We start from the raw sequence: 121,896 nt of genomic DNA, 5'->3' as shown, positions 1-121,896 counted from the left end.
TGCACCCATATTCAGGATCGAACGTGGGTCTCTGATGCTGTAAGCCAGTAGCTCTACCACTGCACTACCATGTCACCGTTGTGGGGAATGGAGCTCTAATGAGCCACCAGGATTTTCAAGCAATGGGGATAGCAGTTTTTCCATTTTGTTGTATTGCAATCTCCAAAATGGTTGAGCTGAATTTGTAACACCTTCTCATCTCATTCCTTCAGCTGACATTTTGTTTGGAGCCTAAAATATGGCAGCCTAAACTCCTGACTATTATAAATCTAAGTTTGCTTGAAATTAATTATTTGTGAAGTGCTGACGACTGCAGGAATCAAATCTAATGTTGTGATGCAAATGGTCAGATTAACTCTGTCCTGGATCTACTTATTGGTGCTAGACATGGTACAGCCTATTCAGTCTACCTTGGTCTTTGAGGGGTGGCTTCATGCTGCTTAGAAGCAAAATAGCTTTTGCAGGCTCAGATTAAACATAAATGTACTTCCTATGTCCCACATGGATCTGCCCATTCACTCTCCCCCATGCTTTCCACATAACCTCACTGGTTTATTTCAATACTTTCTCACTCCCGTATATTTGTTACAATGTTTTCTGCCTCTCCATTGTGTACTAAATGGGTTCAAAGCCTGGCTTTATTTCAATGAGCACTGTGAGATGCAAGCACATTGTAACATTGCAAATAATGGTACCTAATTTGTGCACTGCATAGTCTGCCGATTTTCAGAAGTAGATGTGAACAATGGGATGAATATCAGGCATCTAGCCTCCCCTGCACTGTCAGAGTGTATTGCCAGAGTGAGGCCCAGTACAAGTTGGAGGAACAGCACCTCATATTTTGCTTGGGTAATTTACACCCCAGCAGTATGAACATTCACTTCTCTAACTTCAGATAGTCCCTGCTTTCCCCCTCTATCCCCTCCCCCTTCCCAGTTCTCCCAGTGTCTTCCTGTCTCCGACTACACCCTATCTTTGTCCCGCCCCCTCCCCTGACATCAGTCTGAAGAAGGGTCTCGACCCGAAATGTCACCCATTCCTTCTCTCCACAGCTGAGTTACTCCAGCATTTTGTGTCTACTTTCGATTTAAACCAGAATCTGGATTTTTTTTCCCTGCTCCCCTACACTTCAGGTAGTTACAAGGTGCCCTCATAAACACTTGAACTGACAGCTATGCCTTGGTTCAGCTGCTCATTTGTAGTCTGGTACATCCAGTCAGGTAGCACTGATGAGCTGACAGCTATGAGCTCAAGATGCAAGTGTGAAAGTTGAATCTTTGCTTTCAATTAGGTGAGGAGCACATTTAGGAAAATAAGCAATTGTTTAGATATTTTTGCCTTCAATAATCTAACCAATTATGTGGCTCTTTGGTGGTAACTTAATCCAGAATCTTCTGGGGTTTTTTCAGTGTAAATATTAACATGCCTCAACATTTAACATAATATTTTACTTATTAAAGGTAAAATTAAAATGTTTTATTTTGGGAACGTCAATATAACCTTCAGAAAGTAAAAACTTAATAACATAATACTGAAGAAGAGTCCCAAACTGAAACATCACCTATCCATGTTCTCCAGAGATGCTGCCTGACCTACTGAGTTACTCCAGCATTTTGTCTCGTTCTTTCATCAACATAACCTTCCTCAGTTATCTTTGCACCAATGTTCACTCAGTCCACATTGAAAGCTTTATAAAGATTGCAATTTAACTTTACAATCATGAGTAAACCTTATTACTTGACAATCCTTCTGCTCTTCTAGTGGTCTTTGTCCAGATTTTGTCTGATCTTTACAATCCTTATTTCTAATAGTCTGTCCAATATTGTTGATTTTTGTCACTGAGCCATCCTCTCATACTCCTTCACACAATCCCTCACTTATTCAACATCACAGGTTAGAAGATTGCAATATTCATCTCAGTTCCCGTTACACTCTCTCCTCCAAGCCCATTGCCTCTTGCTTTTATGGTCTCACGTAAACTCTCCAAACCATTTATAAACAATACTCTGGATTACTCTGGATTAATCACCTCCTTCAAAGGTCTTCATCACTGACAAGGATATTTATTTTTTTCCTTTTGTGTTCGCTGCTGGGGAAATCCTTCTCAGTCACTTCTAAACAAATATTCAAACTTCTTGACTAGGGTTTGAATTTTCATTCATCATGCCACCATTACTGTTTATGATTTATTTAAACGTTACCCTTTGATATTCGTGCTCCCGGCTCAGCCTCAACAAGCAGTAGAGCTGCTGCCTTACAGTACTTGTAGCACTGGAGACCCGGGTTCGATCCCAACTTCGGGTGCTGTCTGTATGGAGTTTGTACGTTCTCCCTGTGACCTGCGTGGGTTTTCTCCGAGATCTTCGGTTTTCTCCTACACTCCAAAGACTTACAGGTTTGTAGGTTAATTGGCTTGCTATAAATCTAAATTGTCCGTAGTGTGTGTAGGATAGTGTTAGTGTGCAGGGATTGCTGGTCGGCATGGAGTCGGTGGGCCGAAGGGCCTGTTTCCGCGCTGTATCTCTAAACTAAACTAAATCATCCAATCCAATCATTCTTATGGATGGAACTCATCTTCCTGCTCTCAAGTCTAAACAGCAAGATTGTGATCATACTTAGCAGGTGTAGTTTAGGCATCTATTGATACACCTGTCCAGACAACATTAAGTTCCACCTGCCAAAATTAGTCCTTCTGTCCAATATAATCTTGGTAAAATAGTGCAGCACGGTGGCGCATCAGTACAGTTGCTGTCTTACAGCGCCAGAGACCTGGGTTTGATCCTAACTGGGTGCTATCTGTGCGGAGTTTGCAAGTTCTCCCTGACAGGAACCATTCTTTGCTAACTCAGCTAAGGTTCTTTTCATTCCTGTTCCCATTCTGTGTCTGACTTTTGGTGTTGAATTAATGCCTTCTATTGCCCCATCTTCTCCAAGTTTATCTCAGGTATGAAACTTGCCACCACTGGTGTAAAACTCTTTAAATTTTACTCTTACACCCAAATTTTCTTCTTAGTCTCCTGTTTTATGTAGCTTTTGTCAACTTGTATGTGAATTCCTTAATATTCAAAACAATGCTCATGAACACTCTTCGAGAAAACCTACACTGGGCCTTTGTTTGTCAATACATATTTCTATCCTTTGACATCAAACTGCTACAACCAGTAGTACTGCACCTTGTTTTGTGACTGTGATCGTAATATAAATAACATAATTGTATATCATAGTATAAATCTCTCTTTAACCTTACAATTGATAACATGATCCCTATCTAATAACACTCCTCCATTGTTGAGCTCTATGAAACTATATAGAACATAGAAGAGTGCAGTGCAGAAACAGGCCATTTGACCCACAATGTCCATGATGCCACATTAAACTAATCTCCCCTGTCTGCATGTGATCCATATTCCTCCCTTCCCTGTGTTTCGATATTCCTGTCTAAAAGCCTCTCAAAGGCACAATAGTATCTTCCTCCATCACCAATCCTGGCAATGTGCTCCAGGCAGCTACCACTCTCTGTGTAAAAGAAACTTGCTCTGCACATTTTCTTTAAGTCTTTCCCTTTTCACTTTAAATATATCTCCTCTTTAGTCTTTGACATTTCCACTCTGGGAAAAAGGATCTGACTGCCTACCCTATCTATGCCCCTCATATTTTTATGTACTTCTATCAGATCTTCCCACGCCCTCTGAAGTTGCAGAGAAAATGATTCAAGTTTGTCTAACGTCTCCTTATAACTAATATTTCGGTAATATGCACCCCTCCAAAGCCTCTGCATCCTTCCTGTAAACTATCATTGTTTGAGTCCTCTTTACTTATTCAAGCAAAGCCAAGCATTCTAGCAATGACTTTTAGAGTCATAGTCATGGAGTCTTACAGCGTGAAAACAAGCCTTTCGGCCCAACTTGCCCACACCGGCCAACATATCACTACACTAGTCCCACCTGCCTGCATTGAACCTATATCCCTCTAAACCTGTCTAAATATCTCTTAAACATTGCAATAATCCCTGGCTCAACTACCTTCTCTGGCAGCTCGTTCCATACACCCACTACCCTTTGCATGAAAAAGTTACACCTTAGGTTCCTATTAAATCTTTCCCCCATCACCTTAAACCTAGTCCTCTGGTTTTCTTGCCTCCCCTGCACTGTCAACCCCAGTATCCAACATGGATCCCTGTTTGGCTCATTTCTCATCTACATACTGCCCCTTGGCAATATCATTTGAAATTATGTCATCTCTGAATTGGCGACTGATTTTATGCCAATCTTCGTTTATAATCATTAGCTGTAAATACGTCAAGCCCTATTATTCACGATTGTTATAGTTGAACTTTCTTCTGTTATGTAATAAGGTAGCAAAGTTCTATAATATTCTTGTAAAATTTCAGCTGATCAGTGCTTCCAATTTGCAATTCCAACCTCTTTACATTGCAACAGTCCACAGTTGCTTAACTGGAGTTTCAAAATGAGAGTGTTTAGTTATTCAGAACATTATTCACATTCTTGCTAATATTAGAGAAATTTAGTTTGGTGCCTTGTAATTGAAATGACCATTTCCTGGTACTTTATAACCATGGAGACATTGTAGTTATTCCATTGGTAAACTCTTGACCATTAATCAAGTTGTCAATTTATGTGATATCAATCGAAATGTCATCAATTGTAGAATAATAACTAAAATAATACTACAAACTAGGGTGACCGAAATATAGGACTGCTTTTCTTCAGCACAAAATAATTGTACAATAAGAATCATTCAGCCTCCACATATTACAACATTATTATTGCACAAGTAACTATAAAAAAAGAGTTCTTTCAAGAGGAAGTGGTCAACTCCTGACTTTGCTGAGTAAAATAAATTTGAATAAACTATAAGATGAAATGCATCCAGTTTTTAAGTAAATTGCAAGTTTAAAAAAATTAAATAAACAAAACATTATGAGGTTAGTCAGTGTCCATGATGAGACAAGTTAATGCTGTTGGCTTATAGCTCCAGAAACCTGAGCTCCATCCTAACCTTGGGTACTGTCTGTGTGGAGATTGCATGTTCTCTATGTCACCATATTGGTTTCATCTGTTTACTCCAGTTTCCTCCCACATACCCAAAATATGCTGGTGGCTTAGGTGCCTTCTGAAAATTACCCCTTCGTATAAGTTAATGGCAAAAAGATTCAAAGGGAATTGATCAGCATTGATGGGAAAGAAAAAGTTAAGTAGAATAAGAAAATAAGGAGAGGGTGAATGGGACGAATGTGATTACTGCTGGCAACAGATATGAATTCTTTGGGACCCAAAGCTTTCTTTTTTACCATTATACTGGTGCTTCCAATAGTGTAGTTGCCTCATGGTTGCCGTGTTCCAGGTAAAATATTATTCTTTTCTCACATGTCCAAATCATTTGTAACAATTGCCTGTAGACTCCTGAATCCATTGAGAATACAAGATGGTCTTCAAACCTTCATAGGGTGAGTTTTCAAATGGATCAATATATTACAGGATTATGCTGCATAAATCCCACTGAGTTTTAGCTAATAGTTAAGAAGTGTGTGTCACCACAACCACCTATGTATGTATTATGGAGATACAAAGTGAAAATTCCTTTAGCTTGTGCTCTCAAAAGTGTTTTCAAATGTGTCTGATGGCCAGTAATATATGGAAAGAACTGAAAAGAAAATAACTTAAAAAATTGAGATAATTAAATAAAATGTAAAATGTTTTTATTTTAAAGCTCTTGAAATGGCTGCCAATTTGACATTGGAATGGATTGGCTCCTGATTCTGCCAAGTTGGTACTGAATTTGTCCATCCTCTTTGACAACTTGCAGTCTTTCTCAATATGCATCCTTGTTACAGGCTGACCCTCAAATTCTTCATTCTCTGTCCTTTGAGATAGAATGGTTGTATGAGTTCATCCCCTGCAGAACTGACCCACTATTTACTCTTTCATCTTGACCTGGCTACTGTTCTCCCATACTTAATCACGCACCATATGCAGATCCTGCCTTTAAGCTACCCTCTTGCGTTCATGAACTGCCAGAACCTGAGCTGATGAATGAAAATGATAGGTGCAGTTACTGTCTGTTTGCTTCCTCTTCTGAACCTTATGGCTGTGTTGGCAGAAGTTGAATGTATGGTATAATTAGAAATGAGGAAGACAAAAGGTTATGGCCATGGAAAGGAGAGGGCTGATAGGATGGGTATGTTGAACCAACAGGATGTTGTAAGGTTGAAGAAAAAGTAGAATGAGGGCGATTTGGGATGTGATAAGGTGGATTAAATACGATCAAAGCTGTCCATTGTATTTAAGTTCCGTTGATCACTGGCCACTTTCAGTCAAACCCATGATCGTTTTGTTATTCTCTCTTTTACTTGATTGATCTTCTGGGCACAGTAAAACTGTCCCACCCTCTCCCACAACCTCAGACACTACACCACAACATCACTTTATTCTGCTTCTTGCTACTAACTTCTCCAGCAATACTTTTACAGTTGTATCTGACAATATGGTGTCTCTCTTTTCCTTTCATACTTCGGTTCCAGTCCCATCTCACTTGCTGGACTCAAATTTCACTTACTGTCATCTTTCTCACTACTTTCCCAAGTGGAACTACATCTAAACAAGAGTTTCCAATGCAGCAAGAGCAATAAATAAAAAGGTTGTGGATTACTGACAGAAGGCTTGAACGAGGAAACCTGAGATTCAGCACTGTATATTACTTCCACATTCAAGAAGGCAGTGAAACAGTTCTGCATTCTGAAATGTCAATCTATTTTATATGTTCTGAAATGTCAGTCCATGTTATGATATGAACCGGATGAATTATTCGGCGAGCTCAACTACAATGTCAACATTTGCTTCATGTGAGGAAATTTGGCAACCTACATCAAAGAAAGCTACCTATTTGCAAATTACAACATTTATTCCCATTCTTCCTGCCTATCCCCTCTTTTGAGGCACAGTGGCACTAATAACCTCCTAGCTTTCCACTCCTACCCATTTCATAAGACCACTCTTCTCCATTTCCTTCTGACTAGTATTCTCCCCATTTTGCCAAAGAGATACTAACCTCTTTTTCTTTGTTTGTACAAGCTAAAATATTATTGAATGGCTGCTTCCCAAATAATTATGTTATAAAAGTCATACTGACTAACACATAATAAGTTATAGTTTTAGGAGGTGCCTGAAAGACAAAGATAGCAAAATTATCTCAGCTGGATATGATTCTATCATAATCACAGACTTACTGATTTCAGAAATGTAACCTGTCTCATAATTCTTATTATTCTTGAATATCAACAGCTACATCTCTGTTTCAAAATATTTCAAAAAGTGAAATATTCCTTCAGAGGTAGGTGGAGGTGGAGTTGCAAATGATGGACATGCTTCCCTCCAGATCACCCCTTCCTGAGGCACAGCCCTGCCTGAGGTCATTTGTGGCTGGCTTTAATTGTTCCTCGTCTTTTCTCACCTCCATCTCTTCACTCCCCCCCCCCAAATCCCTATTTTCAGTTTGAAGAAGTGTCCTGACCTGAAACATCACCCATCTTTTTCTCCAGATTTGCTGTCTGACCTGCCGAGTTACTCCAGCACTTTTTTTTATCTATCTTCAGTATAAACCAGCATTTGCAGTTCCTTTCTACCCATTCTCCTGCCTTCTCTCCTTAACCTTTGACATCCTTCCTCATCAAGAACCTATCAATCTCTGCTTTAAAAATACCCACCGACTTGGCCTCCATAGTCATCTGTGGCAATGGATGCCACAGATTCACCCCCCTCGGCTAACAAAATTAATCATTGCCTCCATGCTAAAGGTATACCCTTTTATTCTGAGGCTGTGCCCTCTGGTTCTAGGCTTTCCCATTACGTTTTAACGTCCACTCAATCTAGGCCTTTCATTATCCAGTAGGTTTCAATGAGATCTCCTCTCATTCTTTTAAACTCCAGTGAGTACAGGCCCAGAGCCTTCAAATGCTCCTCATACATTAACCCGATCATGGGTACATGATTTCTCCACAAACATTTCCTCCATACACAAAAATAATTTTCCTTCTACAACCAATGCTCCAGCTGCGATGCTTCTGCAAGTAAGATTTTCATTGCATCTGTATCTCACCATATTTGTGCATATGACAATGAACCCAAAACTTGCCTTGACTTGACTCTACAGGTAAAGTCCTTTCATCACAAGGTCCTTATAAGTTCATTATAAGGTCCTTTCATCACAAGACACTGAAGGGCTAGACTTATATCATTTTTCAAACCTATCAATGTGATGTTTGGGAGTTTTGTATGCAATTATAAAGATATGCTTGGTACAAAGAATGAAGGCAATGCAGAATCCCATAATTTATAGCTATATGTTTTGTAAACAAAATATATTTTTGGGTGAAAATTACTTTAGCTCTGCTGCTTTAAACCTTATGATTGATTAAGCATATTCCAATACAGATATTAAGATAAACTAGAATGGTCCCTCTCGTTTAGACAGAGGTGGGCTGAACTACATCCTCTTAGAGCCAGAGAAGCATGTTCATTGTCATCCACCCCACCCTCAGCATGTGATGTATTTTAGCATTATGTGATCCACATGGGCTTTAGAATGGTTGAAAGTCGACTGTGCATTGACAGAGTGGCATGCGTGTTTTTATAATTTTTGTTCTTCTTCTTGGTGACTTGTTTATTTCAGCTGGCTTCAACTCTCCTGGGATATCCTGTCAACAGAGGTAGTAAATATTTCAGTGACGTCCAATGACATCACTGTCTCTTTGAAAGGTTTCTGTCTCAAGGTCGATGATAAAGAATTTCAGAGCAATTAAAAAGTTGATAATTGAATTTTAACCGTGGCTCCCAAGACAGCAAACAAACCTCCTTCATCCCTGCGCCACAGCAGTCAATAAATCCCAGAGCAATCCAGGGAGCAGAGAGGGGTGACAGTGAGGAGGGACAGCCGCACTGTATTGTTTTTAAACCAAAAATAGATTTATGCAAGTATTTACAATACTATTTTCAATACTAAATAATTCAAAAACAAAATCTACCACCACAGTACAAGTAAATCGAATATTCTAAAATAACTATTTCAAGGTTTCAAGAAGATTTCAAAATCAATTTATTGTCACATGTACCAATTAAGGTACAGAGAAATTTGAGTTACCTTACAGCCATACCAAGTGAAAAGCAACAAGACACACAGCCACATAAATAAAAATTTAACATAAATATCCACCGCAGCAGATTCCACAATCCTCACTGTGATGGAAGGCAAAAAAGTTCAGTCAACTTCCTCTTTGTTCACCCCGGTTGGGGTTGTTGAACCATCTGCAGCCGACGGTCCGATGTCCGAAGCTCTCGCGTCAGGATGATCGAAACACCCCTCGTCGGGACGGTTGAAACACTCTGCTCAGCATAGACATCTTGAGTCGGCCTCTTCTTACCAGAGACCGCGGGCTTCACGATGTTAAAGTCCACAGGTCCCATGCAGTTGGAGCTCTCCATAGTTGATCCTCGGCAAAAGATCGCAACTCCGTGATGTTAAAGTCCGCGCCGTGCCCGCAGCTTGAAGCGCCGGGCCGTTCTCCAGGAAAAGCCGCCAACTCCTCAATGTTAGGCCGCAGAGGGGACGGAGGTACGATCAGTGATGGAAATGGGGGGTACGCAGGGGGATGGCATTCCCCTAGTTTTCAATTTCCAGCTCGGGTTTAATGATTACTGCAGAAAGATTGGAGTCATTTATCACTTTATTCAACTCAGACAAAATGATTTGTTAACTGAAAACTGTTAGCACTTGTTAACAGCCAGTAGTTAACAGGTAGTAGTTATACAATGTGTCATCAATACATCGATCCACATTCCTCAATAAATGTAATTGTGTTTTGACCATTTATTAATGACACCGCATTCCTTTGAATAAAATTCAAGGGCGAATTTCTTAAACTCACTGTCAGGGCTACAGTGAGCACAGGCTCAGGTAAAGTCAGGTTATTTTATTATTCCACGTTATTTTATTTGCCGCTCTGCTGCTGTGCCTCGGTGCCTCTCTGCCGCTGTGCCTCAGTTGTTTCAGTTAAATTAGAATGGATGGAGAGAAAATTAAATAAGTAGTACCAATAGTTTTTTCCAGCCTAAATTGTGAGTGGTGAATATTTTATTGTGGGTGGTTTTATTTAGCAAAACAATAGTGCAAACGGAAATATTTTATTATATATCACTATCAAATTTTATTATATATCACCATCAAATCACTATCAAATATCTATAAATTTCAGATTTGTGTACCCCTGTGAAAATGAGCATACAGAGATACTTTAAAAGACAGCGTCTTCAGATCGATGAAGAAATAAATGATAATGAAAACACTCAGCCAGAAAAGGCAAAAATACTTGAAAATGATAATGTAACTGATGCAGCTGTTTCGCCTGATGCTGCATGTGAAGACATTTCAAAAGATATTGAAAAATGTGATCTTCCAGACTGTTGGACACAAGAAATGTACTTAAACTCAGATCCTGGGGGGACAGGGCTTTCTCCATCGCTGCTCCCACCCTATGGAAGTCACTACCCCAAACCGTCAGAGACTCCTCCTCACTCACCACATTCAAAACATCACTGAAGTCTCACCTGTTCAGTACTGCCTTCAACCACTGAAGGTCACCTCACCTTCTGTCTCCTTTCTCTGTTCGTTTACTTATTTATCTATTTATTCACTTCCCTATGTTCTTTAAATCCCTGTAAAGCGTCTTTGAGTATATGAAAAGCGCTATATAAATGTAATGCATTATTATTATTATTATTAAACAAAAAGAAAGAATATCCCTGGCTAATTGTTAAAAACAGAAAACTAGGATGTTGTAATGTATGCAGCAAGTGTCATCTTGGACTTGAACGAACACAAGGAATTAATTTGTCTCGTGAGTGGTGCAGTGTTAATGTGGTAGGAATGAGTAATGACAAAGCAAAAGAGTTAATGAGTTTAAGAAAAAAGATTTTTAAGCACAAAAATAGTGAAACTCATATCAGATGCCAAAAAATCAATGAAATAGCTGAAAAAAAAGCAATCGAAAATGTAGTGTATATGTCACTGAAAAAGGACGAAGCAAAAACGGGTCGAGTTTTTAGAACTATATATAATATTGTACACAAAGGTAGGCCCTACACAGATATGTCTTCTGATATTGAACTGCAAGAAAGAAAAGGCATCGACTTAGGGTACGTTCTACACTCTTGTAAGTCATGTGCAGATGTTTCTCACCATATAGGGAACCAGATGCGAAAGACAGTGGTGGAAAATATAATTTCAAAACAATCTAAAATGTTTATTATGATTGATGAATCTACTACTATTAATGGGAAAACTGTTCTAGTAGTCTGCTTGAGAGCAGCAGTTGGTAAATCTTCCCAACCTATATCATTCTATTTTGACTTAGAACATATGAAACTTGGTGCAAATGCAAAATCTATATATGATGGGTTTCTAAGTTGCTTACAAAGAGTCGGTTTTTCAATACAGTACCTAAAAGAAAATGTGATATCACTTGTAACTGATGGTGCATCAGTAATGTTAGGATGAAATGCAGGGGTTGCAAAACTATTTCTTGATGATTTCCCTAATGCAACTGTTTGGCACTGTGCCAGTCACATGCTTGAACTCAGTGTAGGTGATGCTATAAATAAAGTTGCAGGTTTGAATCATTTTCAGATATTTTGTGTAAGAAAATAACTGCAGATGCTGGTACAAATCGACGGTATTTATTCACAAAATGCTGGAGTAACTCAGCAGGTCAGGCAGCATCTCAGGAGAGAAGGAATGGGTGACGTTTCGGGTCGAGACCCTTGTTCATAGATCTCCTAAGAATCAGGATGAGTTAACCGCATGTGCTGAGGCTCTTCACTGTCAACTGTTGAAAATTGGTCGTGTTTTCAGTGTGAGATGGATTGCTTCGTCTTACTGAACTGGAAAGGCAATGTGGCAGTCTTATAAAGCTATTTGGTAGCATTTTGGAAAAGCACGCTGTGATGCTTAAAGATCTTGTCCAGAGAGAGCAAAGTACGAGGGGCTGAAAAAAGTATTAGAGTCATCAGCTTTCGTAAATAATTTGGGCTTGTTGATGGACAGTTTGGGTGGGGGGGGGGGGGGGGGGGATTTATGTGTGGTCATACCCATGTAAGAGTACAAGAATGCATAACTTGTTTATAGTGTATTTATAATATAATTTATTGAAGGGGGGATATAATTTATTGAAGGAAGGGGTGCTTCCTTCCCAACCTCAGCCTCACGGACCTTAGAGTACCCCTAGTTCCTAAAACCCATTTCCATCACTGGGTACGATGCAGAGAAAAATCACATCTCTGTCGAGGTAAGAGATTGAAAAAAGCCCCCCCCCCCCCATAAAACAAACTAAGAAACACTAAAACATACTTTTAACACATACTTAGAATAATAAAAACAGTAGCAAGGACAGGCAGACTGTTGGCGAGGCAGCCACTGTGGTGGCGCCACCCGATGGATTTCCTATTATGTGTTTGTATAATGGAGGGTGCAGCAGCCTAACCTGCCTGTTGACGGGAGGTTGTGAAGCAGCCCTCGCCAGATCAGTCTCGACTCTGGCTCTGGCGCGGTCCCGCTGATTCAGGAGCCGCCGGATCACGTGACCGCTCACATGACCCGGGCGCGCTCCACTGTTGGGTTCCAATGTGACGCGGCTGCGTTTGTTCCGAGGTGAGTCTCGCGGCTTCTGTTTTCAAACCACCGAGTCCCCCCCGTTCCCACCCCCTCCCCCGCGCCTCACCGGGTAACGGCAGCGGGCGGCGCGAGGCCTGGGTCTGGGTCCAGGTCCAGCCAGAGGCGGCCGCCACCGCCTCACAGCTGGAAGCTCGGCCTCGGCCGCTGTCCGCGCCGCCCGCTGTCACTGCGTCGGGCACCGGCTGCTCCAGCTCCCACGTTCCGGTAGCGATGCAGCAAGCACGCAGCAGTTCTCCTGTCAGGCAGAGGAGAGACACAAAATCCTGGCGTAGCTCGCCTCAGCGGGACAGGCTAGCATGTCTGGAGAGAAGGATAGGTGACGAATCTTTTCAGGTCGTGACCCTTCAGACTGAGAGCCAGGAGATGAGGGAGACGTAGATAGAACTTTGGAAGGATACTGTGTGAAAACTACAGACCAAAGCAAAAAAAGGTTCAAGGAAATGTAGAATGGTTCATTGTTAGCGGAGACGACAACGAGCATGCAATGTAAAATGTAATCAGGAGGACAGTGAAACTAGTCGGAGAACGAGGATGGGGGAGGGATGGAGAGAGAGGGAGAGCAAGGGTTGCTTGTCGTTAGCGAGATCAATAATCATACTGCTGGGTTGTAAGCTGCCCATGTGAAACTTGGAAGAAGTTCTCCTCCTCCTCCTTCCTATACAGTTGTCAGCCCTGAGCTGGGCCTCGCTACCTGTCCTGACCCGCTTTCTGTTGATGCGGCTCGTCTCCTGTCTGTTTTGACAACAGTGCAGTCCCGAAGGTCATAACGGTGTATCTGATTTCTGCGACTGTTAGTCAACCAAGGTGCAGTTTGCATCATTGCACATCCATCATTACATTTTTGATTTGGTAAACACTCGTCTATGACTTAAACCACACTCGCCTATGACCAAGCTGGTTTTCAATGAATTGCAATAGACAATGTTGTTGTTCGTCCTTCGGGTTCGAAGATGACCATGACTTTAAATGAATTGCAATAGACAATAGGTGCAGGAGTAGGCCATTCGGCCCTTCGATCCAGCACCGCCATTCAATGTGATCATGGCTGATCATTCTCAATCAGTAACCCCGTTCCTGCCTTCTCCCCATACCCCCTGATATTGCATTCAATATTTTAAGAAAGTGACCACACTTTAGAACTACTTCATTAGATGTGAAGTTTTAGTTCGTCCCTTTTAGGTCAGTGTGTACATTGTTTATATGTGGTCAAATTATATTTCTGTCTTGTTTTACCTGATCAAGAAAGTTAATACCTAAACAATCATACTAATTCGATCAGTTCACCACAGGAAAAAACACGACTTTCAGTGAACATTTGCAATTTCTACCTGGTGGTAAAAGGGGAAGTGTCCAACTTTGTTTTGCCATGGGGGTAGGGGAGATACTCCCTTTCCACAAGGAGCTAGGAAAGAAACATAATTTGGGGGAATTGCAATAACTGGGGGAGGGAAAGGTCTGGCGTGTTCTGTGTATCAGAAGTCCAAAGATCATTCTCAACTCGTGAACAAAAATCCAGCAGTTTGTGCCAACATTTCTGCCAGAATTCCAAACTTTGGCAATAGCTTTGAATTCTATTTATTAAGTGGATCATTGTGTTGAAAGTACTTTATTAAAACCAAAGGATGGGTTAGAAATTCAAATCTGGTTGTGTGCATAAATGTGCATATATAATGACAGTTACATGTTGTATTACTGAGAAATGGAGTAGTATCTTTGATATGATGTGTGATGGGCAGCTGTTATTTAAGTGAATTAAGCCATTAAGAAGTTCATTAATTTGTAATGAAGGCAACATCACTCATGGCTGGGATGAAGGCACTGTTCTAAGAAACAGTTGCAGCAATAATGCGACTGGTCTGTAACAACTTGGTGTGAGGCTTGGTTCCAGTCAATGGATATTCCCCTGGAACCGGAACAACACAAAATGTTGGAGTTAACTCAGCGGGACAGGCAGCATCTCTGGAGAGAAGGAATGGGTGACGCTTCAGTCTGAGGAAGGATCTCGACCCGAAACGTCACCCATTCCTTCTCTCCAGATATGCTGCCTGTCCTGCAGAGTTACTCCAGCATTTTGTGTCTACCTTCGATATTCCCCTGGATTCTAGTTAACTTCAGTTCTGCCTGGAACCTTAATCCCAATACTGTACTGTCAAGTGAAGTCTTAATGATAAATGGTGTTTCACCTCTGGAATTCCATGCTTTGATCCCAGTTTTGACCATAACTGCTTAAGTTTTAAGGTAGTTATGATTCATAACTTCTGAATAAGGATAATTCTGTATCTTGGGGGGGGGGGGGGGGGGGGAGTACTAAATTGGGGTAAGGAAGATTATTGCATTATTAGGCAGGAACTAGGGAGTGTACATTGGGAGCAGTTGTTAAAAAGAAAAAAGAAAATGTACGTAAAATTTAGAAAGATGAAATCAGACAGTGCCTTTGAGGAATATAAAGCAAGCAGGAAATAACTCAGCCTAATGGTTGGTAGGGCCAAATGGGCCATGAAATGTCATTGATGAGTATGTTTAAAGAAAATCCAAAGATTTTTTTTACATACATTAAAAGCAAGAGGGTAACTTGGGAGAAGGTAGGACTGCTCAAGGATAAAGGAGGGAATTAATGTTTGGAGTAAGAGGATGTAGACGAGGTACTCAATGAGTACTTAACCAAGAAGAAAACATGGTAAACAGTGAGATTAATGTAGGGAATTCAAATATGTTAGGTCAGTTTGAGATTGAGGAGGAGGTGTTCGGACTCTTGTAAAGCATTATGGTGGATAAATCCCAAGGTCCTGAAGGGATCTATCCCAGGTTGTTGAGCCTAACAGGAGTGGAGATTGCAGGGGCCTTGATGAAGATCTTTACAAGCCTAATGCCAGAGGACTGGAGAGTAGCCAATGTTGTTCCTTTGTTTAATAAGGGAATTAGAGAAAATCCAGGAAATTGTAGGCCAGTGAACCTTGCATCAGTGAGCCTCATGTCAGGGAAGCTATGGGAGAGGATTCTTCAAGATAGGAATTATTCACCTTTGGAAGAGAATGGGGTAATTAGGGACAGTCAGCAAGGCTTTTTCCGTGACAGATTACGTCTTCCAAACCTGATGGCGTTTTTTTGAGGAGGTGATGAAGATGATCGACAAGTGGGGGGCAGTGGATGTTATCTACCCAGATTTTAGTAAGGCATTTGATGAAGTACCTCCAGGAGGATCCAGGAGGTTAAGATGCATGTGATCTGCGATGACTTGGTTGTTTAGATGCAGATCTGGCTTGCTTATAGAAAAGAAGGTTGTGGAGGAAGAATGTTATTTGGGCTGGAGATCTGTGACCAATGAAGCTCTATAGGATCTGTGCTGGGGCCTTTGTTATTTGTGGTTACATATAAACAGCTCGGACATAAGGTTCCATATCACCTTCCTTGCTTAACTGATTCAGAATCTTTGTTTTCTCCACTTATTACCTTCCAGCCTCTGACTCTACCATTACCTTCACCCTCACACTCCCTACCTGCCTTCATTTCCTTCCTCGTCTAGTTCCACATCGCCTGGCAGCTCCTGCCCCAACTCTCCCTTTGCTTCTTTAAGACAGGATGTAGAGATATTTGTGATCCAGAGTTGTGGTGGAAGGGCATTAGGCTGACTGGAGGTCTGTGACCTGTGGAGGTCCATGGGGATCTGTGGTGGCACATCTGTTATTTGTGATAAATGTCAATGACTTGGATATAAATGTAGGAACAAGGAACTGCAGATGCCAACTTACAAAAAAGGCACAAAGTTCTGGAGTAACAGCAAATCGGGCAGCATCTCTGGAGAAAGGTGATGTTTCAGATCGGGACTTGGTAAGTTTGCAGCTGACACCAAGGTTGTTGGAGTTGCGGACAGTGCGGAAGGCTGTTGAAGTATACAGTAGGATATAGATCAACGATAGAAATGGGCAGAAAAGTGGCAGATAGAGTTTAGTAGGAGCAACTGTGAAGTGTGGCACTTTGGAGATTGACTGTAAGGGGAAGGTATATGGTTGATGGCAAAACCCTTAGTATTGATGTGCAGAAGAATATTGGGGTCAAGATCCACATCTCTCTGAAAATGGCATCACAAGTTGATAGAATGTTAAAGAGCGTGTAGGGTATGCTTGATTCATTTGTTACTGTAGGACCACAAGAGTCAGAATGTCATGCGGCAGCTTTATAGGTTTCTCGAGTATTTTGTGCGGTTCCTATTACAGGAAGGAGGGGGTGGGGGGGAAGGGGGGCAGTGGGGGTGGGGGGAAGGGGGACAATGGGGGGCAGGAGAGAGTGGGGGTGGGGGAGGAGAGAGTGGGGTGGGGGTGGGGAGGAGGGGAGAGTGGGGTTGGCACTCTCCTCCCCCACCCCCACTCTCTCCTGCCCCCAGGGAGGGGATGGAGGTAGGGGTGAGGGGAGAGGAGAGAGGAATGGAGGGGGGAATGGGGGTGGAGGCAGGGCTGGGGGAGTGGGGATGGGGGCAGGGGAGGGACAAGTGGGGGTGGGGTAAGGGGGATGGAGTGGGTCAGTGTGGGGAGGAGGGGGGTTGAGGGTGCTACACCAATTCAGGAGAGGCTTTGGGTCCAGGGCTCACTCAGTGACACCCTCTCCCCTTCCCTGTTCCCCCTCTACGAGGAATGGGCCCAACGGGTCCACTTGGTCTAGTTATATATAAATTTAGACACTGAACCTTTTTTCCAGGATGGAAATGTCAAAAACTAGAGGGCCTAGCTTTAGGTCAGGGGAGATTGTGGGGCACGGTTTTATACATGAAGAGTGGTGGGTGCCTGGAACACACTATATGGGTGGTGGAATTACCCACCTATTCCAGTTAAGTACACTGACAACTACTAGACACCATGAAAGCTTGTCTTCCATGAAAAGGTACAGGATAGGGGAATCTGAGATGCTTTTTGATAGGCATATGGATCTCTGGGGAAATGAGGGATATAGATCATGCGGAGGCAGGGGAGATTATTTTGACCTGGCAACATGTTCGGCACGGACATTGTGGGCCGAAGAGCTCATTCCTGTGCTGTAGCACTACGGCCTACGATGAGCTGGTCCCCCACGGCTGAGCACAAGACCTGGCGAGCCTGCTGAACTGGTTCCTGCTCGGAAAACCCGGTGGACCGTGTCCTGGAAGGGGGAGCCTGCTGAGCCGGACTCTGCACATGGAACCCGTCGGACAGCAGCCTGGAAGGGGGAGCCTTCTGAGCCGGACTCTGCTCAGAGAACCTGGCGGACAGCAGCCTGGAAGGGGCAGCAGCCCCTTCGTGGACCGCTAAGGAGGGTGAGCCTGAAGTGCCAGCCCCTGCTCGAAGAATCCAGTGGACCACGTCCTTCAAGGGGGAGCCTGTCTAGCCGGCGCCTGCTCGTAGGAACCAGCAGACTACGGCCTGGAAGAGGGAGCCCGCTGAACTGGCCCCCACTCGTCCCCTGAAGGCCAGAGACTGGGAGGAAGGAGCCAGCCGACGCGACCGGTGAGGAGCAAGGCCTGTGGGAGAGGAGAGGGAACCGGGGTTTAGTCTACTGTGCCCTCAAGGTCGGCTGCAGGAGGCGCCCCTGGGGAACAAAGGTGGATGGGCAAGGAGAGGACTGTCAGTTCACTGGTGGATCCACTTGTCCAAGGGAAGATGAAGGCTGTAGGCCTGCAACATCCTGGGGCTTGCGTGGAGGCAGCAGCGCTCATAATACCTTGAGAGTGGACTGGACTTTGAAAATGGTGTCAATACATGGCGTCTCTTGTATGTGAGATCAGTGGACAATTTCAGGTGGCACATCTGCAGTGGTAGAGATGCTACCTTATAGCGCCAAAGGCCTGAGTTCGATCCTGACTACATGTGCTCTCTGTATGGAAATTGTATGTTCTCCCCGTGACCTGCGTGGGTTTTCCTGGGTGCTCCTGTTTCCTTCCACACTCCAAAGACGTACAGGTTTGTAGGCTAATTGGCTTGGTAAAATTGTAAATTGTCCCTAGTGTGTGTAGGATAGCGTTAGTATGCCGGGATCGCTGGTCGACGTTTCCACGCTGCATCTGTCAACTAAAACTAAACTATATTTCCCTACAATTCTCTAATTGGGGATGTGCTTGGGTACGACAATAATCTGCTGGACTGTTTATAAGAAAATAATTCACTATGCAATTGCACTTCGCACGTAAAAATAAAAGCAGTATTGAATCATTACCGTTCTATGTTCTATTTAACTGTAATTAAGTTTGGCGTTCTGTAGTCCTAGTGAAACCCAAAATGGGGATTGGTGAGCGGAATTTGGGTGCAAGGCAGTTCATTGCACTGCTGATTACAACTATCATCTTGTTGATCATTCTGAAAGAACTGATGGAGTTAAGTGAAAATAAATGCAATATGCTAGAGGAACCCAGTGGGATAGGCAGCATCACTTCTTAAAGGAACTTTCTTTAATTCTGAGGCTATGACCTGGACTCTCCTTCTAGTGGAAACATCCGCTCCATATCAACTATCTAAGCCTTTCACTATTCTGTACGTTTCAATGAGGTCCCCCCTCATCCTTCTAAACTCCAGCGAGTACAGGCCTAGTGCCGTCAAATGCTCATCATATGTTAACCCACTCATTCCTGGGATCATTCTTGCAAACCTCCTCTGGACCCTTGCTAGAGCCAGTACATCCTCAGATACAATGCCCGAAATTCCTCGCAATACTCCAAATTCAGCCTGACCAGAGCCTTCTAGAGCATCAGCATTACATCCCTCTTTTTGTATTCTAGCCTTGAAATAAGTGCCAGCATTGCGTTTGCCTTCCTTACTACCGATTCGACTTGCAAATTAACATTTTGGGAATCCTGCACCAGCATGCCCAAGTCCCTTTGCAGCTCCGATTTCTTGATTCTCTCCCCAATTAGAAAATAGCCTATGCCTTTATTCCTGCTACCAAAATGCATGAGTCCACACTTTGCTACACTATAATTCCTTCTGCCACTTCTCTGCCCACTCTCCCAACCTGTCCAAGTCCTTCTGCAGAGTCCCTGCTTTCTCTACACTACCTGCCCCTCCACCGATTTTCGTATCATCTGCAAACCTGGCCACAAATCTGATCCAAATCTTTAATATACAACGTGAAGAGTAGTGGCCTCAACACCAACCCCTGCAGAAAGCCCCCTTTATTGCCACACTTTGCCTTCTGCCATCTAGCCAACCTGTTATCTATGCTAGAGAAATAGAAACATTTTTAACAACTGAATGTAAAAAAAGAGCATTCTGCTGAGGTGTAGTCATATATCTTAGTAAATTAAAGCACTATGACTTTATGAAGAATTGTTACAGTATTTCCTTGCGTCATTTGCTGTTATAATATATCTGATGTAATTTACACTAGTACAAGTTGTCCATGTATAGATACACAAGTATTATATTATGTAGTATACATACCCTATATATTTATGAAGAATTGTTAAGGTTTTTCCTTGCATCATGTGCTGTTGTAATATATTTGATGTAAATTACACTAGCACCAGTCGTGCATTATGTATGGTGCTGCTTCTCGCAAATAGGACAAAGTGTGAACATTTTGAAAAGGAGATATTTTTCACCATTTGTAATGTTTCTTTTAAAAAGTTTTAGGGTAGAAACAGTAGAGACGGTGGCTGGATGCCCTGCTGGATGTTAAGATTGTTAATACTGTCTCAGCAAATATCTTTTTATCTTTAGGCAACTTGGGTAAATCGATAGCTGAAGAAGATGGATATCAGAGGTGCCGTGGATGCTGCAGTTCCGACAAATATAATTGCTGCAAAAGCTGCTGAAGTTCGGGCAAATAAAGTCAACTGGCAATCTTACCTACAGTGAGCATTCTTTATTTAATGTAGGAAAATAACTGCAGATGCTGGTACAAATCGAAGGTATCACAAAATGCTGGAGTAACTCAGCAGGTCAGGCAGCATCTAGGAGAAGGGTCTCGACCCGAAACGTCACCCATTCCCTCTCTCCTAGATGCTGCCTGACCTGCTGAGTTACTCCAGCATTTTGTGATACATTCTTTATTTAATTGTGATCACAATGTCCTGTCGTATCATTCGCCATCTTTTCTTGCCATATTTTAAAATTCGTTCTCATCACTTAAATCAAATCAATGGTGGACAGTTGGCATCAATCACCATTTATAACAAAGCTCAGATATATTCCCTTGATTATCTTTTTGGGGATTTTAGTCAGCTCTCCAATTACTATTTTATAACCATTTGGGTGGTTGATTAAGAGTTCATCTCTTCAGAAGTTAAATTGTTTTCCATTAATCATAACGACATCTCCTGCAATGTGCTAATTTTATCATGTTACAGAAAGTCATTAGTAGTTATTTTGAAGAAGACTCACAAGAATTGGAACCATTGATATAAACATGTTTGTAATGTAGACATTGCTGATGTGACATTAGCATTTGTTTGGTTGTTCTTTTTTGGATCTCATTTGCAAAAACTACAAGAACTGCATTTCCTTGATTTTGCATTGTTTTTGAATGGCATAGTTTGAATAAATATCACTGCCAGGTATTACTCTTTTCTAAAAAGTGAAAGAAAATGCAGGTGCTGGAAAGTTAAGAAAACCAGGAAACACTGAAAAACCTCAGCAGGTCAAGCATCATCTTCGGCCAGAATCTTCAAGTTGAAACATTAATTCTTTCTCTCTCCACAAATAGTGCTTAACCTATTGAGTGTTTCCTGCATTTCATTATTTTTATTACACAGTTAGCATTTAGAGCTTAGAGATACAGTGCGGACCAACGATCCCCACACACTAACATTATCCTACACACTGGGGACAATTTACCATTTTACTGAAGCCAACTAAGCCAAACCTGTACATCATTGGAATGTGGGAGGAAACTGGAACACCCGGAGAAAACCCACATAGGTCACGGGGAGAACGTACAAACTCCGTACAGACAGTAACCGTAGTCAGGATCGAACCCGGGTCTCTGGCACTAAAGCAGCGACTCTACTGCTGTGCCACTATGCCGCCCCTTAAGTTTATATTTTCTTCTGTTTGGTGGTCTTTTCTGTTGAACGATTTTATGAAAATTGGTAGTGAGAAATTCTTTGTAGTCCCAAGCTGTACACATAACCTGCATGAGTTTATGATCATTGATGATTCATTAAAAAAACAATGCAGTGTTTCAACTTCTGAGGATGAATCTTTCGACACTGGATCTTGGAAGTGTACTTGGGGATGTTACACTGTTGGAAGAGAAAGGTCGAGCCTCTCCTGCTTCAAATACCAATTTGACATTATCATTGTGATGATTTGGAGCCAGCCAGTGTTTGCAAGGATATTGCTTTCGAATTAAATGCCAAACTGCAACCAAAATTACAGTGGGCAAGTGCTGGAATCTGTTGGCGGCACGGTGGCGCAGCGGTAGAGTTGCTGCTTTACAGCGAATGCAGCGCCGGAGACTCGGGTTCGATCCTGACTACGGGTGCTACACTGTAAGGAGTTTGTACGTTCTCCCCGTGACCTGCGAGGGTTTTCTCCGAGATCTTCGGTTTCCTCCAACACTCCAAAGACGTACAGGTATGTAGGTTAATTGACTGGGTAAATGTAAAAAAATTGTCCCTGGTGGGTGTAGGATAGTGTTAATGTACGGGGATCGCTGGGCGGCGTGGACTTGGTGGGCCGAAAAGGCCTGTTTCCGCGCTGTATATATATGATATGATATGATATGATATGATAATAGCATTTTCCCTGTATCGAAAGGAAACGGGGTAGGGGTTCTGTGCGATGTTCAAGCTAGCACAAGTTGGCTTTGTGAGTTATCTATTTCTTTGTGGCGGGGAATATACCACAACATTGGGCTACTGATGAGTCATTGACTGAATTTCACATTAATGTGATAAAACTAAATTTGTTCAGGATGATGTAGGAAATGTCAAGAATTTCTTGGAAATAGCATTATTTGTCCTCTCTCTTGCCCCTCCCCACTGCACTTTGCCTCCTCACCATCCTACTAGAAAACCTAGATCCTAGCCATCAACATGTATCAATCACTTTTTCATTTACTTTTTCCATCAATCTAAATATAAAAATGTTGTTCACATTTGAACTCTTAAGTATCCTTTTCAGCATAGCAATTAACGTTTCAATGTATATCTGCCAATAATTGTGCTCTTCTCAGGGGGCAGATGATTTCCAATGAAGATTGTGAGTTCATTAAAAAGTTTGAAGCTGCTCGTTTGGAAGATAAACAGCGGATACTGGATAATGAGGGCCATCAGGTAAAATCTGCACTCCGTGCATTTATTTTCTCGTTGTTATTATAACTTGGAAATTATCACGGTCTTAAAAAAGTCCATGCTAATGGATGGGATGTCTTTTTGTAGTTTTATTCTGTATTGAAATAAAAATGATAGTGTGCCTTTTAAGAACAGCATGTACAATATAAGTAGACTTTAAATATATTGTTGTACCAGCCATTGCTGCTAGTTGTGCTCATTGTCTTCAGTAAAGGATGTTTTGTTGACAGCTTTACTTTTTTGTTTCTGCATTTAATAAGCATCAGTACTACCAAATCTACAGGCCCTGAATCACCAATGAGGGTGGGATGTTGCTGTTTGAAAGAGTAGCAGGGCAATAAGCAAATCTGAAATTAATAGAAAGTAGGCCTTTTTAATTAAATTAGTGACAATGGAAGGTATTTGAGTGGAAATGATCTTGGGAGCGTGTTACGTCTGGTGACCATTTACAAAAGGTGGTGATATTGTTGATAGAAATAAGCCATCTAGAAAGTTGTTTTGCGAGTTTAAGGAGTTAGGAAGAAGACTGAAAAGCAGGACTTCTAGGGTGGTTATCTCTGGATTGCTTCCTGTGCCTTGTGCTGGTGAGGGCAGGAACAGGGAGATAGGGGATATGAATGTATGGCTGAGGGGCTGGTGCAGGGAGCAGGGATTTAGATTTATAGACTATTGGGATCTCTTCTGGGGTAGAGTTGACCTGTACAAAAGGGATGGGTTACACCTTAAGTGGAGGGGGACCAACGTTCTAGCAAGCATGTTTGCTAGTGCTACACGTGTGGGTTTAAACTAAATAGTGGGGGGGAGGGGTTCACAAATTGGGAATATAAAGATGGAGTTAAAGGGGAAGTAATTACAGGAAAAGTTGCAAAAGACTCCCGAATTAATGGGAAGGAAAGTTTGAGAAGGGATAAGAGAGTAAGGTCAGGGCCAATAGTGACCGGTGTGAGAGGGGAGGTGAATACCGAAGTTAAAGTGTTGTATTTGAATGCGCGAAGTATAAAAAATAAAGTGGATGAGCTTGAGGCTCAGTTAGATATTGGCCAGTATGATGTTGTGGGAATTACATGGGACATGGCTGCAAGAGGACCAGGGCTGGGAGCTGAATATTCAGAGCTATACGACCTATCGAAATGACAAACAGGTGGGCAGAGGGGGTGGGGTCGCTCTGTTGGTAAAGAATGATATTCAGTCCCTTGCAAGGGGTGACATAGAATCAGGAGATGTAGAATCGGTATGGACAGAACTGAGGAATTGTAAGGGTGAAAAGACCCTAATGGGAGTTATCTACCGGCCCCCAAACAGTAGCCTGGATATAGGGTGCAAGTTGAATCAAGAGTTAAAATTGGCATGTCACAAAGGTAATGCTACAGTGGTTATGGGAGATTTCAACATGCAGGTAGACTGGGAAAATCAGCTTGGTAAAGACCCAAAGAAAGGGAGTTTGTGGAGTGCCTCCGAGATGGATTCTTAGAGCAGCTTGTACTGGAGCCTACCAGGGAGAAGGCAATTCTGGATTTAGTGTTGTGTAATGAACCGGATTTGATAAGGGAACTGAATGTAAAAGCCATTAGGAGGTAGTGATCATAATATGATAAGTTTTAATCTACAATTTGAGAGGGAGAAGGGAAAATCGGAAGTGTCAGTATTGCAGTTGAGCAAAGGGGACTATGGAGGCATGAGAGAGGAGCTGGCCAGAGTTGACTGGAAAGAGACCCTAGCAGGGAAGACGGTGGAACAACAATGGCAGGTATTTCTGGGAATAATGCAGAAGGTGCAGGATCAGTTCTTTCCAAAGAGGAAGAACAATTCTAAGGGGAGCAAGAGACGACTGTGGCAGACAAGGGAAGTCAAGGACAGAATAAAAATAAAAGAGAATAGGTATAACATAGCAAAGATGAGCGGGAAGCCAGAGGATTGGGACTCTTTTAAAGAGCAACAGACGATAACTAAAAAGGCAATATGGGGAGAAAAGATGAGGTATGAAGGTAAGCTAGTCAAGAATATAAAGGAGGATAGTACTTTGGATCTGTCTTCACTAAGGAAGACACAAACAATCTCCCAGATGTACTACTGCACAGAGGTCCTCGGGTGATGGAGGAACTGAAGGAAATTCACATTAGGCAGGAAATGGTGTTGGGTAGACTGATGGGACTGAAGGCTGATAAATCCCCAGGGCCTGATGGTCTGCATCCCAGGGTACTTAAGGAAGTGACTCTAGAAATCATGGACGCATTGGTGATCATTTTCCAATGTTCTATAGCTTCAAGATCAGTTCCCGTGGATTAGAGGGTAGCTAATGTTATCCCACTTTTTAAGAAAGGAGGGAGAGAGAAAATGGGAAATTATAGACCAGCTAGCCTGACATCAGTGGTGGGAAGATGCTGGAGTCAATTATAAAAGAAGAAATTGCGGAACATTTGGATAGCAGTAACAGGATTGTTCCGAGTCAGCATAGATTTACGAAGGGGAAATCATGCTTGACTAATCTTCTGGGTTTTTTTGAGGATTGTAGCTAGGAAAATGGACAAGGGAGAGCCAGTGGATGTAGTGTACCTGGACTTTCAGAAAGCCTTTGATAAGGTCCTACCTAGGAGATTAGTGGGCAAAATTTGAGCACATGGCATTGGGGGTAGGGTACTGACATGGATAGAAAATTGGTTGGCAGACGGGAAACAAAGAGTAGGGATTAATAGGTCCCTTTCAGAATGGCAGGCAGTGACTAGTGGGGTTCTGCAAGGCTCGGTGCTGGGACCGCAGCTATTTATAATATACATTAATGACTTAGATGAAGGGATTTAAAGTAACATTAGCAAATTTGCAGATGACACAAAGCTGGGTGGCAGTGTGAAGTGTGAGGAGGATGCTATGAGGATGCAGGGTGACTTGGACAGGTTGTGTGAGTGGGTGGATGCATGGCAGATGCAGTTTAATGTGGATAAATGTGAGGTTATCCACTTTGGTGGTGGGAACAGGAAGGCAGATTATTATCTGAATGGTGTCAAGTTAGGAAAAGGGGAAGTACAAAGAGATCTAGGTGTCCTTGTTCATCAGTCACTGAAAGTAAGCATGCAGGTACAGCAGACAGTGAAGAAAGCTAATGGCATGTTGGCCTTCATGACAAGAGGAATTGAGTATAGAAGCAAAGAGGTCCTTCTGCAGTTGTACAGGGCCCTAGTGAGACCACACTGGGAGTACTGTGTGCAGTTTTGGTCTCCAAATTTGAGGAAGGACATTCTTGCTATTGAGGGAGTGCAGCGTAGGTTCACGAGGTTAATTCTCAGAATGGCGGGACTGTCGTATGTTGAAAGACTGGAGCGACTGGGCTTGTATACACTGGAATTTAGAAAGAAGAGAGGGGATCTTATTGAAACATATAAGATTATTAAGGGATTGGACACGCTAGAGGCAGGAAACGTGTTTCTGATGTTGGGAGAGTCCAGAACCAGGGGCCATAGTTTAAGAATAAGGGGTAGGCCATTTAGAACGGAGATGAGGAAACATTTAGAACGGAGATGAGGTTATGGGGAGAAACTTATTGCTATCAGCATTGAGGCCAGTGTATCGCTAACTGTACCTTGATTAGTACACCAGATTTGTAAAGAGAGCTCTCGACCTTTGGTTTCTTCCCATTCTCCAATATCTTCAATTGCTATCCCTATGTGAGTTATTCCCTTTGTGAAGCCTTTTGATTTACTGTGTAGGTCCTGCCCTCGTTAGACTTCCCCAAATGCAACTAAATGTCAGGGATCTTGGGGCAAAGGGGAGGAGAATGGAGTTGAGAGGGAAAGATCAATCAGCCATGATTGAATGGCAGAGCAGACTTGATGGGCTGAATGGCCGTATTCTGCTCCTAGAACATATGAACGTATGAATTGTTTTTTATATTGTAGTTGTCAGAGAATTGTAAAGCTAGGTTAGAAAATCTCTCTTTTTGGCTCAATACGTAAGATTCTCAACTTAGGAACCTTTTATTTCTCAGTATTAAATTTCATCAGCCATTCCTCCGCCCGCCTGCCCAATTAATCAAAATCCTACTGCAATTTTTGAGAACCATCTTCACTATCTACAAAAACACCCACTTTAGTGTCATCTGCAAACTTGCCAATCATGCCATGTATGTTCTCATCCAAATCATTGATATAGATGACAAACAGCAATGGAACACCTGCACCAAACTCTGAGGCACACCACTAGTCACAGGCTTCCAGCCCAAAACACAACCTTCCACCATCACTCTCTGCTTCCTTTCATAAAGCCAATTTTCTATCCCTTCAGCTATCTCCCCTTGGATCCCTTGCACTCTAACCTTCCTGAGCAATCTACCATGAGGAACCTTGTCGAATGACTTGCATGTATGCAACATCTACAGCTCTGCCCTCATCAATCTTCAAGAAAACTCAAATTCGTGACCTTCCACATACAAAACCATGCTATCGCTAATCAGCCGTTAATCATCTAAGTGCATGCACATCTGATCCGTCAGAATACTCTCTAGTAACTTTCCAACCACAGATGTTAGGCCCCAGCCTTTTCCCTGCAGCCCTTCTTGAATAGAGGCACAACATTTGCCACCCTCCAATCTTCCGGCACCTCACCTGTTTCAATGGCGACTCGTAAATCTCAGCCAGGGCACTGACAATTTGGTGTCTAGCTTCCCACAATGTCCTGGGATATATCTGATCAGTATTTGATTTTTGTTTCTTCAATTGATTTTAGTCGCTCTGTGTGTCTCTCTGTATCAATATTTAGGGGAAAACAACATGATCAGAACTGAGTTGGTTTATAACATTACCTGTTAAAGTCATTAGGGCAAGTGTTTTGGATGGTATGCTGTCATTATTTATGCATTATATATTTTAAAACGTTTGCAAATGTACTATTTCAATTTCATTTTTGAAACTCTTTTGTACTTTATGCTTTAAAAGACTTTTTTATTTTTTAGTGTGCCAAAACCTTTTTAAATTTAATGACCCACATTTCCAAGGAGCAAACTGTGCAGTACATCCTGACAATGATTGATGACATGTTGCAGGTACGTATACAATTGCAGGATAATTGTTTTGCATAAATTGAATCTATTTCAAATCATGTCTTTGGTTCTGAGGCATTCTCACTTATGAACTTGAATGTCAATGTAAGCGATGAGCATTTGCATTGAATGTAAAAAGAGATACAACATTTGGTAAAATTGTTAAAACCAGTTCACTTTGGAAACTTTTTAAATTCTGTGATCTCACTTAAGATCTTCAGCTTTAATTCAGGAAGGTTATTGGATGGCATATTCGGAATAAATGCCTGCATTCTTAAATTGTATTTCATAATTTCTGAAATGGGACTATGTCCACCTATCCATATAGTTGGCCAGATCACAGAATTAATTTGTTTCTAAAATGAAATGATTAATCAACTACTATAATTTTTACCTCAACTTTTTTGAAATTCATCTTTTATTTTTCACCAGTGTAAGATGTTTCTGTGCCATGCTTATGGTGGAGTTTAATTGTAAACTATATTTATCTATTTATGATTACCTCTACTTTCGCCCATTTTATGAAATTTCTGGAGTGGAAAGATTTTACTGAGGCCTTGTAGTGAACTGCTGACTGTCTTTATTTTCATTGTGATTATTGGCTGGTTAGGTTATTAAAGGTGGGAGCAGTATATATATAAGCTACAGAAACGTGCCTTACTTCCTTTATATTTAAAGTGCCTTTAGGTGCCTAAAAGTGACCTTGGTGTTGATGTGCCTTGTAATGTTATTTTATGTTATGTTAAATGTTTTTGTATGCTATTTGAAAAAGCAATAAAAATAATATTTTTAAAAAAATAAAAAAAATATAGAGTTTAGAGTCATATAGCAAAGATACAGGCTCTTCGGCCTGACGTATTCATCCAGGAGGTTTGGCATATCCCCTACAACTCTCACCAACTTCTACGGATGCACCATAGAAAGCAGCTATAGAAAGCCAGCTTCGTTTGGGAACAGCTCCATCCAAGACTGCAAGAAATTGCAGCAAATTGTGGACGCAACCCAGACCATCACAAAAACCAACCTCCCTTCTATTTACTCCATTTATACCTCGTGCTGCATCGGCAAGGCCAGCAGCTTAATTAAGGACGAGTCACACCCTGGTCACTTCCTCTTTTCCCCTCTCCCATCAGGCAAAAGGTTTAGAAGTGTGAAAACGCACAACCACCAGATTCGGGGACAATTTCTTCCCAACTGTTATCAGGCAACTGAATCATCCTACCACAACCAGAGAGCAGTGCTGAACTACTATCTACCTCTTTGATGAACCTCGGACTATCCTTGATCGGACTTTGCAGGCTTTACCTTGCACTAAACGTTATTCCCTTATCATGTATCTATGCAATGTAAATGGATCGACAGTAATCATGTATTGTGTTTTTGCTGACGGGTTAGCACGAAACAAAAAGGTTTTCACTGTACTTCGGTACATGTATCAATAAACTGAACTGAGGATATCATGCCAGAGTACTACCATAATGGTCTCATGGATTAGCATACACCTCCTCCCCTTTTGGTACAACCATGTCGTGCCTAAAAGCAGTACACCCAGGAGCATGTTCCTGCTCTTAACCACATTTCGCCGTGATTACGACATTGTCATAATCCCATGCTCTCAGCTCACTTGTTTTACCTGCAAGGACCCATGCATTAAAATGAATGCTGCCAAACCTAACAGCCCTCTTATGATCCCCTGCTCATCACAAGCTGTTCCATCCACTAGATTTGGCTGCTCCATTTGCTACATAACGCTTCTCTCTCACTGCTATTTTGAATTTTTTTAAACTGCTGTTTTGCCAAATGAATTTAATTATCTTGTCCATTGTTCTGTGGGTAAAGTAAATTATTATCATTAGTCATACAGTATACATTAGTCGTAGAGTATACATAGAGCCCCATCTAAGCTGGTCCAACTACCTCCTTTGGCAGCTCATTCCATATACCCACCACCCAGTTGCCCAGCAAGTTTCTATTAAATCTTTACCCGCTCACCTTAAACGTATATCCTCTGTTTGTTTCATTTTCCTACTCTGTGTAAAGAATTCTGCACATTTACCCCCCTGTTTATTCCCTTCATTGTTTTGTATACCTCTATAAAATCACCACTCAGCTTCATTCGTTCCAAGAATAAACTCCTTGCCTGCTCAACCTCTCCCTATAGCTCGGGTCCTGGCAATATCCTCGTGTATCTTCTCTGTTCTCTATCCAGCATAATGGCATCTTTTCTATAGCAGGATGACCGAAACTGATCTGAACTCTTTTCAACTTTACTTTAAAACTTGCCGTACTGGGGTGAGTTTGGAAATGCCTTGTTGGTTTACATATTTGATATTTACCTATGGGAGAGAAAATGAGTTCAGCTGCCATGGTGAAGTTTCATAGCAACTTACACAAGGAATTTGTAAAATATATATATATAGCAAACTAACTTTTTCAGCTGTGTTATATGTGATTATCTTTCTATCAATTCAATGGATTCAACAGAAAACATTGAATATATTCAAAATGTAATAAATCTGACTATCAAATATATTCATCTTGGCTTTAAAACTAACTGTTCATGACATTGATGGTATGGTGTTCACTTTAAACAGGAAAACCACCAAAGAGTCAACATTTTCTTTGATTATGCCAAAAAAACTAAGAACACCGCTTGGCCATACTTCTTACCAATGTTGAATCGACAGGATCTATTTACTGTTCATATGGTGAGTAAGAAGAGTTCTACTATAACTGCTGAGGAAAAGTTGTTCCCAAAATGATATGAATTAATAATTTATTGTCACGTGACAAGTCACGGTGAAATTCTTTGTTTTGCATACCCAAGGTATGCAAAGAGTCGCCATATAAAGGTTTTAGAACTTGCTTGTTGATCTTTTGTCACGGGGTATTTGCATAGATTGAGCTATTTAGCTCCATGTGTTGTGCCAGATGAACTTTTTGCAAGATCCCAATTTTCATTGAACATTCAACACATGGATAGGGTAGACGGTCAGAATATTTTATCCCAGAATGGGAGGGCATCGCTTTAAGGTGAGAGGAGCAAAGTCACAAAGGATGGCGAGTGCCTGGAAGGCATTTCCAGGGTGGTGATTGCACTTGGTCAACTGCACTTCTCTCTTTTTTTTCCTTCCAATCTTTTCACTTGAAACCTGATGTGAAAGATGGCACTGTTTCAATGTCAAGTTTATACATCAATTGTGTTTCTAATATGTGGCTTCTTTTAAACCATTGCAGTGTTGGCCTGTATAACAAATACATTTTCAATATGGTGTCCAATGTTAGAAAAGTTAGAGCTTAAGCTATTTATTTTCCAAACAAAAGCATAAAAGCAAACTGCTATGTAGTTGGAAGATGGTTCACGTTCTTAAATAGTTGAATTGTTTTTTGAGGAATGACTGGTTTTTCCATGCATTCGAGAAGGCTTTTATTTTTCTTCATTTGCTTTTGTTTAAACGTTTTTGTATTGTGAATTTGTGTGCAATTTCTTCTTTCATTTATTATTTCTCAGATTTATTTTTGTTTGCAAGATTGTAGCTTTGTAATGTAGGACATCTTAAAATTACATTTGTTCACATCAAATGTAAAATCATTTGCTTGTGTTGGTCTCAGAATATATCCACTGGACCTTTCGTTTGTGTCGAAAGTTGGAGTTAACTCATTTCTGAATATCCAAAAGGTGCCAAGCTTAAAATAAGGTTGGAGTGTTGGTTAGAAAGAACTTTGAAAGAGAAATCATTTTACATTTTCTTGAAATATTGCATTTATCATTTCTGATCAACTTCCTCATCTAGTTCAAGAAAATGAATTAAGGCAATGTTGCTTTGAGACAAATGTTCATTCTGTGTGAATATTTTAATTTAGAGTGCTTTCAGATTTCTTCCTGCTATTTGTAGTGCTGTGTTGATTGAAATGTATCCATATAATTACAATAGGGGTTATTATCAGCCTATCTGAACAAAAACAATTATTAGTGTAAATGGACAAGTCCATTTATCTTTTTTTCTGTGCAAATGTTGATACTGACATTTTTGTACTCTTCATTTATTTTAATCTATTTCAATTCCTAAATAGTATACAATTTGCAGAGATTCCAAATATGGTTAGTGAAATTTTGTTCTTTATATCTACAGGCAGCAAGAATTATAGCAAAGCTGGCTGCTTGGGGCCGTGAATTGATGGAAGGAAGTGATCTGAACTATTATTTCAATTGGATTAAAACTCAGTTGAGTTCCCAGGTAACCTTTTTTTTAAAATCTGTATTACTTGGGTCAATCAATTAAACCATTTTCGGGATAATATCTTTGATGCGAGCAGCAGAAGGGCCAGTGTAATTATGCTCGAAAGTTAAAGATGCTTACGTAAGTGGGCTGAATAACAATGCTGCTGCAAGATACTGCAGATGCAATCAGCGAATTAGATGGCATAAGGCTTTTAAAGATTGTGCAGAGTATAATGTTCTTAACCATTGTAGGATAATTTCATAAAGCTTATTTTGTTCTGTCTTTGACAGTAATAGATTCTTAGCATCAGAGTATGGGAGAATGTTGTATTTGGAGGTCAGAAATGACCATGTTTAACTTGAGTAAAGGAAATTGCAGTGGATTTGGGGATAAGGTTAGTTAAAGTGGTCTGGTCCAATAGATTAGCAGGAAAGGAGTGGTAATTCAACCCAAAAATGAATCAGTAAAGCAGATAGATTGTCAGGGAGAGATCAACCAATCATGGCAGAAAATTAAAGAAATTGAAAGAGAAATCAAGAAAGGGAGGCAAAAGAAATAGATCTAAAGATAGTGATAAATTCAGAATACAGCAAAGAAAGGAAATAAATGGTATTGAGAAAGAAAATATATAGAAGACAAACTGGCGAGGGATATAAAAATGGACAAGAAAAGTTTCTTTAAGTATACAAAAGAGAAGTCCAAATGAACATTGTCCTTTTAGAGAATGAGGCTGGGGAAATTGTTAAGGGAATAAAGGATCAATCTTTATTGTAGAAGATACTATCACCAATCCCATTAATACTGAATTACATTGGGGAGGAATTAAATATGATCACTAGAGAATTGGTATTCAGGTTTAAAGGCTGATTAGGCCACTGGCCTAGATGGCTTGCATCATGAGATCCTAAAAAACTAGTCACCAAAGTGTGTATTTCATTTAAGATTTTTCTGAAATTGTTGATTCTAGAAAACTGATGACCCTATTCAAAAAGCAAGACAAAAACGTAGGACAATTGTTGGATAAATGTTAAATTTGAACTACCTAATATGAAAGCTTATTTTTGGAAAATTAATTGGTCTAATCCATTGTCAAGGATTTAAACTTTTAAAGTTTAATGAGCGAGCCAACTCAGATATGTAAAGGTTTTTGCCTTGCAAATCTAATTTCGTTTTTTTGAAAAAAAGGGATGTTTATGGATTAACTTTGTATGAACTTGTAGAAAGCATTATTATTAGCTAAAGCATTAAAGCTTTAGATTAATAGCTAAAGCTGAATACAATTATTAAACTGGTTAAGAAAGTGGCTGCACAGAGAAGACAGAATGGTATGATGAGCAAGTAGTTCGAGGTTGAAACTTTTTACTAGCCATACATGGCCATAATCAAAGTTAAATATCTAAATTGAACAGCATCACAGAGTAGATTGACCTATCGTTGGGAATGAATTTTGATAAAGATGTAATATCTACTTTCGTCTTAAAAGCATAGAGCAGAGTGCTTCCTTTGCAGTCAAAGGCTGTAACGGCAGAGATCCAAACAATTCTGGGTGACTATAATTAAAATATAGTTAAAATATAAAAAATAGCATGGGGATGACATATAAGCCTTGTATCTAAAATAGAATATGAGGAAGTAGAAGTGATGCACAACTTCACAACCCTTAGTTAATCATACAGCCTACTACTGTGAGTAATTAAGTTCGCCGTAGTTTAAGAAAAAATACATTAATCTTGGAGAAAATTAACCAGAGTAGACCAAAGGTTATTTGTGTGGAGAGATTATGAAAACGGGTATAGGCACGGTATGCTGGAGTAACTCTGGGATAGGCAGCATCTCTGGAGAGAAGGAATGGATGATGTTTCAGGTTTAGAGATGCTGCCTGTCCCACCGAATTACTCCAGCATTTTGTGTTTATCTTGGGTGTAAACCAGCAACTGCAGTTCCTTCTTACACATTATGAAACCAGGGCTCTGCTTCCTCGAATGGAGGGTCAGAGAATTATTTTGTTCACTGATCAGGTTTTAAGAGGATCTGATAAGGTAGCTGAGAGAGAAATTATTTCCGTTGGTTGTAGATTACAAATTAGAGCAAGGCTTTTCTGGAGTGGAGCTGAGATCTGTTAATTCAAGTAAAATATGGAAATAGGAGTTTGAAACTACCTTGCAGACAGCAAATTGCTAATGGGGTTGTCAGCAAATGTTTTGTTAAATAGCAATAGGCATGAGAAGATGAATTATCTCCTATAATCTACTCTTTCCTACATTACTAATTTTTTGACATATCTTTTCTACACAGGTTAAATGGTTTTCTGGTTTCAGGTCTTTGGCATTTCTGCCTCTCGTGATCTTTTTGAAAAATAATAGTTTCCTCTTCAATCTTTTGTCAGGAAATAGTGTTTCTTTCTCTCAACCAGTCATTTTCCTCTCCCTTTGTTCTTAATTTATTTCTTTTAACGATATCACTGATTAACATGTCTTCACCTTTCAGCTGAAACTATAATCTCATGTCAGTCGGCCTTTTTTTAATTTCAAGTTTCTTGCATCTGCAGTCTTTTGCTTCTTGTTTAATTAATTTGTGTGTTTTATGATATTTAGTATTTTTAATTTATTTTTTGTATTCTTTCCGTAGTATGAATTGTGAATACCTTTTTTAAATTTTTGAATGTCGGATGTTCTTACAAACATTATAACTTTGAAAATGTTGTCACCTGCTAAATCTATGGGTAAGGTGAATGTTAAAGCCTTTCTAGAGTGGGACTTGTGACTTATTAAATGTGGTGAGATAAGGTTGGGAAGGCCTTGAACAAGAGCTGACCATGAATTTGTCCAGCTAAGTGAGATTATGGTAGTGATGGTTAACCCATGCTGGATAACAGAATTCAAACAGGGTGGCACAGTGGCGCAGCGGTAGAGTTGCTTCCTTACAGCAATGAGAGACATTATGAAAGCAAGGATTCAAGGCTAAAGAAAGAACCAAGTTGTTAGTAGATAGCACTTTGACTATAACTAACCTTTGACTTGATGTGGCAAGTTAGTTACAGATGGTACGCAGGATTACCATGATGAAAGCATTGCGACTGGTACAAGTTTCATTTTTAGTCATTGTGCACCAGGTTTGCCTTGAGTGAATGAAACATTTTCATGAAGGTTGCCTTGTTGGATTTTGTAAACTTGGCCATGTCGCATCCTTCACTTGAGGAAAGCATGAAATCCTCGCTGACTCTTGCAGCGAGGATTGATGTCACATTTAGTCGTTGCAGATGGGAGAGAATAAGATTAAACTTCATGTTCGGTAAAGGAATTTTTAAGCCAAACTAGAATCTCCTGGAAGGAGCAAGTGCAAATGATTTCTGAGCTGTACTTACCTTGTATGGACAAAGCTGTCCTTGCCATACTTTATCATGTTAATTGTGCCCGCAGTCCTTGGTAGTATTTGGTCTCACATTATTTTGTGAAATTGCATCATTTCAAGCATTGATCAGTTGCGGTTTCAAAATGTTCCCTAAAGATCCTTGGTGGATATTTATTTCCTGTTGAAATCCTTTTTCTAACCCTCTTCAGTTTTAGGATAGCTTTGTATTGTTCTGCATTGTTCCATTTTCCTGGACATGCAATTCCAAGGAGGTTTTCACAGTCAATTAGATTAAGTATAGTCACAGTTTATTGACCGTAAGCAGTTTGTAAACAGCAGTGTGCAACTATTATAGTGGTAAGCCAATGATTGTATAATCTTTCAGTGCCAAAATTGTGACAATTTTTTACTGAGTTTCAAAGTTTTCCTGTTTCAACAAGATTTTGTGTAATATTTTTGTTGCCTCATGACTTGAATGTTATGCTTATTCTGACATTTCAGGAAATAATTTCCACTAACTAATTACATTTGTAACTTCCATGCATTATTTCCTACTTAGACAAAGTCCACAAGTGGATCTGTTGTACTCACTGGTAAATTCCCTTGCTCCAGTGTGGCTTTTTAAAATTAATTTATTTCATTGACTATTGCATTGTGCAAAAGTTTTATTTTATAACTCTTATGAATTAAAGTAGCTTATGATTATCTCTGCAATAATCCAGTATATATTAATTTATTTTAAAATTGGGATTTATCATCTTTCAGTTGAAGTCTTAATGCATTTTCTGTTGGATTCCAATTTATACAAAACATGTCATTTTTATTTTCTTGTTAGAAGTTGCGTGCTGTAGGGTCTGAACCAGGAACTGTTTCTGCCAGTGAGGTAAGAAGAAGTGCAAAAATTGGGAATGGAAAGTTGCAAATGTATAGCTTGCTGGCATTTTAGCACAGTGTTGAGGAATATGATTTATAAATTTATTTTAAGAAACTTTTGAAACATTATGTTTGAAAGCAATATTTGTTAATCAAGCTTGAAAATGCTTTAGATGTAATGCAGTGTTAATGGGTGAATGTAATGGGGAGGATAATTTATAACCAAAACTGTTTTACTAGTCCTTGGCATAGTTTTTGTTTTGAGATTAAATTTGGAGTATTGCATATATTCCTGGGCACCTTTTTTTAATGGATATCTTTTGTAAATGGATTGGATTGGAATCTCATTTAGGATTTATAAATTTAATTAAAAATCAAGTACTTTTTGAGTTTCACATAATGTTTTCTTTGCGTTATGTAAATCTTTAAAAAGCTTGAAATGCAATTTTTATTCGGAACCAATTAATTTTGGTCTACTTGTCTATATTGGACCCCAGTGTTTGAACATCTTGACTTTGTCATTGTGCCTAAATTCTAATTCTAATTCCTGCTAATATGCACATCCCACAGTTCCACAACTCTTAGAACTTGTGTGTTCATTCAGTTCTAAATGTTTGCATATATCAAAAGTTCTTTATTCCAACAAATGTGTTCTTTATTTGATAATCCTTGAATTTGTTCCTGAAATCACTCGTTATTTTCATAGCAGTCGTAAAGTGAAACAGTTTGGAAACAGGCCTTCAGCCCACTAAGTACTTGCCTTCCCATTATGCTGATCGTACACAAAGCACAAAGTGCTGTAGGAACTCAGCAGGACAGGCCAAGCATTTGTGGAGGGAATAGACTGGTGATATTTCAGGTCAGGACCTTTCAGACTGGAAAAGTAGAAATGTAAATTTATATAAACATATATATAAACATATATATTGACTCTCCGTCTGAAGAAGGGTCTCGACCAGAAACGTCGCCTATTCCTTTTCTCCAGAGATGCTGCCTGACTTGCTGAGTTACTTCACCATTTTGTGTCCATCTTTACCCAGAGTTGTGAATTCTCTCCCACGGAAGGCAGTGGAGGCCAATTCACTGGATGAATTTAAAAGCGAGATAGAGGTCTTGGGGCAGGCACTGATTGTGGATGATCAGCCATGATCACAATGAATGGCGGTGCTGGCTCGAAGGGCCAAATGGCCTCCTTCCGCACCTATTTTCTATGTTTAGTATAAATGTTGATTGATTTAGTTTTATTTAGAGATACAGCGCGGAAACAGGCCCTTCGGCCCACCGAGTCCGTGCCGACCAGTGATTCTCCATACACTAACGCTATCCTACACACACTAGGGACAATTTACACTTATACCAAGCTAATTAACCTACTCCTGTATGTCTTTGGAATGTGGGAGGAAACAAGATCTTGGAGAAAACCCACGCAGTCACGGGAAGAAAGTACAAACTCCATAAAGACAGCACCTGTAGTCGTGATCGAACCCGGCTCTCGAGTGCTGTAAGGCAGCAACTCTACCGCTGCGCCACCATGCCGCTCAATTATACTCGTGCTACATTTACTTCATTCTATTGTTCTCCCCACTTACTCATTAACTCCCTACAGCTTATATCACTCACCTACTACTGAATGGACCTCTCGCGAAAGGCCGTAGTGAGGTAGGATTGGGACTACACCCTTGGTTTATGAGAGGTCTGTTCAGTAGTCTGATAAGAGTGGGGCAGAAACTGCTTCAGAATCTGGTGACACATGCATTCAAGCTTTCATATCTTCTGCTGGAAAGGAGAGGGAGAAGGGTGGATGACTGTTGTAAGTGGTGTTGATTATGTTGGCTGCTTTACGAAGGCAATGAGAAGTGTTGATTGAATTATTGGCGGGGAGGCTGATTGTTGCAATAGATTGAGCTGCATTCACAGCCCTGCGCAGGCTGGGCAAAGAAAACACACCAACGCCTCTGCTTCCTTCGAAGGCTTAGGAAGTTCGGCAGAGCTAATGACCAACATCTGCAGTATGGAAATGTAAATCTAAAGTGGTTTCTTTTGTCATTTTTGATGTTTGCTACAGATTTTGAATCCAGAAATGGATACCTTTGGTTTCTAGATAGAGTTAGTTTAGAGATAAAGCATGGAAACTGATCTTTTGGCCCACTGAGTCTAGGCCAACCATCGATCACAATTTCACACTAGTTCTGTGTTATCTTCTTTCTCACCTTCTCCTTACATACTGGGGGCAATTTACTGAGGCAAATTAACCCGCACGTCGTTAGGTTGTGAGAGGAAACTGAAGCACCCGGTGGAAACCCATGTGGTCACAGTGAAATGTGCAAACTCCATAGACAGCACCCGAGGTTAGGATTGAGCCTGCGCTTCTGAGGTAGCAGCACTACGAGCTGTGCCACTGTGTTCTGATAATCATCCTCTGTTTATAGCTGGACAAAAACTAATTTCTGTCCAATTGGAGGGGGGGGGGGGGGGAGACGGACGGTGTAACATGGAGGGAAGGGGGGTGCGAGTTAAATATAAACGTGTTTTCAAATGGAAGGATGATCAAATGGAGCAAAAGCAGGTCAGAAGCCATGGGTGAGTGGAGGTGGGAAAAGGTATTGAAGTGCAGTTGTTGGCAGATAAATTGTGGGATGTTGGTTTAAAAAAGATGGTCTGAACTTGTTGGCAGATAAATTGTGGGATGTTGGTTTAAAAAAGATGGTCTGAACTGAAATAACAGTAATGTAGATGAGGATTTTAGCAGCTGATGAACTAATGAAAGTTTGGGTGAGTGTGATGTTGCATCTTCTGGGTTGAAGCATTCCATTGTGAATGGAAAATAGAAATCTCATCTATTAAATCCATCCTGGAGCTCAATGCCATGTTTCTGCATTACGGCTACTTTTGCCTTCTTTCTACTCACAATGCAGATTGCATTCATTTTTGTACTTTTACTTTAGAATGGACAGGAGCTGTATAGTCTTGTGGTGAAGTCAGTGATTGATGTTGCTGAAGGTAATATAGTGCCGATTAAATTTAAATTTATGCAAATTTTACTCCAGAGGTCTCGGTGAAGGACTTGCTGCCCATATTTAACATCTGAAGCTATCTCAAAATGCTCTGTATGCAATTAATTAATTTGAATACATGTCTGCTGAGTTGATAAATATGACAACCATTTTGTGTGAAGCAAGCATATGTAACTAGTTTGTGGTGAGTTGACAACAGCTTTTCTTAAAAACAACTTCTTTTCAATAAGACTAATGGGATAGAAATGGTAACACCGGGACCACTCAGCAAATCAGCACAACAAAATTTAAGGCACAACAAAATTCTAGTACCTCCAGTACAATACATTTTTGGTACAGGACTATGTGAAATAACTTTTATAACTGGGAATGGAGGTATTTGTTACTAGAATTGAAGTTGCGAAGGAAATTTAGTGGTCGCTTATAAATTTCCTCCGTAACTACTGCAGTTGCAATCTTGTGTCAGTGATTAGGGAACCATGATATTCAACAACAAATGTGTGTCCTCCAGTGGCTGGGTGGCAGGCATTAGATCGGACAACTCTGGCAAACATGGCCAGAAAGTAAATAATTCTAATATTTTATATTTACAGAGCACAAAATACCAAAGCAATACACAGATTGGAGGAGAAAATAAAGTAATAAGCTTCTTAAAGTATTGTTTTAAAATCTGGAAATTTGAACTAATTGAGGGAATGAAAAGTCACAATTAGAGCTGCATGTTCAGCAGCCAGGGACAGTAATTGTGCTTTACAGTGCTATTTAAAACTCTGTCCCATCTCATTTAACAAGGCATAGTATTTCATATTTTTCAGTGAGTAGTTCATAAATTTACATCCTTATTGAATCATTAATTTTGTTTGCATTGTCTTGATGACGTCTACAGTACAGCAAACCCAATGGAAAAGCACAGAGACATAAATCTATGAATCTATTCAACTGTGTATGTGAAAACCCTTGAGGTTGGTGTGGTTTGCTTCCAACGTAACAAGTTCAAATAGTGGCATGTGTTCATAAATGACAGGCCATATTTGTTAAACCCAACGGCTGTATGGGCATGTTAAAATTTTTACTGGGCTTAGATGAAGGCTTCATCGTCAAAACAACACATACTATCCACTTTATAACAGGTATAACAGAGCTTTATTTGTCGTTCGGTACCGAAGTACCGAACGAAACTACATAGCAGTCATAGAAAAAAAAAAAGAACACAAGACACATAACCCCAACACAAACGTCCATCACAGTGACTCCAAACACCCCCTCACTGTGATGGAGGCAACAAAACTCCCACTCTCTTCCCCACGCCCACGGACAGACAGCTCGTCACCGACCGACCCGCACAGTCCCCGCACCGGGCGCTGAAACGTCTCGCGGCCGAACCGGGCGATGAAAGGCCCGCGACCAAGCCTTGCGCAGCTAAGTCCCGTGGTCGAGCCGCACCGGGCGATGTCAAGTCCGCAGCCGAGCCGCACCAGCGATGAAAAGCCCCGCAGCCGAGCTGCACCGGGCGATGTTAAGCCCCGCGGCCGAGCCGCACCGGGCGATGTTAAGTCCCGCAGCCGAGCCGCACCAGCGGTGAAAAGTCCCGCAGCCAAGCTGCACCGGGCGATGTTAAGCCCCGCAGCCGAGCTGCACCGGGCGATGTTAAGCCCCGCAGCCGAGCTGCACCGGGCACTGTTAAGTCCAGCGGCCAAGCCGCACCGGGATGTAAAGTCCAGCGGCCAAGCCGCACCGGGATGTAAAGTCCAGCGGCCAAGCCGCACCAGGTGATGTAAAGTCCAGCGGCCGAGCCGCAGCGGGCGATGTTAGGCCCCGCAGCCGAGCCGCACCCCGCGCCGTGAGGTGATTGAAATTTTTGAGCATTTTGCACCATGTACGTAATTAATATTGATTTTATTCATGCTGTGCAGAGGAAACCTAACTGGCTTCATTATGAGCCAGTCCTCATTGGACCTGGTAGATTAATGGGGGTCACATCTATATAGTAAAACTCTTGTTTGTTTGATTGTTCCTGAACTACAGCCAAAACGGTACCGATAGCACGACAATTTTAAGCCCACCTTACTCACCATCGTCCCTTTGCTGCTAATGGAAGATGTTTCATTGAAATCAGTGTTATTTTTTTAAGTTATTCACATTTTTAAGTTTAAATCTATCTCCTAGGGAGGGGGGGGGGGAGGGAATGAGGGGAGGAGGGAGGATAAGTGGGGTTGAGGGGGATGGAGTGGGAGGGTAGGGGGAGGGGGGAAGGAGGAAAGGGGGAGGAGAGGGTGCTGCACCAATGCAGGAGAGGTTTGGGCCCAATGCGTCCACTTGGTCTAGTTTTCCCTAAAATGTATCTATTATGCATTTAAGAGTGAAACAGAAGGCAGTGAATACTGAATGCATGCATTCAGAGTGAAAGTAGTGATGGAAGTGGTAACATCTCTGATTCCGTTTCAAGCTTATTTATATATTTTAAATAAATGAATGCAATTTTAATTTACAGTTGATCTTGGCTGCAAACGTTAATTTTTCAAAAAATTGTAAGATGAGAATCTAATTTGCAGATCAATAGCTCTTGCTGCTGGTCCTGGATCATGCAGTTGGTTTTCTTTTCTGCTTTAGAGTATATTCCTCTGTAAAGCACATGGAGCCCTTTATGGAAATTCTTGGTATTGCTGAACCCACATAATAAATTGTACAAACTGTATATTTGTCACAGAAATGCCACAACTTGTACGTACAGCTGATGCCCTGGAATGAAGACAAGCTATTTCATGATTCATTCTGATTCAATGTAGAATTTTTTTCAGCTGGAATATTGAAATTACTTCGAAAATTGAACATAGTTTTTTTTTTTTAAATGTGCTCGTGTGTTGACTTTTTTCCGCTGCTTTAGAAGCTGGGCAGTTGATATCGTTTTTTCCAGAAATAGCAATGGCGATGTTGTGCATTCATAATTTGGTATGTTCATTTTAATTGTTTTTCATTTCAGAGTTCCCAATATGTGCAGTGTGTGGCAGGTTGTCTACAGCTTATGCTAAGAGTTAACGAATACCGTTTTGCTTGGGTGGAGGCTGATGGGGTGAACTGGTAAGAATTTCAGGAGCGTACATTTGTTCTATACAATTAGTCAAACCTCCATTTTTATGCTGGCTTTTAAATTCCATCGTAATGAATATTTCAAGAAAATACATTACTCTGGATGTTCATACGATTACATAACTACAGAAATTAAACCTATAAATCTTGAAGCCTGTCTTGTTCTTTTCAGTGAAATTATACTTGGTCTATGACCCAGAAACTGGGAACTGCAGAAGCTGACTTAAAAATATCAAGCTGATTTCCAATTAAATGGAACTTCAAACACCCCTGCCCCACCCGGACTCGCACCTATCCCCTATTTCTCCCCTCCACCACCCTTTCCACCTACATTCCTTCCTCTAACCTCACAATTCGCAACTCCTCAATCCTTTTTGTCTTACATCTTCTGTCTTTTCATCTCTGGCATTGTCTAACCATCTGCCTATCAAAAGCCCCCTCAACTATTATTTGTCAAACTTTGTCCTGTCCCTCTTCTCTTCAAGCTTTATTTCCCCCCTCCTCCTCACCCCCATGATCAGAATGAAGAACAGTGCTGACCCAAAACGTCGCTTATCAAAGTTCTCCAGCGATGCTGCCAGGCCTGCTAAATTACTCCAACACTGTCTTTTTTTGATCTATAACCTGGGAGGGTTTACTTTTTCTAAATCCCTTAATGCCTTTGATAATGGTCTATCAGTCCTAGATTTAAAATTAAATCTAACCCTTTTAATTTCTAGAGAACTTTTTTATTGTAGTCTTTGTGTAATTTAATCCTTTGAGTTCATTCTGGTCAATTTGGGATGCAGACCGTCCACTTTTATCTTCTAAAAGAAAAACAAAACCTATTCTCTAGGCAGAATAAGTGCGACATGAACCAATGTACTTAAAATAAAAAGCAATTATATCTCCTGCAAAGAGATTGATTTAATTCTAACTGTTACATGTTACCACAGCAACAAGTGTTTGTATCCTGGAGGTTTGATACACAAAGCAGTTTGTAGTACGTTAGATTTGATCTAGACAGACTTTGTACAGTTGTAGATATACCTCCGTCCCCTATTCTAGTACATTGATTAACAAACTCAAGCATTTTAAAAAAAAATTGTGATTTTTTTTCTTTTAAAAACTTGACAAATCTGGTCATGTTCTTCTGGGACACTTTGGATTGGCAGTACTTCTATCTTTTCACAATTTATTTTTTTCTATCCTGCATAATTTCACATTTACATTTATCTACATTTACCAATCCTTTGGCAAACCAAATACAGATCTTTTTATCATTAAGTATGTAAAAAAATGCAAAACAAAAACACTAGCACTGGTTGTTATCAACTTATTTTATTTGTACTGATTATTGGCTTTAAGAAGGACCTTGGAATATTAAGCACTAGGAAGGCTGATCATGGATGAATGTTTTCAAATGAGGAACTCAGAAAGAAGGCGGCTGGGTGAAAGTGACGAAGAGAAAAGGAAACTAAAGGATTTGGTCAGGAGGTATAATAATCAGGTTTGGGCCAGTTGAGGTAGAGCTAGATAAATCCAACAATTGTCAACTATTTTTCCTCCAAAGATTCTTGTTTAGCTGCTGTATTTCTTTCTCTCTATTTATTATTTCTAACCTTCACAGTATCTTGCTCTTATTATTGAAAATGTAATTTTTGCAGGTTAAAGTAATTATTTTAAACTTTTTTAGTAATCTAGTCCAAAAAGAATAATTTATCTCTTTTAGAAGAAAATTCCAGCAACGATAACATAATAAAAAGTTGATAATTGTTTGGTATCGGCAGTCTAACATTGCTTCTTGCCTAAAAAAACAAAAGTGCTGCATAGTTGTCCTACAGACAGGAAGTGACACAGCTGCCGTCCTGGTGCCTTCGTAACAACCTGGAGCTCAATGCTCTTAAGACAGTGGAACTGATTGTAGACTTTAGGAGAGCTCTCCCCACTCACCATCAACAACACCACAGACACATCTGTGGAGTCATTTACGTTCCTTGGAACCACCATCTCCAAGGACCTTAAACGGGGGGGGCCACCATCGACTCCACAGTGAAAAAGGCCCAACAGAGGATGTACTTCCTGCGGCAGCTGAGGAAACACAATCTGCCACAGGCAATGATTGTCCAGTTTTATACTGCCATCATAGAGCCTGTCCTCGCCTTCGCCATCATGGTCTGGTTTGGCTCAGCCACCAAGCACGACATCCAGACGCTGCAACGAATCGTTCGATCAGCTAAGAAGGTTGTTGGCTGCAACCTTCCTCCCATTGACGAACTGTATACTGCAAGGGCCAGGAAGCAAGCGGGCAAGATCATCTCTGACCTCTCTCACCCTGGCCACAAACTCTTTGAAGCACTTCCCTCTGGAAGGTGACTCCGGACTGTCAAAGCAGCCGCAGCCAGACATAAAAACAGCTTCTTTCTGCGAGTAGTAGCTCTCCTCGATAACCAAAAGTCTGTAGTCTCTTTTTGCTCTGGTTTATTTCATTCACATGTTTAAACTGTAATGTTGTATTCTTAATGTTTTAATGTTTTATGCTTTATTCTTAATTGTTTACTGTATGTTCGTGTTACTTGCGAGCAGAGTACCAAGGCACATTCCTTGTATGTGTAAATACTTGGCCAATAAACTTATTCATTCATTTATTCGAAATATCAGGAAAAATGAAATGGGTTTAGCATTGCCCATTGTGAATCATAATATTTTCAATGGAACTCACTGACCATGATTTTCTTGGGGCGATTTAATTTTTTTGGTTTAAAATTTTAAGGAGAGATTTTTTGGATGCTATTTTGATTACTTTTAATTTAAAGATACAATTGTAAGTAACAAAAATGCTAATTTTTATTTAAATTCTGTTTTTCTCCTTCAGCATTATAGCTGTTATAAACAATAAATGTGGCTTCCAGTTACAGTATCAGATGATATTCTCCTTCTGGTTATTGGCCTTTAGTCCACAATTATGTGAACATCTACGCAGACTGAACATTGTCCCAGCTTTGTCCGATATTCTTCAAGAGTCTGTGAAAGAGAAAGTAACCAGGATCATCCTGGCAACATTTAGGGTACGTATGTACATGTGTTGCTTGGACTGCTTGCAAAATAAAAGCTCCAGGTATTACCACTGTATCTACTTGGTATCATGTTGGCTTCAAAAACTATACCAGAGTGAGATGTTGGCAAAATTATTCTGCCTTCATTAAGATCCTTTGCATAATTGTAACCTGCTTGAAGGCTAAATTTATGAATTTAAGGATCAGTAAGGATTTGAACTCTGCTCGAAGATGGACACAAATGGGTCATATGGTCATGTGATAGGAGTAGAATTAGGCCATTTGACCCATCAAGTCCACTCCGCCATTCAATCATGGCTGATCTATCTCTCCCTCCCCTCCTCCATTATAGATGAGGCTCTCACTAGGGTCTCTTCTAAATCCCGCAGCTCCACTCTTGCTCCCCTTCCCCCCACTCGCAACGAGGACAGAATCCCCTCGTTCTCACCTTCCACCCCACCAGCCAGCGGATCCAACATATCATCCACCAACATTTCCGTCACCTACAACGGGACCCCACCACTGGCCATATCTTCCCATCCCCTCCCCTCTCTGCGTTCCGCAGAGACCATTCCCTCCGTAACTCCCTGGTCCACTCGTCCCTTCCTACCCAAACCACCCTAACCCCGGGCACTTTCCCCTGCAACCGCACGAGATGCAACACCTGTCCCTTTACCTCCCCCCTCAACTCCATCCAAGGACCAAACAGTCTTTCCAGGTGAGACAAAGGTTCACCTGCACCTCCTCCAACCTCATCTATTGCATCCGCTGCTCTAGATGTCAACTTATTTACATCGGCGAAACCAAGCGCATGCTCGGCGATCGCTTCGCTGAACACCTGCGCTCAGTCCGCATTAACCAAACTGATCTCCCGGTGGCCGAGCACTTCAACTCCCCCTCCCATTCCCAGTCTGACCTTTCTGTCATGGGCCTCCTCCAGTGCCATAGTGAGGCCCACCGGAAATTGGAGGAACAGCACCTCATATTTCGCCTGGGCAGTTTGCAGCCCAGTGGTATGAACATCGACTTCTCCAACTTTAGATAGTTCCTCTGTCCCTCCCTTCCCCTCCTCCTTCCCAGATCTCCCTCTATCTTCCTGTCTCCACCTATATCCTTCCTTTGTCCCGCCCCCCTGACATCAGTCTGAAGAAGGGACTCGACCCGAAATGTCACCCATTCCTGCTCTCCCGAGATGCTGCCTGACCCGCTGAGTTACTCCAGCATTTTGTGAATAAATCGATTTGTACCAGCGTCTGCAGTTATTATCTTCTTATATTTTCTCATATTCCCTCCTAACCCCAATCTCCTGCCATAACTTCTGACACCTGTACTAATCAAGTATCTATCTATCCCTGCCTTAAAAATATCCACTGACTTGGCTTCCACAGCCTTCTGGCAAAGAATTCCACAGATTCACCACCCTCTGACGAAATAATTTTCTCCTCATCTCCTTCCAAAAACAATATCTAATTCTAAGGCTATGACCTCTAGTCGTAGATTCTCCCACTAGTGGAAACATCCTCTCCACATCCACTCTATCCAAGCCTTTCACTATTCTGTATGTTTCTAAATTTAAATTTAAGGAAGGGTCTCGACCCGAAACGTTACCCATTCCTTCTTTCCAGAGATGCTGCCTGACCCGCTGAGTTACTCCAGCATTTTGTGATACCTTCATTCTGTATGTTTCAATGAGGTCCCCCTCATTCTTCTAAACCCGAGTGAGCACAGGCCCAATGCCGACAAATGCTCATCATAGGTTAACCTACTCATCCTGGCGCCCAAATTGCTCACAATATTCCAAATGTGGCCTTACCAGTGCCTCATAGAGCCTCAGCATTACATCCCTGTTTTTGTGTACAAGCCCTCTTGAAATAAATGCTAGCATTGAGTTTGCTTTCTTTACTACCGATTCGACTTGCAGATTAACCTTTTGGGAATCCTGCACCAGCACTCCCAAGTCCCTTTGCACCTCTGATTTTTGGATTCTCCAGGCATAGTCTATTTAGAAAATATCTATGCCTTTATTCCTTCTACCAAAATGCATGACTCCACGCTATATTCCATCTGCCACTTCGCTGCCCACTCTCCCAACCTGTTCAAGCCCTACTGCAGAGTCCCTGCTTTCTCTACATTACCTGCCCTTCCACTTATTTTTGTATCTATTTCGTAAATAACGAGGTTTTTAGGTCAGGTAGCATCTCTGGCGAAAAGAATAGGTGACGTTGCGGGTCGAGACCCTGCTTCAGACTGAGAGTTAGGATAAAGGGAAATGAGAGATATAGACGGTGATATAGAGAGATACAGAACAAAGATTTGAACGATATGCAATAAAGTGAGGATGATCAAGGAAATGGTCCATTGTTAACTGTGGGCTGGTGAAAACGAGTTATACAGGCAATGAAACTCACCAGGACGACGACTAGGGTGGGGGAGGAATGGAGAAAGTTGGAGAAAGTAGGGATGCAAGGGCTACTTGAAGTTTGAGAAATCAATATTCATGCTTTATATGATCATACAAGACAACCCTGGCTATTGTTCAGTCCTCTGGGACTTCTCCTGTGGCTAGAGAGAATACCAAGATCTTTGTTAGGCCCTTGTAATCTCCTTTTTTGCCTTTCTCAATAACCTTGGATAGACCCCATCAGTCCCTGGGGATTTATCCATGTTTATGCTCTTCATGAGCCCCAACACCATCTCCTTGATCTCAAACTGCCCCAGCACATTAATATTCCCCACACTGATAATTATTTGGAAACTGTCACAATGTTTGACATTCTGCATACCTTGGATACACAAGCAAAGAATTTCACTGTGCCTTGTCACATGTGACAATAAAGTATTCCTTTCCAATGTTGGAGTGTGAATTCTTACCTTGGGGGAGGAGTGGGCTGTGAGTGTACCATTAAAGGAATAGTCATGTCTGTAATTAAAAGACTTTTGGATAGGAGCAACTTGTGGCAGGGTGTGGCATGGCAAAGAGATCCTTGAGTTCATTCGACAGAAGCACACAGCCCAGTATAAATTGAAGAGGAGCAGACTGCCTCTCAGATCTGAGTAGGAAAGGATATCCCTTATTATTGGAGGTTATTTATGACCATATTTGCAAATTCACGTGCTCCTTTCAGAGTTGCAACAGTGATTTAATTTAAGGAACCTTCTATCTTCCTTGGAAAATTCCTATGTGGATTGCTGGAGATCAAGACTATCCAGAAGTCAAAGATGACTAAAGTCGTCAGGCTGCAGTTATGATTAATCTCTAGTTGCACCATTGTTCCAGTTAAGCTTCAGCAGTAACTCTGTGTTGGGGGATGTAATGCTGGTTGTGTTTTGGTAGGGTGATAGAAAGGACACATTACTGTAAGCCTCAAAAGAATTGTTCATTTACCAGCTGACCCACAAATGGTGTTCACATCCTGAGATTTTGAGAGAGGATTGAACCTCACAGCTCCTACAGCTTGGTTCAGTCTTGACCTCCAGTGTTTTCTGTGGGTAATTACCATTTCTCCCCAAAACAAACCACAGGGTGAAAATGAGCATTTTGTTCTTGAAATTGTTTGTGTTATCAGCACATGCTTTGTTTTTCAATTGAGCATTGATAAATGCCAGGAACTTCAATAACAAAAAATGTGTGCAATTTAAGTTTTCAAATGTTTTTTTTAAATATAAAGAACGTTTGGTTATTTTAACAGAATCTTCTGGAGAAATCGGCAGAAAGGGAGACGCATCAGGAATATGCACTTGCAATGATTCAGTGCAAAGTTCTTAAACAGCTGGAAAACCTTGAACAGCAGAAATATGATGATGAAGACATTGCTGATGACATCAAATTTCTTTTGGAAAAGCTTGGAGAAAGTGTCCAAGATCTTAGGTTAGTTATGTTAGTATTTCACTGTGACTGAAGGTGTGGTGTGGCAACAGCTTTTGGTAAAAAGAGCTTAAATCAGAGACGTGCAATTGTCATGTGCATCCATTTCTTCATGCCTCCTATCGATGCCTCTCATAATTTGATATATTTCCATCAGGTTACTTCTCAGCCTCTGACTCTCAAGGGAAAATAATCCAAATTTGTCCATCCTCTCATTCTGTCATGGATGTTTGATTCCAGGCAGCATTCTGGTAATTCTCTTCTACGCCATCTTCAAAGGCTCCACATCTTTCCGAAATTGCAACAATCAGAACTGCACAGACTAATCCAAATATGGCCTGACCAAATTTTTATACAGCCGCAACATGAAGGAGTGAAATGCAGGATACCCAACTTTTGGCTTGGTCTTGTAGCTGTAGTATCTCTCCTCATTGTTTAGTAAACTTTCTGGTTAGTGGTAATGAGAAATTTGGCAATATAATGCCATTGAATGTTGTTTGTAGTTAGGCCTGGTCATTACCTGGTATGGTATGGCATAAAGGTTTGTTTCTTTTTATTGAGCAATGTTTAAATAGTGTGCAGGTCTTGCCACATGAAAGCAAGGGCTGCTTCATTTTTGTTTTGTGAAAATAAGATGGAATTACAAATTTGCAGCAAGCATTCCATATGATAGAAGTAGTAAATATAAAATGAGCATAGAAGAAACAACTTGATCTAGACAAGTGAGAATGTTCCTCAAAGAATGATTGAAGTGAATGCAACTAGGGAGAGCTGAGACAATTATAAAGGGGAAGGAGATAATCTGATGAAAGTTAGTTTAAGGAAGGGCAGAGGAAAGCACATGTGAACATAAATGCAAACGTTTGGTGCAAGTGGCCAAATGATCTACTACAATGGCCTGTAAATTTTTGTTCACTGACTTTCAGAGCATTTGTTGTTTTGTATCGATGTAGCATTGATTTTAATTTCCCTTGTCCTCTCCTTCTCTTGTAATCCCAATTCTGAATTCTCTGCTTTCAGTTCCTTTGATGAATACAGCTCTGAACTGAAGTCAGGACGTCTGGAATGGAGCCCTGTTCACAAATCAGAAAAATTCTGGCGCGAAAACGCTGCAAGATTGAATGAGAAAAATTATGAATTGCTGAAGTAAATTTAATTTCAACACTTTTGTAGTTACTGCACTTGAATGCATTGGCATTCAAGCCTAAGTTCTGCAAGTTGGTATTCCAGATGTGTTGCATAGAAGAAAAATTTGATGACATTTTGCATAATGTTATTGCCAATTCAATGAAATGGCAAGTTAATTACCTGCGCTGTGCAATTGGATTGTTCATTGACACCACTGCACAAGTGCTCAATATCTGAAGCAGATAATATGGTCAACTCATTTTATTCTTTAAGTTAGTATTGATTCTCAACAGTTGCTGCAAATATCTAGAATTTGTGAAGGTCATCAGAGAGTAAGTTGGGAAGGATTTATGCAACTCAATTATTGATTATAATGTGAAAGAAATACATGATGATATTGCATTATAATTTTCTCTTGTGAAGGATTTTAACAAGGCTTTTGGAAGTCTCTGATGACCCTCAAGTCTTGGCTGTGGCTGCACATGATGTGGGTGAATATGTGCGTCATTATCCTCGAGGAAAACGGTAAGAAATTGTCACTGATTAAAAAATTATAGAAAATATAATCATCGATTTTTGGATATTTACGATGAAAATGAGTAGTTTATTTTATCAATAATTTATGAATTCGATAGCTGGTGCTTGCATTCACCACATGCATTCCATATTCTGTTTGGAAGTGATGTCACTTTTTCACGCAGAAGGCAGTGGAAATATGAGATCCTTCCCCAATATTATGTTGGGCTTGTTTGTTTTGTTAGGTTATCTTAAGGGTTCTGTAACCAGAACAGAGCTAAAGGACAGAACTAATTTTCTTTACAAATTATTTCCTGCATGTCATTTAAATTCAGTTGCTGAAATGATCAATAGTACAAATGTTAATATGTACCCATTGGATTAAAAATCTTGTTTCTGATTGGCAGCATTGTGCACTCCTAGGTGAAACTCATTAAATGTTTAAATTATTTTGAGGGAAATGGGTTTAAGCCATTCAATTGCTCTAAAATGGCAATGAGTTAGATCCTGACTCATTCTGTATTTTAACTCGCAACTAATTTCTGTAGCTTGTGTTCCTTTTGGCCATTGTGAAATTATTGTTTTGTGACACCTGCACGCCCTACCAAAGCCCCAGCAAACTCGTAGAAGAGAAAGTTATTATCTTCCAGTATCCTCTGCATGAAGAATTGTCTGTGTTATTCCAAAACAGTTGAGCCTGTTTTGATCACTCCTCCTTCAAAGGAACACAAACATAACGCATTTAACTTGACTTTGTATTTAACCCAACTTTGTATTTAATCCTTTTAGCTTTGGTATCAATTCAGTAAATTTGCAACGCATCTTCAAGGTTAGTATATAATTGAGATGCATCGCCCAGGAATAATTTATCTTGTAACAGAAGGTTCAAATTGGCTAGGGATTTTGACACTGCTATGAATGGATGCAAATTGGTTAAAAAAAGACCACCAATCTATACCTACTGACTCTCAGCAACTTCATGCATCTTTTATTGTGTAATGATAAAATTCCTGGCAGAGGCAGAAGAAAACCTGTAGTTAGCTTCTGCAAGATTCTTCCAAGAAAGGGAGCAGATACAAATATTCACTAAATTTTCTCACCAGCACTGCTTAGTACTTGATCTCTAGCAATTACCTAAAGGAGCGAATAGGGTATTCTGAAAGGCAGCCACTCCATCGGTGCAAAACTTTGCCTTGGATGTCAGTCTGGCTCATAAGCTCTGTTCTCTGGAGTGGGAGTTAAAACTACAAAAATATGTAAATCATCCATGTCAAAAGTCAAATTTTATTTGGAAACTATAGAAAAGGGTTTTGGTGTGGCTGATTAAGTACAGTTGCACCAAACAAGAATTTCATTGTTCTGTTAAAGTCCTGGAGCTAAACTGCATGGAAACGGGCCCTTTGGCTCAACTCAACCAAGATGCCCCATCTATGCTAGTCGCTCATTTCATCCATATCCCTTTTAAACTTTCCCTCACCATGTACTTGTCCAAATGTCTTTTTAAATGTTGTTTTAGTACTGCCTCAACTACATCCTCTGGCAGCTCATTTCATATATTCACCACTCTCTGTGTGGAAAAGGTTGCCTCTCAGGCTTCATTTAAATCTTTCCCATCGCACCATAAACCTTGTCCTCTGGTTTTCGATGCCTCTACTCTTGGTAATATGGTCTGTTCATTCACCCTATCTGTCCCCCTCATGATCTTATGCACTTCAATAAGATCACCCCTGAACCTCCTGTACTCCAAGAAATAAAGTCTTAGCCTGCCCAACCTCTCCCAAAAGCTCAAGCCCTCAAGTCCTGGCAACATCTATATAAATCTTGTTGCATCCTTTCCAGTTTAATGACATCCTTTTTATAGCAGAGCCACCAGAACTAAACATGATACTCTATATGTGGCCTCACCAACATCTTGTACAACTGTAACAATGTCCCAACTTCTATATTCAACATCTTGACAGATTCAGGCCAATGTACTGAAAGCCTTTTGACCACCATATCATAACTTGATATAACTTGTGGCATAACTTTCAAGGAACTATGTATCTGTGCTCTGAGATCCCTCTGCTCTCCCCAAGGCCCTGCCATTCACCGTGAAGGTCCTGCTCTGGTTTGACTACCCAAAAATGCTACAGTTCACACTTATCTGCATTAATTTCCATTGACCATTCCTCAGCCCACTTGCCCAGCTGATCAAAACCCTGCTCTAATTTTTGGTACACGTACGATACCACCCACGTAAGTGTAATCTGCAAACTTACTAATCATGCCTTGCACATTTTCATCCAAATTGTTGATATAAACCATTGACAGCAATGGGCCCAGAACTAATCCCCACAGCACATCACTAGTCACAGTCCTCCTCCAGTCTGATAAGCAACCTTTCACCATCACTCTCTGCTTACTTCCACAAAGCCACTCCACTATTCAGCTCTCCCTGGATCCAATGCGATCTAACCTTCCAGAGCAGCCTAGCATGTGGAACCTTATCAAATGATCCTGGTACATATGACAGTTAAACGATCTTAATTTTTAATTAGGTAATGACTGTTGGGAGTTGCTTACATGTCTACTCACAGCATTGGTGTAGTGGGATATGTATGCATAGAGATCAGAGAATAACATAACAAAAGGAAAATGTTGTTTTGGAAATTCTAGTTTTTAGTTGGACTGGGAGAGATAAAATGTCTAAAGTAATAAAACAAATGGATTTATGTCCGTGGAAGGGTCCCGATCCGAAACGTCACCTGTCCATGTTCTCTAGGGTCGCTGCCTATTCCATTGAGTTACTCCAGCACAGTGACTTTTTTTGTAGAACAGCATTGGCAGTTTCTTGTGTCTCCAAATGGACCGTTAAGATTAATTCAGAATATAGATTTCTAAAATGGGCTTTAGAAAGTGATGAAAACAGGCAATTTTGGATGTAATAGTAAATGGAATTGGCTAATATTTTTATCATAAGGTAATATCCAGGCTAATAGTGATCACTTTTTTTTGAGATTAGGAAGAGCTGGGGAAGATTACCAAATGAAGATTTTAAATTGGAGTCATGGACTCTAGAATCTTTAATTTACCTAACGCAAACTTTGTTAGGATGTGGTGAAATTATCACATTAAAGTTGGCATAATTGTTACTAGATAAACCTAAAGATAAAAGTTTGAAAGCATTTAAGAAAGTAGTTGAAATGATGCAAAACCAGCAAGTCATATGATGGATTCGCTTGTTTAATTAAACATTGGGATTTAAAAATGCGAGGGGTAACATTGAACTAAAATCAAGAACTTGCATATATACAGGGACAATATGCATCCAGCATAGTTTTAGTTTAATATTGACACATGTATTGAGATACAGTGATACGCTCTCTTCTGGGACAGCATGTAAAATGTTACCACGTTCTGGTGTCATCTTCCAACATTCAAGTGTCAAAGTCTGATCTTGATGTAAGAAGATATTGTGGCGGGCTGAGCCATTTTAGCTTTGAACCGTTGTTTGTCGGGCTCGAACTCTTGCGTGGACTGGACATGATCTGCTGTTTCAACGACGTCACAAGCCGACCAGTACCCTGTCCCTCACATCCAGGACTTCACGGCCAATCTGGATGGTGCCAACGTTTTTTTCCCAAATCGACCTGGTACGTGGCTACCATCAGATTCCGGTCCACCCGGACGATATCCCCAAGACGGCTCTCATCACCCCATTCGGGCTTTTTGAGTTCCTACAGATGCCTTTCGGCCTCAAGAACGCCGGCCAGGCTTTCCAACGGCTCATGGATACGGTGGGCCGCGGGCTGGACTTCGTGTTCATCTACCTCAACGACATTCTCGTTACCAGCCGCTCTCATCAGGAACACCGCGCACACCTGCGGCGGCTCCGCCAGCGGCTCAATGAGCATGGCCTGGCCATCAACCTTGCCCAGTGTCAGTTTGGCCTCCCTTCCATCAGCTTCCTCGGCCACCACATCAACCAGCATGGTGCGATCCCGCTCCCGACCAAGGTTGAGGCCATTCACAAGTTTCCCAAACCCTCTACGGTGAAGAGACTGCAAGAGTTTGTCGGCATGGTCAACTTCTATCACCGTTTCGTGCAAGCAGCCGCCAGGATCATGCAACTGCTGTTCAAGGCCTTGGCCAACAAGCCGAAAGAGCTTGTTTGGGACGACGCAGCCACGTCTGCGTTCAACAACGCCAAAGAGGCGCTGGCAAAGGCGACGATGCTGGTACATCCACAGGCCAATGAGCCAACAGCTCCCACTGTCGACGCATCTGGCACAGCCGTGGGTGGTGCTTCATAACAAGAGGAGTTGAGTATAGGAGCAAAGAGGTCCTTTTGCAGTTGTGCAGGGCCCTAGTGAGACCGCACCTGGAGTACTGTGTGCAGTTTTGGTCTCCAAATTTGAGGAAGGATATTCTTGCTATTGAGGGCGTGCAGCGTAGGTTCACTAGATTAATTCCCGGAATGGCGCGACTGTCGTATGTTGAAAGACTGGAGCGACTAGGCTTGTATACGCTGGAATTTAGAAAGAAGAGAGGGGATCTTATTGAAACATATAAGATTATTAAGGGATTGGACACATTAGAGGCAGGAAACATGTTCCCAAAATTTGTGGAGTCCAGAACCAGGGGCCACAGTTTAAGAATAAGGGGTAGGTCATTTAGAACGGAGATGAGAAAAAACTTTTTCAGTCAGAGAGTTGTAAATCTGTGTAATTCTCTGCCTCAGAACGCAGTGGAGGCCAATTCTCTGGATGCTTTCAAGAGAGAGCTAGATGTAGCTCTTAACGATAGTGGAGTCAGGTGGTATGGGGAGAAGGCAGAAACGGGGTACTGAGTGTGAATGATCAGCCATGATCACATTGAATGGCAGTGCTGGCTCGAAGGGCTGAATAGACTACTCCTGCACCTATTATCTATTGAAACAACTAATAAATGGAAACTGGCAGCCCCTCGCTTTTTTCAGTCATCACCTGAGACCCCCGAGCAGAAATACAGCGCTTTCGACCGGGAGCTCCTCGCGCTCTACCCAGTGCCAGATTAACCTAGCAGCAAAAGTAGCATATGCTATGGGCCCTGCATTTTTGCGGGCCCCGCACTAAATGCTCCGTCTCACCGGTCACTCCGTCCCGGCTCAGTGACGCTTCCGGTTGGGCTCCGGCTTCTCCTGCGGCCACTCCGCCTCTTGCTCCTCGGGGGCCCCCGAACAAAGCCCCAGTCCACGCTGATGGGCTGCCTGGCCAGCTCCGACCCGTTCAAACCCTCCATGGCCGCCTGCGCCTCCTTGTAGCCTAGGTCTCGTACTCCACCAGAGCGTAGCCCTTAAGGTATCCGATGTGCAAGTTAAGGTGCAGGTTATTGATCTCACCATACTCGGCAAACTTGTCGTGGATGTCCTCAGTGGTTTCCAATCATCATGGACCCCGGTCACAAACAGGATCCACCCCTCCACCGAGCGTTGAGAGCCTGGCTCGTCGCCGTCTTGCTCCACGGAGTCGTAGTCTTCTCGCAGTCTGGATCAAGCGCCTTCCTCGGAGCCAAATCCTCACCCCTTCCTCTACTTCGCCTTCTTCAGTTTGTGGATACTTTCGTCCCCCATGGTGAAGTCCTCGCCGCCCACCTCATGGAGGTCCAACAGAAGATGGGTGACATTTCGGGTCGCGACCCTTCCCAAAGGTTTCGACCCCAAACGTCACCCATTCCTTCTCTCCCGAGACGCTGCCTGACCCACTAAGTTACTCCAGCATTTTGTGTCTACCTCCTGACACTGTAGGCCCGGGCGCCGCCTAACGGAGGTTGCTTAGCAACCCGCCTCCCGGCCCGGACGACTGCCATTAGTGGAGCGGGAGCACGTGGCCGCTGGCTGGGTGAGGTCACGTGGGGCAGTGACGTCACCTTGTCTTGTTTTTGGGAGTGAGGAAGTTGGCAACCCTAGCTACAGGCCCTGCACTAGCTTAATCCGGCCCTGGCTCTACCTGGCCATCCGGCATTTCCGCTACTTCCTCGAGGGCAGGGATTTCACAGCTTTCACTGACCACAAGCCGCTCACGTTTGCCTTTTCCAAAGTCTCTGATCCCTGGATATCCTGACAGCAGCATCTCTTGGCCTACATCTCAGAGTACACGACTTGTGTCCAGCACATCGCAGGCAAGAGCAACTGGGTCGCACATGCGTTGTCCCTCACCGCCATCAGTGCCATCCACTAAGCTGAACCACACTGCGGCTTACCACCCTCAAGTAAACGGCCTCGTGAAGGGTTTTCACTGGCACCTGAAGGCATCCCTAAAGGCACTGCTTATGGGCCCGGACTGGATGGATGGGTTGCCGTGGGTCCTGCTGGCCATAACACTGCCCCAAAGGAGGACCTGGCAACTTCCTCCGCCGAGCTGGTGTACGGCGCCCCGCTTACGGTCCCGGGGGGGGGGATTTCATCCCAGCGGCACGAGGATATCAGGAACCACCCACGACCCTGCTGATGCAACTCCGTGAGAAGGTGGGAACGCTCTGTCCAGTCCCAACGTCCCGCCACGGACTCACCACCGCGTACATCCCACCTGCCCTCCAGGACTGCCAGTATGTTTTCCTTCGCCACGATTCCCACCATACGCCACTGCAAAGGCCTTTCGAGGGACCCTTCAAGGTACTGCAACACGGTGTCACGACTTTTGTTATCAACATGGGCGGCAGGCATGAGAATGTCTCTGTGGACCTTCTTAAGCCGGCACACTTGGACATTGACCAACCAGTGCAGGCGGCATAACCCCGCCGCAGAGGGCATCCACTGTCACGACTGCACCCGCCCTCAACTCTGCCAGCTGTGACCCCGAACACAGGAGACACGTACACGAGATCAGGCCGCCTCACTCGTCAGCCAAACCGCCTCCATTTCTCTGGTTTCTCTGGTTCTTGGGTTTGGTCATGTGGTGGGCTGAGCCATTTTAGCTTAGAATCGTCGTTTGTCGGGCTCTGAATTAGATTTTAAACCAAAGCTCCTACTCAAAATATAACATATAACAACTACAGCATGGAAACAGGCCTGTCCGGCCCTACCAGTCCACGCCGACCATTCTCCCTGACGTAGTCTCATCTACCTGCACTCAGACCATAACCCTCCAATCCCCTCCTATCCATATACCTATCCAATTTACTCTTAAATAATAAAATCGAGCCAGCCTCCACCACTTCCACCGGAAGCCCATTCCATACAGCCACAACCCTCTGAGTAAAGAAGTTCCCCCTCATGTTACCCCTAAACCTTTGTCCCTCAATTCTGAAGCTATGTCCCCTTGTTGGAATCTTCCCCACTCTCAAAGGGAAAAGCCTACCCACGTCAACTCTGTCCGTCCCTCTCAAAATTTTAAAAACCTCTATCAAGTCCCCCCTCAACCTTCTACGCTCCAAAGAATAAAGACCCAACCTATTCAACCTCTCTCTGTAGCCTAAGTGCTGAAACTCAGGCAACATTCTAGTAAATCTCCTCTGTACCCTCTCCATTTTGTCGACATCCTTCCTATAATTTGGCGACCAGAACTGCACACCATACTCCAGATTCGGCCTCACCAATGCCCTGTACAATTTCAACATTACATCCCAACTTCTATACTCGATGCTCTGATTTATAAAGGCAAGCATACCAAACGCCTTCTTCACCACCCTATCCACATGAGATTCCACCTTCAGGGAACAATGCACAGTTATTCCCAGATCCCTCTGTTCCACTGCATTCCTCAATTCCCTACCATTTACCCTGTACGTCCTATTTTGATTTGTCCTACCAAAATGCAGCACCTCACACTTATCAGCATTAAACTCCATCTGCCATCTTTCAGCCCACCCTTCCAAAAGGCCCAAGTCTCTCTGTAGACTTTGAAAATCTACCTCACTATCAACTACTCCACCTATCTTAGTATCATCTGCATATTTACTAATCCAATTTGCTACACCATCATCCAGATCATTAATGTAAATGACAAACAACAGTGGACCCAACACAGATCCTTGGGGCACTCCACTAGACACTGGCCTCCAACCTGACATACAATTGTCAACCATTACCCTCTGGTATCTCCCATTCAGCCATTGTTGAATCCATCTTGCAACCTCACTATTAATACCCAACGATTTAACCTTCTTAATCAACCTTCCATGTGGAACCTTGTCAAATGCCTTACTGAAGTCCATATAGACAACATCCACAGCCTTGCCCTTATCAATTTCCCTGGTAACCTCTTCAAAAAATTCAAGAAGATTAGTCAAACATGACCTTCCAGGCACAAATCCATGTTGACTGTTTCTAATCAGGCCTTGATTATCCAAATAATTATATATATTGTCCCTAAGTATCTTTTCCATTAATTTTCCCACCACAGACGTCAAACTAATAGGTCTATAATTGCTAGGTTTACTTTTAGAACCTTTTTTAAACAAAGGCACAACATGCGCAATGCGCCAATCTTCCGGCACCATCCCTGTTTCTAATGACGTTTGAAATATTTCCGTCATAGCCCCTGCTATTTCTGCACTAACTTCCCTCAATGTCCTAGGGAATATCCTATCAGGACCTGGAGACTTATCCACTTTTATATTCTTCAAAAGTGTCACCTAACACTTTCTTAAAGAACAGCAACTCTACAATTCCCCGGGTCAGGAGTCATCGTTCACAGCCAACATGATCAAAGCAGATTAATTTGACATTGTTCATTGTAAAGCAATTGGATGTTGTGTTTGTGTATAATCTAGCGATTATACTGCAGAATAACTTGTTGATTAGATGTGCCTTGGGATCTTGAGCAGCATTATAGTACTGTTATTTCAGTTTTTATTCTACTTGTCAATCTTGAGTAATTGCAACAAGCAATTAAGTCATTTTTTCAAAAATAAATTGCTAACTTTCTGTATTCGTTGAGAATGTGTATTTTTCCCCCCAGTGTAATTGAACAGCTTGGAGGCAAACAACTTGTAATGAACCATATGCATCATGAAGATCAGCAGGTTCGGTACAATGCACTTTTGGCAGTGCAGAAACTGATGGTCCACAACTGGTATGTATTTATCTCTGTGATATTACATTTGGTACATGTTGTGTGCTCCATTTGAAAAACCTATGTTAAAAATAGATAATTTGCAATAGAGCTTGATAGTTTTGTGATGAGATTCCAATGGTGACTTGGAAAAAATGCACTTTACACATTTAATCTTCGGTATAACAGCATGCTTCTCATGATACAGAGGAACATATCTTGGATTTTTGTTAAATGATTAAGAAGTTGGGTGAAGGTTTTTATGGGAAGTTTTACCAGTATTCGATATATTCTGTAAATTCTGAATATTTTTTGTAAATGTGCATTGTGTATTTACAAAAAATATTCAGAATTTACAGAATATATCGAATATTCTTAAACATACAGCTAACATTTCTGAATTATTCAAAAACAATTGCATTATTCCTTTTTCCATCCAGTGTGTTTTAATATCTTCTGAATTTGAATACCAAATCTCTGCCTCCAAATTTTGGTCCTTCCCAATTACGCAGGGTTCCATTCCTGAGAACTCTTCATAACATGATTAGTTTGCGTCAGAAAGGTGGCTGTTCAACAATATATTTAATTACAAATATAGGCCAACCAAAGTGAATTTGTAGTTAAACCAGGGCAATTAGCACAACTATTCAGATATGTGAACTGTTCCCACATGGCAGAAGATGGTTGCAACAGCCGGCAAATCCATCCCACTGGTCTTGCTTATATATGGCTGTACATACGATGGTCATTTGTAACCTGGGGAGGACCTGCAGTGAAAGTTCTTACACTTGCATCATTTCTCATTTATGCAAAATGACACTTTAACCATTTCTGCTCATCTTACTAATGCTCCTGTTTTTCCAGCATGTCACCTGTAAATGTTAAACTGCTGGGAATAGAAGAGCTAAGCAGGGAGTCGCAAAGGGAGCAATCCCTTCAAAATGTTGAAAGGAGAGGGGAGGAGAAAGATCTGTTGAATGCGTCATTGTTGAGATGGAAGGTGGAGACCAGAGGAGCTCTTTTCTGATTCTATTCAGTAGAAGAGATGAGGGCAGTGGTGCAGGAAATCGTATTTATAACACAGAAATAGTTTCATTTATGTACTGGAATATATGCTATAAAAATTACATTTATCATTTTAAATTGGGGACATCTGATCTGATTGGGGACATCTATATCAATTCACTTGCTGAAAATGAGATTAACAATTAAAATGAATTATTTAAGACTGCCATCAATCAACAATTTTTACTATTTTTTCTGATTCAGAATTGTATTGAACCAAGAAAGGATTATTTTGCAGATAGTAGTGGAACATTGGAAATAATTCACTCTTTGTATGTACAATGTTGTCTTCAGAGCTGTTCAAAAATCAAATGATATTACAAGTGATTTCCTGAGAAATAAATCTCTGTAGGTGTATGAATTCAGAAAATTTAGGCTTTAAGTCTGACATTACAACTTTGATTCTCTGCTGGAATATCCCATATTGGCATATTCATAATAATCCATGTCAATATCTTAAAAGTGGTTCTTTTGTTGGAGACTATCAGAATTTGAGGCCTAGATTGAAAATGCTTAGATGACTTTGGAAAATTGCTTCAATCTTGGCTGCTTAATTTTTACAGTTTAATTTCTGATGTGAGATTTTCCTCTTGAGTGTTATATTTCCTACAATATATGATTCGGATTAGTTTGTCATATGCACCAGAATGCAATCAAATTCTTGTTCACATGAAATTCAGAGTAGAAGTATATGGACAGTAATAATACATAGAACAATAAATACAACAAATGCAGAATAGCAGAAGGGTGCAAGAGTGTAATGCAATCCAAATAGTACAAAAAAAGTACTTAACCGAGCATGGTAAAATTAAGAGTAGGATGTCAATAATCTCTACAGCAATTCCATTGATGTGGACGGGGTTTTCTCCCTTGCTGCTTTAGGTCAACAAGCAACTTTTTTTTACTTTAAGGGCTAGGTTATTGTACTGACACCATGACACAAAGTTATCGATCACTTTCCTGTACTTCATTTGATCATTGTTGTTGATCTGGCAAATATTGTCCCCTTGTTGTTATAGAAATGAGTTGTGGCAAATGGTGTAAATTAAGAATTTAACAGAATTAACACCAGATTTTAGCAAGCAATAATTAATGTGCAAACAGGCCACCACTTTGTTGAGTAATCATCCCATGAATTGCAGATCACTACATCGCATCACATTCTTAACCATCTGTGCTTTTCATGAAATTATTGCATTTGCACATTAATTATCCATTACATCTGTCATAGAAATTTGCATCTTGAAATTTACAATGCCATTAATCTTAACAACATGTCTGTGGCATTCAGTTTTTGTAGTCAGACTGTAAACAGTTATAACTGGAGTCTTTTCCAGTTAATTATTTTATTAGAAAATGGGTTTTCTTTTCCATTACGAATTCCACCTCCCTTCATCTGCTTAATTTGACATTAGGTTCACCCATTCATTTTGTTGTCCTTCTAATTCTGTTTATTTCTCAAACTTTAATCTCTATTTGTCAAAGATTCTTGATGCTCTGCCATTAGTAGCAGTTTTGAACAAAATTTGTCCAAAACCTTAACATGCACACTGTTTAACAAAGTTGTGCAAAAACTTTAAAAAATTAATTATTTAAATACTATTTTAAGAGTAGGTCAAGCTTTGCCCCTTGTCATGTCCTCTGCATTCTGCCTGAGGAAACTTGCGTGATCACACTTGATAAATTCCACCTCATCTAAACTCTTGGCACTCAAGATAGTCCCAGTCTATATTGGGGAAGTCAAAATCCCCTATTAGTCTTGCAGATATGTGCAATCTCCCAGCATATCTTTTCCTCCAACTCCCATTGAATATTTGGGGGCTTAAAGTACAATCTCAAGAAAGTGATTATCCCCTTTTTATTTTTCAGTCCCACTCATATAGCCTCATGGGACGATCTTTCAGGAATGTCATCGTGACTACTTGCATTCTGTTCTCCTTAATCAATAAAGCAACCTTCCCATTTCCTTTAGCCCCACCCCATCTCGCCAGTAGCACCTGTACTTTAGTTTAGATTCGAGATACAGAGCAGAAACAGCCCCTGCACCGGCCAGCGATCCCCGCACATTAACGCTATCCTACACATGCTAAGGACAATTTGCTATTTTACCAAGACAATTAACCTACAAGCCTGTAGTCTTTGGAGTGTGGGAGGAAACCGAAGATCTCGGAGAAAACACGGAAAGCACGGGCAGAACGTATAAACTCTGTGTAGACAGCACCTGTAGTCAGGATCGAATCCAGGACCCGGGGCTCTGGCGTTGTAAGGCAGCAACTCTACCACCGTGCTGCCCTTCTCTGGAACATAAAGTTGCCAGTCCTATCCCTCCCTTAGCCAGGATTCTAGATTGGCTATAACTCATAGTTGCATGCACCTATCCATGCCCTGAGTTAATCTGCTTTACCGGTCAGGCCTCCAACATTGAAATAAATACAATTTAATCTAACAGTTTTTCCTCTCTCCCTGCCATATCCCTGTCGATCCTGTGTATTGAACTTGCCGTTATTGCTTTTGGTGCTGACATTCAGCCTCCCACCTACCTCACGACTACACTGGATCCCGTCCGCTGCCAATCAGAGAAATGCCAGGTGAAGTTTAATCCAGACAAATGACACAATGTGGCATTTTGGGAAGTCGAATGCAAGAGAAAGTAATATGGTACAGATGCTCCCCGACTTACGATGCTTCGACTTGCGATATTTCGACTTTGCAATGGTGCAAACGGCAGCGAGCCGCAGTTGGCTTCCGGCCACGTGATCGGGTGTATTAAATGCATTTCGACGTATGATATTTTCAGTTTACGATGGGTTTCTCGGAATGTAACCCCAACATGAGTTGACGACCACCTGTAAATGGCAGGATCAATAGGTTCATTGGTGTACAGAGGGATCTTGGGGTACAACTCCAAAGCTCCTTTAAGATGGCAATCCAAGTGGATAAGGTAGTAAAGAAGCCACACAGCATTCTTACTTTCATTAACTATAAAAGTCAGGAAGTTATGTTATAGCCTTATAAATCTTTAGTGACTCCGCATTTGGAGTAATGAATGAATGAATGAATAGGTTTATTGGCCAAGTATACATATACAAGGAATGTGCCTTGGTGCTCCGCTCACAAATGACAACACAAACATACAGTTAACAATTAAGAATAAAGCATAAACACATCAAAACAATAAGGATACACCATTAATGTATGCATTTATGACAGCTGCATTACAGGAAGGACATGAAGACTTTGGAGAGGGTGCAAAAGACGTTCACCAGGATTAGAGTATTAGCTATGAGAAGTGGATAGGAAGGAATTGCAAATACTATACGAATTTATACGAAAAATAGACATAAAATGCTGGAATAACTCTGGGTTAGGCAGAACCTCTGGAGAAAACAAATAAGTGGCGTTTTGGGCTGTAACCCTTCTTCAGGCCAGAGATACTGACTAACCTGCTGAGTTACTCCAGCGTTTTGTGTCTATCTAGCTATAAGGAGAGGTTGAGCAAACTTGGAATGTTTTCTTTGGAGCCACTGAGGTTAAGGGAAGACCTGACAGAAGTATATAAAACTATAGAAGCAAAGAAAGGGTAGAAGGGTCAGTCTTTTCCCAAGTGGAATTTTCCAAATACTAGAGGGCAAAGTTTTAGGATGAGAGGAGAAACTGATTTTAAAAGTGTCATTGCCTGGAATGCTCTGTCAGGTGAAGTGGCAAATGCAGATATAATAGCAATAATTAAGAAACATTTAAACATAAGCAGGTTAGAAATTGTGCGATTTGGACCATGTGTACAGTTCAAATTGGCAGAAATAGTTGGCACAAACATGGGCTGAAGGGTCTGTTCCTGTGCTAAACTGTTCTATGTTCTGTGAATTTTTGAACTATGTTGTATTGTAGAATATTAAATCAGGTTAGCATTTTGGGGATATAATTTAATTCTCGCCTTAAAAATATAATTTATGAAATTTAATGGGGCTGCCTACATAATCCTGATCTACACAGCTTCTAAAGCAATAATGATATGATTGAGCAGAGATCATTGAAGCTCATTTCTTTCAGCTAGGTTACACGTACTTTTGCAAAACTTAACTTTATAGTCTGTGTTTAAATTATCTATAGATTTTTCCATGATCAATTAAAATGGATATGGTCACTGGAGGATATATATTCACTTCCTCTGTCTGCAAAGTTGTTAATAACAATAAAATTGTTGTCCCTAAATCAATTCTTACACCTTTTTATTACAGCAATTATATACTCTAAAAATCGGGTTTTAGTTTTGGTTCTAGGTTTGCAGAACTTGTGAGAAAATGAAAATCATTACTTTTTTCCTGCCTTGCCACATTGTGTTGAATTGTTTTTGTAATTTTTGAGAGGTAACAATAGGATTTATGGAGTGTGACAGTCCATTATGTTGTGATGCCATAAATCTGTGTTGTGATACATTAATGATCTGGATGATGGTGTGGCAAATTGGATTAGTAAATATGCAGATGATACTAAGATAGGTGGAGTAGTTGATAGTGAGGTAGATTTTCAAAGTCTACAGAGAGACTTGGGCCTTTTGGAAGGGTGGGCTGAAAGATGGCAGATGGAGTTTAATGCTGATAAGTGTGAGGTGCTGCATTTTGGTAGGACAAATCAAAATAGGACGTACAGGGTAAATGGTAGGGAATTGAGGAATGCAGTGGAACAGAGGGATCTGGGAATAACTGTGCATTGTTCCCTGAAGGTGGAATCTCATGTGGATAGGGTGGTGAAGAAGGCGTTTGGTATGCTTGCCTTTATAAATCAGAGCATCGAGTATAGAAGTTGGGATGTAATGTTGAAATTGTACAGGGCATTGGTGAGGCCGAATCTGGAGTATGGTGTGCAGTTCTGGTCGCCAAATTATAGGAAGGATGTCGACAAAATGGAGAGGGTACAGAGGAGATTTACTAGAATGTTGCCTGGGTTTCAGCACTTAGGCTACAGAGAGAGGTTGAACAGGTTGGGTCTTTATTCTTTGGAGCGTAGAAGGTTGAGGGGGGACTTGATAGAGGTTTTTAAAATTATGAGAGGGACGGACAGAGTTGACGTGGGTAGGCTTTTCCCTTTGAGAGTGGGGAAGATTCCAACAAGGGGACATAGCTTCAGAATTGAGGGACAAAGGTTTAGGGGTAACATGAGGGGGAACTTCTTTACTCAGAGGGTTGTGGCTGTATGGAATGGGCTTCCGGTGGAAGTGGTGGAGGCTGGCTCGATTTTATTATTTAAGAGTAAATTGGATAGGTATATGGATAGGAGGGGATTGGAGGGTTATGGTCTGAGTGCAGGTAGATGAGACTAGGTCAGGGAGAATGGTCGGCGTGGACTGGTAGGGCCGGACAGGCCTGTTTCCATGCTGTAGTTGTTATATGTTATATGTTATGTTATAGAAACATAGAAAATAGGTTCAGCAGGAGGCCATTTGGCCCTTCGAGCCAGCACCGCCATTCATTGTGATCATGGCTGATCATCCACAAACAGTAACCCCTGCCTGCCTTCTCCCCATATCCCTTCATTCCATTAGGCCCCAGAGCTCTGGCCTCTGTGAATTGGCCTCTACTGCCTTCTGTGGCAGAGAATTCCACAAATTCACAACTGTCTGGGTGAAAAAGTTCTTTCTCGTCTCAGTTTAAATGGTCTCCCCTTTATTCTTAGACTCTGGCCCCTGGTTCTGGACTCCCCCAACATTGGGAACATTTTTCCTGCATCTAACTTGTCCAGTTCTTTTATAATTTTATATGTTTTTATAAGATCCCCTCTCATCCTTCTAAATTCCAGTGAATACAACCCGTCTTTCTAATCTTTCTTCATATGACAGTCTCGCCATCCTGGGGATTAACCTCGTGATACTATGTTCCACTGCCTCAATAGCAAGGATGCCCTTCCTCAAATTAGGAGACCAAAACTGCACACAATACTCCAGATGTGCTCTCACCAGGGCCCTGTACAACTGCAGAAGGACCTCTTTACTCCCCTACTCAAATCCTCTCGTTATGAAGGCCATTAGCTTTCTTCACTGCCTGCTTTACCTGCATGTTTACTTTCAGTGACTGGTACAAGGACACCCAGGTCTCGTTGCACTTCCCTTTTACGTAATCTGACACCATTGAGATAATAATCTGCCTCCTTGTTCTTGCCGCCCATGTGGATAACCTCACATTTATCTACATTATACTGCATCTGCCATGCATCTGACTCAACAGACTCAATCTGTCCAAGTCACCCTGCAACCTCCTAGCATCCTCTTCGCAGTTCACACAGCCACCCAGCTTTGTGTCATCTGCAAATTTGCTAGTGTTACTTTTAATAATAATAATAATAATAATAATATTCATTTATTGTCATTGCAACGAGTACAACGAAATTAAAAAATAGCCAATCCCATCATCTAAATCATTAATATATATTGTAAATAGTTGCGGTCCCAGCATCGAGCCTTGCGGCACTCCACTCACCACTGCCCGCCATTCTGACAGGGACCCTTTTATTCCTACTCTTTGTTTCCTGTCTGCCAACCAATTCTCTATCCATGTCAATACCATGTGCTCTAATTTTTCACACCAATCTTCTGTGTGGGACCTTATCATAGGCTTTCTGAAAGTCCAGATACACTATATTCACTGGCTCTCCTTCATCCATTTTACTTGTCACATCCTCAAAACTTTCCAGAAGATTAGTCAAGCAGGATTCCCATTCATAAATCCGTGCTGACTTGGACCAATCCTTTTGCTGCTATCCAAATGCGTCATTATTACCTCTTTAATAATGAGCCCAGCAACTTCCCCACCACCGATGTCAGACTAACTGGTCTCTAATTCCCCGTTTTCTCTCTCACTCCTTTCTTGAAAAGTGGGATAACATTAGCTACCCTCCAATCCACATGAACTGATCCTGAATCTATAGAACATTAGAAAATGATTACCAATGCATCCACAATTTCTGGAGCCACCTTCTTGAGTACCCTGGGATGCAGACCATCAGGCCCTGGGGATTTATCAGCCTTCAGTCCCATCAGTCTACCCAATACTATTTCTCACCTAATGAAGAAAAAAATCTGTTCCTCTGCCTTCCTAGATCCTCTGTCCTCTAGTACATCTGGGAGATTGTGTCTTCCTTAGTGAAGACAGAACAAAAGTACCTGTTCAACTCTTCTGCCATTTCCTTGCCCCCATAATAATTTCACCTGTTTCTGCCTTCAAGGGACCCACATTTGTCTTTACTAATCTTTTTTCTCTTAACATACCTAAAGAAACTTTTACTGTCCTTCTTTATATTCTTGGCTAGCTTACCCTCGTACTTCATCCTTTCACCCCGCATTACCCTTTTTGTTACCCTTGCCCTTTGAAAGTTTCCCAATCCTCTGGCTTCCCTCTACTCTTTGCTATGTTATACTCCTTTTCTTTTAGTTTTATTCCATCCCTAACTTCCCTAGTCAGTTTATTAATCCCCTTAGAATCTTTCTTCCTCTTTGGAATGAAATGACCCTGCATCTTCTGGATTATATCCAGAGATTCCTGCCATTGCTGTCCCACCATCATTCCTACTCGAATACTTTTCCAGTCGACCTTGGCCAGCTCCTCTCATGCCTTCATAGTCCCCTTTGTTCAACTGCAACACTTATTAAAACTTATCATATTATGGTCACTACCTCCCAGCAGTTCCTTTACCTGGAGTTCCCTTATTAAATCTGGTTTGTTGGACAACACTAAATCTAGAATTGCCTTCTCTCTGGCAGGTTCCAGTACAAGCTGCTCTAAGAATCCATCTTGGAGGCACACTATAAACTCCCTTTCTTGGGGTCCAGAACCAGCCTGATTTTCCCAGTCTACCTGCATATTGAAATCTCCCATAACCACAGTGGCATTACCTTTGTTACATGCCAATTTTAACACCTGCTGCAACTTGCACCCTTTCTCCAAGCTACTGTTTGGGGACCTGTAGATAACTCCCTTTTGTGTCTTACCTTTACAATTCCTCAATTCTATCCACAGCGATTCTACATCGTCAGTCCCTATGTCACCTCGCAAGGGACTGAATTTCATCCCTTACCAATAGAGCTACCCCACCTTCTCTGCCCGCCTGCCTGTCCTTTCTATAGGACGTACAAACCCTGAATATTCAGTTCCCAGTCCCAATCTTCCTGCAGCCATGTCTGTAATCCCCACAATGTCATATTTACCAAGCTCATCCACTTTACTTCTTTGCACATTCATGTATAACACTTTTTATCCATTACTCGCCTCACCTTTCACATCGATTCTTATTTCACTTGGCTATACTCTCCTATCCCTTTGTGAGCTTTCTGTCCTGTTAATTCTGGTGTCTTTCTTAACTTTTCCAATACTCTCTGTCCCTTTAACTCCATCCTTGTCTTTCCAATTTGTCCCCCCCCCCCCCCCCATTTGTTAGACAACATGATATGACGCAGGTGGATTTCTCAACCTTCAATTTTTGTATCGTTCATTACTTTTAGTTTGTACTTTGATGGAAATGAGCAATGCACTTTAGTATGCAATAAAAGGCCTTGCATTTTAACAAACACCGTTTGTTCTTTTAAAACATAGTAATCTTGTTCCATTATTTTCAGGGAGTATCTTGGAAAACAACTTCAATCAGAACAACCCCCAACTGTCACCACAAGAAGCTGAATGTTGGCATAGCTTTGCAGTCTGTGCTGAAAGTGTGCTTTCTTTGGTAGTTTAGGCTATAAGAAATTGTTTCTCTGAATATGTTGAACTAAGTATATAATATATTAATAGATAATGCTGTTTTCATTTGTCAACATGCTACATTTCTTTGAAGTGTAATTTATTTAGAAAAAAGTACTTGGATCCTGAATAAATAAAACATGTTACTGTATTTGTCAGGAATGTATGTGATTTGAGGAACCTGAAGATTTGTTGCTTGAATTAGTTCATTGTTATGATTTTGCAACGTTTCAGTAAAAAGTAACTGCACTTCATATAATCAGATTATTTGCCGTATATCAAAGGTCTGTATCTTGATGATTATCACAAATTCCAATATAATAAATTATTCATCGTTTTCCTCTGTGGACTTGAAGTCATTAGGTTGACAACATAATCTTATGGTTCATTGAGTAAATCTTTAAAACCCTATAAACCATTTCAAGCTGGTTAATCACATGCGCATTAAAAAATAAACTGGATAACTATTATCGAAAGCATCAAGTATTTTTTAAACTGGATCACCATCTACTCCTCGGATTTCAGATATAACTCGGACTCCTGCCACCTCCAGAGGTCATTGGTTGACTGCAATTTTGGGCTGCATCAGTGAGGGGAGGGAAGCTGAATATAGAGGTGTAGACAACGACTTTGTTGGGTGGTGTGGGCTGAATAACCTGCCGCTCAACACCGACAAGACTAAGGATTTAATGGTGGACTTTAGGAGGAGAGGAACACCCCTGTTCCCGGTCTCCATCAATGATGTGGATGTGCAGTTTACCAAGGACGACAAATACCTTGGAGTATACCTGGACAGTAAACTGGACTAGTCCAGGAATGCTGAGGCCCTGTACAAGGAGGGACAGAGCCAGCTGTACTTTTTGAGAAGGCTCCTCCCCTTCAAATTCTGCAGTAAGATGCTGCAGATGTTCAACCAATTAGTGGTAGCCAGTGGTATCTTCTTCGCTACCGTGCGCTGGGGCAGCAGGGCAAAGGCTACGGACGCCAACAGGATTAACAAAGTCATCAGGAAGGTTGGCTCCGTCCTGGGAGAGGAATTGGATTCATGGGAGGGGAGGATGTTCCTCAAACTGCGGTGCATCTTGGACAATGCAGCTCATGCCCTCCATGACACACTAGTCAACCTGTGGAGTACCTTCAGCAATAGACTGGTTCCACGAAGATGCAGTACAGAACGCCACAGGAGATCCTTCGCTGTGGCTATCAAACTACAACTTCTCTGTCTCTTCTCTGAAGAAGGGTCTTGACCCGAAATGTCACCCATTCCTTCTCTCCTGAGATGCTGCCTGACCTGCTGAGTTACGCCAGCATTTTGTGATACCTTCGATTTGTACCAGCATCTGCAGTTATTTTCCTACACCTCCCCCTTCTGTCATTGGGTACATTGACTCCCCCACTTCCCCCCCCTTCCCCAAATCTTTGCACATCCCCAATCCTTTCCACTCGTCACTTTAATTTCATGTATCTTGTGTTTTTATGACTTGGCAGATCAATTTCCCTCCTGGGATGTCGTATCGCACAGGGAGATTCCATTAATGAGCTGTCCCAATTGGTCAACAGGATTACGTTTGTGAGCAGATTACTGCTGTAGCTGAACAAAGGGAAGCCTTCAGCTTTCAGCAACTTGCAATACTTCAGTAACAAAGGAGTACTAAAAGTATTACATAGAACAGTACAACACAAGAACATTTCCTTCGGCCCACAATGTGTGTGCTGGACATGATGCCAAGACCAGTTCTTATCAGCCTGTGTAGAATCCCTCCATTCCTGCATATCCATATGATTATCTAGAATACCATTATCTGAATCACTACTCTCTTATCTGCCTCGACCACAACAGGCACTCACCAGTCTCTGTGTAAACAACTAGCCGCACACACCTCCTTTGAACTTATCCCCTCTCACCTTAAAGCCATGCCCTCTGGTATTTAATATTTCCATCCTGGAACAAAAGTTCAGACTATGTACAATATCCATGCCTCTCTTAATTCTATATACTTCCATCAGATCTCCCTTCAACCTCCAGCTGTCCAACCTCTCCCTGTAGCTAATAGTCCCTAATCCAGGCAACGTTCTTGTAAACCTCTGCACCCTTTCCAAAGCCTCCTCATCCTTCCTGCCATGGGGCAATCAGAACTGCATGCAATAGTCCAAATTCAGCTTAACCGAAATCCTATATAGCTGCACCATGACTTCCTGACCCTTATACTTAATGCTCTGACCTATGAAAGCAAACATACCATATGATTTCTTTATCACTCTGTCTATTTGTGTTGCCACTTTCAGGGAGTTATAGATTTGGACCCCAAGATCCCTCTGTCCATCAATGCTGTTAAGGGATATGCCATTAATTGAATATTTTCCCTTTACATTTGACCTCCCAAAGTACAGCACCTCGCACTTGCTTGGATTAAACTCAATGTGACCTTAGTGATGACCCTGTTTGTTTGCTATTGAAGTGTTAATGATTATGATGATGATAGTTGAGATACTATAACACCATTTAAAATACATTTGGACAGGTACGTGGATAGGAAAGGTTTAGAGGGTTAAGGGTCAAATGCGGGCTGGTGCAACTAACGTAGATGGGGCATCTTGATGGCATTGACAAGTTGGGACAAAGGGCCTATTTCTGTGCTATATGACTATGTTGTTGAAGATGTTGCTGCAAATAGTGGAGTACAATCTGATTCAAAATGGAAATGCAACTCTATACTGACTTGGTCATGTTTGTTCCTCATTTGAACCGGAGAATGCCTGCACACACTCCTGACTTGTTTGTCATTTGATGAGACATCATTTGGAACAACAAGCAGCAATAACAGATCCAATTTCCATTTTCTGTGTTAATTTTGTTAGGAAGAATTAAAACTCAAACATGATTGTGGACTCAAAATGTTCTCTCTTTAGAAACTGTTAAACTGACATTTATTAAAATAGTGCATCTATTCTGCACTGACAATAACACCACAAACATCTACAGTGCCCTCCATAAGGTTTGGGACAAAGACCCATCATTTATTCATTTGCTTCTGTACTCCACAATTTGAGATCTGTAATAGAAAAAAATCACATGTGGTTAAAGTGCACATTATCAGATTTTATTGAAGGGAATATTTATACGTTTTGGTTTCACCATGTAGAAATTACAGCTGTGTTTTACATAGTCCCCCCATTTCAGGGCACTATAATGTTTTGGACACATGGCTTCACAGGTGTCAGGGCCGTCTTAACGCATGGGCCTGATGGGCACTTGCCCAGGGGCCCACGAGCATAGGGGCCCCATGCTGATCTGTGTATGTTAAGTGACTTGCAATAATAAATACTACTTTAAAAATGTAGGTTCAATAAGTGCTTTTTTCGCAACATTTTCCATCCCTAAGTGCTTCTCACAGCGATCTGTAAGTGCTTTTCGCAACAATGTAGCACCCTAAGTCCATCGCTAAGTGCTTTTCGGTAAGTGTTTTTCGCCGGCACGACAGGGGGGGGCTGGTAGGGAAAGGGGGGTGGGGGAGAGTAACGGTAGGGGCCCCAGTACACTGCTTTGCCCGGGGGGCCATAATGCTGTAAAAACGGCCCTGACAGGTGTTTGTAATTGCTCAGGTGTGTTTAAATGCCTCCTTAATGCAGGTGTAAGAAAGCTCTCAGCACCTAGTCTTTCATCCAGTCTTTCCATCACCTTTGAAAACTTTTCCTGCTGTTTATCAACATGAGGACCAAAGTTGTGCCAATGAAAGGCAAAGAAGCCATTATGAGACTGAGAAACAAGAATAAAACTGTTAGAGACATCAGCCAAACCTTAGGCTTACCAAAATCAACTAATCGCATAGCGACTGGCAGGCCAAGGATGGCCTCCACAGCTGATGACAGGTATTCTCTCTATAGTAAAGAAAAATTCCCAAACACCTGTCTGTCAGATCAGAAACACTCTTCAGGAGTCAGGTGTGGATTTTTCAATGACCACTGTCCTAATTTGCTAATTGATGTTGCACATGCAAGATTCTTATATTATTTTCCATTTTAACATGCCTTTGACAATTCTGATGCAGTTGTGCTGTTGATGCCAGATGATTAGATAATATGAAGGTAATTCTCTCATGAAATTGTTAAAATTCAATAAGTGAAATAAGCCCATCAAAATATTTCCCCTGTTAAAACTATATCATGCAAACAATTGTTCTTAACTCATATAAAGTACATTCCATCATGGTACAAATTTCCACAGGTTTATTTTCCAAACACTTTCTCTGCGTACTTGTTAAGAGTTTTTCTGCCCATGTACATTTAGGATGAACAAAGCTTTTGGCATTCCATTGAAGTAGCTATTTGTCTCAAATACAAGATCTAGCAGACTAACTTCAATTGAATTCTTTCGGCAGACAATCAGAATGATGAGTCAATCTGTGAAGAAATTCATTAAATACGGAATGTAATGAAAGGTTGTTCACTACAATGTCATGGTTGATTGACTCACCATTCTTTTGATTTTGTGTTATGAACGCTTAAGTTTCAGTTATCTCTAAAAGGTGTAGGATTGAAATGTTCCCATATCATCTTCAGCCCATTTTCCAAGGTTGTATATATCTGGTCCAATTTCAGTTGAAAGAATTTTAGTTTAGAGCCCCTTTGTCAAAATGTTTTATTATTCCACCAATCCATCCAGCCAATGAAAAGGTAGGGTAGCCCACAATCATGGCAGCAAACTCACCAGTAGACCAGGGATCTGAGATTTAAACTAATTGGCACGAGGAGTATACAGTAATGTCGTGACCTGGAATGCCTTGGCTTAGGGCACAATGGGTAAAGATTCATTTCTGGCTTTAATGTAATAGACTTCTTGGGCTGCAATGCAAGAGCAGGGACTGACCGGATTGCCACAGCAAAGACCCAGCACAGATCAATCAAGATAAATTGCTTCTTTCAATAATTCTACAAATCTCCAAGTAAGACATTCACAAGCATGGCACTCATAAAGGTGGAGAAACCAACCATTAAGGGCATTTTTGTTCAGTAAACCTAGAACCTAGGTAGGTTAACCTATGATGAGCGTTTGTCGGCACTGAGCCTGTAGTCGCTGGAGTTTAGGAGAATGAGGGGGGACCTCATTGAAACATACAGAATAGTGAAAGGCTTGGATAGAGTGGATGTGGAGAGGATGTTTCCACTAGTGGATGAGTCTAGGACTAGACGTCATAGCCTAAAAATTGAAGGACATTCTTTTAGGGAGGAGATGAGGAGAAATTTATTTGTCAGAGGGTGGTGAATCTGTGGAATTCTTTGCCACAGAAGGCTGTGGAGGCCAAGTCAGTGGATATTTTAAGGGAGAGATAGATTTTTGATGTGTACAGGTGTCAGAGGTTATGGGGAGAAGGCAGGAGAATGGGGTTAGGAGGGAGAGATAGATTAGCCATGATTGAATGGCAAAGTATACTTGATGGGCCAAATGGCCTAATTCTCCTATCACTTATGACCTTTCCTAATTTTCTAAACCCTCATTTGTAATATCTCCTTTACATACTAGCATGCATTGCACCTAGTGTTAGTTGCTGAGAGTTATGCAGTTTATAGCAAAGATAATAGAGCGGAGCAAGATGGACCATTCCGTCAAAATCACGTATACTGTACGCAACAGAATGGAACAACCGCCATTTTAGGAAGCAAAACGATGTTCGTTATGCCTCTCGCAGTGCAATTAGTGTTCTGGGGGAACAGTATGTGTGATTATGCCATTAAAATGAAAAATATATCTCATCTATCAAATCACATTTTTTTGTTATTTTTCTTTTTAAATGTTTTCCCCCTGCTTAATTTCACTGATTTTATTCTTTCTTACTGTTTCTGCCCATTTCCCTCCCATCCTTCCTCCCCAACCCCCTCTTTTGTGCAGTTTCCCTTGTATTGCTTTAACACACACTCTACATAAATTTAACTTATTATATATATATAAATAAATATATATATATATAAATATATTTATATATATAAATATATATATATATATAAATATATATATATATATAAATAATAAGTTAAATTTATGCAGTGTGTATATATATATATATATATATATATATATACATGAAAGTGTGTTTGTGTGTGCGTGAGAGGCATGATAGAGATAAATAGATCTCAAAGTTCCTTCTCATGGATCAGAAGCAACTTTGATTTAAAGCAACTCTCTCTCTCTCTCTCTCTCTCTCTCTCTCTCTCTCTCTCTCTCTTATTGAGGGGGTCGGTGCAATATAGTGCTAACCCTCACTTTTGTGAAAATTGAAATACATGCATTAAGACGATCCTTACCCACTACCCTGAAACCTGTAAAAATTTCATATTTAAATTCAACCGATAAGTTGGTCAAATAACACAGACACCTTCTTGTTTTTTTAATGATTTATGGATTTTTCAAATGTGAATATCTCATAACGACACATTTGTGGGTTAGCAGTATATTGCACCAACCCCCTCAATTTTAAATCATTCAAAAATGAACCATAAACAAGGATAACACTTTTTATTTCTGTCATTCATGGTAAGATTTACATCATTTTGTACGTGAGATATACAGGGTTGCATTGTTTCGCATATCAGCTAACCAATAAAAAGATCAGGTCCTGATTTATACCAGCTCTTCACCTTCCCCCCTTGTCTGAAGAAGGGTCCCAACCGGAAACATCATCCATCCTTTATCTCCAGAGATGCTGCCTGACCCAGTGATTTACTCCACCACTGTGTCTATTTGAATTGAATTCATGCTTCTGTACCACGTCAGACAGCATTGGTCATTTTAGTGGCTGTCAAGGGTTTTTAACTAATCAATTCACCAATTCAAATTTTCTTGGCTCTAAGTATAAAGTTAAATGTCTTTTCAATTTTATTGTGGATACAGTAAAGTTCTATTGTTTGCCAATGCCTAATCTCTGCTTCCATGACTTTTTAAAATGTAGGACAAACAAAAAGAGATACAGCTCGTGGAGGAGAAATTAAAATTAACAGAGAAAGCAAAGAAGAACAGTTCATTAAATATGATCGATTGGCCTGATACAGACAGAGTGGATATCTAGTGCAAATACTCAATCAGTAACATCCAAAGTTTAAAGATCACGAAGCAGCAGCAAGAAATAGTTATGAATGTCAACTGTCAACTTATCCAAGAAGTTGAACAAAAATAATTGTTTGCAAACATTTTATATACGAAAAAATCGCAGAGTTGTGAACACTGCCCAGTCTAACACACAGAATCTGCTTCCTAAAATGGCGCTGAAATTTACCCATGACCTACTACGGTTTTTAGGGTTGGATGGTCTATCTTGCTCTTCTATTATCTTTGGTTTACAGTGCCTTTGCCACCAGCTTGAATCCTTCATGCAATATTCCTCATAGAATGACATTTACTGTCATAATACCTGTAGCATATTTAATCTTGATATTATTGCAATCATCGCTGTTTCAAATAGCTTTTTGTGCTGCAACCATGTTTTAGCGAGAAATGTTCCAAAGTCCATCAGCAACAGTGTGCGAAGCAACAGCAAGAAATGCTACCTGACACTTCAAGCTCTTTTATTTGATAAAGTCTAGTTATTTTTATTTGTTTTAGCTACTATTTCTAATTATCTCTACGCATGGTATTAGAAGTGCTTGTGGAGACAGTTATGAAATGTGTATACTGTGGCATAAACACTGGGTATCATTATTCACTAATAACCACATCCATGTTTTGTACTTTTTCCGTACCCTATATCAGATCGGTGTAGACACAAAATAAAACAGCTCGTAGACCAGTGGTGAGTCTATCGAAAAAGTCCGTTTATTAAAGGCCTTAGCGATATACATCGGCAAACAGTGTGAGCAAGCCCAAACTGCACCATAAGCTACAGTAACTGCAGTAACCGATTTTTATATCCTCATGACACAATGGATATTTGTGGAGTTGAAATGAAGCATTAATCAATTTTGTAACCTTCCACCTTTGTCTTTCCCCAGAGTTAACTTTAACCTTACGTTTTTTGTTGTTTTGAAAATCTCTCTTCCATGTATCCAATAAATAGATATCATAAATGACAATGTCCCTATCGGGGAGAATTGATTCTACTCGTTAAATGGGGTCCCCTCATTAAAGAGGTCGTTTGTTAACCTTTGGGAATCTTGCCTGCTAAACACAGTGAGAAAGAGCAGCTGTAATCGCGAGATTGCAACAGATAAGAACCTAGACAGAACTACAAAGGATTATTCTCTGGGGGCGGCCCCTAGCTACAGGGATAAATGGCAGCGGTTTAGGCACGATCGTTCTCTTGCAGACCCGTATGGACAAGAGACTGACAGCAAATAAAATACCTCCCGAAACACCTGGCCCCTTGCCTTAATTACGGGCCTAATCGCCGCACCACATTGGTGACCCTGACGCTCCATTAGTGTCGTGATGGAGCCAAAAGGCAGAACCGCCAGACTGTCCGCCTCACAGGCCGACCAGGCCCCATCTCTCGACGCGATCTCCGTCAAGTTACCAACGTTCTGGACCGCCCGGCCTCGCGTCTGGTTTCAGCAGGTGGAGGCCCAATTTTAGCTGCGGGGCATTACAGTGGACGACACCTGCTACCTCTACCTGGTGGGGGCCCTCGACCAGGACAGGGCTGGAGAGGTCACCCAGTTCCTCCAAGACTCCCTGGCCGACGATAAATACTTTGGCCTTAAGGAGCTTCTGCTCCAGATTTACGGGCTCAGCCGGATGGAATGGGCGGCCAAGATCCTTCATATGGAGGGCCAAGGCGACCGGCGGCCATCAAGGCTCCTAAATGAGATGGTCGCGCTGCTGGATGGGCACACGCCATGCCTCATGTTTGAGTACGTTTACCTGCATCTGCTGCTGGCCGACATCTGCCGGCAGCTCACCGACGCCTTGTTTGCCGACACCCGGGCACTCGGCAGGTGCGCTGACACGATGATGCGCTGAGGATGGCGCGCCAGGATGACGTCAGCGTGCTGGCCGTCACTCCGGCAGCGCCCGATTTCCTCCGGTTGGGCGGGGGAGCTGTGGAGGGAGTGACAGCTGCGCCCCGGAGGCCTGTGAGATCGCCCCCCGCGGGCGTTGCGGGTCCCGCACCTGCAGCCCTGCACCAGCAGGCTCCAAGCGTCACCGGCACGAGGCACTGGTGCTATTATCACCAGCGCTGGGGTGCTGCAGCCTGACAATGCCACCAGCCGTGCACGTTCCCAGGAAAACGCCGGGGCCGGCTGCCAATAGTCCCCACGGTGGCCGGCCAGATTCACCGCCTCTTCGCCTGGGATCGGCGCTCCGGGGGTCGGTTCCTCGTGGATACTGGGGCAGAGCTGAGCGTCCTACCCCATTCGCTGGCAGACATTCGTTCTGGTAAGTGGGGGCCCGTCCTCACCGCGGCAAATGGCAGTCCCATCCGTACATATGGGGTTTGCACAGTCCCGATCGTTTTCTGGTCCTGTCATTTCTCCTGGCGGTTCACCTTCGCCGATGTCTCCCAGCCGTTGCTCGGTGCCGACTTCCTCCGGGCTCACTCCCTCCTGGTGGACGTCTGATGGCAGCACCTGGTCCACGCCGCCACGATGGAGCCAATCACGTTGCGCCTGGATGAGCCGATTGCACGCCCCCTGTCGTCCATGGATTCCTGTTTTGCTCGGGTCTTGGCCGAGTTTCTGGACATCCTGACCCCACAGTTCCGGTCGTCGACCCCCAAGCACGGGGTGGTGCATTACATATCAACTACCGGCCCACCCCTCCATGCACGAGCACGCCGACTGCCGCCCGATAAGCTACGTCTGGCACGGCAGGAGTTCCGCACGATGGAGTCCTTGGGGATCGTTCGCCCTTCCAACAGCCCATGGGCGTCCCCACTCCACATGGTCCCCAAGGCAAGTGGGGGCTGGAGACCTTGCGGGGATTATCGGCGGCTGAATGCCGCTACCGGCACAGGCCGATACCCCGTGCCCCACATCCAGGACTTCAACGCCCATTTGGCCGGGGCTACTATCTTCTCCAAAGTGGATCTGGTGCGGGGTTATAACCAGATCCCGGTCCAGCGCTGCCCTCGCAGCTGCGGCTTGCCTGCAGTCCGTCTGTCTTTTGTGTTTTGACATCCACGCGGCCCGCGGTGGGGGGGGGTGGGAGGGAACGGGAACTGTAAAATTCTCTCTCCCGAACGGATACGTGACCTTTGTTTCTGTGTCGTGTCTCCGTTCCCGTTGCGGCCTACGACCGGCCATGCACCTGGGACCACCTGGGCTCTGGTTCGCAGAGCCCGCGGCCCGGACTCACCACCTGCGGATGCTGCGGGAGCGGCTGCGACTCGTCTCCGGCGCGGGCCGCGTGGATGTCGGAAGCCCGCAGGCCCCTGGGTGGGGGCCGACATCGGGAGCTCCGGCTGCGGCAGCGACAGCGTTTTCACCCGCCCCGAATCGCGGGGCTTGGGTCGGCCCGCCGCGGACCTTTCACCGTCCGACGCGGCCTGTAATAGGCCGCGGACCTTTCACCACCCGGTGGGGGCTTCAATGTCGGGAGCCCCGACCGCCCCGACATGGCAACTCCAACAGCCTGACCGCGGGAGAAGACGGCAGGGAAGAGAAAAATACATTCTGGCCCTCCATCACAGTGAGGAGGGACTGGAGGAGACTCACTGTGATGGATGTTTCTTTTGTTTGGTGTTGGTTTATGATTGTGTGTGTTATTGCATTTTTATTGATTATTCTTATTGGTCTTATTGTTGAACTGCGGGTAATGTTTCATTTCACTGCACATTTATGTGTATGTGACAAATAAACGACTATTGACTATTGACCCAAGTGCATGTGCCCAAGACGGCAATCATTACGCCGTTTGGGTAGTACAAATTCGTGCGGATGCCGTTCGGCCATAAGAACACCGCGCAGGCTTTTCAATGGCTAATGGACGGGGTGTGTCGCGATCTCGGGTTTGTTTTCGTCTACCTCGACGACATCTTGGTGGCCAGCCGCTCGCGGCAGGAGCACTGTGCCCATCTCTGGCAGCTCTGTCAGCGGCTCAGCGAGCACGGGTTGGCTGTCAACAACGCCAAGTGACGGTTTGGGGTGACTACCGTCGACTTTCTCGGCCACCGCGTGACTTCACAAGGCACGGTCCCCCGCCGGACAAGGTCGATGCCATCCGCCGATTTCCCCGTCCATCCTCTGTGCGCGGCCTGCAGGAGTTCGTCGGCATGGTGGCCTTTTATCACCGTTTTGTGTCATCCGCGGCCCACATCATGCGGCCACTGTATCATCTTCTGGCGGGCAAGCGTAAGGACGTCGAGTGGACCCATGAGGCAGTGGTGGCATTTGACGGCACGAAGGAGGCCGTTGCTCGGACTGCACTGCTGGTTCACCCGCGGGAAGATGCACCGACCGCCCTTACCGTGGACGCCTCGGAGGCGGCGGTTAGTGCCGTGCTGGAACAGCTCACGGATGGGGGTTGGCGGCCCCTGGCCTTCTTCAGCTGGCACCTCAACAACGCCCAGAGTAAGTACAGCGCGCTCGACCGTGAGCTCCTTGCTCTGTACATGGTGGTGGGCCACTTCCACTACTTCCTGGAGGGCCACACATTCACCGCTTACACGGACCACAAGCCACTCACTTTCGTCCTGGCAAAGGTTTCCGACCCGTGGACCGCTCGGCAGCAGTGGTAGTTGGCGTACATCTCGGAGTTCACCACCTCCATCCGCTTCATCGAGGGGAAGGAGAATCAGGTGGCCGACGCGTTGTCCAGCCCCGCCTTCGACGCCGTTTTCGAGGTGGCGCCCGGTATTGACTATTCCGCTCTGGCAGAGGCTCAGCTCACGGACGGTGAGATGCCCGCCTACCGAACTGCCATCTCCGGCCTTCGCCTTGAGGATGTCCCTCTCACCCCTGGAGGAGCAACAATACTCTGCGATGTGTCGTCCAGTCAGCCGTGCCCCATCGTCCCTGCCGCCTGGCACCCGAGGGTGTTCGACGTTATCCACGGACTGGCTCACCCTTCCATCCGGGCGACGATGGCACGTGTGGCTGCGTGGTTCATGTGGCATGGTCTGCGCAAGCAGGTTGGCCACTGGGCCCGCACCTGCATTCCATGCCAGACGGACAAAATCCAGCGCCACGTCCGGGCGCCACTCCAGGAGTTCGGTCTACCACGCCGGTGGTTCGACGACGTGCACGTGAACATTATGGGGCCTCTCCCACCATCCCGGGGCATCACCCACCTCCTCACGGTAGTGGACCGCTTCACGTCGTGACCGGAGCATTCCTCTGGCCAATACTTCGACAGCTACATGCCCTCGTGCGTTGTCCGCGCACTGGATTGCTCGCTTTGGAGTGCTGGTGGACATCTCCTCGGACCGAGGGCCACAGTTCACCTCTGAGCTGTGGTCGGCCATGGCTCACCTGTTGGGCGTGCGGCTGCACCACACCACGGCCTATCACCCGCAGGCAAATGGCCTGGTGGAGAGGTTCCACCGGCAGCTGAAGGCAGCGCTGAAGGCGCGACTCTCCGGCCCGGACTGGCTGGACGCACTGCCGTGGGTCTTGCTGGGCATCCGAACTAAGGAGGGCTTGGCCTCGTCTTCGGCGGAGCTTGTTTACGGGTCACAGCTCACGTTGCCCGGGGAGTTCGTGCCCTCGTCGCCAGGGCAGGAGGAACCGCCCTCGTCCACCCTACAGCCCCTTCGCGAGCGAGTTGGCAGGCTCACCCCTTGCCGATGTCCTGCCATAGGACATTCCGCCTGCACATGCCATCGGCCCTCTAGGACTGCCCCTATGTTTTCCTGCATCGTGACGCCCACCGGACGCCGCTCCAGAGGCCGTATGAGGGCCCGTTCCGGGTGCTGGAACATGGACAGACAACGTTTGTGTTGGACATGGGGGGCCGGCCAGAGGCCGTGTCAATTGACCGGTTAAAACCGGCACATTTGCACATCGACCAGCCGGTGCTGGTTGCCCAGCCTCGGCTGCGTGGTCACCCTCCTTCGCGGCTTCCTCCACCCGTGCCTCCGCCGGCTCCTCTGTCGGTCGTACGCGGTCCGGTCGGGTTGTGCGCCCGCTGGTCCGTTTCGTGCCTTCTGTTCTGGGGGGGTGGTCCTGTGGCGGCTCCCAAGGGTCAGGCCATTCCATTATCGAACCCCTCGGCACGGGAATGGACTAGTCCGGGGGCGGCCCCTAGCTACAGGGATAAATGGCAGGGGTTTAGGCGCGATCGTTCTCTTGCAGACCCGTCTGGACAAGAGAACGACAGCAAATAAAATACCTCCCGAAACACCTGGCTCCTCGCCTTCATTTCGGGCCTAAACGCCGTGCCACAATACCTGATTAAAATCAAGCTTCCCACAGTGTACAGATAAAGGATAAAGGGTACAGCATTTTGTTCACGACAAAGTTCTATAAATCTGATTAAAGATTGCTTGAATGTCTCCACAGATGTACATACGAGGTCAGGATTGCACTCTAGCTGATAAGAGGACTGTTCAGTTTCTTGATAACAGTGGGGAAGAAACTGTCTGAATTTGGAGGTATGCGTTTTCAAACTTTTGTAGCTCTTGCCTCATGGGAGAGGGGAAAAGAGGGAGTGACTGGGATGTGTTTCATCCTTGAGTCATGCTGAGTTCCTCCAGCATTTTGTGTAAACCAGTATCTGAAGTTCCTTCCTACACAATCTCCTTTGTCTTGCTGACATTGAGGGAGAGGTTTTGCTCCAAAGAAAGCAAACCCAGCCTTTCCAACTAATATCCGCCAATCCAGACAATATACTGGTGAATCTCCTCTGCAATTTCTCCAAATACATTCAAAATCTTCATGTAATGTGCCGACCAGAACTGTTTCACAATACTCCACATGTGACCTTACTAGAGTTTTATAAAGCTGCAACCAAATATCGAGATATATATTCCATGCCCCGATCAGTGAATGGTAGCATGTCGTATGCCTTCTTCTCCACCCTATTGATCATTATTGTCACTTTCACGGATCTGTGGACTTGCACCCTTTAGTCGCCCTGTTTGTGAACTTTCCTCAGGTCTCAATCATTTACTGTGTATGCCCTACTAATAAGTTAGCCAAGAGATAGTAAGTTGATTGATTCAGAAGAAATAGTATGTATCGGACAAATAAAACCATTGGATTTCCAGGAAAGTCACATTGAAAGAAGAGGGAGAGTAGAATGAAAAGTTTATATTGTAATATTCTATCTCATTGGTTATGAATGAGAGATTTGTACCATACCACTGTCTCAAATGAGACCTTGGAGAATACATTGGGTACATTATAAGCACATTGCAACCTGTCTAGAAATGAAACATTTTCACAGTGACTGCTTCTTAATAAGCAACCAGGAACAATAGAAACAGGTTTGATATTTGGAATTATAATTGTCAGGTAAATGTAGCTTGATTTGAAGTGTTTCCATTTGGGATTGGATCTTTGACACCAGACTGAGAGAATGTCTGAAACATTAGAACATGATAACTCTTGAGATGATGTGAATTTACTGCCTCCCCCTCTTCTGGACTTATGTCTGTCCCCTTGTGTCCCTGGAGAGTTGTGTTCACTGGGATTTTGAAGGGCTTCCGTGAACTATGAGCACCGCGGGGACGTTGTCGTGGATACTGCTGATAATGTTGTAATTTGGTGGTTGATGTTTGCAAACTGCATTAAGAGGAGTTTTGATGAATGTATTACATTTTAAACTCTGAATATGTAATAACAGCTCATTGTTAAGGAGGAAGAAGGCGCACAATGCCAAACTAATTAGCAGGAAGTTGTGCGGTGATACACAGAGCAAAAGATAGAACTCGTGCAGGTGTTGCAATATTGGGCACATGAACAGCAAATAAAAAAGAATGGAATGGCCTATAAAAGGCAAAAGGTGACTGTGACGTGCATTGGAAAATAAATTCTCTAAGGAGTCTACAAAAACAAAAACATCAAAAGTTCACAGAGTGGTCAAGATGAACCGTACAGGGGCAGAGGTCATGTAAGATTATAATTCCATTGTTGGATACTCACTAGAAAGAACTCTGTAAAGAACTATAACGTTCAAGCTCTCAGTGGCAGGTTACAGTGTACTTCTAACAGGGCTGAAGAGCCTATTTCTGTGCTGCATGACTATGATACTAAGACACGATGAGCAAATGACAGAAAGATACTAGGGTAGATGCATAGCTACCTAATGGGAAGAAACGGATTTATGAGTACTTGCCAGGATTGGAAATTTTTATCTTTGAGAAAAGATTAGTAAGGCTAGGTTGTTTACTTTGAACCAGAGAAGTCTGAATGGAGATTTGATAGAGATGTATAAAATTATAAATGTCAATGCTAAGGTGAAGGGGGAGATCATATTCTTCATAGCAGGGAGGTTAATAGCCAAGTGTTAGAGTGTCAAGAGTTGTTGCCTCACAGCACCAGAGACCCAGGTTTGATCCTGACTATGGGTGCTGTCTGTACAGAGTTTGTACGTTCTGTGACCACATGGGTTTTGTCCGGGTGGTTTCCTACCACATTCCAAAATGTGCAGATTTGTAGGTTAGTTGACCTCTGGAAATTGCTCCCAGTTTGTAGAATGCGAAACTGGGACAACATAGAATTAGTATACGGGTGATTGTTGGTCGGCACGGATTCAGTGGGCCGAAGGGCACGTTTCCATGCTGTATCCCTAAATCAAACTAAATTTCATTGAAAAAGCAAAATCTGCAAGTGCTGGAAATCTGAAAATCAGAAAGTGCTGGAAAAGCTGACGTGGGTAGACAGCGTCTTTGGGATAATGAACAGAGGTAACATTTCAGGCCAAGATTTAAAGTGTCTGGTAAATGATTTAGAATGGTGATGAGGATAATATTTGGTAATGGGGAGTCTGGAACTCATTGCAAAATGAATGAAGGAGAAGCCCTCCATGTATTTCGGAAGACATGCACTTAAAAACTTTCAAGGCTCCCAGCAAGAGAATTAGAATGCAATAGGGCGGCACAGTGGCGGAGCGGTAGAGTTGCTGCCTTACAGCACTTGCAGTGCCAGAGATGCAGGTTCAATCCTGACTACGGGTGCTGTCTATGGAGTTTGTATGTTCTCCCCGTGACTGCGTGGCTTTTCCGAGATCTTCGGTTTCCTCACACACTCCAAACACATATAGGTTTGTTGGTTAATTGGCTTGAGTTTTAATACCTGGTATAAGTGTAAATTGTCCCTAGAGTGTGTAAGATAGTGTTAATGTGCGGGGATTGCTGGTCGGCACGGACTAGGTGAGCCGAAGGGCCTGTTTCGCGCTGTATCGCTAAACTAGAAAATAAACTAAATTGACAAAATTGTTCTTTATCATCTAGCACAAACTGAATGGCTTCCTTCTGTGTCATAAATTCTATGATCCAACAATTCTAAAATTGGATTCACTATTTCCATGGTGATAAAAAAGACTTAGAACAACATGTTCAGGATCTTTGTTGGGGTCTCCTCTGATTGTACACCACTGTCAGCTGCATTCTTGTGGCACAGCAGCAAAAGAAAAAGAATAAGGAACGAAATATAGAATGAAATAAAATGTGGCAAGAAATCAGAAAGCAAAGCCAAGATTTAAAAGCATTACAGGGAGTGAGCATGTACGATAAAGAAAAGGAAACAGCGAAGCTCTGAACAAGACATCAGTTGCAGAAAAACGCATAATGCATTCTTTATATAAAATCATTTGAGAGCAGCAGGGGCTTTTGCAGATGATTGAATAAGAATAATATAGTTGTTAGATACTTTTTAATAGAAATGTAATTATAATCATTTTTTCTCTTAGTATTTTTATTCCTGTGCGAGACTTCCTTCAGACTTACTTCAGGCTCTCTTGCATTAATTCGTTTTACAAGGTCCATTGAGAGACCATAATATTTCACCAAGAATTTTCACAGCAGTCAGAATGAGTGCATAAACCTCTTGTTTTGATGGTTCATTAGATAAAATAACTCCATTTTAATCCATTCAGTCAAGGGCTTTCAATTCAATAAGAGAAGTATGCATGTGGATAGCAGTGCTCATTTAGTGGAAAATAACAAGGAAAGCTAATGTTGTAACAACACTATTAGTTTCCATTTTGTACTGATGTTGTCCCATCACTCTATTGCACTAAATAAACTGACTGGGTAACGTCACATAATCGAGGATCACCTGATGTGATTTTTCACACAATGAATGCAACTCCAGTGAAATGTAACAAATACCCTGATTTTTTTGTCGTTTTTTTCCCCATCAATTTTATTATGCACAAGTTGAGAACCTGGGATGTGACCATGCTTCCAAAGGACTCTTCATAGTTAAACAACAGGTCAGGCAGCATCTATGGAGAAAATTGACATGGTGACATTTCGGGACCCTTCGTCAGACTGAGAGTCAGAGGAAAGGGAAATGAGAAATAGAGACGGTGATATAGAGAGATATAGAACAAATGAATGAAAGATATGCAAAAAAGTAACAATGAAAAGGGAAACAGGCCATTGTTAGCTGAGGGCTAGGTGAAAACGAGTTACAGACAATGAAACATACCAGGACAACAGTGAAACTAGTACAATGACGGGTGGTGTCACGGTAATTGAAGTCATATTTAAATCTATGAAGTGTTACTATGAGTCAGAAAGGTCAGAGGACACATGTTGCCAGTATGTAAAGGAAGTGCAGACGATTAAAACAAAGCATTTATGTTCAGTGTCCTTGAAGTGTGTTTATTACGTTTGGATCCAGGCGAGCATCTGACATTGGCGACGAGGATGAACTCACTGAAGCCAGTATTTGAAGGTGTTGGAAAATTGTGTGATCATCGTCAAACTGAAGCAAGACCCAAATATTAAGCCTGCAGCACAACCAATGAGAAGAACTCAATTTGGATTAAGAGAAAAGGTTGAGGCTAAGATCCAAGAGCTGATTGAACAGGATATCATTGAACCTGTTGAAGAATCGACGCCATGGGCCAGTCCAGTTCTAGTCGTACCCAAAGCAAACAGAGAGATAAGGCTTTGCGTGGACATGAGACGAGTAAATGGGGCGATAATATGAGAAACGAGGTCCTAAAAGAGCTCTCTACAAGCAAAGCATTTTCAAAGCTAGACCTAAAGTGGGGTTATCATCAGTTGGAGTTAGACCCTGAGCCAAGGAAATAACTACTCTTGTCACACATTGTGGACTATATTGATATAAGAGGTTGTTGTACGCAGTCCATGCCGCACCAGAGATTTACCAATATGAAATTCAAAAGGTAATTCAAAGGATTCCTGGAACTGCAAACATCTCAGATGATATCATTATTCATGGCACAAGTGAGGACTATGAGAAGTATTGACATGTGAAAATTATGCTTTATCGATGTAACGAATGCTCTATCCTAAATGGTGGTTGGAAGGTTCAGTTTACAATGTGATGAGGCGAATATCCTATTTGTTTGATAAGGGAGGGATGTCATGGTAACTGACGTCATGTTTAAATGCATCACGTGTTGCTATGAGTCAGAAAGGTCAGAGGACACATGTTGCCAGGTTGTAAAGAAATCGCAGACAATTCAAACAAAGCATTTATGTTCAGTGTCCTTGAAGTGTGTTTATTACATTCGGATCCAGGCGAGCATTTGACAGGAGGGGGAGGAACAAGAGAGAGAGAGGAGATGCAAGGATTATTTGAAGTTAGAGAAATTGTCAGAGTGAGGCTAAACACAAATTGGAGGAACAGCACCTCATATTTCGCTTGGACAGCTCACAACCCAGCATTTTATATATTGATTTCTCTAACTTCGTCTCAACCTAGACTGTGGAACAGCATCCCTCTCCCCATCCAGAACTGCCCCCTCCATCGACTCCTTTAAGTCCAGGCTCAAAACCTATTTCTACTCCCTAGCGTTTGAGGCACTCTGAGGGGGCGCTGTGAACTGTTTATGTATGTGCTGTTATGTTTGTGTGCCATTGTATGTTCGTTTCTTAGTACCTGAACTGATGTACAGCACTTTGGTCAATGTGGGTTGTTTTTAAATGTGCTATACAAATAAAATTGACTTGACTTGACGACTCAACCCGAAAAGTTACCTATTGCTTTTCTCCAGAGATGCGGTCTGACCCACTGAGTTACTCCAGCTTTTCGTGTCTATCTTCGGTTTAAACCAGCATCTGCAGTTCCTTCATGCGCACTCCTTTTAGTAAAAGTTCCACAACACAGTAAAATGATCCTAATGGTAGGAAACGGCTACAATCAGGAGTTGAGCGGGAATAGTCTTTAATACAGACAATAATTAGTCTTCAAACCAACTGCATAAACAAACACTGCATCTGTGAACAGAGCAGGCAACACAGCAACAGTTCACTCGATAAACTTTGGAAACACGCACTATGATTTCTTAACAGACACTTGTATAAAGATATTTGTTAAATAATGTGATATCCATCAATAGTGTAAGGGCAGTGAAACCAGCCACTAAGCATGGGACATTCTAAGCTTTGCACCATTGCAACATACACACAGGGGAATCCAATGGATAAATGGCTTCGCAGATCAGACTACATTGAAACCATCAGGATAAGATAGGGGAAGGTCCAGAATGGATATTTTGCCACTTAGTACATGATCATGATTGGACCTTTCAATCAATATTTGGGGTGTTTGTGTATCCAGACATTCATCTTCAATTCGGTGGTATAAAAAGATGATCTGAAGAAGGGTCCTGACTGAAAACGTTGCCTATCCATGTCCTCCAGAGATGCTGCTTGACCTGTTGCTGATGGTGTTATTCCAGCACTGCTTGTGTGTCCAGATTTCCAACAAATGCATTTGAATGTAGACACAAGGAACTACAGAAGCTTGAATCTTGTGTAGAGCACAACGTGCTGGTGGAACTCAGTGGGTCAGGCAGCATCTCTGGATAAGCGACATTTCGTGTCAGAACCCTTCTTCAGACAATGTGTTTAAATATTCAGAGCTGGTCTCATCAGTTAGGATGTGCTCCCATTATGAATGTGTCATTTCGTGGAATTATTTGTCGACACTCAAAAATATTGAAGTTAAACTATGTAATTGTAACTAGTGACACTATATTTTATTTTCTGTTGTTATCTTTGTACATGAAAAAATATAAAAGCTCAGTGCACTTTCTGATCAGAGTGATTCTTCCCGGAGATTCTCCCATTAGGTCTCCTCTGCCTGTGTGCTTGTGCTGAATAAAAGACATGTTATTGTCTTTTGAAGACATAAAAGACTAGCTCCAGTGTCTGTGTGGCTCATTCAAAGTCACAATAGATATAAAAATGTTGGTGCCTTTCAACTCAAAGGGTCATCTATGACATCGTTCAATTAGGGAGCCATTTCAAGGCACCCATTGGGGCATTGCAGCTGCTAATGAGATTGGTTGTTTTAATCCCTAATTGACATTGCAAGATGTCTATACTGTGCTGTTTGTGTGAGTGACAGATTCTGGCTGTTCTTTTAAAATTCAGGATGAAAGATAAATATTAGAGTCGACAACTGACACAGCAGGCAACACTGGACATTACTTACACAGTATAAGGAGGAGGTGAACATTTGACCTTTTGAGCCTTTTATAACCTAAAAATGTATCCTTCTTAGTTTAGTTTAGTTTAGTTAAAGGGCCTGTCCCACTTTGGCGATTTTTAAGGCGACTGCCGGTGACTAGGCTGTGAATTTTGGACATTTCGACCAAAGATTGATGTTTGAAGTTATTGTATTTCAGAGTAGTTTCTCATGGCATCTCTTTCAAATATTTTAATTTCATTTATTTTGACCAATAAAACAAACACAAACACAAGCATTGGACTGCATTGAAAAGCAAACTATTTTCATTTTTATTTTGACATTGCACTGCACCGGGTCTCTTCAGGGACAAGGGCTTCAACCACACAGACCTCTTATTGGGCTTCTTCTTCCCCATTCTTCTTGTCCTTCTGTCTTGCAGAATTTTAAGCATGAGGGCCGCTGCAAGCAGCAGGGCTTGCATTTGATGTAAGAGCAATGCCATCATATGTTGCTTCCTGGCAGTCATGATGCAGAATGATCGGAGTCCCTACCCAAACCCATTTTTGCGCCAAAATTACGTGAAATGGCTACCGTTGTCATCAGTTGTGACCTGACAGGGTCGTAGCTTGTAGAGGGTGGAGGTAGGTTGACTTTGGTTGTCGTAGCTTGTCGTAGTTGCTGTCGTAGGTGGACATCCTAGGTCGCGACCACTGGGTCGCCGGTTGTCAGCAGCTTGCCGTCGCCTAGGTGGCAGTTTGTCGTAGCTTGTTGAAGGCATTGTCGTAGGGGGAGTCGTAGACATTGTCGTAGGGTTAAAAAAATCGCTGGTTTTTCGGCGATCTGCTACGACTTTGACAGTCGCCGGCAGTCGCCTTAAAAATCACCGAAGTGGGACAGGCCCTTTAGTTTAGGTTAGAGATACAGCAGAGAAATAGGCCCATTGGCCCACTAAGCCCATGTCGACCATTAATCATCTGTGCACGTTCTATGTTATCCCAATTTCACACCCTACACAGGAAGGGCAATGTACAGAAGGTAATTAACTTACAGAAGTGCACGTGTTTGGAATGTGGGAGGAAACCGGAGCACCTAGAGAAAACCTGCACGTTCGCAGGGAGAACGTGCAAACATCACACAGCCAGCAACCATAGTCAGGATCGAACTTAGAGCTCTGGTGCTGTGAGACAACAGATTACCGCTGGGTTACTGTGTTGCTCTTGCCTTGAATATTCTCGGGAACTGAGCCTCCAAGACCCAATAGAGTTGAGAATTTCCATGATTTACCATGTTGTGGGTGAAGATATTTCTTTTGATTACAACCCTGAATAGTCAAGCCCTTACTTTGTGATTGTGAGCCCTGATTCTAAACATCCCAGTCAGCAAAAAAATATTAACCCACATCTACACTGCCGTCCTTTAAGCATTTTCTACATTTCAATGGGATTACACTCATTCTCTAAACCTAACTGAGTCAGTTTATGAGAGGCATAGATAGGTTAGACATACATTACCTTTTTCCCAAGATGGAAATGTCAAAGCGTAGAGGGCATTCATTTAAGGTGTGAGGGACAAAGTTTAAAGGAGCTGTGGGGGGAAAGGTTTTTTTACACAAAGGGTGCTGGGTGTTTGGAACACATTGTCAGGGGTGATGTTTGAGGCAGATATAATACTGGCTTTTGAAAGGGCTTTTAGATGGGCACATCTAAGTGACCTAGACGCAAATGTAGATGGGTTGATGAGTATGTTTGCTGACGACACCAAAATTGGAGGAGTTGCCAACAGTGAGGAAAGCTGTCAGAAGATACAGCAGGATATAGATCAGAAATTGGCGGAGAGATGGCAGATGGAATTTAATCTGAGCAAGGTGAGGCGTTGCACTTTGGGACATTGAATGTGAGGAGAAAGTAAGACCTCTAACAGAATTGATGTGCAGAGAGATCTTGGAGCCCAAGTTCATAGCTCACTTAAATTGGCAGTACAGGTGGATAGGGTGGTAAAGAAGGCAATGGTATTCTTTCCTTTATTGGTCAGGGCATTGAATATGAGTCAGAGAATCATGATGCAGCTATATAGGACTTTGGTTTGGCTGCATTTTGAGTATTGCATGCAGGTCACCCCATTACAGGAAAGATGTGGAAGCTTGGGAGAGGATGCAGAGGAGGATTACCAGAATACTGCCTGGATTAGAAAGTTTTATCTACAGGGACAGGTTGGATAGACTTGGATTGTTTTTTTCTGGAATGTCAGAGGTCGAAGGGAATCTTGCTGGAAGTATATAAAACTACGAGAGTCATAGATAGGGTAGACAGTCAGAACCTTTTTCCCAGGATGGAAATGTACAACACTTCCAGGCCCCCATCATCATAGAGCATTGCAGAGGTGGTGGTGGAGACAGATACAATAGTGGCGTTAAGAAACATTTATAAAAGTGAAGGGAATAGAGGGATATGGACCATGTGTAGGCAGATGAGATCTGTTCAACTAGGCAATATATTTTTCATAAACATTGTGGGCCGAAGGGCCTGTTCCTGTGCAATGCTGTTCTATGTTCACATGGATAGGCAGATAATTGAGGGATATTGGTCATGTGCAGGCAGATGAAATTAGTGTAACTTGGCACCATGTTCAGCACAGACATTGTGGGCTGAAGGGCCTGTTCCTGTGCTAAACCGTTCGATGTTCTATGTTCAAACACAACAAGCCCACAACTCCAGGAATCAAATAAGGGAAACTTCACAGCACTCTCTCTATTGCACATCTACACATCGATAGGTTGAGAAACCAAACCACACCGGATAATTTCTGTAATCTATGTTACAATAGTTTGGTCTAAACAGTGAGACCTACAGAATGAGATGGGTAACTGATTGAGAGTCAAAAAAATGTTAGTAATTAATTTTACTAGTGTGCCTGTGGTAATATCAAGGTGGAAATAGTTGTTTTATGAGCTGTGCAGACAGAAGTTGCAGATATACTGAGTGCCACCTCTCCATTCCTCACAACTACAGATCTGGTTCTCAGCCAGGGATCTGAGAGGACTGGGATCTCTGACTATGCAGCCATCTTAACAATGATTTGATCACATGAAATGTAACTGTTTTAAAAGCTGATTATATGACACAAGACTGTAATTTGCAAAACAAAATGCTAGAATGTATATTATGAAGACACTGTTGTTTGTTTTTTTGCTCACAATTGTACCATAGCTATAGAACAAATGCAAACCTTTTGTCCAATGTAAACTTGCATGTGTTTATTGTCCACATGAGCTTTCCTCTTCCATTTATTAAACAGCAGTGGCTGTTGAGAGAGAATAATTTGCAGGACTCCAGAGAAATAAGGAGTGGGAAAATGGGACTGATGGGCTTATTCTGAATAAAATGGTCTCAATGTCTGTGATAATATTATATTTCTGCAAAACAGGCATACCAAATGACTCAGCAGTGCGGCAGCACGATGGCGCAGTGGTGGAGTTGCTGCCCTTACAGCGCCTGGGGTAGAATCTGACTATGGGTGCTGTCTGTACAGAGTTTGTATGTTCTATCTGAGGCTGCGTGGGTTTCCTTTAAGTGCTCTAGGTTCCTCCCACATCCCCATGCTGGTTTGGAGGTTAATTGGCCTCTGTAAATTGCACTCTAGTGTGTAAAGATTGGGTGAGAAAGTGGAATAACATAGAAGTAGTGTGAATGGATGATGAATGGTTGGTGTAGATGTGGATGCAGTATCTTTCAACCAACCAACCAACCCACCAACCATCCAATTAATCAATCAATCAATCACTCAATCAATCAATCAATTAATCAATCACTCAATCAATCCATGATGATCGATCAATCAATCAATAAATCATGTACAGTGCAAACAGCACTGTTATTTAATGATCAAATTAGTGCCCATTTGCTGTGCACAAATTACATTAAAAATTAATTTTAAATGGGCCATTTTCAGGTGAAGTTTGCTTATTGGGAAATTGTGCTAGCATGTTAGCATGGCTGATATTTTTCCAATATCAGGTGAGTACTTAATGACTTCAGGATTATACAATGTCCATTTCCTCCCTTGGCATTGTAAGGTAGAGTGTCTAGGTTGTTCGCATGACCTTCATTGGACACTTGAAAAATGAAACACGAACACATTGGCTGCACTGAGATGTCAACAGAGTGTTTCCATTCTGAAATCAATGGCTCCTCCACATCATTTGCCAGCTTTAGTTTTCAATGTTCAGAGTAACTGAACCCTCATGTCTACTCATTGCCTCACTGACTGCAGATGTTTTGCACAGTGCACATCGCTGTGATCAGTCTGAAGAAGGGTCTCGACCCGAAACGTCACCCATTCCTTCTCTCCCGAGATGCTGCCTGACCTGCTGAGTTACTCCAGCATTTTGTGAATAAATCACACCTGCAGTGTTGTGGCACAGGATTCAAGCAGGACAATGAATGGTGTAAGAGGGTGGACACACATGGAAGAGCACCAGATGTTGGCCAATTTCACGTTTTTTACAGGGAACGTGTAAGTGTAATAGTATTTATCCAGTAGACATTTGTTGCACTACACAGCAGTGAACTTCAATTTCTGGACAGGTTTGTCACATCTCAAAGATATACTAATATGTTAGTTGACCCAACTACTCCTTGCAGTCTAAAGAAGGATCCCGAGCCGAAATATCACCAATCCACATCCTACAGAGATGCCGCCTGACCCATTGAGTTACTCCAGCACTTTGTGGGTCAGGCAGCATCTCTGGAGAAAAGGAAGAGGTGACGTTTCGGGTCGGAACCCATCTTCAGACTCAAGCCGATCCGAAACATCACCTATTCCTTTTCTCCAGAAATACTGCCTGACCCGCTGAGTTACTCCAGCATTTTGTGTCTTTCCTCGGTATAAACCAACATCTGCAGCTCCTTCCAATGCACCTTAGATAAAGTTTGTCATGAATTTAGCACTAAATCTATTAGCGACTATCATGTAGTCCTGGATCTGATATTATCCCTCATTGGTAAACAGGTTTTCTATGCCTATCTTATCCAGCTATTTCATCATTTTGCAAACTTCTATCAGAGCCGCCCTTCTGTGTGTTGCTTTCGAGAAAAAAAGGTCTCCATTCTCTTCAATCTTTCCTGTTAGTTGCAACCTCTCATTGTTATCGGCCAGTACTGAACCTTTAGAAATTGATAAAATCAATGCTATGTGGACCAAATCCTGGCAAATGGGATTGATATTGTGTGGGTGGTTAATGGTCAGCATAGACATGGTGAGCCAAAGGGCCTATTTCTGTGCTGTATGACTCTACGGTGGCTTTTTAGCTTTCTCAAAATAACATCAAGATAATCTGCCACTAGTTTGCAATGTGAAACAGTTAAATATGGGGCAGCCACCGTGGCGCAGTGGTAGAATTGTTGCCTTACAGCTCTTGTAGCGCTGAAGACCCAGGTTCGATCCCGACTACAGGTGCTGTCTGTGTGGAGTTTGTACGTTCTCCGCATGATCACGTGGGTTTTCTCCGAGATCTTCGGTTTCCCCCCACACTCCAAAGACGTACAGGTTTGTAGGCTAATTGGCTTGGTGTATGTGTAAATTGTCCCCAGTGTGTGTAGGATAGTGTTAATGTGCGGGGATCGCTGGTCAATGTGGACTTGGTGGGCCGAAGGGCCTGTTTTTGCGCTGTTTCTCTAAACTAAACTAAACTAAACTAAAATGTAACTGCAGTAAGTATTCTTTTAGAAAATTAAATTTTCAGAATGACAAGCTTCATTCCATTTAATTTCAAAACCATCATGTCCTTTAAATAGCTCTTATTTTCTCCTTGGTTGATTTAATATCAACTGCACATGTCTGCTACATATTGGAAATGTTCCTGGTATATATTTAAATGATCTGAATTTAGTATGTGACAGAAATAGTTTGGATTTAAACAGAAAATGAGCATGAGATTATGCCTTTCTATTTTCATGTACATTGCTTAGATCAGAAACTGACAAAGGAATAATATTCTAATGAAGAAGGGTCTCGACCCGAAACGTCACCCATTCCTTCTCTCCCGAGATGCTGCCTGACCTGCTGAGTTACTCCAGCATTTTGTGAATAAATAATATTAAGAGATGAGTTCCTTAAGTTCTAAAATGTTCTATTTCCTCTCACAGCCTCCTTTTGGACCCAATTTGATTCATACACCAGCTTTCATTTACAATCACTTTTATTTCTTTTATCTTCTCCCATTTCCTCTTTTCTAATGAGACAATGAAACATAAAACAATTAATAGCCATACAATTTGACCAATTTCACAATAGGCCCAATAGTGTGGTCTAATAAAGATTATTAGGGAACCAAGAGAGAAAGGCACACTATAATTACCTACAATTACCTTCAGGGCGGCAGGGTGGTGCAGCGGTAGAGTTGCTGCATTAAAGTGCCAGAGACGCGAGTTCGATCCTGACTACGGATGCTGTCTGTATGGAGTTTGCATGTTCTCCCCATGACCACTTAGATTTTCCTTGTGCTCTAGTTTCCTCCCACACTCCAAAGGCGTACAGGTTTCTAGGTTAATTCGCTTCAGTAAAAAATGTAAATTGTCTCTAGTGTGTTGGATAGTGTGAGTATACCTAATAATATACTGGTCAGTGTGGTCTCGGTGGGCCGAAGGGCCTGCTTCCATGTTGCATTTCTAGAAGTTGTACAGTATCTTGAAACAAATTGCATACCTTGGGGATACGGATAGAAGTACTCACACGTAACCCACAATGTTAAGAATGAATATGTTTGCCATCTTAAAGGGTGGTAAATTTAAATCATGTACATGCTATTGTACCCAACAGCTCAGCAGTACCACATGCTTAAAAACATAATGGACTAGAGTGGGCTAAATTGAACCTGTTGGGACTGAAGCAATTCTTGGACTTGCTTTTTCATTCCGTGAAGCGCATCATTTTGGATCTTGCTGCCACACTTGGTAGATTAAAACTTGCACTTCGTGCACGGGCGGCACGGTAGCGCAGCGGTAGAGTTGCTGCTTTACAGCGAATGCAGCGCCGGAGACTCAGGTTCGATCCTGACTACGGGTGCTGCACTGTAAGGAGTTTGTACGTTCTCCCCGTGACCTGCGTGGGTTTTCTCCGAGATCTTCGGTTTCCTCCCACACTCCAAAGACGTACAGGTATGTAGGTTAATTGGCTGGGTAAATGTAAAAAAAATAAAAAAATTGTCCCTAGTGGGTGTAGGATAGTGTTAATGTATGGGGATCGCTGGGCGGCACGGACTTGGAGGGCCGAAAAAAAAAAAGGCCTGTTTCCGGCTGTATATATATGATATGATCCCAATGCTGAACTCCATCTGAAGTCTAACAGCATGGATGAGTTTTGCTGCGATACTCCAGCATCATTAATAAGTCCTGGCTCAGAATCCCAGATTGCAATCACTTCAATGAGGATCACAGAGTAAAGATTTAGAGGAAAAAGATGAAGAATAGCTTTATATATTTTTTAATGAAGATAACCTAAGGAAAATGTGGACCTACAGTATTTTAAGTGCTATGTGTGCTGAGATAAATTTATAAAAACACAATTAAATATAAATTAAATACTTTTTATTGTTCCAAAATGTCTTCAACATTAAAAGGCAGTCAGAATTACTGATAACTTTTGTGACTAACAAACTGTTAACGCTCGATAGGGAGCTTTTGGGAGTGATGATTTTTCCCTCCGCTCCCTGCAGGCCAGGCATTGTTTGGACCAGAATGTGGAGAGCCAACAAGAGGGGTTGTCAGCATGTCGGCAAGGTATGTTTGACTGCAGGAACCACAGAGAGCAATTCCAGACAAGGCAGCATTACTTTGTCCAATAAGCGAAGGGGTCTTGTCCATAATTACATAATGTTCATCTGTATTTGATCTGAAATAAAATATTTCTTATCATATTTGATTTGATTTTGCTTACCCTTAAATGTGTAAAAACATTTCCTCCAAGAGATAAAATTGTCATCTTGGAGCTGTTTTCACAGGGCATTACATGACCAGGATTTAGACAAGTAAGTTTCTTTCATTCAACGTGGGTTATTGACCAGAATATGTTAATGCATGAAAACTGGGGCGACACACTCTTGGTGCATGGAGCACTCTGAATGGGACTAATACACTCTCTTATTCTCTGCAAAAAAAACAATCAGAATTCTGCCAAAAATATGTGGAAATGCCTTGGTATTTAGGACATAAATCCATTTAGTAAAACAGGACTATTGCTGTCCCAATTAGATCCTCTACACACAGACTTCAGCTGCTTTTGTACCGGGAAGCGAAATAGCAGCTAAATAATTCTCCTATGGTGGACATTTTACAGCAGTAAAGTGGAAGGGATAGAAAATGTGAGGTGGGGAGGCATGAAGGAGGGAGAAAGTGCCATTTTCCTGTGTATCTGGTCATAGAGTCATACAGAGTTGAAACAGGCCCTTTGTCCCAACTTGCCCACACTGACCAACATGTCTTATCGACACTAGGCCCACTTGCCTGCATTTGGCCCATATCCCTCTCCTATCAATATATCTGTCTAATTGCTTCTTATACATTGCAATAGTCCCAACTACCTCCTCCGGCAGCTCATTCCTTACACCCACCACCCTTTGTGTGAACATTTTACCCCTCAGATTCCTATAAAATCATTCCCCCTTCACCTTAAACCTATGCCCTCTGGTTTTCAATTCCCCTACTCTGGGCATGAGACTTTAACCGATCTATTCCGTTCATGATTTTATACACCTCTATAAGATCACCCCTTCTCCTTCTGTGTTCCAAGGAATATAACAGAGCTTTATTTGTCATTCGGTACCAAGGTACCGAACGAAACTACATAGCAGTCATACAAAAAAGAACACAAGACACATAACCCCAACACAAATGTCCATCACAGTGACTCCAAACACCCCCTCACTGTGATGGAGGCAACAAAACTTCCACTCTCTTCCCCACGCCCACGGACAGACAGCTCGTCCCCGACCGACCCGCACAGTCCCCGCAAGGAGATGGAAGTCCCCGCGGCCGAGTCGCACCGGGCGCTGAAACGTCTCGCGGCCGAGCCGGGCGATGGAAGGCCCCGCGACCAAGCCTTGCGCAGCTAAGTCCCGTGGCCGAGCCGCACCGGGCGATGTTAAGTCCCGCGGCCGAGCCGCACCAGCGATGAAAAGTCCCGCGGCCGAGCCGCACCAGCGATGAAAAGTCCCGCGGCCGAGCTGCACCGGGCGATGTAAAGTCCCGCGGCCGAGCCGCACCGGGCGATGTTAGCCCCACGGCCGAGCTGCACCGGGCACTGTTAAGTCCAGCGGCCGAGCCGCACCAGCGATGTAAAGTCCCGCGGCCAAGCCGCACCGGGCGATGAAAAGTCCCGCGGCCGAGCTGCACCGGGCACTGTTAAGTCCAGCGGCCGAGCCACACCAACGATGTAAAGTCCCGCGGCCAAGCCGCACCGGGCGATGAAAAGTCCCGCGGCCGAGCCGCACCGGGCACTGTTAGGTCCAGCGGCCAAGCCGCACCGGGCGATGTAATGTCCAGCGGCCGAGCCGCACCGGGCGATGTTAGGCCCCGCGGCCGAGCCGCACTCCGCTAGAGTCCCCGTCTGCTCAATCTCTCCCTATCGCTCAGACGCTCACGTCCTGGCAACATCCTCGTAAATCTTCTCTGAGCCCTTTCCAGCTTGACACCATCATTCCTATAACAAAGTGCCCAGAACTGAACACAATACTCTAAATGCGGCTTCACCAACATCTTATATAACTGCAAAATGACCTCCCAACATCTATACTCAATACTCTGCTTGATGAAGGCCAATGTGCCAAAAGGCTTTATGACCACCCTACCTGCCTGTGACACCACCTTCTAGGAACTATTTACCTGCACTCCTAGATCCCTCTGCTCTACAACATACCCCAGAGCCCTACCATTCACTGTTTAGGTCCTGTCCTTGTTAGACTTTGCAAAATGCAACACCTCACATTTCTCTATATTAAATTCCATCAACCATTCCTCCCTATGGTCGCCCTATACAATTCTCTTGACTAATTAACATCCATGTTATCAGGGACACGTCACGTTATGACTCTGGAAAAGGGTTTAAATCAGTGGACCTGTGCTTCTTGTTTGCAGGTGACGAATGACTGTAAGTAACAGGCTGCAGTCAGTGATAGGAGCTCCAAACTAGGTCTCAATGTGACAGAGGAGCGCGAATAATGCTTTTACCTGCCATCCTATTCCCTCACCCTGTGAAATCTGGTCCTGGGGTTTTTGTGTGTTAACAACAGAGACACAGATTTTTCTCCAGAAGCTCCGATTTCCATCAGCATCACAGAATATGTGGGCACCATGAGCAATGGCATTGTAAACTATGCAAAGATGTGGGACAAATGCCAACATACTCAGGTGACTCATGCTCATACGTACTGAGGCCAATTTGCAGATGGCTGCCAATTGGGCTGGAATTGACTGCTAGTATAAACAATATGGATTTTATGCACAATAACCCCAAGATAAGCTTCAAATTAAATATTCAGATCATCGCAGCAGGGAGGTGGACATTGTTTCCGGGCGCCACAATATTTTATGTTCAGGATGGAATGGACAGTTTTTTTCTCTGGCATTCCACCCTTTATGTTTAAACCAAGGATGAGATGATATTTGGAGTCAAAGAATTCTGATATAATTAAAGGGCCTCTCCCACTAAGGCGATTTTAAGGCGACTGCCGGCGACTAGGCTGTCACCAAGAGTTCGCCGGGGTGTCGCGGGCATGATCGTGAGGAGTCTTCCAAAAATCGTAGTGGATCTCGGCGTGTTGCTGTTTGAAATTTCTCGGCGACAGCTGGCTTGTCGGCAGGTATCGTTGTTTATTGCGGGCGCTGTCGCATGCTGTCCCCAGGTTTGATAGGTTCTCTTAGATGCATTTAGAAGCACATAATATTAAAACAAGTAATTTCAAAATACCATAAAATGTTTTTGTTTAACCAATTTATTTACTGTCAGGACATTTGACAGGTAGATTGGAGGCGACATTTTGACGGTCAGGTAAGCGTGGGAATTTTTGCGATGTTTTTGGCTTCAGCCATTACATTTAAAGTGGGCTCCAAACCCAGATATGCAAACCCAGAAACCAGATATGCATCTCCCGTACATTTTCAAAGAATGCCCACACACTTTTCACAAAAATCTACTGAACCACTTTTTAATTATTTTTTTAATACAGCTATTAGTAAACTGGAAGTAAATCCAGTTTATGCCTTGTTACAGTGAAGCTTGGTTTTCAAGTAACCCGGGCAAGATGTTTTATTTCAAAACTCTCAAGTACTTACCGACTTGTCAGTGATTTCAGCGAAAACCAGGATGCCGGAGAAGCACTGACAGCGTGGGAATTTTCGCGATGTTTCAGAAGACGGTGTAATCTCGACCTGACTCGGCATTGTCGTGGTCATTGTCGTCGGGTAAAATAAATTTTGGCAATCTGCTATGACTTTGACAGTCACCAGCAGTCGCCAAAAAAATCGCCTAAGTGGGACAGGCCCTTAATTCAATATCAATGAACAGGTTATTGGTGAGTAAATGCTGGCTGAAACCACTGTGAATAATATCTTTCACCCCTTGTTGAGGTTAAAGACTTGTTACCTCTAGACACAGATTAAAAGGCATTACTCTACATTGGCAAGACCAAGTGCAGACCAGGTGACCAATTTGCAGAGCACCTGCACTCTCTCCATAATGGTCATCTGAGCATTTGGATGACACAGTGGCACAGCGGTAGAGTTGCTGCCTCACATCATCAGAGACCCAAGTTCGATCCTGCCTATGGGTGCTGTCTATACGGAGGTTGTACGTTCTCCCTGTGACCATGTGGGTTTTCTACGGCTGCTTAGGTTTTCTCCCACACTCCAAAGACATACAGATTTGTAGGTAAAGTTGTAAAAAGATGATCCCTCATGTGTAGGATAATTTCACTGTACAGGGTGATCGCTGGTCGGCGCAGACTTGGTGGGACGATGGGCTTGTTTCCACACTGTAATTAAAACTACATTTCCTGGTTGCATGCCATTTCAACTCCCCTTTCCATTCCCACTTCTTTATCCTCAGCCTTCTTCCTTCTTAGACTTCACCATTGCAAAGATGAAGCCCAAAGCTCAACTAGAGGAACAACACATATTCCTTATAGGGTAGTCCATAGCCCAACGGTATGAACATTGATTTTATTTTTTTCAATTTCAAGTAACCTGCACATTCCTGTTTTTTTCCCCATCTTTTTTCTCTCCTTCCTATCCAACATCCTCCCAAATTTGACCCCTTACCCATAATTATCTACAGCCCTCCACCAATTTTCTGACCCCTCAGCCACCTTCCATGCCTCATGTAGATGTTTTTGATGGTGGGAAGGGCTGTGTTTGGGATGGTCCAATTAGCTCACTAATAATAGACACAAAATGCTGGAGAAACTCAGTCAGTGGGCCAGGCAGCATCTCCGGAGAGCAGGAATGGGTGACGTTTTGGGTCGATACCCTTCTTCAGACTGATGTCAGGGGAGTGGGCGGGACAGAGATACAATGTAGTCGGCGACAGTAAGACTAGTGGGAGAACTGGTAAGGGGGAGGGAATGGAGAGAGAGAGTAAGCAAGGCCTGCTTGAAGTTAGCGAAGTCAATGTTCATACCGCTGGGGTGTAAGCTGCCCAAGCAAAATATGAGGTGCGGTTCCTCCAATTTGCGCTGGGCCTCACTCTGACAATGCAGGAGGCCCAGGACAGAAAGGTCAGATTGAGAATGGAAGGGGGAGTTAAAGTGCTGAGCAACCAGGAGATCAGGCAGGTTCAGGAGGACTGAGATGAGGTGTTCAACGAAATGATCGCCGAGCCTGCGCTTGGTCTCGCCGATATACAGGAGTCGACACCTGGAACAGTAGATGAGGTTGGAGAAGGTGCAAGTGAACCTCTCTCTGCCTCACCTGAAAAGACTGTTGGGGTCCTTAGATGGAATCGAGGGGGGAGGTAAAGGGACAGGTCTTGCATCTCCTGCGGTTGCTGGGAAAAGTACCTGGTTTGGGTGGTTTGGGTGGGAAGGGACGAGTTGACCAGGGAGTTGCGGATGGAACGGTCCCTGCGAAAAGCAGAAAAGGGTGAAGATGGGAAGATGTGGCTAGTAGTGGGATCCTGCAGGAGGTGGCAAAAATGTCGGAGGATTATGTGCTGTATGCGACGGTTGATGGTGAGGACAAGGGGAACTCTGTCCTTGTTACAAATGGGGGGAGGGGGAGCAAGAACGGAGCTGCTGATATCGAGGAGACCCTAGTGAGAGCCTCATCTATCATGGAAGGGAGGAACCCCGGTTCCCTAAAGAATGAGGACATCTCCAATGTCCTGATATGGAAAACGTCATCCTGGGCACAGATGCGATGTAGACGGACGAATTGGGAGTAGGGGATAGAGTTTTTACAGAAAGCAGGGTGAGAAGAAGTGTAGTCTAGATAGTTATGGGAGTCAGTGAGTTTGTAATAGATGTCAGTCGATATTCTGTCTCCTGTGATGGAGATGGTGAGATCTAGAAACAGTAGGGAGATGTCGGAGATGGTCCAAGTGAATTTGAGTGCAGGATAGAAATTAATCGTGAAGTTGATGAAGTCAGTGAGTTCTGCATGGGTTCAGGCGGCAGCACCAATGCAGTCGTCAATGTAGCGAAGTTAGAGTTCGGGGATAGGGCCAGTGTACGCCTGGAACAGCGATTGTTCGACGTACCCTACAAAGAGGCAGGCATAGCTGGGGCCCATGCGAGTGCCCATAACTATGCCTTAGATTTGGAGGAAGTGGGAGGAGTTGAAGGAGAAGTTGTTGAGGGTAAGGAGCAGCTCTGCTAGGAAGAGGAGAGTGTTAGTAGATGGAAAGTGGCTGGTTCTGTGGTCATGGAAGAATCGGAGGGCTTTAAGACCTTCCTGGTGGGGGATGGAGGTGTAGATTGACTGGACATCCATAATAAAGATGAGATAGTGGGGGGCTGGAAAATGGAAGTTTTCATCAACATAGTATTTTGCACACCATGGCATCAAGAAACAATAAAATTGACGTATATTGTAATCTGCGGGATAGGTACAGGTGCATGGATAGGATAGACGAAAGGAAATCGGCAAAATGCAGGTAAGTAAGACTAGTGTAGATGGGGCATGTTGGTTGGCGTGGGCAATTTAGGCTGAAGGGCCTGTTTTCACTATCTATGACTTTGTGACTCTAATCCTTTTGTGCAGAAATGCTTGCATCCTCTTGTGTGTATTTGACTAACTTAGTGGTCTTGCACCATCAGATACCATTGCATTCAGCAGCTGGGAGACCATAAACAAAGGGTACGGCCACTTACTTAAAAAGGATGTGGTTGGTACATCCTATGAGACCTAAAAATACCAGCAGGTTTGGAGAAGACATCTTCACATAAATCTGCAAGCCAGTCTTGAGAGAAATTTCTGTCCCCAATTCCTTTAGTGCTATTTCCATTGAAAATGGTTAAATATTTAACTGCACAAATGTTATAACCATTCATTGCAGTTAGAGCTTAATTGATCCTACTAAAACTGGTCACTGATCCAGGATCATACTTCATTGTGCATCTAACTTTTTTCAACATGCTTCTCCAGCAGCAAGTGCAATGAGCTTATAGACTTCATTGCCGTTAACAATGAGACCATCTACTCTGCTATTTCTGCCTGATCAAGCTAAACGCCCCAAAGGTTATCATCTCCTCTTGCTGTTACTCCATATCTATCTTTAGTTTAGTTTTTTAGTTCTCTTCTTTCTGTCTTTCTGTCTTTTCACCTTTCTAAACATTTGTGTCCATGACACCTTGCTTTTTGACCCTGTTCCCACAATATTGCTGACTTCCCAACATACTAAACGTTACTACTAGATGTTATTGCAGACCCTTTCCCCGGAGACTGTCCCTTCCTATAAAAATCTGCCCTCTTCACTTGACAACCCTTGACCCCTCCATAAATGTAATTTACTTCCCAGCCACCAACCCCCATCTTCTCTCCTAAGTATTTGAATGATATGTTCCCAAAACTATAGAACAGATTTCTGCATGCCCAAAATATAAGATGTTAGGCATTCTGGTCAGCAGCTTCAAAGTACTGAAGTCAATAATACGACCCAACACAAAACATTAATAATGCCAAGGAGATGGATTGGAAACAAGATATGGTGACAAGCATCTCTGGGGAACCATTGATATAAGAAGAAAACTGATCATTAAAATCTGAAAATAACCAACGCATTATTGGGAATATACAGCCAACATGAACATAAATAATACAAGTTTACAGCTTCAAGCAGGACAGTTCATCAGATTCTGTTTTTTCCCCCAGTATTTTCTCTCTTATTCATGTAGATAAATGCACCTGTATTCTCATCAGTCTAATTTATGGCTTTTGTTTAGAAGGATAAACAGAACCAAGGCTGTCAATGAGGAAGCTTAAGCCTTGAAGCCAGTCTGTAGTTGTTTTTGGGCCTCATACTTGGAATATCATGACACAGATTTAGCAACTGGTCAGATGTTGCTGTGCAGAGCCCCTTGGGCAGCAGTGACCATAATATGGTGGAATTCTACATTAGGATGGAGAGTGACACGGTTAATTCAGAGTCCAGGGTCCTGAACTTAAAGAAAGGAGACTTTGAAGGTATGAGACGGGAATTGGCTAGACTGGCAAATTATACTTAAAGGGTTGACGATGGAGATGCAATGGCAAAGATTTAAAAGCCGCATGGATGAACTCCAAAAATTATTCATCCCTGCCTGGCGATAAAATAAACCGGGAAGGCGGCTCACCCGTGCCTAACGAGGGAAATCAAGGATAGTTAAATCCAAGGAAATGGCATATACATTGGCCAGAGGAAGCAGCAAACCAGAGGATGGAGAAATTTAGAACTCAACAGAGGACGACAAAGAGGATAATTAAGAGAGGGAAAAAGGAGCATGAAAGAAAGCTTGCAGGGAATATAAAAACTGACTCTAAAAGCTTCTTTATAAATGTAAAAAGGAAAAGATTAGTGAAGACAAATGTAGGTCCCTTACAATCAGAGACAGGTGAATTTATAATGGGGAAACAAGGAAATGGCAGAACAGTTAAACTAGTACCTTGGCTCTGCCTTCACTAAGGAAGATACAAACAATCTCCCAGAAATACTTGGGGACGGAGGATTTAGTGGGAGGGAGGAACTGAAGGGAATCCACATTAATCAGGAAATGGTGTAAGGTAAACTTTTGGGACTGAAGGCAGATAAAATCCCCAGGACTGATGGTCTGCATCCCATAGTACTCACGGAGATGGCCCTGGAAATCGTGGATGCATTGGTGATCATTTTCCAATGTTCTCTCGATTCTGGATCAGTTCCTGTGGACTGGAGGGTAGTCAATGTAACTCCACTTTTTAAGAAAGGAGGGAGAGAGAAAATGTGGAATTATAGACCAGTTAGCCTTACATCGGTAGTGGGGAAGATGCTTGAGTTGATTGTTAAAGATGTTAGCAGTGCATTTGGAAAGCAGTGACAGGATCGGTCAAAGTCAGCATGGATTGATGAAGGGGAAATCATGCTTGACTACTCTTCTTGATTTTTTTTGAGGATGTAACAAATAGAATGGATAAGGGAGTGCCAGTGGATGTGGTGTATCTGGACTTTCAAAAAGCCTTTGACAAGGTCACATACAAGAGATTAGTGTGCAAAATTAGAGGACATGGTATTGGGGGTAGGGTATTGATATGGATAGAGAATTGGTTGGCAGACAGGAAGCGAAGAGTAGGAATTAACGGGTCCTTTTCAGAATGGCAGGCAGTGACTAGTGAGGTGCTGCAAGTCTTGGTGCTGGGACCCCAGTTATTTACAATGTATATTAACGATTTACATGAGGGAATTAAATGTGACATCTCCAAGTTTGCAGATGACACAAAGCTGGGTGGCAATGTTGGCTGCGATGAGGATGCTATGAGGCTGCAGGCTGCCATTTGGGACTGAGATGAGGATTTTCTTTACACCCAGAGAGTTGTGAATCTGTGGAATTCTCTGCCCATGACGACAGTGGAGGCCAATTCACTGGATGTTTTCAAGAGAGAGTTAGATTTAGCTCTTAGGGCTAAAGGAATCAAGGGATATGGGGAAAAAGCAGGAACGCAGTACTGATTTTAGATAATCAGCCATGATCATGTTGAATGGCGGTGCTGGCTCGAAGGGCTGAATGGCCTACTCCTGCACCTATCTTTCTATGTTTCCATGTTTCTATCTCAGCTGAGCCAAAATATCAAATCTGTGTTCTGAATTTAAGTTTGGGGATGGAGTTTCGAGCAGGACATGGTTTGTCAGGAAATCATTTAGTCTCAGGGCAGCACAGTGGCAGAGTGGTAGAGTAGTTGTCTCACAGTGCCAAAGACCTGACTTAAAGTACAGAATTTGTATGTTCTCCCAGTGACCGTGTGGGTTCCCTCCGGGTGCTCTGGTTTCCTCGACATCCCAAAGACATGCAGGTTTAATTGGCTTTTATAAATTCTCCCTATTGTGTCGGATAGAATTAGTGTATGGGTGATCGTTAGTCGGCATGGACTCGGTGGGCAGAGGGACCTGTTTCCACACTGTATCTCTAAATTAAATTAAACATTTAGTCTCACTAACATGCCACTGACTCCTCTGAACTGGCTATATGCTAAACTGTGGTCTGTAAGATAATCAATGCTCCACATTTTAACATGCTGAGCATTTAGTTAACCATAGAGTCATACAGCATGGAAACAGGCCTTTGGGCCCAACTTGCCCATGCCGACTATGATGCCCTATCCTCGCTAGTCCCACCTGCCCACGTTTGGCCCATATCTAAATCTTTCCTCAGTTTCTTGTATCTTTATTTTAGATGATTAACTAGGCTATTAAGCATGATAATCAGTAGGCTAAAATAACTGAAACAGCAACAGTTTCTAATGAGATGTATTATTTGGGGACATGGTAAGGCTGATAAACTAATTAACACAATTATGATCAGAAACATTAATCAAAATCTATCTACTCATTTATGATTTGAGAGTTTGCTACAGATCCAAACAACCAATCAAGACTTTCAGACAAAGCTTGGTTCTCAGCAGAAGTTCTGCTGCTGGGCACTATTTTGTTTAAGTAAACAGACAGGGCCACGCCAAATGATAATTCACAGTTAATCCACAGCTCTGGACCAACTTAAACTGCAACATGGACAGATTATCCGAGATTGTTCTGGTAATCTTCCCTCCACAGCATCTAACCTGATAGTTCCTCTATCCGATCCTGCCTGTTTCTACCTCTTATCTAAAGTCCACAAACTGGACTGCCCATTGTTCCTGCCTGCTCTTGCCCCACTAAACTCACCTCCTAATACCTCGACTCTATCTTGTCCCTTCAATGTGAAGGAAGATCCCGACCCAAAACATCATCCATCCATTTCTCTCAACAGATGTTGCTTGACCCACTTGAGTTCCACTGGCAGTTTGTGTTTTGCTCGAGATTCCAACACCTGCATTCTCTGTGAATCCATTTTTAACTCCATGCTATTAAACATGATAATCAGACTAGAAGGAGACACAGTTTCTAATGAGATGTACTGTATTTGAGGACGAGATCAGGCTTGCACTGTAATTGTATCTCTGGAGAAGAATGATTCCACCTTTTAAATGGAATGATAGGCCAGAAGAGTAATGTCCAACCATATGAGTATTTTCTTGGCTCTAGCTACAGAAATTAGGTGGTAAAGTGGGAATCAATAAGTGTTAGGGTGGCACGATGGCGCAGTAGTAGAATTACTGTCTTATAGCACCAGAGACCTGGGTTTAATCCTGAACACGGGTGCTATCTGTATGGAGTTTGTACGTTCTCCCCGAGACCTGTGCAGGTTTTCTCCAGGTGCTCTGGTTTCCTCCCACACTCCAAAAATGTACAGGTTTGTAGGCTAATTGGCTTGGTAAAATTGTAAATTGTCCCTAGTGCAGGGATTGCTGCTCAGTGGGCCAAAGGGGCTGTTTCCACACTGTATCTCCAAACTAAACTAAACTAAACTAGACTAGATAGGGATAGTGCGTTTGACGGCACTAGGCCTGTACTCGCTGGAGTTTAGAAGAATGAGGGGGGACCGCAATGAAATGTATCGAATAGTGAAAGGCTTGGATAGAGTGGATATGGAGAGGATGTTTCCACCAGTGGGAGAGTCTAGGACTAGAGGTCATAGCCTCAGAGATAAAGGATGTTCCTTTAGGAAGGAGATGAGGAGAAATTTCTTTAGTCAGAGGGTGATGAACCTGTAGAATTCTTTGTTACAGAAGGCTGTGGAGGCCAAGTCAATCGATATTTTTAAGGCAGAGATAGATAGATTCTTGATTTATACAGATGTCAGGGGTTATGAGGAAAAGGCAGGAGAATGGGGAGGGAGAGACAGATCAGCCTTGATTGAATGGCGAGTGCATTTGATGGGCCGAACGGCCTAATCCTGCTCCCACTTATGACCTTCTGACCTTATCATGTTGTCATGTCGAACCATATTGTTCTATGTCTCTCTCTTTTGAGTCAAAAAGCGAGATACAGGATGGAAAAGGGACCTGTCCTCTGTGACCACCAGTTCTATGCTAATTAACCATCTCTACTCAGTTAGAACGTAGCTTTGCAGTGGCTCGTCATCCCTTGCTTTATGTGCTCAGTGCCAGAATCACTGTGATACTATGCAAAAGCATTAATCTCATGGTTAAGCCTAGAGGCGAGCTCCAGTGCTACAGATGTATGTAGATCTCAAAGTGACATGATAAATGCATCCAATTCCAGGAATGCAGATGCATTCAGTGTGAGATACAGGTCTTTATCAGTGGCTGATGGTGATCACTGCATTTGGTATTTGGAATTTGGAATGGTGACCAAATTGCATCGTGAACAAGATGCTGAAATCATTGCATTCTTCATGTCAAAGAGCAGTACAGCCCCCTGTAAACAAACCTGTGATAAATGACCGCAGCCACAACCCAATGGGACTTTATTTTTCTCTTGTCTGGAGTGATAAAATTAACAGGCCTATGTCTAGGGATGATCCATTAAATTTTCAATCAACATTTCACCTAAGTATTAAAATTGTCAATTGCCACAGTCAGAAATAGTGCATTCAGTCCATCAATATCATTGTGGCACAAACTGCAAAAAAGGCTGAATTTCTGAAATGGAACCAAAACAAAGATTACTGCAAACACTCAGCAGGTTTGACAAGCAATGTGTAAAGGAAAGTAGAATTCTTGGGGCATGCGTGTGACCATGTTGGATAACCATAAATAATAAATAACTGTGAGGTCCAAAGGGCCTGTCAATGATTGCAGCAGGACTCTAAGGGAGGACGGAGGAGAGATGGGTGGTTAGAATATTGGGCCATAAGTACAGTGCAAATGAAAAGGAACTGCGACAACAAGGGGACATGGAGAACACTGTCTGTGGATGAACTGGAGATAGGAGATGGGGAAACTGGGCAGGGCGGTGGCGCAGCGGTTTAGTTGTTGCCTTACAGCGCCAGGGATCTGGGTTCAATCCTGACTATGGGTGCTGTCTGTATGGAGTTTGTATGTTCTCCCCATGACCTGTGTGGGTTTTCTCCGATATTTTCAATTTCCTCCCATTCTCCAAGATGCACAGGTTTGTAGGTTAATTGGCTTCGGTATAAATATAAATTGTTCCCTGTGTCAAGGATAGTGCTAGCCCAATAGTGCCAGGTGATCGCTGGTCAGTGTGGACTCGGTGGGCCGAAGGGCCTGTTTCCGCGCTGTATCTCTAAACTAAACTAAACTAAACTAGACTAGGAATGAGACAATGGGAGTCTTTGCTTTGCTGGATGGGCTATCAGGAACACACACAGGCTACTCTCACTGGACTGAACAACACCTACTCACCAGCCCCCAACCCAGCCCCTACCTCCTCACCCCAGCCTCACCATTTAGAACTGAGATGAGGAAAAACTTTTTCAGCCAGAGAGTTGTGAATCTGTGGAATTCTCTGCCTCAGAAGGCAGTGGAGGCCAATTCTCTGAATGCATTCAAGAGAGAGCTGGATAGAGCTCTTAAGGATAGCGGAGTCAGGGGGTATGGGGAGAAGGCAGGAACGGGGTACTGATTGAGAATGATCAGCCATGATCACATTGAATGGCGGTGCTGGCTCGAAGGGCCGAATGGCCTCCTCCTGCACCTATTGTCTATTGTCTATAAAACAATACAGGATATCATCAGTTATGGTCTTCATATTCATTATCAATAAAATTAAAGGGCAAGTTACCATCCAGCAGCTAGAAATGGGGAGCAAAGGAATATTACATTGTTCTACTAAAGAATGGAACCATGTCAACATCGTATAGTTTCAAACAGATGCCTCTCATACACAATCACTGTGATTTCATAAGGTCATAAGGTCAGAAGGAATAGGAGTAGAATTAGGCCATTTGGCCCATCAAGTCTTCTCCGCCATTCAATCATGGCTGATCTATCGCTCCCTCCTAACCCCATTCTCCTGCCTTCTCCCCATAACCTCTGACACCTGTACTAATCAAGAGTCTATCTATCTCTGCCTTAAAAATATCCATTGCCTTGGCTTCCACAGCCTTCTGTGGCAAAGAATTCCCCTGCTGAGCCCTTCACACATTCAGCAGGAGAGCTTTGGACTTGTGCATGACGATTCTTCAAAGTAGCTAATTCCACCTGAGGTTGCACTGCAACAGGACTCTTGAGGTTTGTGTTTCATTTCAACGGGACCATTCAGCTAATTGGGTTCAGACCTGATGGCTCAGTCTTTGCAAGTAAACACGACCTGGGATTGATGGCAGAACAGTTCAGCAAGTACAGTGGGTGTGTATGACACAGCCCCCTGCTGAGAGGGCTCAGCCCTCAGCATTAAGTAGCCCCCACTAAAGAGAGAAACCTTTGAAACACATCAGAAAATGTGTAGGGGCAGGACCTGGCGCGTGATGGTAAGGATAGAAGAAATAGAAACATAGAAACATAGAAAATAGTTGCAGGAGGAGGCCATTCGGCCCTTCGAGCCTGCACCGCCATTCAATATGATCATGGCTGATCATCCAACTCAGTATCCCATACCTGCCTTCTCTCCATACCCCCTGATCCCTTTTGCCACAAGGGCCACATCTAACTCCCTCTTAAATATAGCCAATGAACTGGCCTCAACTACCTTCTGTGGCAGAGAATTCCACAGATTCACCACTCTCTGTGTGAAAAAAAACGTTCTCATCTCGGTCCTAAAAGACTTCCCCCTTATCCTTAAACTGTGACCCCTTGTTCTGGACTTCCCCAACATCGGGAACAATCTTCCTGCATCCAGCCTGTCCAACCCCTTAAGAATTTTGTAAGTTTCTATAAGATCCCCCCTCAATCTTCTAAATTCTAGCGAGTACAAGCCGAGTCTATCCAGTCTTTCTTCATATGAAAGTCCTGCCATCCCAGGAATCAATCTGGTGAACCTTCTCTGTACTCCCTCTATGGCAAGAATGTCTTTCCTCAGATTAGGAGGCCAAAACTGTACGCAATACTCCAGGTGTGGTCTCACCAAGGCCCTATACAACTGCAGCAGAACCTCCCTGGGGATTTATCGGCCTTTAATCCATTCAATTTACCTAACACCACTTCCCGACTAACCTGGATTTCACTCAGTTCCTCCATCTCATTTGACCCCCGGTTCCCTGCTATTTCCGGCAGATTATTTATGTCTTCCTTAGTGAAGACAAAGTAGTTATTCAATTGGTCTGCCATGTCCTTGTTCCCCATGATCAATTCACCTGTTTCTGACTGCAAGGGACCTACATTTGTTTTAACTAATCTTTTTCTCTTTACATATCTATAAAAGCTTTTGCAGTCAGTTTTTATGTTCCCTGCCAGTTTTCTTTCGTAATCTATTTTCCCTTTCCTAATTAAGCCCTTTGTCCTCCTCTGCTGGACTCTGAATTTCTCTCAGTCCTCTGGTAGGCTGCTTTTTCTTGCTAATTTGTACGCTTCATCTTTTGTTTTGATACTATCCCTAATCTCCCTTGTTAGCCATGGATGCACTACCTTCCCTGATTTATTCTTTTGCCAAACTGGGATGAACAATTGTTGTAGTTCATCCATGCAGTCTTTAAATGCCTTCCATTGCATATCCACCGTCAACCCTTTAAGAATCAATTGCCAGTCTATCTTGGCCAATTTACTGTAAGATTTCCCACTCTCCCACTTGGAAAAGCAGAGCTGCATCATCCCTATCCATGCATTTCCACTCTACTAAACAACCTTTGCACAGCATTTTGTGATACCCAGCAAAATAAAAGTACCCTCCACTCACATTGAAAAAAGTTCACCATCGTCCTGATGATGTAGGCTTCCTCTTTTATAATGCTTGGCATTCGGCAGTAGTACTGTCATTAACTGGCAGAATGGTTACTCATGCCAAACAATTCCCACAGCACCTCAGAAACAGAACGAAAAACACAATTTCTCATTGATTTTTGAAATATTTTACATAGCATGAAGTATAGATTACATAAGACGACGGTAAAAGTTGAATTATCGTAAATAGCTGCTTTTTATTATAAAATAAATCAGGTTTTGAAATATTGATTTACATGAGAATCGCAATTCACACACATAAAAATAGCTCTTGAAGGCTTGTGAATTTGTTGAACACGTCATTAAAAATGTGCTTTCACCCCAAGCACCTTCAGGCTGCTTTACTGTAAGATTAGTTTAGTAATATCTGATTATTTCAAAAAGTTATTGATTTTCTTTAGAGACTATAATGGAGTAGTTTAGAGATTTATAAGATGGGAAGTAATTAGTATCATTTTATCAGAATTCTTTGGGAGATTATTTTGCAGAACAAAGTAATTATTGACAACATCAAGTCAGCTAATGAACTCTCAGGGTGAGGCATGTGACTTGGACAAACAGTCTATTGTAAAGGCAATTTACTCAGTAAGTGGTTGATATAAAGAGTACAGAAGACAATGAAAAACAGCAACTCCCAGTAAAAGGGGGATAATCTTTTCAAAATTGTAAAGTACTTCAATTCAATTCCAGTAGTTTATAACAATGCAGACTTTATTGACAGGAGACCTATTCAATCATCTACATTGTGTCAGGAACCAACCTTTAAAAGCTGGTGGAAGAGGGGGGAGGGAGTAGGAGGAGAGGGGCAAGGGGGGGAGGGAGGGAGGGAGGGAGCGTGGGGGGTGGGGTGGGGAGGGAGGAGGAAGGGAGGGAGGGAAGGAGAGAGGGAAGAAGTGGAGGAGGAGAAGGTGCTACACCCAATGTAGGAGGCAACCCTAGAAGTGGGAGGGGAGGGCGAGGGGGGGGCAGAGGGAGAGAGATGGGGAGGGGGAGGGGGGTAAGGAGAGCAGGGTAATGGGGGGAGGGGGGAGAGGAGGAGGGAGCGAGGGGGAGAGGAGGAGAGAGCGAGGGGGGGAGGGGGAGGGAAGGTGGGAGGGATGGAGGGAGGTGGTGCACCAATGCAGGAGTTAACCCTTGGGGGGAGGGAGAGGGGAGAGAGGGGGAAAGAGGGGGGTGGGAGGGAGGGGGGATGGGGAGGGAGGGAAGGGGAGGAGGGGAGAGGGGATGGGGGAGGAGGATGGAGGGAGGGAGCAGGGGGGAGTGGGGAGAGAGGGGGGAGAGAGGGAGGGAGGGGGGAGGGAGGAAGGAGGGAGGGAGGGATGGTGTTGGGGAGGAGCGGGTGGTGCACCAAAGCAGGGGAAACTCTAGGAGGGAGGGGGAGGGAGGATGGAGGGAGGGGGAGGGAGGATGGAGGGAGGGGGAGGGAGGATGGAGGGAGGGGGAGGGAGGAGAGCGAGGGAGGGAGGGGGAGGGGGTGGGAGATGGGGAGGGGGAGGTGAGGATGGGGGAGGGGGACGATGGGTGGCAAGGGGGGGAGGGGGCGAGGGAAGGGGTCGGTGGGGGAGGGAGGGAAGGGGGGAGGGAAGGAGGGAGGGGAGGCGGGAGGGGCGAGGGGAGGGGAGGCAGCGAGGGGGGCTGGGATAGAGGGGGGGAGAGGGGAGGGGAGGGTGGAATGGGGGAGGAGAAGGTGCTGCACCAATGCAGGAGTGGTTTGGGCCCAACGGGTCCACTTGGTCCAGTATCGATTAAATGTCTCAATGTCACTTTATTCCACAACTACATACTCGATCTTTTAAACACTTTGGGTAATGTAGGTTCTCCTGTATTTATCAATATATATTGTATGGTTTGCCATTACTTGCCATAGTTGCTTGAGTATTCATAGACTGAAATGAGTCAACAGCATTAGTCACACTGGACTTTTATTGCTTAAAACTGTGTTCAGTATATGCTAGTTAGGATGTTCGGTCATTGATAATCTCACTTCCAAATGTTGATTTCATCAATTAATGTGATTGTTATAAAACAGATAAAGATTTAGGTACTTACATTAAATTTATCATCCTCTTTAAGATGAATAGCACATTAGCATATTTCAAATCTTCTGATACCACCTGTAGTTTCATTCATTTGTTTGTATCTATTTATGCTAGTTATTTCCCCTTAATATTGGGAATAAAATGGAGTTAGCAGGGGAATATAAAGCCTAATTTAATCTGTGCTGATGGACAGTATAAATTCATGGGATTATTTTGTCTTTCAGCATAGATTCAATTTTTAGCTTTAATTCATAGATCTCATTTAAACCCAAATACAAATAACACTTTATTTTCCGAAGGTATCACAAAATGCTAGAGTAACTCAGCAGGTCAGACAGCATCGAGGAGAGAAGGAATGGGTGACGTTTCGGGTCGAGACCCTTCTTCAGACTGCAGTTATTTTCCTACACTTTATTTTCCGGTCTTTTGTAATTTAAATTATTATTTAAAACTGCAATTTCAAATTCAGACGAGACTTCCAAAGATAATAATGGATGGAGAGGAACATTTTGTCTGCATTGGAGATAATAACAAAATATTCAAGCCTGAAACCGCACTCAAGAAACTCATTTACATAGTTTAGTTTAGTTTCGAGATACAGCATGGAAATAGGCCTTTCGGCCCATCGAGTCAACGACGACCACACTAGTTCTTTGTTATCCCCCTTTCTCTTCCACTCCCTACATAGTGGTGGCAATTTTACAGAGTTCAATTAACCTAAAACCTCACAGATGTTTTGGATGTTGGAGTAAAACCCACGCAGTAACAGGGAGAACGTGCAAACTTCACACACACAGCACCCAAAGTCAGGATCGACCCTATGTCTCTGGTGCTGTGACACCTCTGGTGCTGTGGTGCCACTGTGTCATTTGTTCTCCTCATTATCATCCTCTAGCTGTGGTGGTAAATTCATGTCCTCTACCTGTGCTTGGAGAACTACTACACGATCTATTTTCTCCATTTATCTCCAGATTTACACACAAAACCATATCAATGGAATAGATTATGCTAAAAATAAACTATTTAGGTGTAAATATTTAAATAAGTTTTTGATTTTAGTTTCTGAACTCATTCAAAATAAAAATACATTATTTGCACATAATGAAAAGGTGATCATTGTTTGTAGTTGAGGCAAAAGCTTTATTATTATCAAATTCACTTAGTCTCATTATTGGGGCTGAAGGTTTGCACCCACCATCATTATTCAATTCAGGAAGTCAGAGTAAAATATTAAATTGCGCTTTCTGATTATATGCAGAAATAATACATCATTTATTAAACTGACTCATGGATATTCAATGAATCCCACTCGGTCCATTCCCAGTTTGACTTAGTTCTCCTGTTTCCCTTCGGCCGTGTGTATCCTTGACTCCTCAGTTCTGCGGGGTTATTCAGATTTATTTTTTGTTGCTTGTATTGTTCCGAACCCTAAAATATTAAGTTGGGAGTAAAGCTGAAATCCCCGCACTGTTATGATCAAGCGCTGTGAGGCAGAGAGACTATGGATCCTCACAAACTGAAGGATGGGGCCCACGGTGAGTGCCGGAGGTTTGACGGGCCCCCGGTGATTGCCGGTGGTCGGCCGAGGTTGGGTCCCGATGAGTGCCGCAGGTCGAACGGGGTCGCACTGTGTGCTGGAGTTGCTGGAGGTCAGACAAGGACGTCCCGTGGAAAACAAAGGGAGACCCAATATAGGGGGGCCGCTGAGAACAAAGAAGGACCCGGCGTGGGGAAGCTGCTGAGAACAAAGAGAGACTTGTAATTAATCGGGAACTGTAATTAATGCCTTGCAACTTTGCAACTTTGTCGGCGCCCAGACTCTTTGCATACCTTGTGTATGGGATGCAAAACAAAGAGTTGCACCGTGACATGTCACATGTGATAGTATCAATCAATCAATCAACGAGGTCTAGTAGAAATCTCACAGCCTAAAGAACATTTGGAGGGTGGCGAGAATATGGGAGCTCCACCTGCCAGACTTCACAAGTGTGGGTGCTTTAGTTTAGCCAAGGCCATGCAGGGCCAATATAACCAAAGACCCTCCTGAATGATAGCTGAGGATAGGGCGGGTAGTAGGTTCTGATTTTCTTCAGTTCACTTGCAGTGCATTGCACCTAGGTATCTTTTACAGTTCCTGCAGGAACCTGGGCTGGAATGTGACCCTATGTGGTCATAGAGAGAATGTGTAAACTCCATACAGACTGGGGGGAGAGTAGATTATCAGAATGGGGTTCTGTGTGAAATTTGGGCCACTGATGGATATTAGCTGTGTTTGTGTACAATGAAGGGAGATGAGCTTACTTTAGTTTAGTTTAGAAATACAACATTGTATGATGCTGGCCCACCAAGTCCTCATTGAGCATCGATCAGCCATTCACACTGGCGCTATGTTATCCCACTTTCACATTCACTCCAACATATTCAGTGCAATTTTTCAGAGGCCAATTAACCTACAAACCCGCACATCTTTGGAAAGTAGGGAGAAACCGGAGCACCTGGGAGAAACCCAAACGGTCACAGAGAGATTGTGCAAACTCCTCAGGCAGCTCCTAGGTCAGGATCAAACCTGGTTCTCTAGCTCTGTGAGGCAGCAGTTCTACTAGCTCCACATCGTGCTGCCCTCAATAGTGAATGGTTGGACAGCACTGGGTAACTATGTACTACATTTGACAGCATAGCAGCCATTAATAGGATATAGACTCATAGCCATACAGAGCGGAAACAGGTTCTTCGGCCCAACTTGCCTACGGCACCCAACATGTTCCATCTACACTAGTCCACCTGCCACGTTTGGTCCATATCCTTCTAAACCTATCCAATCCATATCTACATCCAATTTCTGCAAAATATCCATCTTATTCCCTTCTTGTCTCAAAGATTTGCATATCGAGAATGCTGATATTTGTGCTTTTTGAATTGCTGTATAACTTCAAAGTACATTTTTTTAAAATAATGTGGAAAATCAAAATTGGAAGGAGAACGGTGTGAGCTTAACGATGCTTTCTGATGTTTACCTGTTGCCAGCTGTGGCTCAGCTAGCAGTACATATATCAGGGCTCCACAGCCATCAGCCCAAAACCTAATGTAATGGAGTGCTGTGTCATTGAATTACTATCTTCAGGATAAAGTGCGCAGCCATTAATCCCATCTACCTTCATTATTGGATGCAAAAGATCTCACAAAGCTATTTTGAAGTAATTCCTGGTAACTTGACCAGTATTTGTGCTTCATCTGCACAGTGACACAGCTGGTCGAGCTGCTGCTTCATAGCATCAGTGACCTGGGCTCAATCCTAATCTCGGGTGCTGTTTATGTGCAGTTTGTACATTCTTCCTGTGGCTGTGTGGGTTTCCTTCGGGTGCTCTGATTTCCTGCCGCATCCTAAAGACGTGGGGGTTGGCAGTTTAATTTGCCTCTAAAATTGCCCCCGGTGTGTATGAAGTGGATGTGAAAGTGGGGGGAACATAAACTCAGTATGAATGGGTGGCGTGGAGTTGGTGGCCGAAGGGCCTGTTTCTATGCAGTATCTTTTAATCAATCAATCAATCAATCAATCAATTGATCGATCTAATGGCAATTTGATCTCCACAAATCAGCTGCTGTCTACATACTGCACTTCAACATACATATTTTCAAACAGCAATTGAACATCCTGAGATTGCAACACTTGCTATATACTTATAGAATAATTTATCAATATAATTTCTTAAGAATCTCAGTTAGTATCTCTGCTTTAGTAACATATATTCAATTCAGTTGAATAGGACTCTTTTAGTTAAACATAGAAACATAGAAACATAGAAAATAGGTGCAGGAGTAGGCCATTCGGCCCTTCGAGCCTGCACCGCCATTCAATATGATCATGGCTGATCATCCAGCTCAGTAACCTGTACCTGCCTTCTCTCCATACCCCCTGATCCCTTTAGCCACAAGGGCCACATCTAGCTCCCTCTTAAATATAGCCAATGAACTGGCCTCAACTACCTTCTGTGGCAGAGAATTCCACAGACTCACCACTCTCTGTGTGAAGAAATGTTTTCTCATCTCGGTCCTAAAAGACTTCCCCCTTATCCTTAAGCTGTGACCCCTGGTTCTGGACTTCCTCAACATCGGGAACAATCTTCCCGCATCTAGCCTCTCCAACCCCTTAAGTATTTTATATGTTACTATAAGATCCCCCCTCAGTCTTCTAAATTCCAGCGAGTATAAGCCTAGTCTATCCAGAATTTTTTCATATGAAAGTCCTGCCATCCCAGGGATCAATCTGGTGAACCTTCTCTGTACTCCCTCTAAGGCTAGAATGTCTTTCCTCAGATTAGGAGATCAAAACTGTACACAATACTCCAGGTACGGTCTCACCAAGGCCCTGTACAACTGCAGCAGAACCTCCCTGCTCCTATACTCAAATCCTTTTGCTATGAATGCTAACATACCATTCGCTTTCTTCACTGCCTGCTGCACCTGCACGCTTGCTTTCAATGACTGGTGCACCATGACACCCAGGTCACGTAGCATCTCCCCTTTTCCTAATTGGCCACCATTCAGGTAATATTCTGCTTTCCTGTTCTTGCCGCCAAAGTGGATAACCTCACATTTATCCACATTATATTGCATCTGCCATGAATTTGCCCACTCGCCTAATCTATCCAAGTCACTCGGCAGCCTCCTAGCATCCTCCTCGCAGCTAACACTGCCACCCAGCTTCGTGCCGTCCGCAAACTTAGTGATATTGCATTCAATTCCCTCGTCCAAATCATTAATATATATTGTAAATAACTGGGTCCCAGCACTGAGCCTTGCGGTACCCCACTAGTCACTGCCTGCCATTCCGAAAAGGACCAGTTTATTCCTACTCTTTGCTTCCTGTCCGCCAACCAATTCTCTATCCACCTCAACACTGAACCCCCAATACCATGTGCTTTAAGTTTGTACACCAATCTCCTATGTGGGACCTTGTCGATGGCCTTCTGAAAGTCCAGATATAACACATCGACTGGTTCTCCCTTATCCACTCTACTGGTTACATCCTCGAAAAATTCTATAAGGTTCGTCAGACATGATTTGCCTTTCATAAATCCATGCTGACTTTGTCCGATGATTTCACCACTTTCCAAATGTGATGCTATCACATCAGTTCTATCTATTCTAACTATTTTGCAAATATTTTTTTAATTTATCGGGGATATAGATTTAGTTTGGAGGAGATATTCTAACATGTAGTTTGCTAAACATCAATAATTCATGCCAAAAAGATTGCACATCGTGCAATGTTCAAATAATCAGATTTGGCTTCAGCTGTGTTATTGCTTTAATGAAGAACATTGGAGCCAAAATCTATTTATACAATATTCTCAGGATTTTTTATGAATTCCTCTGTGTTGGCATAGAATGGGAAACCCTTTGGGGCCAGGTCCAGAACAGAAATCAATTTACACTCCATGTGGCTACACTACACCTAATTTGATTGATGTCAACACTGTTATGATGTACTGTGATATCAAGTAATGGGCCTAACATATAGCATCAGCCAAACAAAGGTCATCTGCCAATCTGCCCACACTACCAACCAGCACCCCCTTGCCTTTGCCTTCACCCCTCCCACAGGACAACATGACTCACTTAAAATAAGGTCCATGAAGTGACCCTTGTGAAAGCGGACCACTTCCGAAATCTTGGGAGACAAACTTCAATGATGGCAGACTTTGATAATGAAAACACACCATTGCATTCAGAATGCTGGTGTAGTCTTTGGCTGCCTGAGATAATGAATGTCATAGTCATACAAAATTAACGCATACCCTTGAACTCAATATCTTTGTGACAGCCGTCTAGTGCCTACCTACATTAATGTCATTTTTTTGTGGTTTTTATACCATAGCTTTTCAGTGCTGATCAAAATATTTATTAAATGTTGTGAAAGTCCCTGTATTCACCACTCCCTCAGGCATTGCAATGTAGATTTCACCAATTTTCTGGGTGAAAATATTCTTCCTGAAGTCCCCTCTAAATGCCCTATCCCTTAGCTTAAACCATACCCTTTGGTTACAGCCACGTCAGATAACAG

At 42.7% G+C, this 121,896-nt stretch overlaps 1 protein-coding gene across 2 annotated transcripts; it reads left to right on the top strand.

The window, feature by feature from the left end:
* The first annotated feature begins 12,528 nt into the window (after positions 1–12,528).
* On the top strand, positions 12,529–70,259 carry atp6v1h (ATPase H+ transporting V1 subunit H). 2 transcript variants are annotated; one of them, XM_078397385.1, is made up of 14 exons: positions 12,530–12,717; positions 20,421–20,554; positions 22,879–22,978; positions 27,939–28,028; positions 30,620–30,733; positions 32,159–32,263; positions 36,435–36,482; positions 42,467–42,564; positions 45,428–45,620; positions 49,298–49,476; positions 50,494–50,619; positions 51,025–51,126; positions 60,039–60,152; positions 69,802–70,259. In XM_078397385.1, exons 2-14 carry the CDS (start codon positions 20,451–20,453, stop codon positions 69,860–69,862), a joined length of 1,434 nt encoding a protein of 477 aa, XP_078253511.1. In that variant the 5' UTR covers positions 12,530–12,717; positions 20,421–20,450; the 3' UTR covers positions 69,863–70,259. The 2 variants fall into 2 exon arrangements, with proteins under 2 accessions (XP_078253512.1, XP_078253511.1); XM_078397386.1 differs by lacking the exon at positions 36,435–36,482 and having other exon boundaries at positions 12,529–12,717.
* Positions 70,260–121,896: the final 51,637 nt, after the last annotated feature.

The sequence above is a fragment of the Rhinoraja longicauda genome, chromosome 4 (assembly GCF_053455715.1).
Source record: "Rhinoraja longicauda isolate Sanriku21f chromosome 4, sRhiLon1.1, whole genome shotgun sequence".
NCBI lineage: Eukaryota > Metazoa > Chordata > Chondrichthyes > Rajiformes > Arhynchobatidae > Rhinoraja > Rhinoraja longicauda.
The sequence above is the reverse complement of the archived record's forward strand: the minus strand, read 5'-3'. Positions and strand labels throughout refer to the sequence as shown.

Coding starts and splice junctions, on each gene's coding strand:
- atp6v1h (XM_078397385.1), top strand. CDS start 20,451: ATGGATATCAGAGGTGCCGTGGATGCTGCAGTTCCGACAAATATAATT. Junction 30,734..32,158: donor ATCTATTTACTGTTCATATG/GTGAGTAAGAAG, acceptor TTATATCTACAG/GCAGCAAGAATTATAGCAAA. Junction 60,153..69,801: donor AAACTGATGGTCCACAACTG/GTATGTATTTAT, acceptor CATTATTTTCAG/GGAGTATCTTGGAAAACAAC.